Source organism: Nansenia antarctica (assembly GCF_963989245.1).
Source record: "Nansenia antarctica genome assembly, chromosome: 6".
Taxonomy (NCBI): domain Eukaryota; kingdom Metazoa; phylum Chordata; class Actinopteri; order Argentiniformes; family Microstomatidae; genus Nansenia; species Nansenia antarctica.
This window is the reverse complement of record NC_137676.1, coordinates 36,827,811-36,971,989: the sequence shown is the minus strand read 5'-3', so window position 1 is coordinate 36,971,989 and position 144,179 is coordinate 36,827,811. Positions and strand designations below refer to the sequence as shown.

Sequence of the window (144,179 nt, the reverse complement as noted above, 5' to 3'; positions counted from 1 at the left end):
AATATGTGTTGACCAAAATAAAGCGCTACCCAACATTACCGGTATATATTGTTTTAAAGGGATCAGGTAATTAATGACATGGTACAGTAGTTGAGTGGTCTGTGTTGTTATTACACAAGTGGGAAGGTGATATCGTTTTCTTGGTTTCTTCTCTCTGGTTCATCTGGTGTCAGTGTGAGCAGCTTCTCACCTGCATGAGTACATGTGGTTTTTGCGGACACTGCGGCGGAAGAAGCCCTTGCAGCCGTCACAGCTGGAGGCTCCGTAGTGCTTGCCCGTGGCCCTGTCACCGCAGATGGCACACAGGGTGCCCGCCCCAAGGTGGTTGGCAGCGTTCATGTTCGCACTCTCAGCCGGCGAGGAGTCTGGAAAAAAATAAAATAAAAATAAAACCTTCTGTTTAGTGCATGCTTATAAAGGGGTCTAGAGGCAATGTTTGAAAAAAGTGCCACTTTACAACCGAAGCTGGGTTTTCAAGTCCAAACTAAGTCTGCCAGGGGTGAAGTGAATTGACAGTGATATACTCTATCCCCTTTCAGGTCTTTAGGTCATCAATGTTGGTCGTGGGACAGAGAAAACCTCCATACATTCAAAATGTATTGCCCAACATGATCAAAAGTTATCAACTTCGTCTAGGATGACAATAATGAATGTTTTTAGTTCGCCTATATAGGGAAGTATACTGTATTACAGTGAAGTATACTGTATTTAAAAGGAGAACCCTAACACTAAAGAAATCCTGTGAAATTATAATGTCATCATAATTGTTGTTAACCGTTAACTTCCCCATTGACGACAAATATTATGATTGGTTTCAAAGAAGGTGAGAAGGGGACAACTGATTACATTAAAGTCAATTGCATTGCTGACTGATCAAAAGGGTGACATCATACCATGATCTATGACAGTATTTACTGCCTATCTGAGTATCTGAAAGCCCAGGCAAAGTCAATAGGACGCAATGAATGTACAGTAGACTTGATTGCCTCTGAAAAGGTAATCAATGGAGACAGTATTCCTGTCTCACCCTTCTCTGATAGTCATCAATGAGAGAGAGATTGGTTCAATCAATCAATCACACAGTATCAAATGTTTCTTTATGAAACAAACCATTCTAGTAATAATGGAAAACATACTGAAGGCTTCTGTTGTTTTATAAAATGCTAGCTTCAGAACAAACTAGTACAACTAGTAGGGAACCAGTGGCTATGCAATGAAATAGTGTTTTGAGGGACTTGCTTTTTCCTCAGATGAAATTGTTTCATTTCAGAATCAAGTTCACAGCCAAATGTCATGGGAGACTGAATAGGAAACTATCTCAGTGTCATCTTAACTTCTCCAAAACCATTTATCATCTTGTCACACAACTCTGAGAAAAGCATCGCTCATCTCATGGACCCCAGAATCCGTGGGAACCTGCAGGTGGTAACAAGAGAGGGATGGCCGTTCCACTTAGACCTCTGCCACATAGGATGAATGTCTCTTCATCGTAATCCTACCGTAGGTGAACTATGACCAATGCCAACAGTAGGATACAAGTTAGAACACGAAAAGGTCATGCTATGACAAAAGCTTACCGAATGTTGTTGCTTTCAGTCGTTGACTGCTTTACTATTGCAACAACAAGTGATAACAGGAGACACATGAGAGGAAATAAACGCATAGAAAAGCACATTCTCATGTTTTGGATGGATGGATAGCTGACCCTCTTTATCACAACAACTTACAACTGTCCACACCTGAGCAGACTTTTAGTAGCCAAAAGTCTTAAAGTTCAACCACAGATTTGCAAAAAAAGAGGACTCACCTGTGCCCATGGCGAGCACTTGCATGTTCTCAAACTCCAGGGTGGTGTAGGCTGGGTCCAGGGCCTCGCTATAGTCTGCCATGTCCATGTCTATACCAGTGCTTTGGACAAACAAATGCTACAGCAACCTGACAGTGAGGCAAAAGACTTGTCCAAGAGTCTAAGTGTGCCCCCCCCAACCCCTCTTTGTCCAAGCTCCGCCCCAAAAGGTAGACAACCCCCCCCCCCTCCTCCACCTCTGTATGATGGGGACGGTCTTGTCCGGGGCTCAGAGGAGAGACCATGAGGTGGTGGTGACTGACAGGAGGAGCCTCCTCCTCCCAGGCCTCTAACCAGTGGTGGAGGTGGGGTGGGGTGGTTCTCTGGTCTGGTTGATGTTTAACTAACCTCCTCAATGGTGAATCACGGCTGTTTTTCTGAAAGATCACATAACTTCAAGGATCTCTCTCTTTCTCACTTTCAATCTACCCCCCCCCCCCCCCCCACACGTCTTCTCTCTCTCTCTAGTTATCTGTCTCTCTGTGCTGTGTGTGTGTGTGTGTGTGTGTGTGTGTGTGTGTGTGTGTGTCTCTCTCTCTCTCTCGCTTTCTCTCTCTCTCTCTCTCTCTCTCTCTCTCTCTCTCTCTCTCTCTCTCTCTGTCTGTTTCTGTCTCTCTCTGTCTCAGTCCCTCTGTGTGTGTCTCTCTCTCTCTCTCTCTTCTTCCACAGTCCTGTCAGCAATGGGTCAACAATTCCATTATAAGAGCCATAAAACATCCAATATCTGCCAAATCACTGGGTAACTTCCATCACCATGAAGCTTTTGCCAGTTTCAACCAGTTGTCTCCATCAGATACTGTGATACATTCTGTGACATGACCCATACTTTATTAGGATGGCAAATTAAAATGACCTAAATATAGTAAGTATGCCCCAAAGATTAAGTGCTGAGAGAGGTGCAGCTCAACTCTATTTACATGTGTAATATGTCTCCCTCTGGTAAATCTCAGTTAATTCTTGCATAATAAACAGGAGAAATAACTCTAGCTGAGGGAAAATTGTTGCCTTTATGTAAAGCCTTCATTGTTCCACAAAATGCTGGTTGCACATGATTCAGGGGTTTGACCCAAATGTTCGGCAAACAGTTTGTCTGAAAAGTTGCACGTCATTGACGTCAAAGAGCAAAATTGAATCTTGGACACAGACCCTACTTTTGGAAAATAGTGTAAGCCTAATGGCTTTTTGTGATGGTAGTGCCTATCTTTTTAAGGCTGCATAGGAATAGGAGTCTCAAGCCATAGCTTCTTGTAGGTATTTTGTGAAGGCAAGTATTAGAAAGCTTTCAGCCTCATAAGATTGACCAAATATAAGGTGGCTTAAAAAGAATCAGAGAACAGAATGCTCTACGAGAAAGGTATTACGCTACTCTAAAGCAACACTATTGAGTTCATAAGATGATGTCATCATTCAAAGTTGAACACATCCATGTTTTCTTGAACGGAACCCTACGGTGGGTATGACTATCAAGTATCTAAGTCAAGGAATTGAATGTCTCAAAACTGACTAGGTGAGTCAACCACAGTCAACAAAGGTGGAAAATCACTTTTTTAGCAAACTATCCTACAAAACAGATGTTGCGGTCAGGCAAATAAGTGCCCCACTGCGTAGGTGGATGTGACATGGCTTGGCAAACAGTAGTCCTGTATTTGGAGAAGAGAAAGTGCCAGTACAAAGCAATAGGTCAATGATCTTGGGTTCACTGGGACCTCAGAGCAGTAAACGCTATGCGGACGAACTTGATTACCACCCTCCCAGAGTGTATATATGATTCATAAAAGAATCTCTTCCAGTCAAACACCATAACATTCCTTTGTGGTCTTTGGGAGTAGTATGGTCATGAGATAATTGGTTTAATCAAATATTCACTAAACCCCCAGCACTATGAAAATGGAAGCACATGAACATTAATAAATCATTTGGTCGACTTTTCAAATCCATTTTAGCCATGCAGATTACTCTCATCCCTGGCCTACAGTAGGTGATGATAGATTCAGCATCACTAACCTGAAAGGTCAGTGAGGAATGGTCACTAATTTATGATATGTTGTGCTGAGGCAAATGAGAGATACTCGACAGGGGAAAGGTTAAGAAAGTTAATTCCAGAACCTTATCAGTAAATGACTCGAGGTGATCAAATGGAACAATAAAACTAATCAACTAGGTCCTTATTGGAGCTTGTGGTGTTAATGTGTCAAATGTCTTGACAGAGAGGCCCATTACCTACAGTATATAACTTCTCCACATCTTAGGTGTACACAGACTCTTGTGGAGTGCCGCTGAATTGTCCATATCTGTTCATGAGGGTTTCTCATTATCCCGAAGCAACTACAAGGCAGGCAGGGAAATCTGTGTAAAGGAATGAGTCACTTTAGAACAAATCTTATCTCTGCAGCCATTAAAACTCTTTATCGCACCTCCCATCTTCATTTTCTGTGAACTCCTCCAAGAACAACCATATACTGCTCTATAAAGTATAATCTACAAGGTTAAAGTTTTCTTAATCACACACAGTGACAGCCTGATAGCAAATACTGATAGTAACTTTTAGATCATTGCCATAACATAACATAACTCATTTAGCTAACTTTGAGGATTTTGCTTAGTGTGTGTTATTCAGCAGTCATTTCACCAGGACTGGGTGTTACTGATAGCCAGCTTACTTCATGTTGAAAGTGTTACCATATCTTTAGGAAATCGATTTAACACATACTGTAATGTATCCCCATTAACCTGTAAGAGCTAGGTACTTGTACATGTCCAATGCACACAGCACACCATAATATGTCTCCCTGAGGAGTGTAGGCTATGTGGTACAGGTTTGACAGAGCAGGGGGTCTCCTGCTGGAGCAGGGGTTGACAGAGCAGGGGGTCTCCTCAGCGAGAGTATCTTGGTTGATATGTTTGCACTGGGCACAAACTCAACAACAAAGCCTTCAACTCCTAGACACTTGGACACAGACCCCTAATAAACTGTATTCTCAACAAGCCCAGGCAATATGCACATCCCTCAAAAGTCTTGACCAGACATTCCATTTTTATTTCGCAACGACAAATCATTCACTACTCTGAAATGCAAAGAAAAGGGTAAACAAATATGAAAGCAAGATTATGAATGTGTTCTCATCATGACAGGTTAGTAACACGCCTGCTCACATGACTCTGACGCTGTCCTCCTCATAGGAGTCCTGTCTGTCTTATAATCAGTCACCCAAACCTCCAGGGGCTAAAAGTCAAAGGACTTCTGAGAACTGATGTAACACTTGTGTGATTCTCCCCGTTGAAACTTCAAACTCCAGTTTGTGAACAAAGTCCTGTCTATCTTCTGAATAGGAATCTCCGACCACTGGCCAAACTCCATTTGTAACCACTGCCTATTTGTACATTCTCCTGAATGACTCTTTTCCATTCCACTAGTCCGATCCCAATGGCAAGGGGTAGTAGTAGTAGGGAAGCTAAAAGCTAAATATTGGAAAACAACAATTGGGGGAGAAAAAACAGACAAGAGTCCATATAGGATTTGGAATACACACTATATGGGAACGTATTTCTTTCTAAAAAAAAAAAGAGCTCCAACGACAGGGAAAAAAGTGAGTGTTTATGATGTGCATAGTGTTAATATTGTGAAAGTAAAAGAGTGAGATAGAGACGATGTGCTTGCTGCAGCATATTTGAGGCCAGTACAAACCCTGCTGTGCTTGTCCATGGTAGATTGAGGAGATGCATGAGTATAGTGTTGTGACGAAGAGACCTTGTCAACAGATCACTATGTACAAATCACACAGCTTGTGCAAGCCCCTTTGGCTGGTCTGGGGAACATTACATTTTCTGTGCCGTTGGAAGGTTGCAGACTGTATTCATGCTGACGTTGGTTGAATTGACTGTTATTTGATGTTGTTGTTGTTGTTGTTGTTGTTGTTGTTGTTGTTGTGGTGGTGGTCGGTTCGGTTAGATGAAGCTTGGATTTACTCTGCTGTTTCTGCTCTGTTAGCTTAATAAGTTAGGGGAATAATTCTGACTTGCTACTCATCCCCTCTGTCTAAGTTAGGGTTAGGGTTAGTTAACACTGTTCCACACTTTTAGTTCAGGTAGCTTGTTTGGTAAAGGTCTTCAGCAGTGTATGCTGTTCTTCTAGATAAGATGAGGTCAAATCAATCCTTTTACTCAAATCCATTTTGTACAAATGTCTGAAACAGTACTGAAACTGAATCACACTGGGGTTGTAGAGACATCCCTTCGAGGCCAAGCTGTTAGATAATCTTGATCGATCTCTGGTCAGAGAAATGACACAATCTGGGTCAGACTTGAGTTACTTTTGAGAGGCTAGGCCTGGTCTTCTCTACGGGCTCCTGGAATGTGCTCAACGTGAAGTTATTGTCATTGTAAGGCCAGTAATCAACTTCAGAGATTCTATAATTATTTGGTCCAGAGCTTTACAATTGATTCAAGAATGCATATATTATACCAATGTAATGTTACAATCTGCTATCTATTAGACCGCTATTTATTCTATCCAGAAAATAAACCTTTCACTTCAAAGCAATTCAGTCGCAGGCTGCCATAGGCATCACAATCTGTTTTACCAAACAATTCACAAATCAACAAATCTGAGGGAAACAGACAGCAAAGCTCCCTGTGGATTTATGACAAAACAACAAAATGCATCTCTGACAAACAATTCAGACTGCCAAAATAATGATCTGAACAACTGAACAGTTCTTGTAGTCCTCATCCTGGACTATTTAGTCTCAGGGCAATCCTAAACCACTAGGCCCTAATTTTGCACAGCCCCCATAACCCTGAAATTATTGGGTAATAAAGACGCTAGTAAATAAATACATGAGTAAAGAGCCTAAGTAGTCTTAAAAAAAATGGCAGAAGTTAGCTCTGATTTCCTGTTCACACTCCAAATGACCACAGAGTAATCTTATGTTTGTGTGTCACTGGAACCGTTTTAAACTGCAACAACAACTTTATTAGGTAAAATCCACTGTATTCCTCTGCTGCAGTGGTTTGACCTTTTTAATTGGTCAGCTTATCATGAATAGTTTCTTTGTATGTAACATTCTGTATGTAAGGATCTCAATCAAGACATCACATTTTCCATGTAACACTAAATAGGTGTAGTTGCAATGGCCCAGTTCCACTCAAAAGTCGAGAGAGAATATTTTACACACAATTTGTAGATCGTATTCAACAATTTGTTCAATATCACATACATAACAGACTGTAGACTAACTAATTTGATTATTATCCAGCCATAGTTTTTTTTTACCATAAGAAACCAAAAACTCAAGTAGCCCCTGTACACCAAATAAGTAAACAATTGCATCAATAAACATGTAGACCAATGCTCTGTGTAAATCAATCACAGTGTCAGATAAACCTTGCTAATCATTAACTGCTGTTTTGCTGAGGATTCATTTTGACTTCTGGCCCAATCACCCCTGTCAGCAGCACTGCTCTGTCCACTTATCTTCCTGGTTTTCCGTAGGTCCTCCCCAGTCATCAACCAATCAATAGCCATTTAACCCCACGATCAGTTATCACAAGATTGTACGTCAAGATATTCAACCTGAATCTTAAAGATACATGTGTTGCAAACTAAACAGCAAGTGACATCATCGTTCTATAAGCTGAATGTCGATACTGTTGTCATCAATGTATACTTCTTGAAATATATTGTTACTGCAATAATTGCCCGAGCGCCCAGACCACAGACTATTCAATTTAAGTCGAATGTTTGCATTTCTGTCATTCATTTATCGACCCAGTTATTTCCCTGCGTTATCCTTATGTAGGACAGTTTCAACATGCAAACTCAATGCCCTCAAAATAGGGGTTCATCACCCCTCCTCCCCCCTGAAGTCTAGAGGCTAATAACTATCAACCTCTCTGTCCAGCTTCCGAGACTGTTTGAACAGTGCCACCTCTATGAGGACCTGAGGGATTACATGCTTGGATAGACAGTGTAATGACCACAGGCTAACCATGTGTAGGTAGCAGCATCATCACTGGGCAGCAGCACCATCATGTGGACACAGAATGGACTATGTCATGACCACATTGCATTGCTCTGTCATGCGAAGCAAAATCTGTAGTTTTCCCCATTAGTTTCTCCGAATCGCCAATATCGACAGAGGCAAACCATGGCCTCAATTGAATGAATATAAATCATAACATTAGATCAAAACAAAGTGTCAACATGTTCTACTACGACATCTGCTTTATCATTTGAAATCATTCAGACTCGAGGCTCATTCAAATTTGAGTGACTGTTGGATTTGAAGATCAAGTCTACCTAGTACAGTTCCCTTACTAGCATCGTCCCTCAAAATGAACCGTAGAACAACATGACGTTTGTTGTCTCAGCAGCCGGTGCAGCTTTACTTCTCAGAACACTATGGTGTTACAAAATAAACAAACAGTAGCTTGTGTAGTGAAATAATCTTCTGGACACACAACTCCTCAACACTCCTTATTTGTCATGTAAAACTCTATGTGATGGTGTTCAAAACAAAGTTAAACAAACACTTGGCTTGGCTTGGTGTGCGGTGTAATAATCGAGTATACACGCACGCCACCGACTCCTCTTTGTCCCCCGTGCTCTGTGCTGTACTGTCTAGTGCCGTGTGGTCCTGTACCTGGTGTGGTGGTGAAGTGCAGAGACCCATCCTCTCCGTACATCCTCCTAGCGTCCCTGAGTAGCCCCTGACAGAGACAGAGACGCTGACCAGAGCTGAGCTGCTGCTGCCTGAGTGCTGCGGGCCCATCAGCCTCTGCCTGGCTAGCCGGGGAACACGCTGTGGTGCTGCCGCTCTCTCTCAGGCCTGGGCAGACCGAGGAGAGAGATCCGGGGAGAGAGAGAGAGAGAGAGAGAAGGAGGGAAAGAGAGACGGCGATGGTGCCGTTGGGCAAGGATTGACTGAGAGGGAGAAGTCGAGAGGCAGAGAGGGCTGCGGTGTAGGGCCGTAGAGCCGCCGCTGCAGGCCTGGAGGGAGAGTGGCAGCGAGGATAATCCCTTAATGCCTGTCACAATGAGATTTGATTGGAGACTTGAACACCCGGCTTAATAGTGTCAAGCCTACAGAGTGTGTAATACCCTCACCAGTGTGCGCTGGCTGGGTTTAACACTCAAACACCACTACTGGGTTAGTTAAGTCATTATACATGAGAGATGGAACTGTCTCACTGCTCTTTAATGCAGCCTGAGGGTAAGGTTCCTAGTCTCCTATAACAACCAACAGGTAGCTGAAGTTATGACTTTGTATGACAGTAGACCTGTGTAGATGTTGAATTTCAGCTGGAAGAGCACCATGCATGTCTATGGGGAGAACACATTGCTGCAGAATACCAAAGAGCATTAGATGAAGAGAGTGTTGTACTGAAGAGACAACATGAGACAGGATGTGTCTGTGGCCTGGGGTAGCACTGTGCTGCCTGCATCCACTGGAACTCTCTCTGCTGGGGTTGGTAGAGTGTGTCAGAGCTTTAGAGCCTTTGTTCTGTACATATCATACTGTACCTTTACTGTACATATCATATTGTACCTTTACTGTACATATCATATTGTACCTTTACTGTACATATCATATTGATGTTCATGCTCATATATTGACTTTTTATATTCATATTCATTTACTTATACTCACTGTAATACCGTATGCTATACCAGCATGCACTGCCCATTCATTCATGGCTTTTGCACTATGCTCTATTGCATCTAACTCATCTGGTTAGATGCCGAATTGCGTTTTGTTGTCTTTGTTAAAGTTACATCTAATCTAAAATCTAATCTAGAGGAGATTAAGATGGCTCTATATAAACTCATTACTTGGATATTGAAGCTGAATAATCAGGACTGTACTCAGTATAGTGAAACTCTGAACGTAGTGTCAGTCTCGAGAGAGAGAATTTAGATTGGATGATCTGTATAGCTGCTTTAATGACATACTGTAATACAGATGAAGATGAAGCAGATCTCAATTCAAGATCTGTCAAAATGATCTAGTTGATTAAAGCATGTCTGTATGATTGGCACTATACTCACCCATTCTCCTACAGGGCATTATAATGTGGTAACCTTTGATTAATGGTGTTTATCAAGTGAAGTATTCATCACATGATTTCATCATTGTTTCTGGTCAGTGCTTCCCCCATGACCAGAGCTAACCCTTAGCTGTTAGCCAGTGTGGCTGCCCAAACATACAGAGAGAGATAATAGATTGCAGCCTATTCACCCTTCTGCTGTTTCTAATGTAAGAAAAGTATGAACAGTGGTGAAGCCTCTTAAACAACACCCCAGTCACTATATTTCTATGTTAGCAAAGGAGAGGTCCTGTTGTTGACTGTAGTTGCTGCTCGTTTTGGCCCTGTCAGTGACAGAGCTCTGAGTTGACCAGACCAGCCTATAGTCCCTCAGCCCCCACCATCGCACAGTCACCAGTTTTTTGGACAAACAGATATGTTCGCTGAAGGGCTGTTCAATTGCTTTTGTTATGTTTACATTATCCAACTGATTCTGCCCACATCAGAGCTCTGGGGTTGGTCCAGGTTGTGACGGTTAAGCAATTAATCAATAGTATGACGTGAAGGTATTTGTGTGAGATATTATGTTTGAATATAGGCCTACCACTCAGAAGACATTGTAAGGCAGGCTGTTCCCTCTGTAGTAGAAGTGTTTGAGAGGAGGCATCACAGAGGAAAACGTACCCCAGTTGAGGTGTTTACAAAGTTGATGTAAATTCAGTTTAATTGTCATTGTACAAGTACAGAGACAACGAAATGCATTCGGCATCTAGCCAGCCTGGTTGAAGTGTTTACAATGTTCATGTAGCTGTTGATGGGCGTTAGTGGTCTAAGCAATTCCATAGAAGCACAGGAATATCAGCTCAACAGGGAAAAGAATCAATCAGGATGATTTGATCATTGCAGTGCTTTTATCAGTGTGGTATGTGTATGAGGATTGATAATAAACTCTTAATGCTATCAATGATTTGTTTTCCAAGCCTTTTATTTGAAATAGTAAATCACCCACCTCTATAAAATCGAGGGGAATATTGAATGAGTCAGACACTCTAGATCACACCCACGAGTCAAGCTTGACAAAGACATTTTACTGTAACTCAGGAGGAGATGTGTAGAGTGGTTTGCTCCATTCCCGGATTATCAGTAAAGAAGGATTTATGTCAATATTGTATTAAAAGTTCCTCAGACTGGAACATACATCACTCATGAAAGTAAGAAATACAAATATGTAATTGTTAATTGTTAAATATTGTTATATTCGCTCTCAAGGATGGATAGCTAGATGTCCCCTTAGTAGAATCTTAGGTTAGGAAAGACCGCTTTTAGTCATTATGCATAACAATATTGGAACAAAATCCAAGATTCTCTAAAAACAGATTCCCTAGTGCCTTTGAGGCAATTTAAGATGTTTCAGCAAGAACATTGTATATCTTAAAGAAATTGTAATTTCTTTATTCATTTAGTTTGAAATGTCTTTCTGGTTTAGTTTCTTGTTTTGCTTCTCTTGTGCCTTTGTAAGCAGGGCTCTCTTGAAATAGACCATGGTCTCCCCTGCAGTACTACCACTTGATTTCCCTATCTCAATTCCTGATGCGTAAGGGGCAACGTGTCAGTACTATTTGTCATTAGATATGACCTCACCAGGGGTCGACAGCACGTTGTCTTCACACAGAAGCATCGTAACCTCAGATCTAGGCCAGAGAGCAGCTTAAACCACTCACTTGCCAAAGAAATGTATTTGCAACATAGTCTAAATGTCCAGGTTCAGAAGATATGATATGGTATATAGAGCATATAAACACATTCTTTTTGAAAATGGTGTTACTCACTCTATTGTTCCCACTTTCTTGAATGTGTACACACATACTGACACTTAGCGATCAATATTTTTGCCCTGTTGTGTTTTCTTGTTGGTAAAGCTCAACTTTATCAACATTAAACATATACCGTTTCTAATAAACAATGATGCTACTCTTGCATTGAACCTAATGTATCCTTCTTTTTTGTGAACAACAGAGTGAGGAAGGGAAGTAACCCCAGTTGTCAGAATAGTTTTGCATCTCCCAGTGCAACATGTGAAGCAAATCAATGATGAATGACTTGAAAACAAATCCCAAGCCCTTTACAAGTCCTGTCAACTTTCTCATGTAACTGGATTATGCACAAATGGCTCTTGTTTCTGAGAAATATACTGTAGGGACTCGTACACGCTGCCTCTGCTTGCAAATGAAACATTTATGGGTGCAGCGTTTCAGTCACATATACTTTGACCAGTTACAGCATCTCAGAAAGACCAGTGTTTTTCCACACTGAAACAATGTATAGAACATGAGGTTGATCACACCACTCTACAGCATTACCCTGGTGATGATACATGAGGCTGCTCACACCACTCTACAGTATTACACTGGTGATGATTCCATCCTAACCCTCTGTAGCCCATAACTCAACCATCTCACTTTCATTGAGATTTAATCTCACTGGTCTCCCCAGGTTTGACTTCCCAGGCTCAGTCTGGAGTCTTGCATCATCATCATCAGACCCAGCTTATGGGTCTTTTTAACAACCTTCATATCTCTGCCACACCTCCCAGATTGCAGTCGTGTGAAAACCCCAGATAAAAATGGCAAATGATTACAGTATACTTTTTTCTACACGGATTGAGGTTGCCATAGAGAAATGCTCCGCAGTGACATATTGCAACCCATACCACCATTTGGAAAAGTAAACAGCTGGCGCGCTCAACCATATTCACGGAGTAAAATTATAAAACAAGAAAGTGTGTACTCACCGAATGGCAGGTCCATACTTGTATTGACTTGTGAATTTACTTTGACCATATCGCCTCCTTAATGCTTCTATAAACCATGTATTTGCCTCCTTTTTCTGTTATTGGCAATCTTGAGGTGTAAAATAATATGGAAGTTTGGCACTGCCTGCTTTTCCTCTGGGGAAGGTGTTGTTGGCGCAAGGTAAGGCCGGTACTCCTGTTATCTTATTGATTTTCCTAATCTGGGCAAATGTGGGTGGAGAGGTTAAACAGTAACCAGGCTCGTATGGACACCAATCTATATGGCAGGCAGCTGTTGCTATAGTAACAAGATGATAGAAACTCAAATACTGTAGGCCTACACAAGGTGATGTATTTTCTCTTTCTCTTTCCATTTCAAAACACCGTTTTTTTTTCAGAATCAAAAATATTTATAAGAGTGGAAAAGGGAGGGGAGCCTGAATGGGAGATTTTGAGGGTGTTTAGCCAGAGAGAGAAAGGGAGAGAGGAAAGGAGGGGAGAACATGAAAGAGAAAGAGGAGTGGAGCATGTACAAAAGGTGTTCCAACTAATTATTGGTGGATAAAAATAATTCCTACTGAATTACATAATACTGTAGACCACAATATCTGAACACATGATGCAATATCTCTGCTGATACCATGACTACCTTGAGTTAGTACATAAGAATAAGCTGCATGTTCGATGCAATTCCTACAGCAGCACACACATTGCACATTACACTGCACTCATCCATTCAAATAATCAATGTGGTTAACACTTTGCAGAGACATTAGATCAGTTAAGAGGGACTTCCATCTTTTTCACACTTAGCTAAAGACACTGACAATACTGCTCTCACATACTCCAAATAATTGTGATTGGCTATCCCATGTTCTACTGCATGATGATTGGCTATTCCACATCCTACATCACACTTGTACCATAAGTTATAATTCATGTTTTTTCACTCACACTAATATTGTTACAAAGGAGAGTTACTGTTACTTGTGGGAAACTTTCACTTTTGGTTCTAGCCTATGGAGGACGGATCATGCCACATTCAAATGCAATACACACATCTCAAAATACAATACACACATCTCGAAATACAATACACACATCTCAAAATTCAATATGTCTGCTTCATTTTAGCACAAATATTCCATATTTTTGCATTGTTTTTAGTATTTTTGCATTGTATTTAGTGTTACATGTGTATTGCATTTCGATGTGTGTATTGTATTTGAATGTGGCACAATCCGTCCTCCATACTAGCCTACAGTGTCATGGGTAAATGACTCTTCCATCCTTGGGGGAATCAGATATCCTCAAAAAATTACTTTGAAATGTCATCATATTGTTTATTTCCTCAATGTATATTATGAACATTAATGTGTAAAGAGGAATTAATCATATATTACTTATAACGCAAACTAGCATGTGAAACAGATAATATACTGTATGTATGTGATGAAGGTTTTGGCATGGATACTGTGTGGACCAATTGCATCATATAACTGAGTTGGGATACCCAGTGGCGCCGATATCCTCATAATTATGACTATAAAAGCTGCATTAGACTCAATTTTATAGCAGATGATGGGCTCTCTGGATAGTGAGAATCAATGAGGTGGAAAACAATAACAAGACACTGTGTGCCCACCAGCTGTAGCTGAATAAGCACATATATAAACTGGGGGCAAATCTGAGAGGATAAGAGCAGTTACCTGGATCTCTTACACTCAGCCAATCACTCACAGCTCAGTAAAAAGCATGTCTGTTTTATTGGAGGGATGAATTGACAGTGTGGTCATGATTTTTCCAGGCCAAACAAAATAAAGTACAATATTATAAAGGATTATTGATCTACAACAGAACACATAACACATGTCTACATCTACAGTACTGGTACTTTATCATCTGTACAATAAAAACAAAAACGATGAACTAGGAAAGTGCTTAATTTTTCTCAAGAGCCGAAGAATGAACCAAAAACAGTGCAAACATGTCATGGACTTGTCACTTAGAAGTTATTCAATAAACAAAACAAAAAAACATTGAAAAAACAACATTGGCACAGATTTTGCATTTATCATCTCAACATTTCCATTTAAAGGGAACAAAACAGATACATTGAGCCCCCAATGGAGCTTTGCAATGCAAAAGCTTAACTTACATAGACTTTGAGAGTCTTAACTTACATAGACTTTAGAGAGTTGTGGAGATGTTTTTGTCTATGCAGTGGGGAGAATCGAATTGGCAACACAAAATATCATGCAATTAAGAACAAAACATTCATGTCATTACATACAGTGGATGCTGCATCAGACATTCATTAATGATAAAGACAACGATAGTGGTAATGGAAAATCTGAATCTTTTCATAATTTACAACCATGTAAAACCAGGTCTTGTGCTTTTAAAGCCTTTGTTTTAGCATTTGAAATCCTGTATTCATATACAGTATGTATCTCCTCATGAAGTTGTTGTTTGTTGATGAGATGAAATAATTAATGTCAGTCTCTTCTTCCATTAAAACAGGAAAAGTGCGATGATGATGTCTGATCTATTACCTAATACCTTTTTCTTTTCTTGGGTTTTGATTTGGAACCTGACGAGCATTGGTTTCTGTTGCAAGAACCTCCATAGTTTGATGGGCAGGCAGAACAGGGCTTGCCAGTCTTGTATGGCGCTTCTCCGACCCAGTTCCCCCTGAAACATCAATAAAAAAAAGTCTGTTACCTCCTTTGTGTCTTCTTCTTTTCATTATGAAATGTATGTTGTTGTTTTTGTTGTTTTTTTCTCTGACAGTGAACAAATAAATGCACAAATCAACATTGAGTAGCATTATGCTCTAGTAGTATGTACAGTAAAGTGAATACATTGTCTGGACTTACTTGATAGAGTAATTGCAGACCAGGAATACTGCTGTCCTCCATGTGCTCCCGAACACATTCATGTTTGAACACTTGTTGATGGAGCATCCCATTCTGTTGGTACTGGCCCACACCATCTGAAAGAGATAAAGTCATAACAATAAGATACTTCTCTGTTGGGTTTGAATTCATATAATTATGTAAACAGTGTAAACGGTATACAATATGCATGTCATCATACACATACATGTATCACAATTTCACAACATAAAGTTATTATAGTCACATGTTGATGCCATACCTGTGTATAGTGGGTGCACACTGATCCACTGCATCTGTTGGGGTAGGAGAAGGAGTTTTTCTCGTCATGCCAGGACCTCACCAGCTCGATGACTGACTTGTACCTGGAACAGGCAGCGTTACATCATGTTACTTTCTTGTCTCTCAAAAACACCATCCCAGTTCATATGTTACCCGATACAGCATAAAAGCAGTCTTTTTCTGTGACAATCATTGTTGAACCAAAACACAACTCTAACACAACTACAGTATCATTCATATTTAAAGAAACAACTAAGACCAGCTCTGAAAGACCAGTGAAAGAATACAGAAGTGTAGGGTTCTGCCATACCTCCCAGAGTTGATTGACAGGTTTTGGCCCATATATCTCATGGTTTGTGATGGTCCATGATCCCAAATGCAGCGTGAGGCCCAGGAATCTGCTGATTTTGCCAGTCTCTCATCCCATACCTACAGACAGGAGAGAAAGAGCCGCAGCTGTTCAACATCTCTCTCAAGATATGAAAACATAAACATAAACCCTTCCCCTGCCACAGGAAAGGCTTCGTTGTCTAGTTTGTCTTATGAAATGGTCAGGGAATTCATAGACATATAGTCAAACATTTCAGAATGTTTTCCTATACAGCAAGATCCCCACAGAAATGTCTCCTAACAATTTTGGGATTAAGCCGAGCTACAGTAAGCATGTGTGATAAGAGTAGCACTGTAGCCTTCTCAGGGCTGTGTAGATATGGTGGCCTCATAACAGTCTTATTATACCAGTGTTCATATTCTCTCTGTGTGGCTCAGGGCCTCACCATGTACTCCATGTTGGCAGCTGTTGGGAGGACCTGGGAGCGGACGCGGTTATGGTAATCCAACAGGGCGTTCATTTCCCTGGACGAGATGCTTCTCCTCCGTCGGCTCCTGGGCACACCGATGCAGGTGAGGTTCCTGAAGTCCGAGTCTGCTTCAAAGCTGGCTCTGGTTAGGTGGAGAAGGTCTGTAGGGCTGGACGTCACAGTAGCAGCAGTGGCTCCTATATGAGGCATTGTCCACCAGATGGCAGCAAAGAGAAGCTGGGCACACGCCGCACCCATCTCTACTCTCTGGATAGGGCTGGGGCTGCACAGGGTCCTGACAGGCTTCTGTTGAGGGGAGAGGTGGAGGGCAGGCAGATTCAATGAAAACGTTTTTACAGTGCAAAGAAACTAGCCCCAAGGCATTTTTATTGAGTCAAATGGGGTGATACGGTTGGGGGACGTCCTCACACTAGACCAACCTCTTTGTATTTGTATTTCTTTACTTGTGCAAACATAGTAACATACAGTACAGGACTAATCAATTAAGGAATAATTAACAAATGATTCATTCAATTCAGGTACGATGAGGATTCCTCTAGAAGCACATAGACTTGAATTGTTTGAATTTGTTGATGCATGTCTTCTGGTTGCAAACAAGATACGTAGGTACTATTGTACATGGAAATCATGTTTGCAAGGACAATTAAAGTAAAGCTTTAATATAGATTACTCATTACAGTAGTTACACAAATGTTTCTTTTTCTTCTTTAACACATTTCAATCATGTATCATATTATACCTACATACAGTATGCTACCATTAAGTATCTTTGATGAAGAAACAAAAACACACAATATACAGTTTTTTCAATTTGTTTGATTTGTAATTGACAAAAACTAACAATGATTAATAGAGAAATAATAGCAAAAAAAATGCATGTGCATTTGAACATTAACAGTTACAAATGAGCCATTCAACCATCCTCGGTCATCTAGGCTTATCTAAAGTCCAATCGAGTCCAAAAATACAATTAACATTCTTGATTCTTGATTAATCCCATCACACCGTTTCTTTACACAGTAAACCAGGAATCTATGCTGACAGTTCAGGCTGCCTCGGTAGAGCCCAGACAGACACACAGAACAGCCACATACCTTCATCAGTGATTCCAGTCCAGCAGAGCAGAGCAGAGAAGCCAGGAGCCGAGAGGGAGAAGCTGAGCAGATCCACACTTAAACACTAGCCTTTGCAAACAAGCCCCTTTGACATATGTGGCAGGGAGATTTAACTGGGCCAACTCTCTCTGAGGATATCTGACGCACGAGCTCTCCTGTCTTCTCCTTCTTCTTCTTTCTCCCACAGGGATGTTCCCTAGGGCCCAGAAAGCAATTTGATGGTGATTTAGCTTTCTCAATACACAGTTACACACATCATGTCAACTCACTACCTCCCCAGCAGTGTAGAAACAACAAACGTTTGGAAGGGCCTAACACACGTCACTGAATGAAATAGTTTTGAATGCTTAATGAACATGTACACTGATATCTCGTCTTGTATTTTCTTGTTTTTATTTACTGTAGCCTGCTACATGTGCTGTAGTTCAAATAGTTTGATGTACAGTAGCCTGCTACGTAAAATGACATGCTAACACTCATTGATTAAGTAGGTCTATGAGATTTATTTTTCTACCAAAAGAATGTATGATTACAATTTGTTTTCCTTCTGTTCCATTTGCTGTTCACTTGGTATTTCATATGTTTATTTTAATGTATTTTATTTGAGAGTATTAGTCTGCCTTGTTTGGAATAGAAGAACACATGTTTTGGCTGCCCCCTGCCCCCTCATGTTGTTTCAATAAAACACAATATGTTTAAATAAGCATGCCTTGGGCAAGAGAGGAGGAAAGAATGCCTATTAAGCAGAGGTCCCGTTTTTAAAGTGACTCTGCAGAGTCAGCGTTCATCTCCAGCTGTCCATGATTCCAGGAAGAGCACCAGAACCTGTGCCATGTGTAATATACTATCTCCAGACTCTAGGCACTGCCAAGGTACACGCCACCACACCAACTGGCAAAGCTCTACCACCATGGGGTCACAGAGATCGTCAAGACAAGACCCTGGCTACACAGTGGTGCTATTATACACTATGACGGTAGAAGAGGATAGTGTTGTGTTCAGTTGAAGTGCTCTGAGCGAATCATTGGTATTTCCTAAATGAGCTCTTTTGATGTCAAGATTATTAGACACATTAAATAGAGTCAAGATGAGTGCAGCACATAGATAAGAGTCAGATTAAGGTATATCTGAAGTTAACTGCAGAACGCATTCAGTTCTCCAAGACACAAAAAATGTGTTGCACTCTGGAATCTCTTACGGTTCTTTAGTTTCCGTAACATGTACCAACTGGAAAACGGTCCCAGTGCCTTCCCCTAAGCCTTGCCCTAAATTATATGTTGATAATCAACCATTGACCACCCAAAGTTCTGAACATGTGACGGAATGGGAAATACCATGGGTGTGTGCCCCTGACACAATCCTATGGGAGCGTCTTTACTTTGTGTAGGCTCCATCCATCCACCCACTCCCATAGCCTTGAAAAAGATGGTCTGTTTACAGAATGACATGAACTCTTTAACTAAGGCATTCCTTTGAGTCTTTCTCTCACTTCTAATGGATGTGGAAAGGGATCTCAGTCCATATGGGCTTAGCCCTGTTATAAAGGAGAGTTCAATGAATTGAAGTCAGGTTGGCCAAAGTGCAGAATTGTAATCTCTTCTCTCTCATTCACTCCATTCTCAGGGTTATATACTAAGTGCAGAATTGTAATCTCTTCTCTCTCATTCACTCCATTCTCAGGGTTATATACTAACCCTATATATATATGTTACGGTACATGTGGGAATACAGTACATGTGGGAAAACTAGGGTTAGGGTTAGGTGCTAGGGTGACTTGGTACCCATGTCTAACCCTAACCCTAACCTTAACCCTAACCCTACCCCTAACCTTAACCCTAACCTTAACCCTAGCACCCTAGCACCTAACCCTAACCCTAGTTTTCCCACATGTACCGTATTCCCACATGTACCGTAACATATACAGTATAATATATGTGGCCATGGCCCTCCCGGAAAAACTCAGCAGAAGGGTATGTTCAGGTGATTCTGCATGGTACTAATTGACTGTACTGTTTGATGACATTCTAGACTCCCCCTCTGCTTTCATTTCACCTCAACATGGTGTTGGTATGGGAGGAATTTCACAGACTCATGAAACAAAAGGCATCCAGGCCATAAGGATCTCAGGAACCAAAATAAACCCAACATATCTTTATATAGGGTGATCCTGGAGGAGAGCCACACTTTACATCTGAAAAACGTGTGAGAGAATGGTGTGTAGACACTTTTTTCTGGCTGTACAGTGTGAGAGAATGGTGTGTGTGTGTGTGTGTGTGTGTGTGTGTGTGTATGTGTGTGTGTGTGTGTGTGTCTCTGTGTGTGTGTGTGTGTGTGTGTGTGTGTGTGTGTGTGTGTGTGTGTGTGCGTGCGTGCGCCAAATTCAATAAAACAAGCTTGAGAAACATTACCTGTGGTTCTTGGTAGCATAAAGAAAAAGGCAGGTGCTAAGTCTGTCATGCGAAGCTTCAGTCTGCATGTTATTCCGTTGTTGAAACCCAAATACAGTTAAAGATGTTATGGAACACCTGTCCTCTCTACCTCAGGTGTGCACAAGATGTTTGGACCTGTAAGACAGATCTTTCTGGTGAAGTTTCAGATAGTTGAGGTTATTACAGTATTTAAACACGAAAACACAGTATAGCTGCCAATCTTCTAATCCGTATATCATTCAGTGACAGTTTAATTGTCACTGTGTTAACATTGGCATTTATCCATGTGAAATGATGAGAACATAGATTTCAAAGAGTGTTCTTGAACCTAAAGCCACATACCACATTTAGTTCTTGATTTTTACATTGTATTTCCATCATTTAGCCATGATGAAATTGTATGTATTTGTATGCAACTTTAGAAGCTAATACAAGGTTCAAGAAGGTACATCAATTTCTCTGCCTGCTGTAGACTTTACGGCATCAATAAACATTTGCTACTCTTTTAGAAGTCAAGATTTACACCTCAAACACACAACACACACAATGTCCATTTTCTAGGTGCTTAGAACCTGATCTCTCAGCTATATGCCCCAACTTCAAGCGCTTCCAGAATACCTCAACACGGTCTAGCAGAGTGTTGTCAAACTTTGTGATTGAGTGTGTAAAATGCACTGTGGTCTCCTTCAAAGGCACTGTCTAAGCTTGTGGCAGAAGGTCAACAGCAAGCTACTGGTCCTTGTCTGTGTCAAGGTTCGCCTTAACCCCTGGTCACATCTTGTTGGTGGTCTTCAGGCATCACTGTTTATCAGTGGTCTGTGATGATGATGATGAATAGTTTAATGACCACACGACCTAGGTCGGTGGAATTTGTTGTCGGTACAGCTCAAACAGCAGTGTCAAAAAACATACACACATTGAACATGACTATTACATGGACATGAACACACATAACCACAAGACAAGACACTACCTTTGTGATCACAATCCCTCCTTTACCATAAAGGCTTGGTTTACTGGCTTGAAATTCGAAATATAGCAATGAAACAACTTGGTATATTGTTTGATTATGCATCATCATGGACATGGAGACTGGCCACTCTAGTTAGTCATATAGACACTATTGTGTACAAGGTTTTTTCCGTTATGGGCTTTAAATAGTAACATCGACCTGATATAATCAAACTGTTATCTTTAGAGTTCAATGGAATTTTTTGGTGTTGGTATGATGGATGAGCTTGGCAGCGGAACAAGCCTCATCCGTACGACTGACAACGAAGCCTTGTGAGGCCCTGTATACACGTTTACCAATGCACACATCCATGTCAGTTCTTTCACATAGTTAATAGTTCTGTCATCATACATCAAAGGAGGGGAAAAATGGTGAGCAGCAATATAAAGTGGGTCCATCAAACCACCTGAGGATGAACGGATCCTGCGGGGTTCAGATGAATGATATAAGTGAGGCTGACTGGGGTCGAGCCTGTCTTAGCTCACTGAGCTAAAGCCTGAGCATTGGTTTGGGGAGACAAGTATTAGGGGCTCCGGCAAGGTCACGTCAAGGTCACGCCAACATGGACAACTGAACCACCGCCGTTACATGCAACATTTCTCCTAAGCGAGAGTCAGTTGTAACAGCAGTTGGTGAAAGCTGGAACAAGTCGGCAACCGACCAAATGTTCAGACTTTCAAACTGAACATTTTTTATACATTTCAACACTGAAAATCTATGACACACTTGCTAGTCAAGCCAAAATATTGCAATGATTTACTGGTGATAACTAGGTAGTAGTGGGGATTACACACTGAATCCATTACATTGCAATGTTTTGGCATAAGTGTGTCATTGATTTTCAACCACGTTGCTTTCAGAATAAAAGTCTGAACATTTTGATTGGTTGCCGACTTGTTCCCGCTTTCACCAGTTGCAGTCACGTATTATATACAATGAGGGCAATGTCCCTGATTCTCTCCCACTTGCAATAACGATGCAATAACAACTGATTGTATGGAAATGAGAGAAAGAAGAAGACAGGTCAAGAGGTGCACAGCTGTGAGGTTTGTACTCTCTGTCAGTGGAGTAACGCCTCTCTCTGTGTGAAGCACGTCATTTAGACCAGCTCCTGCTGCTGCTGCTGCTATGTAACGAGCCGTTTCTCATGTCAGCAAAGTCCAAACTTTGTTTTGGCAGCCAGAAAACAAATGTACCTAGTGATGTAGCTCCTTCCCGGTGATACATAAAGGGAGGGAGACAGTGACAATTGGACGAACGTTCCTTACGGAATTTACAGGAATTGGAGGAATTGAAATGTGTTTTCTAGCATAACATTTCAGTCATGTGCCAAACCACTACTAATGATACACTTTTAGAACAAGGGTTCGCTGTGGAAAGGGTTCAACATGGAACTCCAAAAGGATTATCAAAGGGTTGGATTTTTGGAATGAATGATATTTTATTGCTCCCCAGAAATTAAAAATGTGGATTTTCTTTCAAACTTGCAGAACAGATTTCAGAAGATTGTTCTATGATATAACTGAACACCAAACTGAATCATTGTGCTATTGTATACAGGTTCCCTAAAAGCTACCACGACCACTGTTCCATCAGATTATTTTCTTTCGTCAAGCAACCGATCACCTAAACCACAATGAATAATGCCAGTCTGTGGGGCTGGTGATTTACTGCTTGGACCTCAGCTGAAGCACAGCTTAACCATCCAATAAATCTGACCAGACTTTCTCCAGGAGAGCCTGAAGTGGGTCAAGCCTGGGAGGATCAACCTCAGACCAGACCAGACAATACTACAAGGGACAATCCCACCCCCTGCAACATGACATCACCGGCCTGTCTGTCTGGGTCTAGACGCTGCCTGAGCCCTCGCACACAAAAGCACACTGTGACCTGGGAGTGTCTAAGGAGTGCCAAGCGCACAGAAAGCTCCGCACACTGAATGGCCCCTGTATTTACCTTTCAGGAACATAAAATAAACCTTGCAAAAACTGTATTTGAAGTCCTCTTAACCACACTGTTCAGTTGTCAGCCAGCTCTTCACCCTAGCTACACACTGCAGCTGGTGCCTTTGAGAGATGATCAAGACTGGCTGTTAGAATAGAAGAAAGGATCAAGCTCCACCCCTGTGTCACATCAGCAGACATATTTCAACTGTCCTCTATTCAAAAGTCAACCATTCTCTCTGTGGTCAGTATACAAGACACCACTAATCTTCATTACAAACTTGATGAAACAACGATTTATCTCACAGTGATTCACATTGCATCACACTCTAATAGATGACCAGAGGACTGATACATCCATTTGTTGTATTGTTACCCAAATAGTTAAGAATGGACAATATTGATGATTTTCACATGTTCTGTAAATCTTTTTTTAGATTGTCTAATCTTTTGATAATTGAACACATGTAAGAAACTTTACATTAACAGTTCAAAGAGTACAACTGATGCAGCTGAAGAATATCACCCAGGTGGACTCAGATAAGACTGCTGGGTAGGGTTTTCTTCTCCATGAATTCAGTCAACATATGGACAGTAAAAGTCAAGCAGTAGCATCTTGCAAGGGAAGGACTGTAGTGCTGGAATCCCAAGAGAGCAAGGCATGGGAATTTGTTTTAATAATTTATTGTCTACTTTTTGTGGTCCAGGAAAGTAGACTTACAGACCTCTTGATCATGCAGCCAAGACGTCTGCAGGACAGCTGCCAGTGTTTTATCTCCTGCACAATATTTGCTCAACATTTTCAAACTCTGGATAATCTTGGAGAGGGTCTCCACCAACTGATTTGTTTGTCTAAAACTAGTTCACAATCTGGGCATTCAGTCTGAATGGCTGAGTGATTTGTAGGGGCATAGCATCGTTTTTGGGAGTGGGGTTCATTATGCTGTATATGCAACAGATCAATATTGATCAATATGCTTGGTACCCCTCTCTCCTATATGTATCTGACCATCTTAATATCTATTTTTCTTTCTGGCTGCGAACCCAGACAACGTTACATTGACAAACTATCAGAATTATTGAGTCCCAGCCAGGTATCAATACTATTATCACCCCTCATAAGACACTGGGTTTGTTTTGGAAAATTCTACCATAATGCCCTTTGCCCAATAGTAAAGAGCAGACAATATTGATGTGCAGTGTCAGCTCTCTGCTACAGAGCTTTCCATCTGAAGCCTCAGCACACCATATATTTAAAAAATGTGTCTTGTAAAAACAAAGTCAGGTCAAAAATCGGACTCAAGATTGCAGTTAGAAGTTCAAATGTAACCATCAAGGCTACTCATTCCAAGCTGTATGCCCTCAGCCAGCTAGACTCAATGAAAATCTGTAACCATTTCATTTTAAACACCAGTATTTCACCTCAGCTAGGCCCCTGACTGTATAGTCTGGACTGCTCTGAATTGAGACACAGTGATTTCAGGAACAACAGCCAAACACCAGACGTGCTTGGAAAATTCGAAATTCTAAGAGAGGCCTCTTCTCCAAGTTAAAGTGCAGCGAGGATGGGGCTACAATAGAAAATATGCATTGTTTGAGTGCATTGTCAGTGCCTTGAATTCAGTTGAAGGAGAGAGCTTTTTTCCCGGGTGGAAGTTACTCTAGCAATAGAGAAAAGGATACCTGTTGTTCTAATGGAACAACAGTCACCCCAGGAGCTTGCAGTGTTTGGAGGTCAATAGTATAGGGACCAAGGGTTTTACTGAGTAAACATTACCCACAGCAGGGCAGGAATGAGAATACCTTAAGTCACAAAATGGGGGTCAGGGTGAGGGATGAGAAGGGGGTGCAAATCTCTCTCTCTCTCTAACCTATTATACTGTAGTTGCTCATGTGCAAGACATCTACAGGGTGAGCTTTCCGCCATTTACCAGGTGTGTCACATCATATCCCATAAGGGACTTGGGATCATAAAAAAAGAAGTCTAAACAAATCCAGATGTAAATGTTTTCAGCTGTTGCCTACAACAAGACTAAATGTAAACCTATTGCAATGCATTGTATGTCTTTATCTGAGAACGCAGTATCTCATCAAATCTGATTTAGTGAGTTATTTGTCAATGAAAAATGATGATGACTTTTTAGGGAATGTATTTACATAATGCCTAATTGCTATTTCTTGTAAATGTATTTCCTGTATATTTACATAGAGGTGGCCAAGACTGCCACCTTGGGGTCATACGATGCTTTACACATGGTGATGTACATAAAACTGTTCTTCTTGGGATATTAAAAATGTGTGATAAAATCAAAGAGGACACCTATAAAAAGCTGTATCACAATGCCCCCTCCAGAAATACCAATCTTCTCTCAAGTGCACAATGAAATGCAGAGAGAGGATAATGCAAAGTGGCGTGTCAAAGATGCAAATCACCCAAACGTCTCATTGGCTAAAGACCACTGATGTCACCGCCTTCCAGGGTTGCCAGATGGGGCGGGTTACGGCCGAATGGGCTACTTTTGATCACACTGGGCCGGGAAAAAAGCATTTGGGCGGGTTGGACTGGATAAATAGCATTTAGTTGGTATCAAAATGTCAGTGCCTGAAAGTTACAAAATGCGTTAAGTTAAAACACACACCCTAGTAGCTACATACAATGTGCAGGTTATATTTATTTTACAAACATCATTGGCAACAGATACAGTTTAGGGGCAGGAGATGGGCATCTGCTCAATAGTAATTAGCGGTTTTCTGACAATATAGGTTTTGGGCTGGTGGTTTTTGGTGGATTTAGCAGTGATGGGAGAAACAAAGCTTTCCGACGCATTGACACAGGAAAAAGTGTCGATCTATCGATGCAGTCTGTGATATCCTGGTTAGACTACCTGTACTACCACTCCACGCCAGTAGGGGAACCCCAGAGGTGTTGGGCTTGAACTTCCGGTTGTATAGCTGGGGCCCCAGAGTAAGCTAGCAATGGCCGAGAGTACCACGTTGTTACTATCCGTTCCACAATAAATGGTTAACTTGAATCCTGGATGGCATTCCCATTATTCCTAAGTTAGGTTACTACACAGTCGATACAGCAGCTCCATAATGCCATCTGCGGGTCAGATCATGGTATTCATAGTTGTCACGTGACGTCACGGTATATGGGAACGCCCACCTGGCGGGCAAAAAGTCTTCTTCCACTGCCCGTGAACTGTGTAACTTTGACCAGTTACATAACTTTGACCAGTCACATACAAAATGCCAGATAGTTGCTGTTCCGTTGGATGCACTAACCGAAGAGGAGACAAGCCTGGGTTGCGTTTATACAGAATCCCGTCCGAGAAGGAAAACCCAGAGAAGAGGAGGTTATGGATTTGTGCAATTAACCGTGCCGCCGACCCTCGCGAGAATGACATCGCCAAGGAATGGCTACCGTCCAAGTACACTCGTCTTTGCAGCGAACATTTCATTACGGGTAAGTTATGGTCAAATATCCACAAATGATTGTAATTATTGTATTTTACAATCATTATATCTGCATGTAATCATTGTAATGAATGACATGGTCCTTTTTCGTCGGCACGTGACCGACCCCAAATCCAGTGACCTAGCTATCGTTAGTTAAGCTAATTAAACCTTTCTAGTTGATCATATAGCGTTAGCTAGCTAAATTAATAACAAAGTTAATACTTTGGGGGGGGGGGGGGAATGTATTTGATGTTAAGGGTTCAGGTTTACCCAATAATGGAAAAAAAGGTGAATCGAAAGTGAATCATAAAACACATCCACAACTAATTCATCATAACGATACATTCACCTGTTAACAGTTAGGCTAATTCATTCGTTGTATAACCTAGTATTATAATGTATTAATGTATATATAATGTATTATAGAATACATTCATGTAGAAATGTGTCCAATTCAAGTTGAGAGTGCAGTATAGGACTACACCATTGCATGGAACTCTTGTGTCATTTACATTTAGCCTGTTGAATTTGTATAGGTGCCAAATCCGATGACCCGCTGTCCCCTGACTGGATCCCATCGATCTTCTCCCACACACCTGCCACCAAAAAGAGGAAAAAGGAGCATGACATGGATAGATATGAGCAGCGCAGCAGAATGCAGAGAAGAAGGGTGGTGGAGAAAAATGAGCAAGATGCAGTGGATGTCCTCCTAGAACCATCAGTGGATGTCCTCCTAGAACCATCAGTGGATGTCCTCCTAGAACTGTCGTCATCATCAGTGCCGGACAGTGAGCCAGCACCACCTGCTGAGGCTGAGCAGTGTGACAACAAACCATGCAAGGAGAACATTGCAAGATTACAGAGGGAATGCAATTACCTCAGGGAAGAAAACCATAGGCTGAAGGACATTATTAATTTAGGAACATTTGGTGAACTGGCTTTTGAAAACGATGATGGAAAAGTGAAGGCAATGACAGGACTGCCCACATATTCCAAATTGCAAGTAGTTTTAACATTTGTCGTATCATTTCTGCAGACTGGCGCAAACCTCTCTCCCTTCCAACAACTGCTGTTAACTCTTATGAGGCTGAAAATGAACCTTCCCCTTTCATTGCTTGGTTGTATCTTTAAGGTCTCAATTGCAACTGCCAGCAGAACATTTAGAAGCACCATTGAAGTGTTGAATGCAAGGCTTGTTCCAGCACTTGTGCTTTGGCCAAATCGAGATGAGCTTCAGATCTCAATGCCTAAGATATTTAGACAGGTATTTCGTAAATGTGCCTGTATTATTGACTGCTTTGAGATTTTCATTGAAAAGCCTGGAGACCTAAGAGCAAGAGCACAGACATACTCAAAATACAAACATCACCATACCATGAAATATCTAATTGGAATAACACCACAGGGAACAGTTTCTTTTATATCAAAAGGATGGGGTGGCGGAACATCAGACAAACACTTGACTGAAAGAAGTGGATTTTTGGATCGCCTCAACCCAGGTGATGTGATACTAGCTGGTAGAGGGTTTGATGTGGCAGATTCAGTTGGTCTGTACAATGCTGAGCTTAAAATCCCAGCTTTTACAAAAGGGAAGATGCAGCTGGATCCAGTGGAATTGGAATCCACACGAGGTCTTGCATCTGTTAGGATCCATGTAGAGAGAGTTATAGGTGAGGCAAGGAATCGTTATACCATACTACAAAGTGCAATTGGGATTCAAATGTGTGAAGCTGAGCATCCTAAAGGTCTTACACCTCTAGATAAAGTAGTCCATGTGTGCTGTGCACTGACCAATCTGGCTCCTTCAATTGTTCCTTTGGGTTAAAATGTATATGTTACTGCACTAGCACTACAGTGGAGGCTGGTGACTTCCAGAATTGAGGAGGCCAATTTTTTTCCGCTTGCTCGCTTCACTTGCGATGGAATGTTCCCTGTTCTTCTTATCTGTCTTTGTGCTGGCCAAAGGCATACTATTTGGAGTGTAAGCTACAATCAGAGCAACAAAGAATGTTAAAAAATGCAGTAATTTGATATGGAAGAATATTAAATTGACTTGTAATAAAACGAAATCGACTACATTAAAAATAAAACTGTTCAATAAATCCTAAATGTTGTCTACCTATTCGATGTATAAATCGCCCCAGAATCTCGCCGACTTCCGAGGTCACTTTAAGCCAAAGTATTTGGCCAAATGAGCTATTATTTTCAGGGATAATAGCCATGGGTGTTCTAGACGTTGATGGGACACTCGTAGCCACTATGGCGAGTGTTTCTTTGACTGAAGTGACTGGCGAATTCTCAAAATGGCTTCATGTGATTGGACGAACAAAATGTCAATCTTTCAGCCCTGGACTCATTGCATGGTGAGGCCAGGCCTCCCTTGCCCACCCATTTTCAGTGATTTGGCCATCACATATTGCCATGAAAAAAAATGCATTACATTGACTTCTATGAGAAACCACTTTCCTGGGGGAGGCCTGGCCTCCCTCAATACAAACGGATAGGGATTCTGGCCTGTAGGTGCTTTACAATTGCAATATTGGGTTTTAGCCATGGAACATTTTTGATTTATGAACAAAACGGAAATAATATTAATATAAAAATATATATATATGTTAAATAAATAAATTAATAAAATAAATATAATTATTGCTTTTTTAAATCTCTCTCTCTTCTCTCAAATTATTGGGGAGGCCAGGCCTCCTCCACCTCTATGGAGGAGCCTCCACTGCTGCACTATGATTAATCATTTCCATCAAAATCATCAATGAAATACTAACAATGACTGATGAATTCATACTTTTAATCACAAATGTACTGTACTTAAGGTTACTACTTAGGGTTCGAAAACTTCTATGAATGTCTATTGTCTCTTCCAGATACCTGATCTAGTCTGTCTTCATTATGCAGGACCGGCACCCCACAGTAACAACCCTTGTCTTCAGATGGTTTGGTCGCATCATGTGCTAGAATAGGAGCTGTAAACACTTGTGCTACTAGCTCTGGAATGACACACATCTGGACAAATCTGTGAACCTTTTCACACATGGTTTCAAAAAAGTCTATCAATATGTGTATTTCCCCTTTGCCTTCTCTCCCTGGTCCCCAGACAGCAAAGTCGCAGTAGCTTGCTTGTGTCAGATGAATCTGTGTCTGCACCTGATAGAAGTATTGATGGTCCCTCTTCAAATAAAGTCTACCCTCCATCTCTTGGAGACAAAACATGCTATCCTGTTTGCTTTTCTCTGTCAAAGTGCTATTCTGAAGACTGCTGGGTGCTTTTACCTCCAACACACCCATGTCATGGCAGTCACACATGTCAATATGCCATCTGGGGATGCCCCTAACCATGGTTATTGAGGGTTGATGACCAGCCCTCCCTTCCTGACAGTGAAGTTGGTGTGGTGGCTCTCCATCATCTTGGTGTACCCTCAACTACCTTTCCCTCAAGTTCGGTGCCCCATCTAAAAACAGAAAAAATGTTGTACACCTTAAGTATCAAATGACAGTAATATGTGATGACCACAACAATGTACACTGCTCATAGGGGCACAGTAACATTACTACTGTGAGGCATCATTCAAAATTAAGTCCTCAGCAGATATGTATTTTACCAGCAAGGTGATGAGGTAAGTGGATGTAAATAAATCACTTAAGTGATGGGGAGGGAAAGCACAGTAATGTGCAGACAGGTTTAGGTTTATACAAAAACACCATCACTTGCATTTGGCCTATTTGGGAATGTTTAAATGTCTACTTATTTGTGTGCTTCTTTTATCCAGTGTAAAGTGGATGGAAATACCTGAGAGAGTGTGGCATGTTGTTGTTGTGTGGGTCCTTGTAGGCCACGGGATAGCACCGTTTCTTCAGCAGGGAGACAGCTGGTTTGTCTGGGGCAGTGTTTTTTTTTTTTTGAGTAAACACGTTTGTGATATGTGACAAATCTAAACTGATGAATTAACTTTTATTGGGGGGAAAATATTTAGAAAGATGACTTTATTGAATTCTGCACTTCAACTATCCTATAGTTATTTGTGCCTGGGTCCTAGGACATTCCTGACATGCATTCAATCACATTAACTGCTCACCCCTGTAAAGCCCTCTTCACTCTTTGCCTGCAGTTCTTGGCGTGACAATGACCTGTACTGGGGCTTGGACATCTTGCTTAAGGATGCAGGAATGTTCAGTTGCACTGCCCGAGGTATGAACCTCTTTGCATGGCCAGGGACAACAGACAAGATGGAGCTGTTGACAGGTTCCTTTTCAGTGTCTTTTGATATATGTAGCATATTGTAGAATGCTGTGCATTCATCTGGGGTTGGAGGTGGAATCTTGGCAGGGGGGAGGCCACCACACCCATCAGCAGATCTCTTTCTTTGGGCCTTTGTGAAAGCTATCTGGCTCCCTTCTGCATACCCTACTGTCCTTATGGCTGCCATACTAGGCTCATTCCAGTTACAGGCCTTGTCAGTGCATGCAGTGCCACTCAGTTTGTTCACTGCTGCTAGCAAAGCATAGTCTGGCACCAACATGCGAGAACACTTCTCCTAATCCTGTACAGTGGCCAAATCTCACCAATCCCTCCTTCTCCACAGCAACCCAAGTTGTCAATTGTGGGTCATTTAAACTGTAGGAATGGTTTACCTGACATTGGAAAAAGTTTTTATTAGATTTCATAGTCATTGTCTGCATTGTCGCTAGTTTCACATGCGAGGCTAACTAGCTAACGTGGCACGTGGTTTCAAGCCAAGGCCCAAGGAAGGTTGCTTATAGGAAGTGTTTGAAACTGCAATCAATGTTCTAATGTTTAAAGAGTGACATGAAAGTATTTATGCAATACATTAACAAAACCTCATACTGTTTTTTCAATTGTCCTTAGAGTGGACCACCACTCAAATCAACGCACATGGGAGGACTGCAGTTGGGAGTAACCTAATCCATCCAAGGTAATTGGTGTTTTCTTGTGTGCCTTTTACCAGTTAGTGATTGTTAAGACGGTACATTATCATGATATAGTGATTTGATAATAGTTCCTGTACCCCAGCGGTAGTCAGCAGTACAGGCCAGTCCCATGCCTTGTCTGTGTTACACTGCTGGAAGAAGAAGGCTCTGCTCATTTGGCCTGGCTCAGTTGACACTGTTTTGGTGGCTATTGATGCTGGCCTACTGCAGAGCTGTGCCTGCTCGAGAGTTGGCTGTACCCGCACGTTGGGGCGGCCCTAGTCTGTGGGCTAACACAAGCCAACTATTCTACATTTGATTTAGTCAACAAATCTAGAGTGCACGTTTGCTCTGTGTGTAGACAAGCAAACATAGCTAACTAATGTGTCTCCACTACATTTTCAGACAATCATTTTGATCTTCTACGACTCCACTGAAGGTGAGGATGGGAGCAACGTTTGTTGAGTGTTTGGTAGCCCCGTGAGCGTAAGTTGTGCAGTGATGATACTATCAACACATCATTCTTAATTTATGGTGATGACATCTCAAACCCTGAGCACTATTCTTCAGACTGCTCGTGGGTGGATGTGTTTTGCTCTTAGATGCTGAATATTGTATTTGGTCTCGTTCACAGGAATGATGCAGACGAGCATGGAGCTGCTTGTACTGGGTCGATTCTGAAATGCCTGCAATATTTCAGTCGGCCTTGATGCCTGGTAATGTTCTTTTGGTGTTGGGAGTGAACAATGAATGTTGTGCATTGCTGATATCAACCTCATTCTGAATTTATGGTGATATCTCAGGACCCTGAGCACAATATTTGAAGATTGTGGTTGGATCTGTTTTGGCTTGAGGTCCTGACATTTATTCTTTGTCTTGACTTTATGGGATATGATGGTGAGAAGTAGTACTGCTCTGTATGCAGATTCAGAACTTTTTACAGCAAATACCTTATATCTTCCTCAAAAGTGAGGGGTCAATATCATAAATATAATGGGTATATATATATTTGCGCACTACTGACATTTGAAGTGACGTACAACCCAAGATGTACTATCATAGCAGAGCCTACTTCCTCGTTATGATCTCTTTAAACTTGGGAGAATAGTTGCAGGACTTTGGCACAGTTTAAAGTAGACTCAATCTACAATAATCTGACTAGAAGACCTGAGACAACATTTTCAATTCTGTTTAACCCTGTCAATGGTGAAGAGATTTGTAATTTGTCATGTACTTCTACAGGTGAATCTGGTCAAACTGGGAGAGGAACAGGAATCCTGCAGATGACTGGCAGTCCAGCTGCCTCTGGTACTACTGCTGGGTCACTTGGCCTTTGAGCTGATCTGGTCCTTCAAGGGGAAAGGAAGTCTGCTGCAGTCCTTATGCTGTTACGCCTGCTCACCTGACAGACCCGCACTCCCACTCATGTTTTTTGATGGATGGAGGTCGTGTAGATAGGCAGGAAAATAAGGAGAAGATGCCATGACAACAGGGGCATATGTGTGCACTGTGGACCACGGTGCTAGACAACTCTCCAGAGCACTGTGTTTCTTCTTGAGCTTGTTCAGGGCTGCTGTGGTGTTCTTCAGGTTTGCAGTCTGGTCAAGAATCTTCTGGTCCCTGTCGTGCCACTGGCTGAAGATGTTCTCTGTCTCAGCCAGCTGTTTGATGATAGCCTCTTCCTGTACCCTATAGGTGTCCCTTGCCTCCTTTAGCTCCTCAGCTAGCCGGCTGCGCTCCTCTACCACCCTCTGTTGTCCAGAGAGGGCAGCAATGGGGTCGCTCTGAAGTTTTTTGTTCTCTCTCTGCTTCTCTTTGAATTTGGAGGCCATCTGATTTGCTCTCAGCTTCAGTTTGTAGCTGGAGCACTGCTCCTGTTTAAGAGAGGCCTGGAGTTGAGAGATGAGGCTCTCATACTTGCTCCTCATTTCCTCATGTTCAGACTGGAGGGTCTGATGCTCAGAAAATTGTTCCTGACGCGAGTTCATCAGACCCTGGTTCTTGACCATGAGGAAGTTGTGTTTGGAGAGGAGGTTTTTACTCTCCCTCACCAGGGCCTGGTGCTCCAACGACAACTCCTGGAGCTCCAACCTCAGGACCTGAATGAATGAGAGAATCAATCAATCAATGAGAGAGTGAATGAATGGGTGAATGAATGAGAGAGTGAATGAATGAACTCAATTCGCAATGTTAAAATGGTCTTGCCAGATATCAGTATCATACCAGATAGATAACAGAACACACACATGGGTGTTTATCTTAGATCTTAATTCCCTTTGTAAATAACTGTAAACACTCAGTAAATCTGGCCTAATGCATCACAGTCATTGAAATATCTTACTTGTTCAGCAGTGGTCTCAGCCTGGAGTCTCTCAGTCAGCTGTGCGTTCCGCTCCTGCAGCTCTCTGATCCTGGTCTGGTTATCCACGAGGTCCAACTTCAGTCCCTGAATGAATGAGACAGTGAATGAATGAGAGAAGGGATGAACACGCATACACACACGCACACGTAGATGAAAGCACTGACAAGGGAGCTTAAACATGGAGCATTAAACTTGCAAATTAATGTAATATTTCTTCTCAAAATTGTTATCTTAGATGCTTAAACTGTACTGTAAACACAGATACAGATAGATAACAAACTGTGTAAATAAATGTTGAAACTGGCGTAATGCATCACAGTCATTGAAATAGCTTACTTGTTTAGCAGCGGTCTCGGCCTGGAGGCTCTCAGTCAGCTGTGCGATCCTGGTCTGGTTATCCATAGTCAGTTTCTCAAAGTGTTTCCGCTCTACCTCCAGAGATGAACTAATGACACGCTGAGCGATGACACTCTTCTCCAGGGCTACAGTCTTCTCATAGAGCTGTTGGTCCCAGTCCTTGAGCTGCTCAGAGATTTTCTCTGATTCGGCCATCTCTATGGCCACAGCCTCTTCCAGCTCAGTGCAAACCTGTCTGACATCCTTTAGCTCCACAGTCAGTCGGTTTTGTTCATCTAGAGCCATCTTCTGCCCAGAGAGAGCAGTTTGGACTTTGCTTTGGAGCTTTCTGCTCCTACTCTGTTCTTCCCCTAGATCAGAGGCCATCTGAGTAGCTCTCACAATGTTCTCAGAGAGACTAGCATTGCAAGATGCATTTTGCACTCGCAAGGCCTGCACTTCGCAGCTAAGGGCCTGCTTCTCGGCAGTCTCTTTCTGGAGCCCCTCATGCAGTTGAACACCCTTCGCCCTCTCCACCTCCATGGCTGTGGTCAAATCTTGGAGCTCTCTGAGCTTGGCCTCGCTCTCCACAACCAACCGGTTGTGATCCTCCAGTACCATTTGGTGCTCAGAAAGAGCAGTCTCAAGGTCTCCCCGGAGCTTTTGATTTTCTGAGCTCAGCTCATTTAACTTTAGAAGCCTGGGATGGCTTTCTAGAGCCAGCTGGTCACGTTCGTCTAGCCCCCTCATACACTGTGAGAGGGCAGCCATGAGGTCGTTCTGGAGTTGCTGGCTTCTGTTTTTCTCCACCTCCAGGTCTGAGGCCATCTGATCGAGGACAGCATTTTCTGTGATTTTGTCATGCAATGCCTGCACCTTGGACCCGTTTACAGCACTGTTCTTCTGAAGCCTGTCCTCCAACACAGCCCTATGAGCTCTCTCTGCCTCCAGGGATGACATTATCTCCTGCATCTCTTGAACCCTGGCCTCATTCTCTGCAGCCAGGCTGTCGCGCTCCTCCACAGCTCTCCGCTGCTGGGACAAAGCCGTCTCCAGGTCATATTGGAGCTTCTGGCTCATGCTCTGCTGCAATAACAGGAGGTCATTCTTGGCTGTGTTGTCCTCCTGCAGGGCCTGAAGTTCAGAGCTGAGGGCCTGTAGCTTCTGGACCTGGGCCTGCCTGTCCTCTGCAAGCTGGTTGCTCTCTTCCAGTGCCCTGGTCTGCAGGGAGAGGGCTGTTTTGAGCTTCCCCTGGAGCTTTATGTTCATGCTCTGACCCTCTTTCAGCTCTGAGGCCATCTTGTTGGCTCTCATCTGAATCTTGAGGTAGCTGCACTTTCCCCCGTCCAGCGAAGTCTGGAGAACGGCTTTGGCTGCCCTCTCCTCCTCCAGAGCCTTTCTTAGTGCAGCAATCTCAGAGTCCTTGCCACAATTCTGAGGTTGGTTATTTGGGGGGAGACAAATGATCACTCTAATGATGTGCCAATACCTTATAGTAGCTATCAATTCAACATGAATTTAAACTCAAGCTCTTAACTCTTGACATTATACTGTACATAACACTGGGTAATTACAGGTAACTCACCAGGTTTTGGAAGGATGTCTTTCCACTTTCAGAGGCAGCCTGGTCATGAGGGTTGTGACTGGAGGAGGCAGAGGGCTCGTCTTGTAGTTTACTTGATTGCTCCTTGATATCATCTGATAACTGAGACTCCTCTCTACGCTCTTCATCACAATCCTAGGGAAGAAACATCACATGACAGAGCCATAGTAAACTAGTGGCTACTCTCTGATTCACATCTCTACTCGTCACCACTACATACAACAAGGGACTTGAGACACTATAGATGAACTAATCAATTATTATTATCCTCAATCCAGAGTAACTCTCACCAGTTGTTTCAGGGATGCCTGTCCACTGGTACAGGACTTGTCCTCGCCCATAGCTGGTGTCTCCAAGACTCTCTTGCTCTGGGCGGAGGAGGCAGCCTGATCACCTGCACTGTGGTTGGAGGAGGCATAGGGCTGGTCCTCAATTTCCTCAGCAATAGAGGTCTCAGAATCCTCTTTCTGATTCTTATCCAAGTCCTGAGATAGAGGTATATGTTATCAAAGGGTCTGACTTAGAGCATCTTCACCCACCACTAAAACAAATGACAGTTTTGAATGAGTCACTATACTATGAATAAAACATCACCAGTTTATGAGGAGATGACTCTTCACTCTTTGAGGGCTTGGCATTTTTCTCAGAAGACTGGCTCTTGATGTCCTCAGAGATTGAGGACTGGTCAGAAAAAAAGGAGTCTGAAAAATAAGACTCATCCTTCTGCTTCTCATCATAGTCCTAGGGAAGAGGTATCTAACATTAGTATTGACTGGGCACATATTGTAGGTGCATGACACTGAAATAAATTTAAAAAATCAATCAACCATCAAAACATCTGTATGGGGCATCCTTAAGAGCACATTGATTGTGATTATTTTACACAATGAGAGACAATAGAGACCATACCAGTTTAAGGACGGATGACAGCCTGTGAACCAGAGGCTTGAGAACCAGAGGCTTGAGAACCAGAGGCTTGAGAACCAGCTTGCCTCTTCCCATGGTAGGCTCCTTGTTACAGGAAGGTGACACAGCCTGGTCATCATTACCACGGCTGGAGGGGGCAGCGCGGAGAGCTTGGACCTCCTTTTTCTTCTTTTGCTCCTTGATATCATCAGCAACGGATAACTGAGACTCCTCTCTACGCTCTTCATCACAATCCTAGGGAAGAAACATCACATGACAGAGCCATAGTAAACATAGTGGCTACTCTCTGATTCACATCTCTACTTGTCACCAATACATACAATATAACAAGGGACTTGAGACACTATAGATGAACTAATCAATTATTATTATCCATATTATCCTCAATCCAGAGTAACTCTCACCAGTTGTTTCAGGGATGCCTGTCCACTGGTACAGGACTTGTCCTCCCCCATAGCTGGTGTCTCCAAGACTCTCTTGCTCTGGGCGGAGGAGGCAGCCTGATCACCTGCACTGTGGTTGGAGGAGGCATAGGGCTGGTCCTCAATTTCCTCAGCAATAGAGGTCTCAGAATCCTCTTTCTGATTCTTATCCAAGTCCTGAGATAGAGGTATATGTTATCAAAGGGTCTGACTTAGAGCATCTTCACCCACCACTAAAACAAATGACAGTTTTGAATGAGTCACTATACTATGAATAAAACATCACCAGTTTATGAGGAGATGACTCTTCACTCTTTGAGGGCTTGGCATTTTTCTCAGAAGACTGGCTCTTGATGTCCTCAGAGATTGAGGACTGGTCAGAAAAAAAGGAGTCTGAAAAATAAGACTCATCCTTCTGCTTCTCATCATAGTCCTAGGGAAGAGGTATCTAACATTAGTATTGACTGGGCACATATTGTAGGTGCATGACACTGAAATAAATTTAAAAAATCAATCAACCATCAAAACATCTGTATGGGGCATCCTTAAGAGCACATTGATTGTGATTATTTTACACAATGAGAGACAATAGAGACCATACCAGTTTAAGGACGGATGACAGCCTGTGAACCAGAGGCTTGAGAACCAGAGGCTTGAGAACCAGAGGCTTGAGAACCAGCTTGCCTCTTCCCATGGTAGGCTCCTTGTTACAGGAAGGTGACACAGCCTGGTCATCATTACCACGGCTGGAGGGGGCAGCGCGGAGAGCTTGGACCTCCTTTTTCTTCTTTTGCTCCTTGATATCATCAGCAACGGATAACTGAGACTCCTCTCTACGCTCTTCATCACAATCCTAGGGAAGAAACATCACATGACAGAGCCATAGTAAACATAGTGGCTACTCTCTGATTCACATCTCTACTTGTCACCAATACATACAATATAACAAGGGACTTGAGACACTATAGATGAACTAATCAATTATTATTATCCATATTATCCTCAATCCAGAGTAACTCTCACCAGTTGTTTCAGGGATGCCTGTCCACTGGTACAGGACTTGTCCTCCCCCATAGCTGGTGTCTCCAAGACTCTCTTGCTCTGGGCGGAGGAGGCAGCCTGATCACCTGCACTGTGGTTGGAGGAGGCATAGGGCTGGTCCTCAATTTCCTCAGCAATAGAGGTCTCAGAATCCTCTTTCTGATTCTTATCCAAGTCCTGAGATAGAGGTATATGTTATCAAAAGGTCTGACATCTGTATGGGGCATCCTTAAGAGCACATTGATTGTGATTATTTTACACAATGAGAGACAATAGAGACCATACCAGTTTAAGGACGGATGACAGCCTGTGAACCAGAGGCTTGAGAACCAGAGGCTTGAGAACCAGCTTGCCTCTTCCCATGGTAGGCTCCTTGTTACAGGAAGGTGACACAGCCTGGTCATCATTACCACGGCTGGAGGGGGCAGCGCGGAGAGCTTGGACCTCCTTTTTCTTCTTTTGCTCCTTGATATCATCAGCAACGGATAACTGAGACTCCTCTCTACGCTCTTCATCACAATCCTAGGGAAGAAACATCACATGACAGAGCTATAGTAAACATAGTGGCTACTCTCTGATTCACATCTCTACTTGTCACCAATACATACAATATAACAAGGGACTTGAGACACTATAGATGAACTAATCAATTATTATTATCCATATTATCCTCAATCCAGAGTAACTCTCACCAGTTGTTTCAGGGATGCCTGTTCACTGGTACAGGACTTGTCCTCCCCCATAGCTGGTGTCTCCAAGACTCTCTTGCTCTGGGCGGAGGAGGCAGCCTGATCACCTGCACTGTGGTTGGAGGAGGCATAGGGCTGGTCCTCAATTTCCTCAGCAATAGAGGTCTCAGAATCCTCTTTCTGATTCTTATCCAAGTCCTGAGATAGAGGTATATGTTATCAAAAGGTCTGACATCTGTATGGGGCATCCTTAAGAGCACATTGATTGTGATTATTTTACACAATGAGAGACAATAGAGACCATACCAGTTTAAGGACGGATGACAGCCTGTGAACCAGAGGCTTGAGAACCAGAGGCTTGAGAACCAGAGGCTTGAGAACCAGCTTGCCTCTTCCCATGGTAGGCTCCTTGTTACAGGAAGGTGACACAGCCTGGTCATCATTACCACGGCTGGAGGGGGCAGCACAGACAGCTTGGACCTCCTTTTTCTTCTCTTTAGTGTTTTTCTTTTTCTTGTTTGGCTCTGGAATGAAGAAGTAGTGTTTTAAAAAGACATATGCTGTATTTGTGCAATTGTAGTTTTTTTGTTATGACATTAGCCCTTAGTTGTTGACATTATTGAATGTTTTCTGTCTGCCCTAACTAAGCTGTTTGACAACAAAATTTCCCCATTGGGGACAATAAAGGTTTTCAATCAATCAAAAAATTCAATCAATACCTCATCGACAAATGTGCCAAAACAAAATTCATACTGCATTGTATAAAACAGTCTTATAGATATAAAACAGCTAAGTTGTGTATTTGAATGCACACCAACATCTTAGAGAAGCTTTACCTTCATCAAGTGGCAGATCCTCCACCGTCTCAAAATCTGAAAGCACTTCAAAAAGACATTGTGCTACATTAGAGCATTTGTTTCTTAAAAGGTGTACATCAATTACCACAGTTAAAATGAAGGGGAACACATGTTGTTCTAGCTACCTTCATGACTGGGCAAACTCAGGACATCGCTAAGTGTGTTGTCGCATCTGGTCTCAGACTAAAAGGATAGAAAGGAATAGATCACGTGTATCAGGAACAGACAAAGAGCACAATAACTTTTCTGTTAAACTGTATTCAGTCAAAGAAGGCTCTTCACAGTCCTATTCACCCTGTCAATCATCACACAGTAGACTCTCTTTGTCCAACAATACACACCCTGCACAGCTGTTATTGGACTGAGTTCTTACACTATCAACCTGTGATAGATACTGATGACAGAAGCTAGATACATATTCCTGAATTACCTCCTCAGTAGGAGGAGTTTAAAAAGAGTGCATGGCACAATAGTAAGGGTCTGAATATAGCTGACTTTGAGCCACACAATATTAATTATTTAGCTAAATAAAGGTTGAAGATAGAATATGACACAGGAGAGTTAGCACTCACATTGTTAACTTTTTTGGTTGATTTCTTCTTTCTCTTAGTTTTCTTTGCTTTATTTGGCTTATCCTGTGAAGATAGAGACAACTTTGATCAAACTTCAAATTTGACTGTATTTGAGTATGAGTGACTATATTTTTTGATTTAGTGGATGAATTAAATCCTAAAAGATATTTGGGACTTTATAATACCAAGCTTCTTCAATGTGACCTCTGCCTAAAATAGATCAATCTTTATCTTCAAATTCAGGTCAAATGTTAAAGAAAATACTAATCATCTTACCATATTGCTGATTTCTACTACTAAACCAATAGCACTGTCTACATGGTGGTCCAAGTACTGACGCGATTTTACATCACAATGCAACTCTGTGTAGGCTAATTATGACATCACTAAGTCATAAGGGTTCCTTTTGAATTCAACATTTGGTCTTTAATTTGGGTTACATTTACATTTACATTGTATTTTTTATACATTGTTGTTTTTTATTTTATTTTATTTGTATAGCACTTTTCTCTTACCCCGCCCCCATAGACACTATATATATATATATAATATATGTATATGGATATAAATAATAATGAATAATAACAAATAATAATGGATGCTTCTCCTCCAGGCCTCTGCGTCAGTCACGTGACAATAAGGCCACCGTCATTTTGTGATGTCTTGTTCATTAAAGGTTCTGTGACAAACTGTCGATGTGTATGTTGCCATATATGCGGTCTTAAATGTTGGTGTGTCTCTCGTAGACTATAATAAATACATATATTAATAAATAAATAATGCAAATGTTGTGTCCATTTCTGATATGTAAAGATACAAATCTGAACGACATTTAGGCATGTGTGGGACATGGCTGTGTGACAATTGGGGTAGATAGGCCTATAGATGGTCAACATGTTCATAACAGGGGCCACAGTGTTGGGATGTGCTCGTGGAACAGGGAAAGAGTGCAAAACAAGGCTATATTGTGGGAACTGGACAGAGATGTGCTTATGTGAACAATAAAATATTGATTGCTTGTGTACATGAACAGGCAACGTTTTTTTTTTTTTTTTTTTTTTATGTATGTGTATCTATCTGGCCAGCCTAGTGAATAACATCACTAGGATTTAGAGGTTTTTAAACTGTGGTTAGGCTGGAATTGTCAATCCCATCTGGCAACCCTGCCGACTTCCTGTCACTGTTCTTGCAGGCGGCCGCATGTCAACATGGCAGGGCTAGATGTCCTTCATGTCATTGTGAACAAGTTTGTAGCACTTTGGAATGTAGCGTTTTTTCGTCAGAACTTGCATTGGCTTTTCCTATGTATCTCAGTAGTGGGGTCTATTCTGAAAGAGACAGAGTTCGTCCCGGAGACATATTTCAGCCACAGCAGAAATGTTCTGAACGTGTAAGTACTGACGGTAACCGGCTAGCCTGCTTGCTAGCTAGATCAGCCCAGCTATTAGATCAATTTATGCCCAAAACCTATCTATATTGTCAGAAAACCGCTAATTACTATTGGGCAGGTGCCCATCTCCTGCCCCTAAACTGTATGTCTGTTGTTGGTATTTGTAAAAAAAAAAAAAAAAAAAAAAAAAATGCACATTGTATGTAGCTACTAGGGTGTGTGTGTTTTAAATTCACGCAATTTGTAACGTTCAGGCGCTGACAGTTTGATACCGCCTAAATGCTATTTATCCAGCCCAACCGCCCAAATGCTTTTTTCCCGGCCCAGTGTGATCAAACACAGGGGGGGGGTGGAGTGCTATAGTAAACAATTGAAAGTCGAAATTGTGAACAAGCATACCCTGTCCCGTTAGTTAGGGCTATAGTCAGGAAAATTGGTACTTTTCAGCACCTCCTCTATAAGCTCCGGCCATTAGATGTTCTACTAAATAGATTTCCTTTGTCCCACCGAACTTTGACTTGCTATGTGAGCAGTCTAGATGTCACTTCAATGCAGAGTAACTAGCAAATTACTGTAGCAATGACAATAAAGTCCATTCATTCATTATAGTGGTGGCCAGTTAAGCAATAGCCTAGTAATAAAGAAACTTTGAACCTTGAAGTATTGCAATAAGGTTGTGTCCAGCAAGGTGACGTGTCAGAATTCATTCTGTCAGCCAGCTTTGCCTCTAAAGATCAAAATGCCTCAAGTCAACCTGGGGGGTATTCCATCAACGTTGCTGAAGGAAAAATCCAGGCTTATTTCGTGAGATTTAACAAAAATAAGCCTGGATTTCCTTTAGCAACGTTCATGGAATACCCCCCTGCTGTTGTGCAACTAGCTAAGCTAATGCCTCTAAACATCCATTCATAGTAACAAGTTAAACTGTATTCACCAGAAATAGGCTTAAGTATAGTCACACTGCTTGTGACAATAACCTGTAACATGAGTACAGTATCTTCATGACCTCTCCCTGTGTTCTCCTTCAGGTACTTTGTGAAGATCTCCTGGGGATGGACCTTGCTGCTGTTGACTCCCTTCATCATCCTCTCCAACTCACAAATAAACAAGAGTGTGACCTTCTTGTGCCGTAGACTGAGTTCACTGGCCGTGGCCACGGCCATTTGGTACACCTGCACTGAGACCTTCTTCTACATTGAAGATGCCACAGGATCGTGCTTCGAGACTGCGTCCATGGATGTCATTCTCCAAGACTTCACTTCCAAGGCAACGTGCAGGAAGGCCGGTCTCCTTTGGCATGGCTACGACATCTCAGGACACTCCTTCATCCTGTCGTACTCGGCCCTCATCATTGCAGAGGAGATGACACCTTACCTGAAGAGAGCTGGTGCCCCCGCGAACACAATCCTTGATGTACTCTATCTGGCGCTTAACTGTATAGTGATCATTTGGATATGGATGTTTGCCTGTACCTCTGTGTACTTTCATGACATATCTCATAAGTTGCTCGGGACCTGTTGTGGAATACTGGGGTGGTATCTTACGTATGGGGTGTGGTACCTAAAGCCCCTCTCGCCTGGGCTCCCACCACAGCCCAAAGAGCAGAAACAGCGTGCATAAATGTGTAAACATACTGACCCACGACACAAGCCACAACATTGTAACTCTATAACCAGCCATGCTCAGTCAATACTCTAAAGTTAGAAAACATTGACATGTTTCTCCTCTGGGTCCAAGTTCACCGGTCCATGCTATTTAAAGTTTTCTTTCCTACAGAAAGGTCATTTTGTAGGGTGGGGATTGATTTGCAGTCCCTATGTGGCGGTTGGCAGCTGGTGTTCCTAAAATGACACCATGTAATCCGAGATAAATGCAGTGCACGGCGCTGACGTCCAGTTCTATCAGGGCTTTACACCCCACAGGCCCGACCCGAACTGTACTGTGCTGGCTCTGATATTATCATTTCACATTCTACTTTCCAGCAATGTTAAGTTAACTATGATGACTGTGTAACTAGGTCAGCACAATACAGCTCAGCTGGGTTCTGGGTTCTGCTCAGTGTGTCCAATGTCCATACTGATTCGTCCTATAGTGTTTTTCTTTCATTGTTACCTTAGAATATTGGTTTTGCTGCGTGTGCCAATACAGTCCATTTTTAATCTGTTTTTAGGTCTTGAATCAAATTTAGCAGCGAACACTTTAGAATGTTTATGTTGGGTAACATAGTGCTTTGCCAACCATTGTTATTGTAACAACTTACCAAAATAAAAATCTAGACTAGCTGCTACCGTATATATTAGGACAGTTAATGTAATTCTGTACTTTTTTCAGCATCTGTCAATCATGTTATAGGTGAAATTGCAATAGACCTACCTGTTGTACATTTGAGAGTGGATACATTTCTCCAACACCATCCCTTAGCCATTTACCAAAAAAGTGGCAAGGAGAATGCTTTATTATTGAATCCCAGATTGTTTGAGTCCCCTTTTAAAGCTGTTTGTTCACAACACTACCTAGATGCGATCATTTGCATGTGTACGATCATTTTATACACACACACATGTACACGCACACGATTATCCTAACTATATGGCCTTACTATACAGTACCAGTCAAAAGTTTGGACACTCCCATTCAATTGAATGTATTGATTTCTGTACTTTTCAGGAGATTTGCATTCTATTAACTTGATATGAAAGGGTCAAAGTAACTATCTGCAATTTTTCATTTATTTTTCATTGATGGCAACTGAATAAATTAAGGCTTATGAACAGACATCATACAAAGCACCATAAATAAATGCATATTTCTAAATATAAATATAAAAATAAAAAGTAAAAAATAAAAAAATACTATTGTGAAATTGAATGGCCACAAATAACAACTAGGATTCTCCACTTTTGAATTCATTACCTTGATATTGTGCGAGCCATGGTATACAGACCTAATCAGCCGGGATAATGTTTTCCGTTAAAGGTAGCAGTGAAGTAATGGTAACAACGGCGCTTGTTATAATCCAAAATATACAAGCACTGACAATGGTAGGCTGGTCATGAAGTGTGATTTCTCCCTTGTCTCTGACATTACACTCAGTGTTACATGTATCAGTGAAAGTCCCAGGATCCAATTCTACATAAAGAAAACAAAAGTATTGAGTGGAATGTGGACACACACACACACACACACACACACACTTGGTTAATTCTATATGGCTAACAATCACAAGTAATAATGTATATCAATTAACTCTCTGATGTGCCCCTATGCTTACTTTCAACTTTCAAAAATGTCTCAATTCGAAAACACAAATATTTTGTCAAACCTATGGCATTTCAAGATTATTGTGTTTGCATACTTCTGGAATCAAAAGAGCACAGCTCAACATCTTGTGAGGCATAGATTTAAAAGGTGTATGTGTATATTGGGCCGCTATGAAACCCACACAACATGATCAGCAGTAACTTCTCAACTTCCAATTCTTAAGGGCTCTGCACACAGCGTGCGATTTCTGTTGCGCATCAACGTTCCATTTTGAAGTTTGAATGGAAGTCTATGAGAACATCGCATTTACCCACACACGGCCCCGATTTTAATCGCACGGCGAACATTCGATTCCATTCATTTTGAATGGGACAAAGCACACGGCGTGCGAGTTTTGTCGCACTGTCAAATGAATGGAATCGAATGTTCGCCGTGCGATTAAAATCGGGGCCGTGTGTGGGTAAATGCGATGTTCTCATAGACTTCCATTCAAACTTCAAAATGGAACGTTGACGCGCAACAGAAATCGCACGCTGTGTGCAGAGCCCTTTAGTAGCACATCCAATCATTTCAACAGTTTCTTGATGAGGAGCAGTAATGGAACAGAACCTTCTATGATATCCTACAGTTGACAGACACAAAACATTGATCATCGTCTTTGGTTAAACATCCTTCACCCACCCAGCATTGATCAACCATGCAGTCAATTAAAGAAACACATCACTGTTTTTCTTTTTACCTTAACAACCATTTTCAGAGATGCTCAGTTCACTCTGTTTCTGTGGTAACAGTTGATAGCTCTCTGCCTTGAATCTTATCCCCTAGTGATGAAATAAGAGGAATGTTACAGTATGTTGTTTGTGGTCTGAGACCCAATTTGAATTAGAATAAATAAATCCTTGTAAGTTTCCTTGCTAATAAGTGATTGTTATGCGTTATACTCCTGGACAGAGGGGTACATTATAGTGTAAGTACTGTATAGTATAGTAGTGTTACAATGTGTACATTACTGGTTATGCTGAGTTTTTGCCTATAATAACTGAAGGAAAAATAGAATTCTGTTTTTTTGGAGATCCTGCCAAGCAAGGTATTTGACTAGTATCATGGTGTGTTTCCACCCCTGTGTAACTACTTTCAGCAAAGGATTTCCCCAGGCTTTCTGAACTAGTCAGCCTGGACTCACCAAGTCTGGTCATGGAAACAAAGACAAAAAGCGTTGCACTCTCACTTGCAGGGCTGGTATCAGTTCCTGGAAACAAACCAACTATGCCAACCATTCATGTGATACAGTATTTGTGGTGAATAACTAAGCATTGTATAATTGTATAATTCCATAGTCCCTATAGAGCCAGTGACTGGTTCTTTGTTGGATATTTACCCTAGTACTGTAGTTCTTCATTCTATCTGTCCTTTTTCTTTTTCAACTTCTGCTACCTCTCCACAGTCAACTCAAGAGCCCTGTAATGTCCAGTCAGCTAAAAATAGTGTTAAGTCATCATAGGATTGTTGTGAGAATCACATTCTATCAGTGAGTCTATGGAGTGGAGTGTATGTGTACCATGTATCTAAGGTGCTCTCAAAGAAGTGTGTTGATTTGAATGTTTATACATTATCTCCTTCACCTCATCTGGCAGTTTCTGGCAGCACAGTAATTGTCTTAAAGTGTTCATCAAAAGAGGAGTGAAGGGCAGTAGGTGAACGCCAAAACTATGAAAAAGTACTGCAACAGTATTGTGACAGTATTGTGACATGCTTGGTGAATTAATGAGCCCCACTCTGGGTGCAGTGATGCAATCGCAAAACATTCTGTCTGGTTCTCTCTTGTGTAGGTCACCATGGTAATAAGAAAAAAAAATAGAATTTTCTTCCCACTCAATTATAACTGGACCTAACGCATGCCTCCAAAATAAGACAATGGGAAAGTAAGGAGTTGACAGAGAATTGAAGGGAGCCAGAAATGAAAGAGATGAAGGCATTTGATCGACCAGAAAAATGTGCTGTCAAGAATTCCATTGTTATGGAATGTTCTTATATTCTTTGTTTACCCAGATAAGTAATAGTGTGTTCTCTATATAGATTCATATTTTCCTGCTGTCGTAAAACATTACAGAAAAGTTGAAACGTCACACAAATACACAGACATTTAACACAACAACAGGGCATTCACTACATATATTTCTTTTTTAAAAACCAGTAGGCAAAGTACCCCATCCCACCGAGGGAGCCCATGAGGAAAGAAGCCCCGAAGAAGGATGGCGGTTTCTTTTTGACCATTCGGAATGCGTTGGGTAGAACTGCCGACAGGAGTGTCGTGTGGATGTCGCCCAAGACCTTGCGGAAAGCGTAGCGTTTTTGCACTCGCTCGAAAAAGGACTGGAGGTTGGGTCGACTGCCATCCTCCCAGTATTTCTTTGAGAGTCCCAAGAACTTGAGCCTGTGCAACGTTGCTCCCAGGCAGACGTCAGCTAGTGTAAATTCAGGTCCACAAAGCCATAACTCACACTTCTGACCTGCCGAAGGAAAAATAAAACACTCTTTGCCCAGCAGTATAAAACATAGATCGATAATGATAACGTCATACAATGACAATCTAAGGAATTAACCTTGATACACACTGTAACAGGAAAAGGATTAAACATAATAAGATAATAATATAATAACCTGTCCTTACCTTGATACTCCAGTTTCCTCTTCTCCAGTTCGGCCTCCACCTGGTCTAGAACCATGGCTAACTCCCCTAGGATCTTCTTCAGGTAGTTCACATTGTCGTGGTCCAAGATTTTTGCCTGTGAATGCAATACAATCATATAACACTAATGCAAAACCAATATCTATTGTATCTATGTCTTCTCAAAGCAAGGGTTGTACCAAAAGAGACATAGATCTCCTATAGATTTCAGCAAAACGCCAAGTCAAGCCCTCGAAGAGGTTGTTTTAGCAAGGTCTTACAAGGAACTTATTCCTTTAGCAAGGTTAGCCCAGGGCAGTTGCAGCTATTTCTGCTGATACATTGTGGGTCGATACAGGCCTATCTGCATGGACACTGACATGAGCACTGGAGGTAATTTTGCAATATCAACCCTACATCAGACTGAAAAAATCAAATTGTTGGAACGTGGTATTTTTTTTGCTCTAGGCCCAGGGTCAGCCATAGTTAGCACTCCAGGAGAAATTAGGGTTTAAGTGCCTTGTTCAAGGACACATGCAGCTCCCTCCTGGTTACAGTTTCTGTGTGTGACATGTTTATGTAAGTACATAGGCCCAGTATTGTATCTTAAAGTTCTGGTGAGACCAGGCTCATTTAATGAAATCATAAGATACCGTACATACCTGCACATACAGTAGGTTAATTTCCTCTCTTTCTCTCTCTCACACGCACACACACACACACACACACACACACACACACAGACGCATGCACACACATGCACACACACACACACAAAATCAATGTTAAGTATGACTGATAAGAGAACAATGGCAATTGTTTGTATTGTTTGTATTGTTTGTCTCTTTTCCCAGCTGGTGTAGTGGTGTGGGGGTTATGTGCTGGTGTAGTGGTGTGGGGGTTATGTGCTGGTGTAGTGGTGTGGGGGTTATGTGCTGGTGTAGTGGTGTGGGGGTTATGTGAAGCTGGTGTAGTGGTGTGGGGGTTATGTGCTGGTGTAGTGGTGTGGGGGTTATGTGCTGGTGTAGTGGTGTGGGGGTTATGTGCTGGCTTGACAGAAAAGGTGCACAGAACACAGACCTGGGATCAGATTGCTCCAATCCTAACAGTAAACAGGGTATGAAATAATATCTGACCCAGTATCAGTATCAAGGGGCAATTTCTAGCTCCAGTCTCTCACCATCAGCTTCTTCTGCTTGGAGAGGTACGGCTCTGTCAACTGAGGCTCCTCGTGATCCAGCTTCATCAGCTCAGTCGCAGCGTTGGTCAAGTGTCCTGAGGACAGAAACAGTGTTGGTCAAATGTCCTGAACACAGAAACAGTGTTGGTCAAATGTCCTGAGGACAGAAACAGTGTTGGTCAAATGTCCTGAACACAGAAACAGTGTTGGTCAAATGTCCAGAGGACAGAAACAGTGTTGGTCAAATGTCCCGGGGACAGAAAGAGTGTTGGTCAAGTGTCCCGGGGACAGAAACACAAGTAGTCCAGACTATACATGGACTACACACGTTTTTCAGGGGGAGGTATAGTCAATGTGTTGGTTGTAGCTCAGAAACTTCCATTTGAGCAATTCCCCATTTAAAATAAAACATTTGGCTCTTTTAAAAAATCAGCTGAAGACTTTTCTTTAGCCTTGCTTTTAATAAGCCAGCCCTTATATTATGTTATTCTCTCATTTCTTTTATTGAAATGTCTATATTGTAGACCTACACAATAGGTCTCCACAATCCTATTATTTCTATGTTACGTTCAACTTTATTGTCATTAGAGTACCAGACAACATACATAAGTAACAGACAACGAAATGCAGTTTATCATCTAACCAGAAGTGCAAATAGTGATATTAAAACATGATATATGATAGCTACAGTATGGCAAGTACGGTAGTTTGGAGGTATATACAGTTATGAGCTATGTACAGTTAAGGTAGCTTATGTACAGTATGTAATACAGATGAATAAAAGAGGCTATATCAAAGAGGTATGTGCAATGTGCAATGATACAGTATGTGCAAAGGTAGTATTGTAAACAGCACTAGTGCAAAGGGTAAAGAGTGTTCACATTTACCAGGGGTGTGCAAACCAGCAGTAGTGCAAAGGCTAAATTGGATTGTTCACAGTGTCCTCTGAAAGAGTGGGTGCCAACAGTATTTTTCCTGTTTGTAAATAATATTATACAGAGAGGTGGGAGGTAAATAAATGATTGTATATTAAAAACATGAATGATGCTGATTAAACATAAACATCATCCACTTCCAGTTAATAAGACATCAGTTTGATTTAACAGATATCACAGAGGGCCTAGGGGTTGCCGGGCTCATTTATTGTACTGCAGGGTTTTGGCTGGACTAGGCCTTTCCCCTTGATTTAAATGACAAGTCCATTGTGCAATCGAGGAGCAATTCAGTTCAGACTCGAATACGTCTTGCTGGAGAGGGTCAACTTAGACAGTAGTCTAATTAGGGGGAGTGTTAAGTGACACTGAGACAACATCATTTGGTTAAGTGAAGTATTATCATGAAAATGGTGTGAGATAGATGTAAAGTTAAGCATTATAATGTCTGTTTTCAGTTCAGTTAAGCTTTGAGAAATTGCAGCTGTTACCATCAATTCACGTTGTTTTAAAGAACTTTGTGGACAATATTATATTACTGTGTTATATACTGTTCTGCTGCAGATATATTTCCTGTCAAATTGTGAAACGGTATCCTCTCAGAAAGGACACTGAAATCTGACTTCACTTACTACGTATTTCAGCGGTGGCGTACTTTGGGATCATGGAGTCGGTGGTGAGCTCAGGGTGGAGGATACATCCATGGGTGTACGCGTCCATGGGCAGGCCGTCCAGCAGCTCACGGTACTGCTGCACGCGCTCATGGAGAGACGAGCCAGCATCAGGGATCAGCTGGGCCACCGTTTCTAAAGCCAGAGACCCACATTTAACACAGACATACAGTACAGTGGATGTTAACAGACTATAGGCCCGACCTCTGCTTTCAGATACTGTTCCCAACCTTTTCGGGACTCAAAGCCCTCTTGAAAGTCTCACAAGTGTTTCGCGGCCCACATCCGACCAGAATACGGGAGTCAAACAATTTCTCATTCCATTCCATGCATTACAATGAGCCCTACCTCTGATTTCCACATCCACCAGCCTTCCCTTGATACATGTGCCGTTCACACAGCTTCCCCCCTCCCCCCAAATAGCACAAGCGTTTTGCTTTTAGATGAGAACCCAGAGAGCCAGTGTCAGAAGTATGGAGAGGGCTGGGGAGGGGCTAGATCAGAGGTAGAGAGAGAGAGAGCAGGCTGATGAGGACACAGGAGGGACAGGGATGTTCTGCACTCTGTCGTTCAGGCTCACTGAGGCCCAGGGCGGAGCTGCGTCTGGCAGCGGTCCAGACTGCTGACTAATCATCCCCCAGGCCAACCTGGGCAGGGGCACGGCCGTGGCAGTGGCCCTGGAGCAGGTCTACCGCAGCACGGGCGTGTGAATATCAGAGCAGGCTCCTCGTTAAGTCCGCCCTCAGCGCGAAGCGCTAAGCACGTACACTGAACTCACACCCATTTAGTATGCACACACACGCACACACTCGCGTGCACCCATCGAGTACACACATGCACTCACGCGCACACACACACACACACACACACACACACATACACACACACACACACACACACACACAAACACACATACACACACACTACAGAGGACAAACTGGGCTGGGCATGGCCTGACTCAGACACAAAGCACTGCATCTCCAAGTTGAAGGTTGACGAATGCGGGGATAGAATACTGCCAGCAATACACTGTACCAAAGCTATCCAATATATCCTTGGAGAACTCCTAGGGCTTTTCTCTAAACAGCCATATAAAAGATTCATAATGATATGGCAAGGTCTTTCATATGACCCTGCTACACTACATCTCTGCTAGAGTATAGATGAAGCTAGCACGACTAACAACAGGTTTTAGTATAGAAGAAGCTAGCACGACTAACAACAGGTTTTAGTATAGAAGAAGCTAGCGCGACTAACAACAGGTTTTAGTATAGATGAAGCTAGCGCCACTAACAACAGGTTTTAGTATAGATGAAGCTAGCACGACTAACAACAGGTTTTAGTATAGATGAAGCTAGCGCCACTAACAACAGGTTTTAGAGTATAGATGGAGCTAGCACTAACAACAGGTTTTAGAGTATAGATGAAGCTAGCACTAACAACAGGTTTTAGTATAGATGAAGCTAGCACTAACAACACGTTTTAGTATAGATGAAGCTAGCACTAACAACACATTAGTATAGATGAAGCTAGCACTAACAACAGGTTTTAGAGTATAGATGGAGCTAGCACTAACAACAGGTTTTAGAGTATAGATGGAGCTAGCACTAACAACATGTTTTAGAGTATAGATGGAGCTAGCACTAACAACACGTTTTAGAGTATAGATGGAGCTAGCACTAACAACAGGTTTTGCCGTTCTGCTGCTCTGGTCTAAAATGCCTTTTGCGGCTCCATCTCAGCATCTCAGCCCTGGCCCACATTGTCATGATTCATTCTAAATGAAACACAGAGACAACCCCTATCTGTAAATCAAGCTGCGGAACGACTCCACATCTGCTTAGCAGGAGCGAGGTTCCATTCTTAAAACAAGCATATGGAGCCTCCATGGATGAGGGGATATTAGATAGCCTGACACGTACAGTTTGTATACTGTTGAATCAGTAAGTCAATATCAACTCCCTAGCCTGCTCTGAGCATAGGCTTCTCCCAAATTGTATTCACAACTACGACCATATGGAACGTTATAAGCCATAAAAAAAAAAGAACCCAATAAAATGTTTGTATCATCATTCAAAATGAGTATGTGGGTGTGTAATAAATGGGTTTGAGTAGGAAGTAGGCATCAACGCCATGTTGATTCTCTCCCACATTAGAAGGATTTGTGTATTGAGCAGCCATTGGAGCATATCGATAGCCACGGAAATCAGTAGATGGCTGCTGCATCCCGCTTTTATGTCACGGAAGAGTGAGCCTAAAGTGTCTCTAACCCTAGAGGAAGTCCTTCCTTCATCTATTGGTGATGCTCAATATCCCTGCGGGGTCTTCCTGGATCCATCCTTGCGGGACATTGCATAACGGCCCATACCGCTGCAAATGATCCCATTGGACAACAATACATGCGTACACAGAGAAACATGATACACAGAACACAGTTGACAGAACTGGGATTGAATTATAGTTCACTGCCCTGAAAACAGCTACAGTATCTTAACCTATTTGCATGATGATTGTTATCATAGAACCATTATTCGTTCATGCATTGCTATGCAGTCATGAATATCAAAGAAGTCTGAAAAGCAGCACGGTAGCGTGAAAGCAGTCTCGTAGCCTATTTGCATGCGGATTGTTATTCAGTCAGTGATGAAGAAGAAGAGAATATGTTAGTCTGAAAAGCGATCGAGTACCTCCCGTAAAGTTTGTCTCTAGGTATTCTATGATCTGGTTGTAGTCGCTGACGATGGTGTCTCCGTGGATGAAGACGGGCACCTCCTCGCCCAGGTTGAGCCTCATGAACCAGGGCTCCTTGTGTTCCTGCAGAGGCATGCTCACGTCCCTCTCGTCACACAGCAGACCCTTCTCGTTGATGACCAGACGTACCTGGGGAAACAGGAGACACTCACCGACATCAGCCTACTGTACCGTACAACAGGAAACCTAGGGGCATTAAAAACGTCAAGGTCGACATAACCATACTGTGCTGTCCTGGATATTTAGTTGTAGCAACATAGTTCCAGCAACTGTGGTGGTAGTGTAACCAGGTCAGCCCAGTACAGCTCACCTCGGCTCAGCTCGATTCGGCTCTGTAGTGTCAGGTTCTACAGTACACTCTAGAGTTACTACTGACAGAATGATCTGGATCAACAGAAAACACCTCAAAGAGTTCAGACCACAGCTTACAATACATGACAGTTACCACTGTACTGACAGGCAGGAACAAGGGTAGGTAAAAGGCATCACAAATATTGTGTAAATAGGCACAACTCCCTTGTGTTCACAGTCCATTGACAACATTATGATTTATTGTGCTAAAGTTTGAACAAAAACTGCTTATGTGAGGCAGCCAGGAATTGTTTACAGCGGGTATAAAAAGGCAAACCAAGGCCTATCGAGAGCTATTAGTAGAAATGAGATTAACAAAGGAAGATGACACTGAGGCAAGTGAGGTAGCCATGAGGAGACCAGGAGGAAAGAGGACGTTTGTTTTACACAGCCAAACAAATGTAATGAAATAGAGATTAAATGTGAGTGTACAGAATTAATAAGTACTCCAAGGAAGTCATTATTGCATCTGCTCTGCAGTAGATAGGGAGCTTATAGCTACTGTATAGCTTAACTTAAATGATATCGTTTTGCAAAACAAACAGACACAATTTGAGGCACTGAAAAAGAGTGTGATTCATTAAAGAGCACTAAGTATCTATAACAAACTGAAACCTAAACGTTACCACAGGATACATTGCCAATGATACTGTACCAAAGTAGTCCACTTGTCAATGGGACTGAAGGTGGACAACATTGAATGATGAATATGCTGTACGTTCCAATGACACTCTGTTTCATTATTTTGCTTATAAAGTTATCTTTCACATTTCAATGATGACTCTATCAGTCTAGCACTGATGACCATAACTGGCACCTTGACATAGTAGGGCAGGCTTACAGTACAGCTGGACGTGGAGTAGCCATAGAATTAAAATGAATGAATAATCATTCTAACTCTCTCTATCACAGCCGTCTGATTGCTGGCAGAGTGTCTCTCTCTCTCTCGGGCACGGTGGTAACCAGGATGGTGAAGGTGTAAATCTCTAATGAGCTGCAGGCCGGCAGTGACAGCAGAGTATCGATCTTCAAGCGGATTGCAATCGTGTTGTCATTTTTAGGTATCACACTATTTCTACGCCATTCCTTTTGAGAGCACAATTCATCAGTTATATCAGTCGTGCCAGAGTTCGAAGGAGCTGCCTTAAGACACGATGCTGGAGGGGAAATTTATGTCATAATGCTTTGTAAAGATAGCAAGAAAAAACTGCTTTGTAAAGGTTAACGCAATGACACAACCATTTCCTGTATTTTGAAAGCTGCTTAAAATTCACTGCCCAGTGCATCAGACATTATGGATTCAGGTTGTGGGTTGGAGAATTAAGATTTCCCAGCAATTAAAGATCTGCCTGTCTGATGAAATTGAGAGCATCTCTTCAGGATAGGATACATCATCTTAGCCATCATCCTTAGTAACCGCCTAAGTCGTTTCAAAAGGTTCATATGAATTAAAATCATGGACAGGGAAATGCATAGACAGATACAAAACACACACAAATGTCCCTGTCTATAGGCCTTGTAAGTACATTATATAGATACTGTACGGGTGATGAAAGGACAAGGTTAAACATGATCCATTCAACTTATGCTAAAAACAATAGTACTATAAATACTGCAGTACAGATATTTGATATCTTCAATGTTTGATGATACGTCTTATCAAAATCAAAGCCAGAGAAGACATAGAGGTCAAGAAAGAGCCCTCCTATGGCTGACTTACTGACTGTATCACAGGGTGATTGTATAGTACAGTATCTTCTCAATTCTTATCCCGACTTAATCAATGTTGTCTCATCGTATGCCCTAACTACCAGTAATACTTACATAAAGTGAGGAGAAAAAATAAAAACAATCCTATAATTTAACCAATGATAATTACATACTGTATGTATATATACTGTATAAAGATAGCACAGCATAAAGATGTCGCCCAGTTCTAGGTGAAGTAATTGGACTGCTGTGAATCCTGTATTGGCATGAACACATGACAATGAGCCTGGTATTTACTCTTCTACTGAGTGACAACAGCACAGATCAGCAGCTCAGCCTCAAACTGGAGAGTGGCTGCTAGCCAATAGCTAATGGTTGACAGGCTAGGTCTAAACCCCTGATATTTGCCACATGGGGAGTGGAGTAAGGCTAGCTGAGCACAATGTAAGCAGCTGCTAAGGCACATAGCACTAACCCACAATGTCGTCTGCATGATATTTCATTATGTGCAGTATATTACTATATTCATATATAATGTAACATGGAGAGTGGAATAAGGAGTGGAAAAGATTGTCTTGGGGAAGGCCAACCAATGTCCCATGATGTTAGCATGATATTTCATTAGATTTAGTCATTCACTATATTTCCTATGAACTGTAAAGTGATGATCGAGTCTGGTCTCCCCATGCCACAAATCTGTTTTTAATATTACAACAAAATAGTATCGATTCAGTCCTTTAGTCTCTTTAGCCTTTTCAGTATCCCTCAAGGCTTGCTGTAAATATATAAGAATAAAACAAATTGGAACACATACAAAGCTATTGAACTGATAAAACATAATAGGTTGCATTTATAAGCATACCTATAGAGATAAGGCAGACTGAGATCAAAAAGAGATTTGTCTAAAGCTTAATAAATAAAGCATTATAATAGGGAATGACTGAAGCAACCTCAAACTTTGACATGTGGTTAAACTGTTAACACAAAAACTGTTGTTAACCACAGGTGTTTGATTGCCTGTAATCTTTTGATGTATATCTCTCTTATCATGCAGGTATCTCTCAAGTCCGAGCTTCAGGGTGAGTCTGCCCAAAAGATCGTCAAGGTTTGGATATCTCCAACCTGCAGGCACTATCTATAGGTTCATTTCCTAATTTGAGTGTAATATCTCTTTTGTATCAAAAAGCCAAATGTTAGCCTTTCATACGAACCTACTACAACAGAAATGACAAAATGTGTCATTTTTTGAGAATATCAGCCCAATTGAAATAAAGGCACGGAGAGGGAAAATGCTTTCCTGTCGTTTGTTGTGCACAGAGATACCTCATTTTCAATCAATAATTTAGTCAAGTATCGGACCACAAAGAAGAAGAGTAATTCCTCCGCGGATGAAGCCTGTCGAAAAGAGCAACGTCGTGAGACATCTTCTTCCAGCTGATTCATCCATCGAAATACATGAGACAATATATTGATCACCAAACCACCAATATCTCGTAACCAATGTCGAGGCAATTTCCCCCACATGCTGCAGCGGTTTCGATATGTCTTAAATGAAAAACATTACCTGGGTTCAATTATTTTTGTCATGAACATAATACAATATAATAACATGAAATTATTATTATCATAAGCTCCTTGATAGAATAATGACATGGAAAAGGCAGGTACTACCTCCATTTTTCACGCTGTGTTTTACCTTTTGAGAGCTGAAGGACTGCGTCCAATGGTACAAGACTAGCCTGTCTTTAGAGAAGGGTTTCAGTTCTACAACTGGTTGTTCACTTTCCTCTCCGTCTGGTATTTTGCCGTCCTCATCCATGGCTGAAATGGGCCACCAGCTACAGTTGGTGGGGGTAACATTGTTGGAAGACGCCATGACAGCGGGTTTTGTGCCTGTGCGAGCGGACCAGGGAGGGAGAGAGATGGAGGGAGGGACAGAAAGGGAGAGATAGAGAGAAGAGAGCGTAAAGGATTTCAGCACCACGAACAGAGCATCATCGATTCAACGCGTCGGGCGCAGCATAGTGGACAGCTCCAGTGCTGAAATCTATTTCGATTGAAATTACGGTCGTTTACATTGGCAAAAATGGTTCCGCGTATTAGTCCGTGCAACTCCAATCCTTTACTCAAGCATGTTCAGTCAAATTCACTTACTGTTACATCAATATGTATTACATCACACCTTACGCACAAACATGCGCGGTGGAAACCCCTCCAGGAGCGATGGGAGGATGCATTTCACAAGAAGGTCAAAGTTCTCTCCATGAGGACAGCTGACTGTAAAGGAGAAATCACAGACACATGTCAAATACATTTTAACTAATTGAACATTGATCATATTTGAAAGGTAGCCAACCTAAAGCAAACAGGGTTTTTTCATCCATCATGATAGTGGTAATTAATAGGCTACTCAAATGACGGAATAAAATGCCCTCTAATTTGCTAGGCCTACTGTACATAGTACAATGTCATTGTGATACCATTTGTTGATTTCACATAAATAGCATTAAGAGACAGGTTGTGATTGTGGACTGTACTGTCAGTCAGAGAAAAAACGTTGCAATAATTGATCCGTGCCAGTAGAGGGCGCGACTTCAACAGAATATACTGCAAACAGAATCAGCTATTGTGCCAACATGCATGCCAAATCATAAAGGGAGCAGCCTATGTCTTCAGTGTAAATACACAAATATTGTAATGAGACAGTATAATATTTCATAATAGGTATATTTCATACCAGTAGCCTATAATATTTAATATGCGCAATTTCAATATTGGATCATATGAGGGGAATGAGGCTACCTTGCCCCCATGTCATTGTGACATTTGATTGCACCGCAGTGTGATTGCACAAACTGATTCATTATAGTCTAGAATTAGCCTACTAAATGTAGTCGGCTAATTGTGCGTGTACATGTACGTCCAACCCCGAAGTGGCAAGTGATCTGGCATAGCTCCTTGCAGGCAGCGGAGTAAGGATTGGGTTGTATTTTTGGAACAGTGTGTGTGGATCTGGTCGCCTTGTTAGGTCTGTTAAGACATTTCCAACAGCACCAACTGTGTGGAGATAGCGACAGTGAGGGGAGGCAGGGACAGGGGAAAGGGGCTTTTCGATGGCCACCTTGAAAGCCATGTAACACCCTTGGCTTGTCCACAATAACAAATAATACATCCAAAGCTGTTAAAACTAAACAAATAATTTAATCTCCGAAAGAAAACGCAAGTTACTCAGCACGGAGCCAGTACAAAGTTTATGACTCCGACTTTGAACACAAGCGGACCGCAGAGGGGACCCAGGAGTAATCCATGGAAATAAGAAAGAATAAGTAAATGACGCGCACCTGAATCAAAGTGTCACGAGCGACCACATTGACGGCTACAAGGAAATGACGAGTAGTTAAGAAAATAAAACATAAGAAATTGTAATCAGTATAGTGCCATGGATATCTCAAATCACTTTTGATGTCAGGTGAAGGTGAATTCATTCTGACAGGGATTTTATCTTGACAAAGATAATAATAATAAAAAAAGTTATTTTACATTTTTGGCTGAAATTAGGGAAGGTATGAGTGGAGGTCGCTTTGAATTTGATGATGGTGGAGCTTATTGTGGAGGCTGGGAGGGTGGGAAAGCCCATGGGCATGGGATCTGCACCGGACCGAAAGGACAGGGGGAGTTCTCCGGCTCCTGGAATTACGGATTCGAAGTGGTTGGAGTCTACACCTGGCCCAGTGGAAACACCTATGAGGGGTTCTGGTCGCAGGGGAAGCGCCATGGTCTAGGCATTGAAAGTAAAGGACACTGGGTTTACAAGGGAGAATGGACTCATGGCTTCAAAGGGAGATATGGGTCACGTCTTAGTCAAGGTAGTGGTGCGAAGTATGAAGGAACATGGAATAACGGATTGCAAGATGGATACGGTACAGAGACCTATGCTGATGGAGGTATGATGTTGATTTATATTAATGTTTACGAATGTGTGGAAGAGGGCATTCCCAATTAATTACAAGTAATTAGGATTAATTAGGATATGAATATTAACTATATTATGTAATTTCCAGTCACGCCTTCTTCATCACTCATGTCATTAACCTAAATCACTGCAGTCAGTTATTTGCAAGGGAATTCGTTGAATTTGAAGGCCCCCAAGATTTTAAGAAAGAATATGTAGAGAAAATTGTAATTGTTCTAGTGTATTCTATAATTGTGGTGTCTAAGCCTTCTAAACATTATAGTATATGACACTATTTGGGCGCTTTAAGAGAGAACGAGAGATTCAAGCGTGTAGCATTGAACCATGGAGTCCAAATGTTGCCCAGATGGCCCATTGGTATCTTGCCCATTGCTAAGGATCTCTTGCCAAAGGATAGTGGCAGAGGAATGGTAACTGGTAGTGTTCACACCAAAATGTGAGATGCTAATTACATTTTAAATGGCATTGTACTTTCAAAAGCTGCCTATACGACAACTCTGTCCCACTCACATACAAGGAATTGAGATGGTGAGAGTGAGGTGGAAAGGAAGGAATGCTGAATGCTCATGGATGCTTTTCTTTCAGCATAACAAAGGAAAACAAAAGGCTTATTACAAGAACTTTCCACTTGAATTAAAAGCAACTTTGCAACAGAAAATTCTCAAAGGTCTACTGTCATAATTGGATCCAAAATTCAAATTAGATCCAGCTATGAACATAAGTAATCCACTACTAGACACTGTCTCTGCCAATATTTCCTCATACTGCACCCTTAAAGGGATAGTTCATCCCCTATGAAATTGTACCTTATTTGTGACTGTACTGTAGGTCACACCGAAGTCACAGATAAAACATCATATATAATGAACTACCCCCTATAATGCCACTGAGGGGACAGCAGTAACATAGATGATGCCCATCTAGTGCCCATGGTGCCCTCAGCAGCTGACTCATCAGCTTTGGGCCCATGCAGCTGATGATGGGAGGGTGGGTGATGATACGACCATGTGTCAGGAAGTAATAATAGCCCCGGCTGTGTCCTCTTGGCCTCACGGTCCCTCTAGGCCCGAGGAATCCAGACACATGTCTACTTTTACATGAGACACTAGACCCATGAAGAGTTGGAGTGACATACATAACTTAATTTGGACTCTAGTCGTTCACACAGTAATGAAACGTATATGGAGCTATATACTGTACTACCTGTACAGCACTGTGCTGATGCATTTCATTGTACATGATCATGTAGTAACAATGTTCACACGTTTTTCAGTCAAATAAATCAAAGAATGAGGAGCTTAGATAATGTGAATGATACTATTGATGCTAGTTAAGTCAATCAGCTATGCAAAATGTTGTTTCTATAGAACAATTCCCATAGAGAGAGTGGCCTTGATTTACACGGTTTACACACATCAATGCAATGCAAGTAAAGTGGGAGGGGAGGGTTGGGGAGTGCTGCAGGGGGGGGGCGGGAGGACAGGAGTGAAATTCAATGCCAATGCAAATGAGCAGACCTGGATTTGACCTCTGCCCCATTCACACAGACCCATTACTGTCAATTGACTGGTAACAAGATTAGTAGAACAAATGTAGAGCGGTATGCCATGTCCCAGTTCAGTTTAAACAAGGCTACACCTTAACTGTCCCTCCTGAAACCTCTCCGTCCCCTCTACCTAAATATATATATTTTAAAAGAATCTTCCTTCCTCTAGCATTTTTTTACTGCCAACGACCCCTGGACCGAGCATAGATTACTTTTTCTTGCGATGACTGATGGATAGATGATTCATTTACTTAGACAAATGTATTTGTTGTAAGTCCCTTTGGATAAAGGCATCTGCTAAATGCCAAAAATGTCAATGTAACAAACAACAGTACCAGTAAATTACTGATAAATACCTCTGTGTCAAGTGTGTTTATATCCTAACATAGTGATGTACTACATCTCTCCATACCCTCTCTGTCCCTCTCCAGGCACGTTTCAAGGCCAGTTTACCGGTGGCATGCGACATGGCTACGGGGTTCGTCAGAGCGTGCCCTACGGCATGGCGGCAGTGGTCCGGTCCCCGCTCCGCACCTCCCTGACCTCCCTGCGGAGCGAGCACAGCAGCAGCAACCTGCTGCAGCAGGATGTCCCCGTCATCACCACCACCAACGCCTCCGGCCAGGAGACCCCGCTCCCCATCACCTCCTTCACCCAGCTGGGGCCCTCCCGAGGTGGCTTTGCCCTTACCCTCCAGGTGGACCCGGACGCCGTCAAGCCCAAAAAGAAGGGCCTGTTCCGCCGGGGGTCCCTGCTGGGCAAACTGAAGAAGTCAGACTCCCGCTCCTCCCTGTCTAGCCAGAAGAGCAAGCTCAGCTTCCTGAGGAGCGAGTCGGCCATGAGCTCTGCGGCCAGCGATGCCAACTCCACCATCAGCATGGGGGACGACAGTCTGGCCGGGGTCGACGACTACCCCCCCGTGGAGGCCGACATAGACGCCACCACCACTGAGGTCTACATGGGGGAGTGGAAGAACGATAAACGCTCGGGCTATGGAATAAGCGAACGGTCCAGCGGGCTCAAGTACGAGGGCGAGTGGCTGGACAACCAGCGCCACGGTTATGGCTGCACCACCTTCGTGGAGGGCGGGAAGGAAGAGGGGAAGTACATGAACAACATGCTGGTGAAGGCCATGAAGAAGAGGATGATCCAGCTGAAAGGCACCAAGATCAGGCAGAAGGTGGAGCGCAGCGTGGAGGGAGCTCAGAGGGCCGCGGCCATCGCCAAACAGAAAGGAGAGATTGCCGCTTCCAGGTAGGACGAGACTGGTTTGGTTGACTGTTGTTGTTGTTGTTGTTGTTGTATTTAGGGATGTCAGTCAATTAAAACAAATTGTTGATCTTTTTTTTTCCTGTCAGTTGATAATGTGGAAATGTAATATTAATGAATTCTATTTTTCACCCGGCAATTAAGGTAGTCAGAGATAGAGAGAAAGTATTTCTAGACAACAAACCAAGAAGTGGTCCTTTAACAATGAGTGGGGGAGTGACAGGGCACTAGTTAATGATGGCCTCCAAATCAATGGTGCGAATCCTATTTCCATTCCCATAGATGAAGACAATGGGTGCTAATTAAGGGGTGCTAATTACTTGAACCAAGTTTCCTTGTACAACACTTTTTTTTCTTTTTCTTGCTTGGCTACATGTCACTTATTTTAGCTTTAACTTATTGTGCTGGGTCTGATATATAGAAATCTGATTTAAAAACAGCACTATTGATAACACATAAATAAATTGACTGATTTACATTGGAATTACATTGCAATTACGTTACAATAACGCCTTATTCCAAAGCGCTTTATAATGGCCTCTCATTCACCCATTCACACACACATTCACCACCGATCTGCCGACCTTGCGATTGTTACCTCCTGTGCCACAGCCACCCCGGCTAAGTTGCTATTATTACTATGTAGTAATGCTGTAATTAATTTCTAATAAAATTGTAATAATGTTATTACTAGACCCTTTTGAAACATAATTGTAATTGGGTAGGAATTGGATCACGTATTTCCCTTTTTTGTATAACCCCCTCCGCCTCAACTCCCCTCTCACCCAGTTTTCATGTTAACTGCATCCAGTATGAACAACAAGGACACAGTTTCAATGGTTTACCCATTGGTGTGTACACTGCAGTACTTCTGCATAGGAGTGTGTGGACAAACAGGGCTGCTGTATGAAACTGAATGATCTGAGGGTGATGATGGTGTGTCATCCTCAGTGTCTCAGTAACAGCCACAACTGTGTTTCTGTGCCTGTATAGGGACTCAGAGATGAAGGGCACAGTCAGACTTTCTATGTCACATAGAAACTTCTGTCAAGTTCAATGGGTAAAGAAATGCCATGGTATCAGTTTACTGTGTACCTCCCTTGGCCCAGTGATGTTGGGCCTTCTGAAAAAGGGAGTCTGTTGGCTTCCCTGCCATCGCCCCCCCTCCTCTGACCACCCACCATTAGCCTACCTACAACAGACCTGAGATGCTATCATTAAAATGTCCAAAAGCTGTGTTTGATTGAGTTTGCCTGGCATAACAGAACAAATGGAATAGCTTACAACATGTATGTCCAATTATTTTTGACTGCATGCTAATTATTTTTTATTTTATTTTTTTGCATGCTAATTATTTTTGGCTGTGTGTGTATTGCAGCATAAGGGAACGTACTGGAACATTTTGGAATTGATCAGCGCCTGAGAGAGGGTGTCGGTGCAGGCGTCTGTTTACTCAACACCTCTGTTAATCAGTTAGTTAATGATCTACTGGTGTTCATGTTGGGACTTCCTGCTCCACAAGGAAATCAAATGAGGCATTGTGGGTACGATCCATATGACACTCATTCTACTTCAGCTTGTATTTACATATAAAGACATTAGGTGGTTACAACACATTATATACTTTGTAATAGTATACATTGTGGTACAGTACCTAATTAAAGGAACTATGCGATTACCAATTTGCAGTGGGAACTTTAAGCAATTACAAAGTGAATTCAAGGGTGCAAAATTAAACATAGCCTAATTATTTTACAGCCTACCGTGGCAGAAGAGTAATGAACAACACGGTCTGTTTTCTACTGGCGTCCAGATACTGGCCCAGGTACATCTGCACTTTCATAATCTGGAAAAAAACTGATTTGAACTGAACTTGCCTACTTGAGGACTTTTTACCAGACCCTGTCACAAATAACCTAAAGCGTGGCATCCGGGAGGCCAAGGCAGACCACAGAGAGAAGATTGAGGAATGCTTCCTGAGCAACGACTCCAGGCGGGTGTGGCAGGGGGTTCAGCACATGACAAACTTCAGAGCCAACAGGCTCACAGCCGCGGAGGACGACCCCCTGCTGGCGGAAAAGCTGAACTCCTTCTACGCCCTGTTCGACGAGGGGCGAATGGAGGTAACCACAACACAAACACCACTCTCTCCAGCTCTCAGCAGCCTCACCCTCACAGAGCATGAAGTGAGACGCGTGCTGAAGGCGGTGGACCCCAGGAAAGCCTCGGGGCCGGATGGCGTCCTGGGACGGGTGCTGAGGGACTGCGCCGACCAGCTGGCCGGGGTTTTCACCAACATCTTCAACCAGTCCCTGTCCCAGGCCACCATCCCACCCTGCCTAAACGACTACCGCCCGGTGGCACTCACACCAATCATCATGAAGTGCTTCGAGAAACTAGTCCGGGCCCACATAGTCACACGCCTCCCGCCCAACCTGGATCCATACCAGTTCGCCTACAGAGCCCACAGGTCCACAGAGGACGCCATCGCGACGACTCTCCACTCCACTCTATCCCACCTGGAGAGGGGAAACAGCTACGCGAGACTGCTCTTTGTGGACTTCAGTTCTGCCTTCAACACCATCCTTCCAGACAGGCTAGTGACCAAACTACTAGACCTGGGACTATCACACTCTATATGTGCATGGATCAAGGACTTCCTGTCTGACCGCCCCCAGAGGGTGCGGGTGGGCTCCCACACCTCCACAGCCCTCAGTCTCAGCACTGGGTCCCCCCAGGGCTGCGTGCTAAGCCCCATCCTCTACAACCTCTACACCTACGACTTCACCCCCGTCCACCCCAGCAACTCCATCGTAAAGTTTGCAGACGACACCACTGTGGTGGGCTGCATCTCGGGGGGGGACGAGGCGGCGTACAGGGATGAGGTAGAGCAGCTGAGCAAGCTGTGCAAGGTTAACAACCTGCTGCTGAACCAGTCAAAGACCCAGGAAATCATCGTGGACTTCAGGAGGAAAAAATCTGAGGTCCAGCCCCTGCTCGTCGATGGAGGGAGCGTGGAGAGAGTCTCAACCCTCCGATTCCTGGGGGTGCACATACAGGATGACCTGTCCTGGAAGATCAACACAGCAGCCATCATCAAGAAGGCACAACAGCGGCTCTACTTCCTGAGAGTCCTCAGGAAAGACCACATCGGACAGGAGATGCTGGTGACCTTCTACCGCTGCGCAGTGGAGAGCATCCTCACCTACTGCATCTGCATCTGGTTCTCCAGCTGCACAGCCGCAGAGAGGAATGCGCTACAGAGAGTGGTGAGATCGGCCCAGAAGATCACCGGCGCCCCCCTCCCCTCTCTGGAAGAGCTGTACAACACACGCTGCCTCAGGAAGGCCTCCAAGATCTCCAGAGACCCATCCCACCCTGGGTACGAACACTTTGCTCGGCTGCCCTCGAACAGGCGGTTCAGGACCATGTTCGCAAGGACAAACAGACTGAAGCTCAGCTTCTATCCCAGGGCCATTCAGGCCCTGAACACAGCAAAGACCTAGGTTCTAGGCCCTGGACAATCTAGACAAATTGATGGCAGCTACTAGATTGAAATCAAGTGTAATACTGAAACACAACTGTGTACATTTCAAACCTGCAAACTGCGACACTTTAAATGAATGTGCAATAACACTATGTGCAATATGACAACCCTAGGGTACATAAGGTTCAGAGAATAGGAAATGTTAGAATAGGTACAGTAGAGTACAGCACAGTGTTTTATTTGTATAGTATAGTATAGTGGATAGTGTACATAGCCTTTATTTATGTAAACCAGCTCTTTTCCCTTCTTTTTTTTTCTTTTTTTCTTTTTTCTAGCACCAGGGGAGCCCCCCCTCCCAAATGTCGTTGTTTGGTACCTGTACTATATCAATGACAATAAAGACCATTCATTCATTCATTCATTCATTCATTCAAATGTGAAATCTCACCTAGGGCTGGCCCCCCACATTCGGACCAGGTCTGGCCCATGGTCATTTCCGGCACTGAGCCATACTGTATGTGCCACTACAAAACCAGATCTGGCCCACAGTTATCTAGCTGACTGGGTAATGAGTATTACAACACCTAGCATCGTTTATAATGATGAATCACTCTTCACACCAATATGATAAGGACAGTAAGGAGGTAACAGGTTGATTCATGAGGTAATGGATATGCAGATGCCTATTAAACAGCACTAAATCAGACCAAGCATATCAGAACATGCTTTTGTTCTCTGTATATACACTGTCCGCCCTTCTATTTCTATTACCGATTACCGAAACAGGCAAATACACTGAAGATTGTGATGCACTCTTCAAATGACACAGGTCTCCTTTAGTTTGTACATCACCATACAAGGACAGTGTTTTTTTATCTAGTGTAAGCCACACAGCACCTGAAATAAGTCCTGTGTTTACAACAGTAAGGCTCTCACTGATGAACTGCAGATCCTGTCCTGGGCAGATGGAAATCTAAATATTTGACCATGGGGACAAGCAGTATTACAAGAGTTATGGGCCAGGAGTATTTTTTCTCATTGTGTTAAGCTTGTGTTCATAACCTCAACTGACAGGCCAGAGCCCTAGAAGACTCCATGAATAGGCATGACTAACATCCAGGAGCCTGTTTAGGTCTGGAAACAGACACTTACACTAATGTACGCTATTAACAAAACCTAGGTGGTCTTAACCTGGTCTCTTGCCTTGTTCATGTTAACCCTATAACCATTAACAGGCCAAACCCGAGAGTCTTGGTATACTGTACGATTTTATGAAGATTTATGAGATTTGATGGTCCTTTTCTACTCAAAGGACCCTGAACTAATTGGTTTACACCTACTCATAGAGAAGTTTGGTTTCCCACTGAAGCCCTCTCTGTTGTTGTGGGGGAGGAGGGCAGCCAGCCAGGGCGGTACTCTTTTGCCCGACATGAACCAGGGACTCCCCTCCCCCCCCCCCCTCCCGCCAACTGTGGTGCCAGGCAGGAGTCATTGGGATGAAGTCAGGGAGGTATATATAAATACAGTCCAACCTGTCCATTGAGAGCCCCAGCCCAGGCCTCCGATTAGCTAACTCTCTGCCCTGCCCTGACATTCAGCATTTGGACTTGTCCGTCTCTGGCGTGGGCTGGGACTGCGAGCGGAGTGTCTGCAGAGAGAGAGAGAGAGGCCACAGCAACGCTGGGTGTAAATGACGCACACAGATCTGGCCTACTGAGTGTCAGGAAGGGAGGCCTGCCTAAATAAGGGCAGGCGCACTGTTGCTACATCACAATGACTGGGGAATGCAACAGCTGATTGCTCCCTCTCTTCCCCCAACTTTCATGCCAAGTCACATGCTTGTTTCCACACCAGGCCTGGGTTTTCACTGCTAAGTAGTAGGCTACTCACAGTCTAGCACGCTGGTCTAGTAAAGTCATATGTGACAGGTCAACACACCTTGAGTTACACATTAGATCACCCATTTCTGTAGCGTAGTGCAAACAAATCATCACTAAATCCTCCCAGAGATAGAAGAAAGGCTACACCCCACGTTTCAGCTGGAATACTGTACATCCTGATGTTAGTCATCTAAGCAGGGAGGCCACACCGTGCTCCCTCCTGTGGTTGAGAACTGTTGGCTAGTTGCGTTTATGGAGAGGCTCTCTAACAGGTTTCCTAGCACCGTTAACGGAATAGCGGCACCTCCAGTCAGGCCTTGCGTCAGCAGAGGTGTCAGATGGTTGCATGGATATAAATATGACAGAGTTCATAAGTGACTGAGTGCGTATAAGAGAGGTTAGCATATACATGTACCACACCTAGCCTTAGTTGTGTGGCTAGACTTACTAGGCTGGGCTACATTACTGCTGATACAACCATTTTGTATCAGGGTAGCCAGTCACTGGTAAACATTAGTGTGCGTGTTAACTCTTCTGTCTATTCTTACCTTAATACTGTATGTGCTATATTGTTCACATTCAGAACCCATTTAGTGACATAAACTGTACAGTACATGTTGTATTTATTGTAACTGTTACATAGTAATGTGGTAATCACTTTGGAATTACACAACAATTGAGTTTATTGCTAATGCAAGTCTATCATGGTGAAAAATAATATTAATCAAATGTTAGAGATGTTATATTTATGGTTCTGGTATTCATCATTTTGACAGAAGAACAAGCTAACTGAATGTAGTCCACAGTGCTGCTGCGTATAGCAAACTCTCCTCTAAATACTTGCCTCGTCAGTTGAATCTGTATTCTAGTGAGACAAATAGCTGACCGACTTAAAGTAGGCCGTTTTAGGTGTGCATTTCTTACTTATCTCTTATCGCTAGGTGTTGAAGACAGATTCTTGTTGAGTGAGTCCATACTTACGCTGGCTTCTCATCTTCCCCAAGATAAAGGGGGAAGGGGTATCCTTTTGGGAGGGGGGAGAACTTAAAGCATAAGGTATTTAGGTCACAACTTCAAATATCTGACTTTGTTGAACAAGTCTGTTTGAAGACAGCCGATGAAAGGTCCACAGAGAGCAGTAGTACAACCGTGCACTGTCGGTGGTCTGTGAGCTCTGAGGGTGTAGTATTGGGATAAGCCATCTGAGAGGGCTCAGAGGAGTGCTGCAGGACCAGGTAGCCTCCAGGAAACACCATCTGCTATCCTAAGCCTCTCCACCCACTGCCTGGCAACCCAGCGGAACTGCCTGCCATTTTAGGAACCACTAAAGACTAGCTAGCTACACACCACATCATGTTTTGGGTCGATTACCATCTACGAAATGTTTGGTAATGCCATCTGTTTTTTGTAATGGTCCTTTTCCGAGTCACTGTTCTGAAACGATGTTGAATTTCCATGCTATTGAACCGAGACTGAAAGTAGGAAGTAATGGATGCAGAATAATGTCTTATTATAAGCCTATTACACATTCTGAGGGTTATATTTCAGTAACTGTGAGATAAACTGTTTCTGGATATGTCATTGCATTTTTCTAATTGGGTAGATGAAATGTCTGATATTTACCATGGGCTTGAATGGGCACGTTGGCCCTGCAGTACAGTCACTACTACCACTATGATGTAGAACTGTCATTATTTGATTTTCAAGCCTAGTCTTGCAAGACTGATTTTACAATACAGACGTCACTCTCTTCCTGAAGGCAACTAAATTAACCGACAAAGAGATGTGTCAGTTTAAGAACTCATCCTGAATTAAAGCTTCACAATTTGTCCTACCAGTGCCTAGGCTTATACATGGCAGATGGGGATGACAGCTGTTTAATGAATGAATGAATGAATGGTCTTTATTTGTTGTCATTGATATAGTACAGGTACCAAACAACGAAATTTGGGAGGGGGGGCTCCCCTGGTGCTAGGAAAAAAACTAAAAACAAGAAGGGAAAAGAGCTGGTTTACATAAGTACTGTTGAATACAGTACCACAGACAGACTACTCTCTCTCTTCTCTCTCTCTCTCTTCTCTCTCTCTCTTCTCTCTCATCACATCAGCCTGAGACTGGGTCAGAACCTGGGCAGAAGCCCTCCTTAAAGAGGGAGTGTTGATTCAGTGTAGACAGGTGTTGATCTACTATATCAAGCAGGCAGCCTCCAGTGCCTCTAATTGTTCCACAGGGAAGTGCCTATACCCCTCCGAGTCTTCAAGTAGACCGGAGCTATTTTGAGCCCAGGGTAATGTTACAGTATGTCAAGTATTCACAGAGTAATCACAATCAGTAATACTCCTAGGCCAACCCGGTGCAGATATCAATAGCTGGCAGCGATGAACCCTTCAAACTCATCTAGTCCCTGGGGGTTTATAACTACCCAGGAAAGCAACTAGGGTAAAATACACAAGCAAAAACTTCTAAGACAGGGAGTTTTTCTAATGCGTGTTCAGATGAGTTTACAGTCGTAAATACATGTCAATATAGTGTATTACTATTGCCTCCTTGGTGTAGATACAGTATACTGTAAATAGATCTGCGAATCCACTGCACACTACATGACAAGAGAGCCCCTGGCTGTTTGCAGGGATGCATTGTCTGGATAGAGGTGTTAAAAGACTTATTTATTTCTGTTCCAGCTCAACAGCACAAAAGGACACCCTCTCTCCAGCTAATAATAATGACCACGCACGTGACCAACTCAACCACATAGACAGTACATCTGTCCTTGCTTTTGAAATGATCGAATATTGTAAATAGCTCTCTGTATTATTTTTGTAACAATATTGTCTGTCTGGGTCTGGTTTTGGATTGATAATGTTGCATTTAGCTTCTGGTTGATAAGGTGTTCCTCCTACCAGGGTTGAGTAGGCCTGGGGGACTCTTGTGTTTGATGTTCTCATTGCTTTTTATAGGCCAGACAAGTGCCAAAATGTCTTTCCAAATAAAGTGGAGAGGAATGTCTATGGGGGGGGCGGGGGGGTCAGGTTGTCTATGGTAACAGTAGCAGTAGCTGTGTATCTCAGTTTAACCGATCGGTGTGTTTCAATATTTGATCATGTATGCCATCATAGGCCCACTACGATGTTGTACAGTAGTAGCCGGGGCGGCTGTGGTGCAGGAGGTAGAGCCGGCGATCGGCTCTATGATCGCAAAGTTGGCAGATCGGCGGTTCGAGCCCCGGCTGGCCACATGTCAAAGTGTGGGCAAGACACTTAACCCCAAATTGCTCCCAATGAGCGGGCCATCGCCTTGCATGGTAGCTTGTCGCCATGGGTGTGTGAATGTGTGTGTGAAATGTGAATGGGTGAATGAGAAGTCCATTGTAAAGTGCTTTGGAATAAGGCGCTATATAAGTCAGTCCATTGACCATTTACAATTAGGTTTGATCTCAAGCTTGTGGATATTGAGTAGCATGCTGATCTTCTCCACAGGACGACCCACGCTAAGGGCAAGTCAGACGCTGCAGATCAGGCCACCCTGGCCTCAAACAACGAGTCCAGCATCGCCAGGGTGGTGGCTAGGGAGCTCTCCCCTTCCTTCTACCAGCCAGGTAAGAGCACTTAAAGGTATGTGACACGGTCTGGTCAATTGGTCCGCAAGTTGGCAGCCGTTTTAATGTTCCGACTTTTCTTTCAAAAAAATTAAATAGGAGCGTTTCAGCGTTGTTGAAAATCAATGACACACTCGCTAGTCGACTAACACAGCAGTGGGGATTACTCACCGAAACCATTGCATTGCAGTATTTTGGCTTGACTAGCGAGTTTGTGTTGTGATTTTCAATAACGTTGAAATGTATTTCCGTGTTTCAAAATAAAAGTCGGGACATTTTGATTGGTTGCCGACTTGCGGCCCAAATGACCAGACCGTGTCACATATGTGGAATTTATGGCATGATGCAGACAGTGAAACAATATTCATATAGTGGTAGTATTGCAAAGTGAACTGAACTGCATTATGATATATACAGTGCCGTACGTAAGTAATGGGACAGTGAAACATTTTTTCTTCTTTTGGCTCCACACTCCAAAGGTTTGAAATAATAATAATAAACAATAACAGAAATAATAACAGGGTAATAACAAAAAATAAAAAAATACAAATTACTATTAGGTTAAAGTAGAGATTCTCAGCTTTTATTTGATGGTATTTGGGTACATATTGTTTTCACCATTCAGAAATGATAATAGTTTTTATGCTTATCCTATTTCAGGGTACCCAAAAGTGATGGGACATTTGGCTTTACAGGTGCTTCATTAGATGTCTTCTATCATGTGTGCGGTCGTAAGAGAACTCTCAATGTCTAGTATTGATTCTAGGATTTGCTTTTGTCTTTGGATGGAACACACCTGATACCAGAAACACCTGTCTAGGCAATTGTCTCATTACTTATTTTTGGGTACCCTAAAATAGGGAAACTATGCCTAAAAAGTGTTGTAATTTATGGATGGTGAAACCAATATGTACACAAATACCTGTACTAGTAATTGTTTGATTTAAAATCCAAACTATTGAAGTATAGACAAACGCAAAAATGCAAATGCAAAAAACTGTCTTACACAGGGCACTGTGTGTATATATAAGCAAAACAAATCACCCAAGACTGGATGCGCTGGGATACTGTTGTTAATGGCCTGTGCCCCAGGAGTAGTAACATGCTTAAGAGGGCAAGTAAGAAGATATAAGTAAGTACAATTCTGTACGTTTTCAAGCTCCATGCTGTAGACTAGTATCTCTTGCTGCTGTTGCAGCTGATCCACGGCTGAGGCTCGCCACAAGGGTAGTCACCTTTGAATATCTAAAATAGGAACGTCTTACTGGGCAGAGGGGATCATATCAGTTTCCTCGCAGGTCCATCCGACACAGACCCCCAAAGGCCTCAAGTGTGCCCCCCGCTGCATTTCTCTCTCTAATTCCCCTAGCGATGCACTGAGTGGATCCAAATAGACATGAGATAAAAGGTTGTCACTGCTGAGAGCCTCCCTGAGATGTCTACTGCTAATGCTACAAATGGACCTGGCTATAGTCTTACTCAACCTCACTGTACATTCCTCTGTGAAATGTCACTTACTCAAAGCTGACAGGGGTTAAGGTTAGGGTTAGTGTTAGTGTATAGCAGTAGCATAGGCAGACATTTACTTTAGGGCGGGCCTGTATAAAATAGGGTGGGCCAGTTTTTTATTTATTTTTATTTTTTATGTTTCAGTTCATATTGATGGTCCTACTTTTGTTTGCATCCATCAAACACGTTTCCAATGCGATGTATATCAGAGGACACCCCGCACGCATTGATTTACAGTTGATCAAGTACAGTAGCCTACATCAAGTCGGCTTTCGAGCGGTAAAAGTCCACACCGGATTCCTGGGCCCACCCTGGTCCTAACGTGGCTACGCTACTACTGGTGTATAGGATATAGGATATAGGATACACTGTCAGAGTGTTTTCCTGGATTTCAATTTGAATGAATGATTTTGGGCCAAAGCTGAATAACAGAAAAGCATCTACAGTCGTGACGTTAGAAAGGTTCTATCTCCATTTTTGGTAAAAAAAAATTGTGCTGTTGTTTTTTACATAATAATAATTTATCTGATCCATTAGGCGTTTATTAATGCCTGTGTGGTGTTATTTTTTAAAATGTTGACATTTTTTAGTTAGTAATTAATAAAATACAACGGTTCCATCTCACAAAACATAATGGTTGTTTGTAATGTACTATGTAATAACATGTTAATTACATAACTATTACAAAATTATTACACAGGTAGCCTACAGAGCGACTTAATGTAAAGTGTTACCAACAAGGTGATATCCTTTCCATTATAAGTACACCTCTAAAAAAAATTCTCTTGGATTTTCAGATGGCACATGTTTGATTTGAACGTAAACAAAGTGATACTCTACGAGTAAGCTAATTAAACTTTAAATGAGCTCAGCAGTTGTTTTATCAGTCCCTTCATGTAGTCCCTCCTCATGAGGGCTTCTACATTTGCATTACGTTCCTGGGGTGACATGCACAGATCAGACTGACTGTCCCCCAACACAAATATAGACCCTGATGAGACCCCCAAATACACCACTGTCTGCACATCTCTAATAGCCTCCAAAATGTCACCCGATAATAGTTTTTTAATTAGTAAATAACAGCAGGAGCATATGGTGATGTTTGTTCTTATTGGAATAGACTATTACTCTCTGTAGCCATTAGTTTGCAAATGTAACAATGTAGAGACGTTAGAGTAACTATTTCAAAAAAAAATCTCCAAGATATACTGTATATCAGAAAGCAGCTCTGGTTGGCTGATGGGGTGCTGCTGTTATATACTGTAATTATATACTGTAGGAAATCTGAATCTACATCCTGTGTGTGCTGTTGCTCTGTCCCCTGTGCTGTCCTGTTATTAGAATGAGGGAGAAGAAAGTATGTAGAAATATGAAGATAAGATATGTGGAGTCAGTCAATGTTTCTAGCCTGTAGAGGGGGAAAAGATGATCTATTTTTCCATCTGTTCCACAGGCCCGGAGTACCTGAAGAAGAGAGCCCTGCAGGAGATCGTGGAAGGCAACGAGAACACAGACACTGTCATGCATGAGCCCCTGGGAGGCGAGGACCCCCCGCCGACGCCCCCTGACAGCCCCATGATGCATGAACTGGACGACCTCATGACCGAGTCCCTCCGGGCCCGCACCCCCTCCCCCAGCCCGGCCGCCCCCCCCCCAGAGTCTGGGCACTCCAAGCAGGGCAGCATCAGTAAAGACGGCCCCCGCCTCCTCAGTCCCGGCAACTGGAATGGAGACAAGCCTGGTAGTAAGGCCAGTGGCAGCAGGGGGAGCAGCCGGGCCAACAGCAGACCCAGTAGTCGACCGACGACCCCGTCACCCTCTGCTGCCGCCCCTGCCGCCCCAGCCGCCCCTGCCTCTGCTGCCCCAGAAGAGAGCACCGCCCCTGCCCCCAGCAGCCGGGGCCCCTCCCGCTCCTCCAGCCGGCAGAGCAACAAGGTAGAGCAGGGCTCCGACCTGGAGATCAAGGCCCTGCAGAAGACGGACTCTGAGACTAAGGTGTCGGATGCTCCTCCCGCATCTGCCTCCGTAAGGACCAGCCTCATCTCCGCTACAGATGAAGAAGAACCACTCCCCGCCTCCAAGGTGTCCGCCAAAGCTGCCACGCCAGAGCCTAAAGCAGCAGAGGTCAGACAGAGAACAGACACCCGTGAGTCGGCCCACGAACGACCTCCCTCCGTCTCTGAGAGCAAGCCAGAGCCCAGGGAGGAGAGAAGATCGGCCTCCAGAGCCGAACCCAAACCGTCAACGAAACGAGATCCCAGTCCAGCTCCAAAACCTGAACCTAAGCCAGTGCCTAAACCAGCAGAGCCTAAAGTTGTTGCAAAACCACCGCCGAAGGTGGAGCCCAAAGCTGAGGCAAAGCTGATGAAGAATATGGTGAAGACCTCCAGTGAAGTTACAGAGGCGGTAGAACTGGATCAGGTAAGGCAGTTACAACTTTCAACATCTTAGATAATGAATATCTATTTCTTAATATGTGGTCAAAAGCGAGAATATTTTTGTCAAAATCTGTCATTTCTTATGCTCTATTACATGTTAACATGGACTGAGGTGTTGTGGGTTTAGCAGGTGCTCAAGCCAACCCAAGTCAATCTCCAAATCTCAGTTAGCTCACTTCCTCTGTTGTGCAATAATTACCCATCTAGTTATGTTTGCTTATATCATTTCATAATTGCATTTCCTTTTATGACAGTTGAGGCAATTTTCTGATTTCTTGTTTTTAGCTTACCATTCTGTTATCCTTATGACCACCTCTTATCTATGCAGTCTTTGTTCTGATTCATTATTGAGGCTATGATGTTTTTATTATCTGTTATATGGCGGAAATAGTAATAATAGGAACTCAATATTATCTTCAAGCGTATTGCTATTGTTTTCTAGTTCTTAATTCTAAACTTACCTTGTGTTCACTGTCCTCAAAACAAAATGAAAAGAACGTATTTCTCTCCTCTCAAGGGTCCGAACACCATCATGATCTGCATGGTCATCCTGTTGAACATTGGCCTGGCCATTCTCTTCGTACACATCTTGTCATGAGACACTGTCGACCCAGGTAACTCTTCTAAATATGATCAATATGCATCATCAATGGAAAGTGTTTTTTCACTTTTCTTTGGGTTGAACTTTTTTGTATGCTGTATTTGTGTGTCTCTGTGATGAATTCACAGACAAATGAACTTCTTTCAAAACTTTGTTTTGCCTGCTTGACATTTCAGGTATCTTGCAGTGGTGTTGGATAAAGATGGCCCACATTTCCAGCGAGGATCCGCGAGAACAAAGAGACTACCAAGCAACTCAAGGACCTCAGCAGCCTCTGTTGATGTGACTGTGTGAGTCTCTATGAAACACAAAAACAGGCTGGGGGTATCTGGAGCCAAAGGATAGGACAACCATATGACTGCAGTTATTCAGCGAATCTGAATGTCAGGAAGAGGGTCTGTGGGCACTGTGCTTGCAAGAGGGGAGACAACATTGTTATGTTTCAGTATGGACACTGGAGAACTACAGTGTAGCATGCTATGCACTCTTGATGTCTATAGGGCTAACACAGATCGTTTATCTGAGTCAAAGTGTGTCTGTCATCCTTTTGCAAAGGGCTAACTGAAGCCCTCTTGCTGGCATACGTTGGTGTGGCTTCAGAACACAGCATCGGGTAAATTAGATAACTAGCTATGTAATTAGATATGTATTTACTGTAACTGATAGCTTGTCAATGGGAATGTTATATCAGGGATGAAATGTGTGAATTGGTTGGGAGTTGATTAGTGTTTATATTTATTAACACATCAATATGGTACTAAATTTCACGAAACTGAATTCTCTTTTTTGCAATAATCACAATAATTATCTTTTTTAATCACAAAAGAGTGAATGAGCAAGATGTCTGGAAGACTACCTGAGGTCATAGTTCACTTGGAGACAGTGGAGGAGCAGAATCGTGGTTCAAATATGCCTGAGTGTTGGTGATTGGTTTAACCACAGTGGCAAGGCAGTCCACAGAAATGTACAGTATTTTTATTCACACATTATTCACTTTTCAAGGCAAGACTCCAATCCATCATCAGTGCTAGAGTTGTGATTTGTTATAGAATTTAAATTGGAGTAGCATTAGCTACTTACACTAGGCATACTTTAGCAAATCTTTTATTTGATAGGGAAGGCAAAGTGAGTATCAAATCGTTTGTTCATGGAACAATATAGAAAATACACTCAAAATGTGGCTGAGTTTTTAAAATGGTAAACAAAATAGTGTTGGAAACGTAGGACGATGCCGTTAAGTGTGCTTGCTATTGAATTACTGCATTAATGTATATGTCTATTGTTTCCTGTTTGTTGTCTGGTCATAGTTTAAAGCACCCCTCTGTTTCATTTCAATGTGTTTGATGATGTTTCGCATCACATGCCGCAGCCAGAAATGGGCACACCATCATTGTGTTAAGGACTGGGAATAATACAATATGTATGTGTAGATTTGAGGATTTGAATATATGGGCTTGTATTGCGACTATCCAAAGTGGGTTAGGGTGATGGCTTTGTTTCAGGGTTCTGCTGGTCTGTATGTTTCAGAATAGAAAGCACTCAATTGGATCAAATTGAATTCAGAACAGGTTGTGCTACGAAACCAATTAATTTGGTTTTCCTCCCAACTTTTGTATGCATGTGGGCACTTTGTGTGTGTGTTTTTGTACCTTTTTGAAGTACACATCTTTTCATCTATCAAAGTGTTCTGTTGTTGAATATCTGTGAAAGTAATATCCAATCTCCACATACTGTACTTTTCCCTATAGTCAATGAGAGTATTACCTCAAGCTTGTGAGATTTGTGGAGGGAATGTAATATGCTTTAGTGGAACTCCAGGTCTTACATTTGTAAAGAGCACTCTGAGAATGTGCACTGTGGAGTTTATTCTTTATTTTTCCTAAGTCCAAAATGTTGTCTTCCCTCATACAGACTAGACAAATAATGAATAGTCTACAAAAAACGTTTTGGATAAGATACTACTGCCAGCAATTGAAAAGGCCTCAGATCCTACAATTGTTCCTATCCATTGTTTCCCCCCCAATATATCTTCTTGAGACATGTAATAGTTCACACCATTAGGACATACTGTATATCATATTATACTTCAAAACATTAAGTGGGCAAACACACACTCTGAAGAAAACGACCCATCGTGTTTTCTTGAGAAGAGTATTGTTACTGTACAGTATGATAAGGCTTCTCAGAAATACAGATAAACCCTTGTTTATCAGTATGTCTCATCATAGTAGTATTTGTTTGAGCCACGTACAGTCATTTCTACAGTCATTTTTAATGCATTTCAACAACGTAACCTTTGAATTGATTCAAGGGACAGAGTACCTTTGCTGGTGAATTTCCAGGATATTATGTGCAATATGACAGTATTCATAACCAGTACTGCAACTCTCTATTAGAGGTCAATTTGTTTGTTGTTTTTCCCAGGAGCCCATGTATTTATTTAACTCACAACCCTGGATTTCAGGATATTGATAGATATTGCCAATCCCATCCAAATTACAAAATGAAAATAAATAATGTTACAACTCGTGTGCAGTGTGTGATCTGTAATTTTATTCAAGGAGCAAGTTCTAAAACACATACAGACAAATCACTGGCCTTTGCACCTTTACTAATAACTGAACCATAAACCTCTTTGATTTCATACACACTCTGATTACAAGTTTATTTGAAAGCATTATGGTTCATACTGTACATCTACAGAATTTGACATAATATCAACAGGTTCCATCAACCAAGTAAAGTTAGCTTTGGGGAGCTTTGCCGCCAAAATAAATGTGGATATATTTAATCTGCCATCCAGGTGCCATCTGCCATTAGGGGCAATATAGTAGCAGAGGGAACAAAGACTGTATTTTGACACCCCACCTGTCAGCTAGCCTTACAGATCCGCCCATGACAGCCTATGAATACCAGGCCCAATTTTAGATCAGGGCTGTGAACTGGGCTCTTCCCAGTCTATGTAAAACCCATTTCACATCCAAAATTAATGTAGATAGCATTGTTAAATAATTGGATCTCATTTGTATGGTACTGTACCTGGGGGTAAACAAAGTCCCTCTTATGTGGTCTACATATGGAATTCTGGCTGTGGGTTGTTTCATAAATCATGCTTTTAGTAGGTATTTTCCAAGTTAACCCTTTCCTGTGCCATTATTACTGGTACAGCTGAGTCTGTTGGGTGTTACCTACAACTTAACCAATTGTTGGAGCTTTTCTGGCTGTATTGACTGACTACGACACAGGCATGTGTTGTACAACACTGCCCCCTAGTGTGTATAGTTGTCACTGCACGTCTTAGCACTCAGCACAGCAGACACACAATCGCATTAACCTAGTTACTGTATAAGGAAAGCTATTCAAGAAAAACGTAACATGATTTGAGCAGGGGTTGGACCTCCATTATTGCTGCTTGTATCGTTTCCCTCTGACACTGCAATGGAGATAACACATTGCAACTTCAGTGTTCCTTGTAGGTATTGTAGTCTTTCAAAATAGTAGTAGTTTGTAGTCTTACGGGCAGCTGAGCGGATCATCGGTTGCCCCCTGCATCCCATCACAGACCTCCATAGCTTCAGATCACTGAAGAGAGCACGCAGGATTGTGGCTGACCCCTCACATCCAGCTCACAGCTTGTTTGAATTACTCCCTTCTGGACAACGGTACAGGGCCATCAGGTCAAAAACATCACGCCACTTGAACAGCTTCTTCCCCAAAGCCATAGCCCTCCTCAATAACTCCTGATCATTGCACCTGGCACTTTACATGTTTTTGCACTAAGTTGTACAGTATTTATTCACTCATATTGGTACTGTAGGCCTATATATTGTCTTGAGTATTGTTGTGTTGTCGTCTTGTTGTTGTATGTACTGTAGCTTGTTCAGCATGGAGAATACCAAGTCATGTTCCTAGTGCACTGCACATGGCGAATAAAGTTGAATTGAATTGAATTGAAACTAGACACGGTAATTGTGCAACATGGGAGGTAGTGTGAAAATTGAAGGTCCCTTCTAGGCATTATAGTGAATTCTGAATAAAGTACCCTAACTACCCTTACTAATGAAGTAGCATAGCTACAACTGTAGGTTCTATGTATGATGACCATTATCATCACAAGCTAATTATACTATAACTATAATAGTGGAAATGAAAACAAGTAGACATTTTGTTTGCTTTACAATTTCCATTTATTTGGACATGAAAGTGCTTTTTACTTTTGAGATTAAGCGTTTTTAAAGAGCAGACGAGAAGGTTAGAAACAGAAGACAAAAAACTAATTTTCGGTAAGGGTAAACAGGAGTCATACAGGAGTCTACTAGTACTCCTCTCCCTCTCCCTCATCCTCTCCTTCATTGCTGTCAGCTCCCACCTCTTCATAATCCTTCTCCAGGGCTGCCATGTCCTCTCTGGCCTCAGAGAACTCTCCCTCCTCCATACCCTCACCCACATACCAGTGCACAAAGGCACGCTTGGCATACATGAGGTCAAACTTGTGGTCAAGCCGAGCCCAGGCCTCTGCAACAGCAGTGGTGTTGCTCAGCATGCACACAGCCCTCTTGACTTTGGCCAGGTCTCCACCAGGGACTACAGTGGGGGGCTGGTAGTTGATGCCAACCTTGAAACCAGTTGGGCACCAGTCTACAAACTGGATAGAACGTTTGGTCTTGATGTTGGCAATGGCAGCATTGACATCTTTGGGCACCACATCACCACGGTATAGCAGACAGCACGCCATGTATTTGCCGTGGCGTGGGTCACATTTGACTAACTGATTGGAAGGCTCAAAGCAGGCATTGGTGATTTCAGAGATGGTTAATTGTTCATGATAAGCTTTCTCGGCAGAGATAACTGGGGCATAGGTAGCAAGAGGGAAATGGATACGGGGATAGGGCACCAAGTTGGTCTGGAACTCTGTCAGATCAACATTGAGGGCGCCATCGAATCGAAGGGAGGCAGTGATTGAGGAAACAATCTGGCTAATTAACCTATTGAGGTTGGTGTAGGAAGGACGCTCAATGTCGAGGTTCCTACGGCAGATGTCATAGATAGCCTCATTATCCACCATGAAGGCACAGTCAGAGTGCTCTAGGGTGGTGTGGGTGGTCAGGATGGCGTTGTAAGGCTCCACCACAGCTGTGGAAACCTGGGGAGCTGGGTAGATGGAGAACTCCAGCTTGGACTTCTTGCCGTAGTCAACAGACAGGCGCTCCATCAGCAGGGAGGTGAAACCAGAACCGGTACCACCTCCAAAGCTGTGGAAGACCAGGAAGCCTTGAAGACCAGTGCACTGGTCAGCCTGGGGAGATACACACATACAGTAGGTCAATAAAATGAGGAAGTATCCAAATTCTGATCATTTATTGGAATAATTAATTAATTAATTAATATTGGGTACTCACCAGTTTGCGGATCCTGTCCAGCACCAGGTCAATGATCTCTTTGCCAATGGTGTAGTGCCCACGGGCGTAGTTGTTGGCAGCATCCTCTTTGCCAGTGATCAGCTGCTCTGGGTGGAAGAGCTGGCGGTAGATCCCAGTGCGCACCTCATCTGAGGAGAGAACATAAGCATCTCAATAAGGGGCTCAATACCAATCAGCACAGACCATGCCATGATGGCGGATGAGAAACATAGAGCTCACCAATGACTGTGGGCTCCAGGTCCACAAACACAGCTCTGGGGACATGCTTTCCAGACCCAGTCTCACTGAAGAAGGTGTTGAAGGAGTCGTCTCCTCCTCCAATGGTCTTGTCACTGGGCATCTGTCCATCAGGCTGGATCCCATGCTCCAGGCAGTAGAGCTCCCAGCAGGCATTGCCAATCTGGACACCAGCCTGACCCACGTGGATGGAGAGGCACTCACGCTAGACAGAGGGATGGATGTTTTATTAATTTGTCAAAACCCAAAATATCTTTGAACTTAGATTTACATTTAATTAATTTGGCAGACACTTTTATCCAAAGCAACTTACAATAAGTACATTTGTCTAAATCAAATCAAAGTGTATTCATCATATACATAGAATACAAGACAATGCAATGAAACGCTTAGGGCAACAACTCCTCAACAATGTAGCAAACAACAATCAACAATGCAGTACAATATAATAATATTAAAACAATGACATAAGGTGGCAAAGTGTATAGCAGCAATATTGGACAGTAGCCCCAATGCTTTCTAGATTCTAAGTAGGCCTAAGTGAATCAACTATACAACAGTCATCGTAAGTAAAAACCTTCGATAAGAACAAGTGCCATCAGCAGTCACAGCACTAGAGAAAGGAAGAAAACCAAAAATGTTCTGGTAATGTACAGTGTTAGGGGGTGGAGGGGTCTGAGGAGGAAGAGCCCAGGTGTCCCCTAAAGAGATGGGTCTTTATTCTACGGCGAAACATGAGTAGTGACTCCTGACAGTAGTGTGAAGCTCATTCCACCACTGGGGGGCCAAGACAGAGAAGAACCATGACTGAACAGAGCAACCACTACGTCCTCGTAGAGATGGCAGTGCCAAGCGGCCAGCAGAGGGGGAAGAACCGAGTGATCGGGCCGGGGTTTGGGGACTGACCATGGTTTGTAGATAGGGAGGGGCTGTTCCCTTTACCGCTCTGTAGGCGAGCAACAGGGTCTGGAATCTGATGCATCTGGTAATTGACAATAAACTATAAATACAGTCATGTGGTCGAAAATGATGTGTATAGACGTGTATTAGACCTCTGAAATAAAACTTGAGAAAAACTAACAATTATTGATCAAAGCATCTGTTTCAGGCAGAGATGCTGCCAGTGCCAACAGCATTTCATTTGTTCGAAGCAGCTACAGAATTAGTCATTTACTGCTAAGTGTCAGCATCCCTTTAGGGCAGGATGGGAAGGAGGGGGCAGGAGAAAAAGGCTTTCATTGTAGCTGAGAGATTGAGCAGATACCAGTTTAACTAGAACATCATGACTACATCACCTGACTGGCGAAGCATCTTGAACAAACAAAAAGACAGTGTCTTCGAAGGCAGAAATATCACACGGCTTCTTCTTTTTTTATCATGAATTCCAACAAATATAATGCGTTTTCCTTCGAAGATTACATCAAAGGTTCAGCTTACAGTTTTTTTTGTCAAAATATGTAATGATAGGACACTTGGTGTTGTGAATCTAATAGGCGAATATTTTCACTAAAAATGTATTAGGCCTATAGTTCTTATCTGTTCTAAAATTACATTTCATTAATGAATACAAACTTTGCTGTAGATTAAACAGGCCTATGTTTTTTTACGGTTTCATGTGTTTATGTGCAATGACCGTCCACGTAGCCTACTATACCATATCCGCGAGTCATTTCCTGAGTCACTTAAGACAGGAAAAGCTGGACAGAGCATAATGTCACTGCAGAGGCAGTTCACATCGAGTTCGACTGGTATTAGATTCCGACTAAACCCGAACGCAAAAGTAAAACAAGTTGAGATCTGCTTTGTATTTAGATTTAAAGCCGAGAAAACAAAACACAAGTTGATGACTTTAGGTCAACCATGGTATGTTTCCATGTTGATCCCGATTGACAAAAAATGGTTGAGATAAAAGTGGAAATCGTGTTGATTCAACCGGTGCCCTATGCCTATGAGATGTGTGTCTCCGCTATCTAGTGATACCCCTGATGACACAACATGAGCAAAAACAACCTTATTCGTTTCATACTCACCATGTTGAAGTTGGAAAGTTTCGAGATGTGATGTAGAGATGAGAAAATTAAACTCTCACATGCAGACCGTTATGTGTCTTTTGTAAGAAGTTTACTGAACAGAGAATTATGGGTGGGGCAATTTATACTTCCAAACCCTTGTGGGAAAGGGTTGGCATATCCGATTGGCAGATTTTATTTTCTGTCCTATTCCAATTGGCTAGCAAAGTAGTGCATCAAAATGTACATCCCGTTCTTCACGCCACGATTGTTTTGCAGTGAAAAATGACAAGTGGGAAGTGTCAGTTTCATGTCGTAGGCCTACTGACTACCGGTATTCGTGTTTTGCTCTACTTCTCAAATAAATTAAGTGCATAGTCATAGATTGAATTGGCACGCCACCTTTTGGTACCCTAGCACATGACGATATAACTATCAAGAAAGGGTTTCAATCTTTTAACTAGAGTCCAACCAATGCTAGATGTGTGGGTCCAATTTCCAATATAACCAAACAGATAACAGATAATCTGCTGCTATTTTTTAGTAAAAACATGCAAAAAGATGCTCTTAATGCTGATAAGGCAAAAATCCATATCTCAATAATTATCTGAAATGATCTCCATTGATAAATAGAGCAAAAAAAAAAAGTATGTAGCCTATCCTTTATTTATTCAGGGAAATCCCTTTGAGATCAAGGTCTTTTTCAAAGGTGCCCTAATTACTAAACATATAGTTACTGCGCCCAGTTAGACTATGCCAAATGAGAATTTCAAAGTGTTCACTGCACTGCAATTAGGCTAATATATGTGATTTGCTGTTCAATCTAACTTCTTGTGACAGTTTGATCATCCACTAAGTAATGTTTGTACTCAAGTTATATTTCATTTTAAAACATACAGGAATGCACTGTGAAAGTACTGTTACAATACCTCCTTCACTTTCGCCAAACACTGTAATTTCCAGTAATGGTTTATTCCAGTTCTCTCCCTCCCAAAGAGGAACTTTATCAAAGTGGTACATTCCAGTGGCGGCTGGTGATAAAAATGTTGGGTGGGGCACAGGTTATGGGGGCATGCTCCACGGGGAAGAATATCAACTTTAAAATCTGGATTTACAGTCGATTTTAGCATGAGAATATATATATAACTTGTATTAAAGGGCAAACTGCAAACACAACAAAAATATAATGCACAACAACTGACAAATCAACTGGAATAGTCTTTGTTAGCAGAGTAGACCTAATGTTAACAGAAGAGTGGCGGGGTGGGGGCCCCTGGGCTTGAGTCATTGTTCAGGCTCCTACCTACACCAAAAATGATAAGCTACAACTACACCAACCAGAACCTATGACCAGAAACACACATATCCCAATGGAGTATGTTATTGGCATAAAGCACATGAAGAAAAAGCAAGGCCGTTCTGTGAGGACAACAGAAAAAACAGAAAAAACTTAGTAGGCTATACTTGAATAGCAAGTGGTCCCTCAGCAGAGAGAGAGAGAAAGAAAGAGAGAGAGAGAGAGAGAGAGAGAATGCCATGTCAAACCTTAATAATGGGTTCTTTTATTAGGGAAAGAAAGAAAGACTATTCATTTATTCATTTTTTAATATTCATAATATTTTTTCCTTTAACATGAATCAATTAATTAAATTAAAGTAAAAAATGCCTTGAGCTGCTGGTCATCTTTTCTTTAACATGAACGAAAATTAAATTAAAGTGTACCTTTCTATTATCATACAATATTTCCTTGAACATGTAAACTCTATAATCATACAGTTGTCTTTCTATTAGTTGTCTCTGTCATACTGAACTGTTTGTTATCATCCTGAACTATCTCTGTTGCTCACCTCACCTCAGTTCTGTCTCTATTGCTCTCCTCTCCTGTTGTCTGTCTCTCTGTTGCTGTCCTGTTGTCTGTCTCTCTGTTGCTGTCCTGTTGTCTGTCTCTCTGTTGCTGTCCTGTTGTCTGTCTCTCTGTTGCTGTCCTGTTGTCTGTCTCTCTGTTGCTGTCCTCTCCTGTTGTCTGTCTCTCTGTTGCTCTCCTCTCCTGTTGTCTGTCTCTCTGTTGCTCTCCTCTCCTGTTGCTGTCCCCCATGTTCGCCTCGGTGCTGCTAGCGACACCCGACCCAGTGCTAACTGCTTCGTGGCTCTCACTCTCAACAACATTGGTCGTCGCAGCTGCATTATTTTCATTACTCCCTTTTTTTACTTAGCTATATCAGGGCTCTCAAGTCTCACGCATTGGGCGTGAGACACACGCATTTCAACCCGTTCACACGCCGCATTTCAACCCGTGTGTCTCACGCCCAATGCGCAAGCCCGGATTATCCATACATTGCATCGGGTGAATGCCCTGGGGCACCAGCCAATGGGGGGGCACCAAATTATTCGGACAATGAAGAGACCTTTAAAATATTTTGCGCACATTTTTAAAATATAGGCTATATTTACTGGAAGTCATCCACACAGGTACAAAACTAACGGTTATATTTAGGCTATCGTGTATAAAAAGATAAATAATTGCGAGTTCGGTGTAAGTGCCCCCCCCCCCCCCGTCACAGACAAGTGCGCGATGACGATGAATGTGGAGTAAGAATGCAAGAATGCATGCAGAAAACAGATGTCGGAAACTGCAAGTCCATCTTGGGGGGTTATATATATACTGTAGGGTGGAAGTTGTTTGGAACTTCTAACTGAATTTTGCCGCGATGGCCCCGAGATGGCAGATTTCCAACAAACGTATGCCCTGCCTGCTCCTCACAATTGTACTCTCTGACACACGGCTCTGCGCTCAAAGCAAACACTGGGAAATCCACATGGCTAATCACCTCGAAAACAAACGACTTATTTGCATGGGCTAACGAGTCCTGTGTGACCCTCTCGTAAAAACGTTGACGCTCAATATCTCTGAACTACCCTAAACGGAGATAGAACCTTATCATTCTAAACGGAGATAGAACCTTATCATTCTAAACGGAGATAGAACCTTATCATTCTAAACGGAGATAGAACCGTATCATTCTAAACGGAGATAGAACCTTATAATTCTAAACGGAGATAGAACCGTATCATTCTAAACGGAGATAGAACCTTATCATTCTAAACGGAGATAGAACCTTCCCATTCTAAACGGAGATAGAACCTTATCATTCTAAACGAACGGAGATAGAACCTTATCATTCTAAACGGAGATAGAACCTTATCATTCTAAACGGAGATAGAACCGTATCATTCTAAACGGAGATAGAACCTTATCGTTCTAAACGGAGATAGAACCTTATCGTTCTAAACGGAGATAGAACCTTATCATTCTAAACGGAGATAGAACCTTATCATTCTAAACGGAGATAGAACCTTATCATTCTAAACGGAGATAGAACCTTATCATTCTAAGATCACGATTGGGTTATGGTCACCCACCGATGAAATGAGGGACTATATGATTCGGTCTCTGTCCATTTGTATTTTATCGGACACAACTGGGACAATTTTTTATGAAACTTGGGTGAACGATGGGTCTTGCAATACATAGGGCTAAATTGGGTTTTACTGTGGAGAGTTTATTAGGAAGTGCAATCAAAATGGACAAACAGGTAATTCAGTATTTGAAAGATACTGGGTTGATAGATGAACTTTTTGGACTCAAGGCCCACTGCCTTGATATATGCTCTTGTAAATCTATGGGTTTTGTAACCATAGTAAAGATCACACTTTCACTTGCAAAGTAGGAGGGTGTGTGTGTTGGGGGGGGGGGGGGGGCACGCATCAAGTCTGGTCACCCTAGGGCACCCTAGGGGGTTAATCCGGGCCTGCCAATGCGTGAGACTTGAGAGCCCACTAATGTGCGTCCGCTTCATTTTTGCAGCTTTCTCTTACGAATTTAGCCAAGGCTATGCGTAGCCTACGTCCTGCGTGACTCAGTAACGTAAACTGGTGAGATGAAAACCTGGATTCCGCGGGCATAAAGTTGCCTCAGGAATTAATTAAAACTGCCTCGCTGTTTTGTGGGGGGGGCTCAGGATTTTTTATATTTTTTTTATTTGTTTATTTTTATTTTTTGGTATCCAATGTTAGGTGGCCGCCGTGGCCCCCTAGTGGTAGTGGCCCTAGGCTGCAGCCTAGGTAAGCCTATGCGTTAATCCGCGCATGCTCAGGGCGCACTTTGGTGCGCCCCGACCGGGAAATAGGAGACAGCCAATTGGAGCGCTGCTACAAATCACGTGTTAGCCAAAAGTATTAGCACTGCCATAGGATCCCATTCGGCCGGCGTCCCGACTCCCTACCCTTGTATATATATATATATATATATATATTTATTTTCACAGTGAATTTCACACAGATACACTTTTTATTGTATTGGAGGATTTTTAATGAATGCTGATAGGCGCCGACAGAATATCAGCCGCATTTTATGAGTAAACAATGTTTATTTTAAAAAACTTTTACAAGTAGGAACTAGGAAGTGGGGGCGCATTGGAAGGTGGGGGGCGGCGCCCTAGCGCCCTCTATTGGCCAGCCGCCACTGCTACATTCTGCTCTCTTCACGAGCGTTAACAAACTTTAACTATGCAACCAAGCTGCCTGTGACTTAAGTTAGCTAGAACGTCTGACTCTGTAATTCATGGATACAAGCTAGCCATGTTAACTGGTTAAATCAATTATTGGTAATTTCTTACTGTGTGATTCCTTAATCAGTTAAGATCATTTTAGTTAGCAACTGTGCTAAGTGACTGCAGTCTAAAGAGCTAACATTACTTTGCTAAATGCACCCACTTCGGTAGGCACTCAGTTAACAGCAAAAGGCAATAAAAAGTGTATTAATTCATAACAAATACAAATACGTCTACATTGCTACTATTATTTACATATTTGCAGGTTTATCCAGGTTTATATGGACCATATTTGCACACCAGAAATTACTTGGCAGGAATGAGACGGCCTGTGATTGGATGAATAGGCTATACGGAACAATGGGACAAACATTTAGGCTAGCCCAGTAAAGGGGACATCCCGGCTAATACGGGACAGTTGGCATTTTGGTGAGGTATCGATGCATTATCGGAGGAATATTATGTCATATTTCTGTACAAGGCCATTATCGGCTGATAATACCGGTATATGTCAGCCTCTAGTATTAACTTATCAAAAATACTATTCATTATCTAATTGTCAAACGACAAACTCCCCAAAGATACCAGAAGTGTTTTCTTTCTTCTCATATAAGTAACCAAAAAAAACTGAAAACATGAGAATCTGTTTTAAACCATGATTTGACATTTTAATAGTGGATCTACAAAAGTACACACTTCCTTTCAGTGAGTATTAATGCACACCAACAGACAAATATTACCCAAGCACATATTTATACAACAAGAGAATATTAAGTTATAAAATTTGCATTGTGCATTGTGATTGTGACTCTTGTGCTATAATGAGATATATCAGGTGTAGGAGGCAGTGACGTCCTAGAATACACACTCAGTACTCTTCTCCCTCCTCTCCCTCACCCTCAACAGAGTCAACCCCCACCTCTTCATAATCCTTCTCCAGGGCTGCCATGTCCTCTCTGGCCTCAGAGAACTCTCCCTCCTCCATACCCTCACCCACATACCAGTGCACAAAGGCACGCTTGGCATACATGAGGTCAAACTTATGGTCAAGCCGAGCCCAGGCTTCTGCAATAGCAGTGGTGTTGCTCAGCATGCACACAGCCCTCTGGACTTTGGCCAGGTCTCCACCAGGGACTACAGTGGGGGGCTGGTAGTTGATGCCAACCTTGAAACCAGTTGGGCACCAGTCAACAAACTGGATAGAACGTTTGGTCTTAATGGTGGCAATGGCAGCATTGACATCTTTTGGCACCACATCACCACGATATAGCAGACAGCAAGCCATGTATTTGCCGTGGCGTGGGTCACATTTCACCATCTGATTAGCCGGCTCGAAGCAGGAATTGGTGATTTCAGACACTGAGAGCTGCTCATGGTAAGCCTTCTCAGCAGAGATCACTGGGGCATAGGTAGCAAGAGGGAAATGGATACGGGGATAGGGCACCAAGTTGGTCTGGAACTCTGTCAGATCAACATTGAGAGCGCCATCGAATCGAAGGGAGGCAGTAATTGAGGAAACAATCTGGCTAATTAACCTGTTGAGGTTGGTGTAGGAAGGACGATCAATGTCGAGGTTCCTACGGCAGATGTCATAGATAGCCTCATTATCCACCATGAAGGCACAGTCAGAGTGCTCTAGGGTGGTGTGGGTGGTCAGGATGGCGTTGTAAGGCTCCACCACAGCTGTGGAAACCTGGGGAGCTGGGTAGATAGAGAACTCCAGCTTGGACTTCTTGCCGTAGTCAACAGACAGGCGCTCCATCAGCAAGGAGGTGAAACCAGAACCGGTACCACCTCCAAAGCTGTGGAAGACCAGGAAGCCTTGAAGACCAGTGCACTGGTCAGACTGAGGAGAGAGAGGGGCACATGTCAATAAAAGTAGAATACAAAATATCCACTTTCTGATTTGATTGAATACTTTTTTCATCCATTCATACATTCAGGGATACCCACCAGTTTGCGGACCCTGTCCAGCACCAGGTCAATAATCTCTTTGCCAATGGTGTAGTGCCCGCGGGCGTAGTTGTTGGCAGCATCCTCTTTGCCAGTGATCAGCTGCTCTGGGTGGAAGAGCTGGCGGTAGATCCCAGTGCGCACCTCATCTGAGAAGAGAAATTAGCAACTCAAAATAGTTCTCCCACAAGGACAGCCAAAGAACCATTTTTCGAACCTTTTTTTCTAAGTGTGTTGAAAATAACAATAATGACTTGACTCAGTCATATGGAAAATGCACCACTTTACTTCAATGCAATGAGAAACATAGAACTCACCAATGACTGTGGACTCCAGGTCCACAAACACAGCCCTGGGGACATGCTTTCCAGCCCCAGTCTCACTGAAGAAGGTGTTGAAGGAGTCGTCTCCTCCTCCAATGGCCTTGTCACTGGGCATCTGCCCATCGGGCTGGATCCCATGCTCCAGGCAGTAGAGCTCCCAGCAGGCATTGCCAATCTGGACACCAGCCTGACCTACATGGATGGAGATGCACTCACGCTGGGGTGAAGAGGGAAACAATATTTTGTTTACCTCATGTTAAAGTGTAGTGTAGTAGTAGTAGTAGTAGTAGTAGTAGTAGTAGTAGTAGTAGTAGTAGTAGTAGTAGTAGTAGTAGTAGTAGTAGTAGTAGTAGTAGTAGTAGTAGTAGTAGTAGTAGAAAACGTTAATATCACCAATGGGGATGGGGAAATTGGGTTTATACAGTATGTCATGCATCAACACTATTACTCAGCCCTGATCGTTTTGACGTTCATGTTCATTAGCTGTTCTTTTGACTGAGCACATGGATGGGATTGTCTGGGTCACACGTTTTAGGCTACTACCTTTTTAAAATGTAATAAAGCAACAATACACCACATGCTGATTTTCTCAACGAAATTAGTTTACCATGTGTTTGAATTATTCAGATGTTGCAACGAAATAATGTTTAATGTATAGCCTAATCCAGAATTTATAATCTGTCCCGACTATCTGCCATAACACGTTTTCTATCTCCTACAGCAATTGTGAAAACAGATGTAGGCTACACAAAATGATTTATGACAAAAAATACTGCTGTCCCTAACGGCCTATCAGAGAAACGAAATACACTGCATACATTGTAAGCGAAATGGCAGCTCTGAGCAGCTTGGCCGAGCCGACTAAGCGTCTAATCTGATTTAAACTGCGTTGGGCAATGGATGTTGGAGCAGTGGACAACTACGTACTACAATACATTCAATTGCAAGATGAAATTATTTTACACGCATCAACGCCAGAATATTTCGCTTTGAATTCCGATTATGAATTAGAACACTGCATTTTAGATATGTGGGTCAATGGGTGGATTTTTCGGTCGTATTCCTTGATTAGGTGAAATATTATACCGAGGACGATTAGACACTATCACTCAAAAAACACAACATATCTTTGACTGAAATTGTTCACATCACAAACATATAGCACTTACCATGATAGCTCCTTGGTAACAGCAGAGATGCAATAAAACGATGTCAGAGGAGTCAGAAGAAATTCAACACGAAGCGTCTACAACTGAGGTGTGCGAAGACTGAAGAGAATTCGATGACGCCACAAATCTTGTTTAGGGGGTATACGACAAGGTACCGCGACAGTATTCATATTTTATGTGTGCGTAATAACGACTTTGCGTAAAAGCCGAAATAGACTTCAACTAAGATTTGATTAATTATTGTCCTTTTTCTTACAATTGAATAGGTTCATTCCACTTGATTGTTGGGCCACTTTGAAGCTGTGAATCTCTATCATAAACGTTAAAGTAAAACAGGTCATATGAATGATGGAATTCAAGTAAGTGATTTTGAAAATAGCGCATCAATTATGTTGTGTCGTGATTGAGAAAAATGCTGGAGCAGGGTGTGATTTTTTTTTTTTTTTTACTTTGTAATCCTGCGATTAGGGGGTGAACTACTACATTTTTGGCATAGGCTGTGCACTCACATTCAGAGAATCAAAACCATTTATCCATTCTTTGGAAGCCTGAATCACATACACAAACCCCAATATGAACAGGGGAACACCCAGGGCCGGCCCTAGACATAAACGGGCTAAGCGGTCGCTTAGGGTCACAACCACTAGAGGGGGCCACACTTTATTTTTATTTTTTTGGGGGGGAGGACTGATGTTGGATGGTGCATTGAGTCCATCTTAATGCCAGGATAATAGTTAATGTCATTTTGGAATCAATGTCTTTTTTTTATATGGTCTCAGAATGTGACCCTGAGGCCTGGGGAGACAAAAATGTACAAAGTTGAATGGTGGAGAGGAAAAAGCACAGTCGATGGGACAATATCATCTCAGTCACTCTACAAAATTGGTCTATAACCAAGTGGCCCCCAAAAAATCTTTGATGCTCCCAGTTTCTGCAACATCTCTTGTGTGAAGAATAGTGGTAGCTGTATCAATTTATGGGTATATTTGTCATTGGCAGGGACTGAGGAGTTTGTCAGGATCAAGAGAAAATTATACAATTTGAGAGTTGGTAGTGACATCCTAATCTACACAGTGTGTAATTGATTCCTATGCAAATCAGAGGTCCTATAAAAACAAAGATATTGATTCCAAAATTACATTAACTATTATCCTTGCATTAAGATGAACTCAATTCAACTTACTGAGTGATTAGTTGATGACATTTTTGTCACTCTTTTTAGCAAATGTTATGCACATGAAGTATTTCTGTGTTTCAATTTGAATACATTTTCAGACATTTCAAAAAACGTTGTCATTATGGGGCATTGTTTGTGGATTGACGCCAATGCCCCCCCATGTCGATTAAACACCCGCCTATCGAAAACACCCGTCAATCGAAAACTCCAACCCCCCCCGACAAAACGTGTGTGTGTGTGGGGTGGGGGCACATTAAAAATCTCGCTTAGAGCCACAAAAGTCCAAGGGCCGGCCCTGGGAACACCTACAACAAAGGATGTTAAAACGCAGCGTTTATTTCACCACTGCCCATCCAACCACTCTCCTGGTGGCAGTGTGGGGTTAGTCTCTGCAGTCCATGATCCCCTGTTGATGTTGAGGTTCATGTGCAGTATGAAGTGTTGATGTTGAGGTGTATGTTCAGTATGAAGTGGCCTCCCTATATGAGGGCATTCTATGACTTGTGCCAACATCTAATGAGGCAATGCCTCTGGCCTATGATTTTGGTTGGCCTGTGTGAAGGTGTTGTTGTTTCCTTTGTTCACTTCATGTTTGGTGTTCTATACTCTCCTGAAAGGGACCCTGTACAAGGACAATCTTGCTGTATTTCTAGCCTTTGTGTTACCCCAACCCAATTAAAACCCTCACTACTATGTTATGCTTAATCTACCATTCTACACAATTCATAAAGACTACATGCGGTCAGAATTCCTTCTTACAAAAAATATTACACAAATGAATGCACATTTGTTGGATAGGAACTTTATTTTTGCAAGACACACTTGCATTTCGCCTGTTGGAATGTTTTTGGAATCATATTTCAAATCCATTTATTTTTCTTGTCAATGTAATACCTAGTTTTCCCCTTTAATACTCTTCTCCCTCCTCCTCTCCCTCACCCTCAACAGAGTCAACCCCCACCTCTTCATAATCCTTCTCCAGGGCTGCCATGTCCTCTCTGGCCTCAGAGAACTCTCCCTCCTCCATACCCTCACCCACATACCAGTGCACAAAAGCACGCTTGGCATACATGAGGTCAAACTTGTGGTCAAGCCGAGCCCAGGCCTCTGCAATAGCAGTGGTGTTGCTCAGCATGCACACAGCCCTCTGGACCTTGGCCAGGTCTCCACCAGGGACTACAGTGGGGGGCTGGTAGTTGATGCCAACCTTGAAACCAGTTGGGCACCAGTCTACAAACTGGATGGTGCGCTTGGTCTTGATGGTGGCAATGGCAGAGTTGACATCTTTGGGCACTACATCACCACGATATAGCAGACAGCAAGCCATGTATTTGCCGTGGCGTGGGTCACATTTCACCATCTGATTAGCCGGCTCGAAGCAGGCATTGGTGATTTCAGACACTGAGAGCTGCTCATGGTAAGCCTTCTCAGCAGAGATCACTGGGGCATAGGTAGCAAGAGGGAAATGGATACGGGGATAGGGCACCAAGTTGGTCTGGAACTCTGTCAGATCAACATTGAGGGCGCCATCGAATCGAAGGGAGGCAGTAATTGAGGAAACAATCTGGCTAATTAACCTGTTGAGGTTGGTGTAGGAAGGACGATCAATGTCGAGGTTCCTACGGCAGATGTCATAGATAGCCTCATTATCCACCATGAAGGCACAGTCAGAGTGCTCTAGGGTGGTGTGGGTGGTCAGGATGGCGTTGTAAGGCTCCACCACAGCTGTGGAAACCTGGGGAGCTGGGTAGATGGAGAACTCCAGCTTGGACTTCTTGCCGTAGTCAACAGACAGGCGCTCCATCAGCAGGGAGGTGAAACCAGAACCGGTACCACCTCCAAAGCTGTGGAAGACCAGGAAGCCTTGAAGACCAGTGCACTGGTCAGCCTAGGGGGAGAGAGAGGGGCACATGTCAATAAAAGTAGAATACAAAATGTCCACTTTCTGATTTGATAGAATACCTTTTATCTGATTTGTTAGAATACTGATTTATTTCATAAAATGTATTTATTTATTTATTCATCCGTTCACCCACCAGTTTGCGGACCCTGTCCAGCACCATGTCAATGATCTCTTTGCCAATGGTGTAGTGCCCGCGGGCGTAGTTGTTGGCAGCATCCTCTTTGCCAGTGATCAGCTGCTCTGGGTGGAAGAGCTGGCGGTAGATCCCAGTGCGCACCTCATCTGGGGAGAGAAAATAAGCATCTCGGTAAGGGGCTCAATTAGTGGAGACCATATCTTAATCATGCCCCGATTTATGAGAAATAATGACATGAAAAACATAGAGCTCACCAATGACTGTGGGCTCCAGGTCCACAAACACAGCCCTGGGGACATGCTTTCCAGCCCCAGTCTCACTGAAGAAGGTGTTGTAGGAGTCGTCTCCTCCTCCAATGGTCTTGTCACTGGGCATCTGTCCGTCCGGCTGGATCCCATGCTCCAGGCAGTAGAGCTCCCAGCAGGCATTGCCAATCTGGACACCAGCCTGACCTACATGAATGGAGATGCACTCACGCTGGGAAATATGAAAAAATATAGAATTAGTGTTGGGACTTAAAATCTAATGTGCCTATTTGTTTTCAAATCCAACAAATAATGACAAAATATAATTTGCCCTATAGACCTAGATAGAATTTACTATTTCATGTATTCATCATTATTGTGTTCTCAGGGGGGAAAGAGAGCTAACGTATGTTATTGTTGGTTTGCTAGAAAAAGAAAATAATGTATCTGCAGCCGTTTGAATACCATGGTTACAATTACAATGTATTGTGTCAGTATAAGTAACTATCAACAAAATATAGCTTTTGGGGTTTTAAGGTCAAATAAAGGCCTATCCATTAACGAAATATATCTTTAATCAAGTCATGTTGACGAATTGATACGAGGCATATAGGCTATAGCTTCTATTTGGGCGTGGGCCACGTAATGAAATGAGAATCGGCTGCTGCGCATCCTCCAGATCCATTAACTGTGTTAGTGCAGTCACTGGGAGGGGAGCGGCAGGGACGGACATACTGAAGACATACAGGACATACAGGGACGGACATAATTCATTCAGAATATAAAAGGCTGCGATACAATGCGTGGAACACGTTGGAATGGTTACTTATCATTGTATTCACCTTGCATTTCTCCCCCCCAAAAATGTTGTCTATTGTATAGTTGTACACACTAACACGCGTGGGTGCGCTTTAAGCTTGCTTTCTGCTTATTGGTGCCATCACAGACACAAACGTTTGATCTATCTTCAGGATGTCTGTGTTGAATGTCAAATTGTCTATTGTCTATATGTTCGACTTTCTTTGTTTGGTTAATCATTTTAAATCCATAAAAAAAATAACTTTTATATTAAAGGCACATAGACCTATTTGTTATTCCTTACATTATTTTATAAACATTCTAATTTTAACTATAGCCTAGAGTCTATAAACTCCACCCTGTGAAATATACATCATACATAAATGGAAAATTGTATATTGCTGTTTTAAATGTTATAATAATCTTATATATAGATAAGATATATATATAATCTTACCATTTTCGATTTTTTTTTCCGCCGCACTTGACAGGTAGACTACTTGGAAGGACGTCTCACAGTTCGACAGCAAGGAGGTCGATGTAAGAATAACGGTTCCATACGAGCAGAAACTGTTTTATATACGACTGCTGCCCTGGCGACGGGGTCTCCCTCGCTGCCATTGGCCAAGCATTGGTCAATCAGCCCAGTTCAGAAATGTCTACCGTTTTCTATTGGACACACACGAGCGTCGCCAGAAGACATGCATCGCCCTCAAAACCCCACCCGGCTTTCTTGTCACCGGTTATTATGTTACAAGCATTGTCTGCCCATTGTCCATACTTTTGTGCGTCTGGAGATGTCAAGATGTTACAAGAATAAACATCAATATTTTGTAGGCCTATGTCTTTTTCATCGTTCATTTTATCGTTCACAGACATGATGGCAATAATGGAATAGAGACGGAACGCAATTACTTAATTATTTATAAAGAATATCCGCACTGCACTAGTTCAGACAGAGAACAGCCATTTTCGGAGTTGAATCCTATCAGCATAATGCTGACTCATATTCTATAGACCTGCATATGACACAATACCTTTGGCTTCGATTCTTTTAACCATCCTTTGATCTGTTCGGCGGGATGATCTGTGACATTCCACTGTCCCTGTCACTGTAACCTGAATACACCTGAGCAGACAATACAGTGTGTCAGAAGTGTATGATTTCAAGACCAAGATACAATGCATAAGATAAAAAGATTTCTTGTTGTATTTATGTCATTTATGTTTCATTCTGTGTTTATGATGATAATTTTCAATGTGATACCTTTTGGTTTTTGCAGGACCTCAGGATTAAAAGCCATGCCACTCTCTTTCCACAATGCCTAATTTTATTTCCAATGAATATTGTACATTATATCTACCATATATACCATACAATAATTGATATTAAACAGATTAATTCACAGACATCATTTTTTTTTTTTTACTATAATAGAATTGTACTGAGCAAATGGCTCAGCCAGAGATGAAGGAGATGCAGTATGTAGGACAGGGAGCAACAGACACCCACCCCTCCTCCTCACAGGCCCTGACCGTTGCTAGGTGATGAATAACTGAGTTGCCTGGATACAGCCTAGTATCCACATAAACCGCCTTTATCTGTTAGTCACATGACCAAGCATGAATGGCAGTCAATAATGGGTAGGAGCAGACAGCTGCCCCCAGTGGGGGTAGCGAGGTTCCCCTGCTGCCCAATTCCTTGTTTAGCTATGTCTTATCTTGTCTTGATGAATTTCAAAGTTAACAAACCTGGTTTTGTCTACTTGTGGTAGTGAGTGAATAATACCCTGTTGTAGCTAAAGGTTGAATCTTGGCCTTTGACTCATGTCAAACAATGAAGAATGGTCAGTCAGTTGGCCCTCCAAACATGCCTCTCGGTCAGTTAACCCTCTAAACCCTCTCATAACTTGTCGTTATCTTTTCTCATAAAACGCTCTTGTTTGAATAACAATAGTTGGTGGCTTTGTTGACAAAAGTGTACTGGAATGTGAAAATCTACTTGTGCTCTTCAATGTTTGCCTTTCATGTTGTCCTGAGATCTAAAATGATGGAATCTGGAATCTGTTGCAGACTATTGACCAGTGACCATGACATGATTTGTCATATAAACTTCAATTTTCTTTTTTTGTGATACATTTTTTATTGTTTTTTTTCAGGGAATGGTACAAGGGTGTGGTAACATGTAAATGAACAAAAGAGAAATAGAATAACAAAAATCCAGTAGAAACCTCCCCCCCCCCCCCCCCCCAATCTCCCTTTACCCCAGCAGTCCCCTACCTCCCCCCCCCCCCTCCTGCCACAAACCTCCAACCCACCTGCCCAATCACAGCCCCCCGCCCCCCACCCCCCACCCACAGGACCCTATGGAAGGAGCAAATCGATTAGCCTATAATAGTGTCTTGAGGATGGTTATAGTTCGGTCCCAGCATGAAACATTGTCCGATATTGCATGATGCCTGTTGGCTATCCAGTGTTCCATGCTGGCTATGTCTATGTAGTCTAGTATCCACCTCTGCATGGTCAAGAAATGGGGTGACTTCCACCTGCAAGCTATAAGCCTTTTGGCTGCTGTAAGGCCGGCCAGCCAGATGCGTCTTTGTTTGATGTTTAAATCTAGGTTTGAACTGTCATTTAACAATAGGACTACTGGTGAGTGTGGAATGTGTTTGGACAGGATGAGGGACAATGCATCACAAACTGTCCACCAGAAATCAGCCACTCGCATTCCCATACCATATGAAAAAAGGTGCCAACTGTATTTCGGGTGCAAAGAGTACAGTTAGGTGAAGGTATGGTCTTTATTTTATGTAGCAGATATGGAGTGAAGTATGTCCTATGAGTAAAATTGAAATGGATAACCTGGTGGTTGGGATTTCTGGAGGAAAGGAAAGGATATATTTTGCCAAATTAATTGCCAATTTAAGTTATTGTGTGATAAAGTGTCTTTCCATACTCTGTCAATGTGTAATGGTTTTAAAGAAGCCTTAACCAGGATGGAGTAAAGAGCTGAGACCTGACCCCTGGGTCTGGTGAATGCTATGTGAAATGGATGCATGTCTAATGAGCTATTCCAGGGTACCCCGTATGTGCGCATAGCTGTACGTAATTGAAGGTAGAAAAAAAAGGACGTACCCGGTAAATTAAAGTTTCTCTGAATGTCTTGGAATGAGCGGAGACCCTCAGCCCCAAATAAATCTGAATATTGATCCAAGTCATGCTCATCTGGGGCTGCAGCTGTTGAAACCCATCCTCCCAGTCTTCTATTGACGTATGCATTTATGCACTCTCCCATGTGGATTTCAATGGGTATGGATTGCTGTAAGAGCCCATGCTTAGACCAATCTTTATGCTTTTAAAGCAAGGGCATACTTCAGGGGAAATGGGATGCAAGCCTTGTCCCACAGCTGCTGCTGTGGACGTCTCTCTGGAATGCAAGGCATGGACCCACTGCTGCTGCCCACTGCTGGCATGGACCCACTGCTGCTGCCCCTTGTAAACAACATCACAGTCACATTAGTTTGTTCTCACAACTGATATAGCCTCCTGTATATATGTGTATTCTTCTGATCTTCTGATTTTAAGATTATGCTTAATGAAGTACATGCATTGGCATCAAGGCAACAATTCAATGTGACTGTACTGCAAACCCAAATGCTTTTGTCTTCATGATGCTGCCTAACTAAACGCAGGCATTGAAAATGTTTGAATCCTCAAGAGCATGCATGAGTATGAGGATGTGCCGATGTAGGCCATAGTTTTATCTGGAGGCTGTTTAACAAAATGCAGATTCTACTAACTGGGATTTTGAAGGCTATGTTAGAAAGGCAGGGGAATTATTTGATCCCATGGATGTGAGAGAAACCGGTTCCTTAAAATGCACTCTCACACGTAGGCAAGGACTTTCAGCAACAGCAAGGACCAGTGGTAAGTCACGTGACCTGCCCAGAAGGATTACATCATTGCAGAGAATCTAGGACAAAGAGGGTGGCGAGCTGGCATGGAGGATAGCGGGGTGTAGCAACATGGGTGACATGGATGACAGCAGACAGCAATCAGACAGCATCTTGCACTCTATAATTCTACATTGTTAATGAGAGACTGTTTCACATAGTGACTGTGTGAACAGTCTTTCATTTATATAGAATATAGAATGTCTCCCATCTTTGAGCAGGGTGATATGGGCATGGGATTTGGAGCATGCTAATGAGGGTTCCTGCCACTCCTATTGTTTTGCACACAATAATGGTCCCACTATTCAACTGCTGTCCCTTTATCCTAATCTTGGGTTGATCATTCTCGAGGTATGCATATGGGAAATGTATATATATATATATATTTTTTTTTTAATCCCTTTAATCTTAGGGAGTGGAGGGAAGATGGGACATGGAACATGTGGAGACATTTGATTCGATTTGGCTTGAGATTATTATTTTTTTTATCAATAACCCATTCCTAATATTTTTATAATAATAATCATTGTAATAACTAACTGAAAACATTATTGCATTCTCTTTTAGAAATGCTCATTTACAAGCCAACCATCCTCTGCATGTAGCCTATAGATTTGGAAGCGCCGCCCACCTCTCGACAGTTGGTACATTCATTGGTTGCATTGACACCGTCGGTAGTACACCCATTTATACAGACATAAATAAAAGGATCTCTCTCTCCCTATTTCTTTGTTGACCCTTATTGTTCGATCCTCATCAGAAAACATGGTAAGTCATGTAGTTTTTTCAGCGGCCTGAAACAATTACGGTTATGTTTTCTGTTGAGGCGGATTTCCATGTTTTATTTCACCTTCTGATAACTGATTCAATATCACTACACACCGTGATGGCTGATTGTGACTCAAAAGATTACTATTTCTTACGAATTAATTCGATAAAGGATGGAGTCTAAACCGTCGAAATTACCGTAATTTCGCATTTCTTAGGAAATTCGAAATGGCAAATGAATATTGAATCCGTTACATTCATTGTTAATGTTATGTTATGTCTATCTATATCTTCAATGCCGTTGTATTGTATGAAGATAAAACAATGCGTTAATATTGCATGTCTTAATGGTGATACTGACACTCATCAATTTGTTGACTATTTTCATAGGGAAAGACTAATTATTGTATTAGTTATCTATCTAATGGGTTCCTAGATTGATAAGATTAAGCCTATTATTCACCCTTGCCTTGCCTTGCCTTCTGTTACAGCAGTAGGAAGGGGCAGACTGGGTGGGGACAGAGGGAAAACAACAGCTCTCTCTGTTCCTTATGTCTTATTCAACCCAGCAAAGAAACCAATTCCTCTCAACATGACAGCTGCCTTCAATTCCCCCAGGATGTAATATGACATCCGAGTGAGCTTTGTTGGGGTCATACATGTATAAGTCATTAAATGCCGTTTCCCGTCAGTTAATTGCTATGTTCTCTATTGTTCCTGTCTCATCGTGTCAGCATGTTCTTGTGTTACCTGTCTCGTCCTTGATAGTCATTTTTGGGTGACTACTGTTAGACTCAGAAGTGTCGTTTTATTTTCATTTTCTCCCTTTGTTTTTAGTTTTTCTTTCTGTAAACTGCAATGTATAGCGTCTGTGTATGAAATGTATAAATAACGTTTGATTTCATTTGATTTGATGCAGCATCAGACTGCGGCACTTGACTGAAGGCTGGTGCTTCCTCTCTGTGCAGTACCATCCCTGTCAGACAGAGGGCGCGATGGTTATAGTCTAGTCAGGAATTTATTTCAGCTGCTATTACCTAATCTTATTTCATTCTAAACACAGGCAATTGGTATTACCTGAAGATCCTCTTTCCAATTCCTACTGTTTATGCTTCTATATAAGTGAATACTGAGAGAACTATTTATTGTATGAGTTTTATCTCCTGCTGTGAATGAATGTAAGATGATGTATGGGTTATGATTCATATTGATTCATTCTTAGACTGTTGGTTTCTGTTTTACAGTCCCAAGAAATTGTGAAATATGTTGTCTTTATTTTGCAGCGTGAGTGCATCTCCGTCCACGTGGGCCAAGCTGGTGTCCAGATTGGCAATGCCTGCTGGGAGCTCTACTGCCTGGAACATGCGATCCAGCCCGATGGGCAGATGCCCAGTGACAAGACCATTGGAGGAGGAGACGACTCCTTCAACACCTTCTTCAGTGAGACTGGGGCTGGAAAGCATGTCCCCAGGGCTGTGTTTGTGGACCTGGAACCCACAGTCATTGGTGAGCTCGAAGTTTCTGGTTGATTATTATTTGTGGGCTGTTTAAGATCTCCACTGGTTGTTAATGAGCCCCTTCATGGACTATGTTTTCTCTCCTCAGATGAGGTGCGCACTGGGATCTACCGCCAGCTCTTCCACCCAGAGCAGCTGATCACTGGCAAAGAGGATGCTGCCAACAACTACGCCCGTGGGCACTACACCATTGGCAAAGAGATCATTGACCTGGTGCTGGACAGGATCCGCAAACTGGTGGGTACCCCTGTCATTCAGGCATGACTGATTAAAATAAAATAAATCCAATCTAATATATATCCGATAAATGATCAGAATTTGGATACCTCCTGATTTTATTGACCTACTGTATGTGTGTCTCCCCCCAGGCTGACCAGTGCACTGGTCTTCAAGGCTTCCTGGTCTTCCACAGCTTTGGAGGTGGTACCGGTTCTGGTTTCACCTCCCTGCTGATGGAGCGCCTGTCTGTTGACTACGGCAAGAAGTCCAAGCTGGAGTTCTCTATCTACCCAGCTCCCCAGGTTTCCACAGCTGTGGTGGAGCCTTACAACGCCATCCTGACCACCCACACCACCCTAGAGCACTCTGACTGTGCCTTCATGGTGGATAATGAGGCTATCTATGACATCTGCCGTAGGAACCTCGACATTGAGCGTCCTTCCTACACCAACCTTAACAGGTTAATTAGCCAGATTGTTTCCTCAATTACTGCCTCCCTTCGATTCGATGGCGCCCTCAATGTTGATCTGACAGAGTTCCAGACCAACTTGGTGCCCTATCCCCGTATCCATTTCCCTCTTGCTACCTATGCCCCAGTGATCTCTGCTGAGAAGGCTTACCATGAGCAGCTCTCAGTGTCTGAAATCACCAATGCCTGCTTCGAGCCGGCCAATCAGATGGTGAAATGTGACCCACGCCACGGCAAATACATGGCTTGCTGTCTGCTATATCGTGGTGATGTAGTGCCAAAAGATGTCAATGCTGCCATTGCCACCATCAAGACCAAACGTTCTATTCAGTTTGTAGACTGGTGCCCAACTGGTTTCAAGGTTGGCATCAACTACCAGCCCCCCACTGTAGTCCCTGGTGGAGACCTGGCCAAAGTCCAGAGGGCTGTGTGCATGCTGAGCAACACCACTGCTGTTGCAGAGGCCTGGGCTCGGCTTGACCATAAGTTTGACCTCATGTATGCCAAGCGTGCCTTTGTGCACTGGTATGTGGGTGAGGGTATGGAGGAGGGAGAGTTCTCTGAGGCCAGAGAGGACATGGCAGCCCTGGAGAAGGATTATGAAGAAGTGGGGGTTGACTCCGTCGAGGGGGAGGGAGAGGAGGAGGGAGAGGAGTATTAAAATGAAATGTGGCATACAAGCCTTTGTCAAATAGTGTTGCATGATCTAATAATGATTGATACCTAATAAATGTTGATCAAAATTGAACTTGACGTTTTCCATGTGTCAATGATGTCCCTCCCTAACTGTTTTATTTATCCTTTCCTGTTGATGTCTTGAGGTTCCTCTACCATGGAAAGTGAAATATTCCTGCTGTCACTGCCAGTTTTATATGTTTCCATTGTATTCTTGATAGCAGAGACTGTATCATAAATTAATATAGGCCTCTGGTTGACTTTCTGATTCAGGAAATATCACTTTATATTTTCATATGGTATGTGTGATGTCTCTTGAGACTGGATTTGGTTTGGCTTTTAATGGGAAAAGACTGACATTTGCAACTTCACAAAATAAATGTGTACTTTATTATGGGTCATGCGTTCAGTATAAACATTGGAGGATACACTGTAGGATGTTATAACGGGTATAAAGCAAACATTATTTGAAGGAACAGTGTCTTGAAAGAAGCCAAATTACACACATGACATTGAAACTGAAAAATAAAAGTATAAAAATGTATAAAAAAACATTTCAGGTGACTAAATAATACAAATACATTGTTTCTTGTGTGTATGTATTTGGCAGTGGAATGCGTTGTTGTCTACCTATTCACACCAGCCTGTCCTGGAGCAGTGGGCAGTTGTCCACAGTGGTCTGCCCATTCAGAAGGTTCCAGAACTGTCTAGGAGCAGAGAACCAACCCTGGCTGTCCTGTGGTGGGCCGGCAACCACAGAGTCTTCTTTCAGGGGACGGTACTTTTTGAAACGTCTGTTGGATGGAAAAAACAAACATTTCTGTTCAACTAATCATTCTCAGGTTAATATCGCTTGGCTCTTTCACAAACATGTCTTAAGTGTTATCAATGGTACAATGTTTCATAGGTATACTGTAGAGGTCCTTAGAGTGGTGTAACTCACCGGTAAGTGTAAGCCACAGTTCCTACTGCCAAAGCAGCAATCAGAACCCCCATTACCATGGCAACAGTGCCCCCTGAGGATACACTGGAACCTGCCATAAAAGGACACACACATACACACTCTTTGTAATTACTGATCACCCAAAAATATTGAAAACAAAACCATTAATGTCAAACAACTTGATATAAGATATAAGATTTGTAAAATCATATTCCCAAACAATACTGTCATGAAGTAATTAATAAACTGAAAGGTTGAAAGAGAGAACAAGCATACATGGATGACTAAAGACAGGTGTTACTGTACATACCCACTGTTACACTGAGCCTGGTGCTGGTGACAGCCAGACTGACATCGTTGGTCATGGACACGTTGATGCAGAAGACGCCAGAGCTGTTGAAGACGTGACGCAGCACCAGTTGGCACTCTGAAGAGGGCTCTATGGCGTTACACACCTTATGGACGGGCACCATGCACTCTGCATCCAACACCACACTGCACACCTTGGTAGGAAGGCTGGGGAGGAGATAAACAGATATATATATATATATATATATATATATATATATATATATATAATGGCTATTTGTTATGATATTGTGTGGATGATTATGTTTGATGAAGCCATGAGAGGAGATGGAATACTCACCTTCCTTGGCAGGTCACAGTGAGATCCACCACATTTTGATCATCAACCTCAGATGTCCTCGTCACAGCATTGTCCACATGTACTATCTCCATCTTTTCGATGCCCTCTGAAGACACAGATGTGAGAAGCAGTCATTTACCCTCAGTGCAAATGAGATATCTAGAGACCAGAAGATGGAGAGGTGCATTTAGGAGCTGGACTCACCAACAATGTCAACGCCAGTACAGAAAGACCCATAGCGATAGATCACACAGTCGTCATCTGATGCTTTGTCACCCGCCTCGCGCTTGGCGACCACTACTACCATTGGAGCTTGGGGACCCTGTGTAGCTGTCTCTGCTGCATAAAATCAAATCCAACTTGATGGAGCACATTTTGTACAAACAAGCAATACAATACAATTTACTTTATGAACAAAGTCCACAATTCAACGGAATCTAGAAGAGCCATTAGCCTAACAAATGTTCCAACGGTTGTTTTTTCGACATACCTACAGGGGCAGAGGCTATTGTAACCTTGGGGGTGTCAGAGTTGATTGGAGACGGTGTGTCTCGGACAGTTTGAGTGGCTGAGACAGAGGAGGCTTCCTGCTCAGTTAGGTCTTCCTCTGTGTCCGTCGGCTGCTCGGGGGTGTAGACAGCAGCCTGGGCTGAGGGACCCACGTTGATGGCAGTGCCCTGGGGGGACACGATCAACGGAGCCCCAGACGCAGCAGGACCACGTACTGAAGAGAGAAAAAGTCATGGAGATTGAATAAGTTGTCCTTTTTCTTAGTTCTGAGATGCATACACATTGTACTTACACACACACACACAAGCGCATGTGCACACACACACACACAAGTACACCCACACACACGCGCACGCGCACGCACGCGCACGCACACACACACACACACACACACACACACACACATTATGCGCAACATGGAATGCTATTTCCACCGAGATTGAGGAGGTTTACCTGTGCTGAGGCCAGGGGGCTGGTGGGTGACAGAGTTGGGGGTGGGGCCGTTAGTTGGGGTTGCACATCCTCCGTCAGGGATAAGTGCCTGCACCACCACCCGGGGCTTGAAGACGCCTGCCGTGACGTAGGTGTGAGTGACGGTCCGCTCTCTGGATATGAGGGCTCCGCTGCTGTCACCAAAGTCCCAGTTGAAGGTGATGTCAGCATCACTCAGGTACCGGCTGGGGTCATGGAGGCTGACGCTGAAGGCGATGGCTCGGTTCTGGACGAAGCGCAGGTCCGCCTCGTCAACGTCGTTCACTTGTGTCAGTGAGACGGCGAATGGGATTTGATCTAAAGGCAAACCACAAAAATACCCGAAACAAAATACCCTGTTTATGATTGATCTGTTCACCGTGTCAATTTCTCATTGCATTTCAACGACTTCCCCTTGTAGCATGTGTGTGTGTGTGTGTGTGTGTGTGTGTGTTGTTAATTACATTAATTACAGTGGAGCACCTTTTATGTATTTAAAAAATGTCAAACATGGGTCTAATTCATTCATATTTTTTTTTCATTTGACTTTAAAATGATGCAGACCAGTGATGGAGAACTCTGTGGAGGCGTAGCCCAAAGGGATGAACTTGTCCTTGCTGCGGGTGTGATAGATGACCACGTCCGCGGTGTAGGAGCCCAGGGGGATGTTGTCTGTCCCGATAGTGAGGGAGGAGGAAGGGCCATCAGACACCACCTGCCAGTACTGACCTGAGAGGCAAGGTGAGGTCAATTAGTTACGAAGAGGGCCTTATCATGGGTTATATGGGTTTACATGCATGGGTTATAGATTGGTGTCCTTCACGGCAGCCGCTTTGAGTGTAGCAGGCATGCAAGATACTTAGTCAAAGATAAAACTCCAGGTAGAGTTTTACCTGGTCAGGTGACATGTCCAGGAAGAAAACAAGTCCCTAGTCAGTAGCTAACATACAGGTATTATTAACCTGGAACAGTGAAAAGGCAGCTGTGCTCACCCCAAGTCTTCCATACGAACACATAGCTAGGCTTCTTGTCACCCTTCTCGAAGGGTGTGCCGTCAGGGAAGACACCGTTGGAGTCTGAGTTCTGTGCAGGGTACACAGGCTCAGAGCCCTTATAACTGGTTCCTAGAGGAAAGCAGAGAATGTTTTTGTTACTGCTTCATTTTCAGTCAGACTATAGAATATGGTGGATTTAACCCCATAATGTCTCTTGCCAACAGAACATTGTAAGATGGCACCGTACTTTATCCATCTCACATGGCAGTCAAACACCCTCCTTGGAGAATGGCTCACCATTAACAGTACAGTCCTGGTCCCATACAACCTCTCCACTGGGCAGTAGCTTCTGGTTGTGGGGGAACTCCAGGTCGATGGTGAAGGTTACCATGGCTTTAGTCAGGGTTGGTGCATCATTGCCCACAATGAATTTCAGCTTTCCACCTGTTTGGCAGGTTAGAATTATACTGGATATGAGAAATGTATTTAGCTATTGTTTTCTTTTGTTATACTGTATTCGATAGCATTGCTTGCATCATTTCGAGTATTTTTTTTCCCCTGCCCCAAGAGATTTGATTTATTTTTTAATTCCATCCCTCAGCTGCTCCCAGCCCATCCCATCGCTCACGATATACCACCCTCTCTTATTTTCCTTGTGCCATATATTTTTCAATTGTGCTGTGATGTCTCACATAGTTCCTGACACTTGCTAACCTGTGAAGATTTTAAGCTAAAAAGGAATATTTTTGCTATGAGAATGATTATGTCGATTACATACCAAATAGTGCTTTTTGTAAAATAATACATTCATACATACATACATTTTTTTTTTTTTTTTTAGATTAATATGTTTTTTTTGCCTTTGCAATAATTGTATACAGTATTTTAAATTGAAATATGTGTAATGAGGAGTCATTGTTGTTTTATATATTGATTCATAAACCTGATGCCATGGGATAGGAACATCAATGTGTCCCAGTAGTCTTGTATCCTATATGAACCAGCAGTCAGTGTTTTTTAAGATATTGGATTAACAGCCTTTATCCAGGTTATAGCAGAAGAGGCAGCTAAATAATAAATAAATATCTCAACCAAACAACAAAAACAGAAGTCTGAAAGGATATGATTCAACTACTGCTGCCTTTACGTAATGGTTAAATAGAGCAAAACAGTGATGCATACCTTTCCAAGCATCTCTATAACGAGGGTCTCCATCTTTCCACACTGGATACATTCTAGTATTCCATGATGGATGCCGTGTGAAGCGATTCTTGGGCTCTAAAATATCAGAATAGAATATGGCAATAAACACATCCATAAAGGTAACTCATCCCATCTATATATGTATCATCAATGATCCCATCCCCAGTAGATTATTGTCCAGAAATCATGTATCATTGTATCTATGGGGTTCTATTATCACACCACACATTTAGAATATCCATTTGACCTGGGCAGGGGTTAGTGTCAATTTCAGCTGCAACCATAAGGTGGTGTTCTAGTATAGGTGCCTGTGGGTGCCTTTTCATAAAGCTTTTCAATCCCATCCAATCCTCTCCATGTGACTGTCAGCTGAGTGTGCATGTGTAACTTTACTAAGAGGGGAGCCTCTCTGGATTATGGACAAAGGGGAGGATTATTAAATGTTTCCCCTGCAAAAACTCTATCACATCACAGGGTAATAATCTTAATCAAGCATTTGATCATCATAACAAGGACTGATCACACCCATAAGTGTCATTAAACCCAACCTGATATGAAGAATTGATAGGCGCTGACTGTGTTACTTAACTCTAGATTAATGTAAACTATGCTGACTGTTGAAATGCCCTCCAGTCTTTTGCTCCTTCACAATGTTAAAGACAGTGTGGATTACTGTGTAAACATTTCTTACAGGCCATATGAATGCATGTATTATATTCACATCAAGGATGCTAACAAGCTTCAGGCATGTTATTTTTTAAATATTCAATGGCAAATCACTCAAAACTCATGTTTCAACTGAACATCTTCCAAATGTTTTCATGTTGGACGTATGTATCCATTCCACTCAGAAGTAATGTAAATCCATACAGATCTTCATTCAAAGGGCAGATGATGCTCCTTCATGGCCTATGTAGCTTCAGGTGTTACAGTAACATCCATGCTCTGTGGGGCACCTGTTACATATAGACACTGACACTGGTAGACCCAAGCCCAAGACCAGTGTGACTCAATTCAAATCCTTATTGGAAATGCAAGAACCAAGTTCTTCAACATGTTACTGAAGGTTTTTAAAACAATCTAAAATGACGATCTGTTAAAAACTAAAAAATATGCTGAGGCCATTGGAAACATGAACATTGTGCACTATAGGACTTGAGTTTAGGAACAAAAGACCTGTGTAATTCCCTTTTGTTAAAAAATTTAACTATAATTCCTGTTCTAACATATTTGTGAATTGTCTATATTATTTACTGAAAAATAATGTCAGCTATGAGGTTGTAGAAACTGTACTTACTTGCCACAGCAGATGAAATCACAACCAGCAGTACCACCGCTGCCAGAGTTATAGTTGCCCTCATGTTGAGTGTGCTTCCTTTTCGTAAAATACCCCTTTTATCAACTGCAACTACAGACGGACAAATTCTCAACTACACTATTGTGATTCCTGGCTTTATAAGTTCTCAGCAGTAATAGTACAGACCCCGCCTACCTCTATGGACCCTCCTAGCCCTAGGAAACCTATGCCCCCCCCCCTCCCACAGTTCAGAGATACAGTACCTGTGGTGGTTTACTGTATACAATGGGGGGAATAAGTATTGAACACATCAATATTTTGTCCAGTAAATGAATTTCCAATGAGCCCCAAGTGAATTCAAGTGAAATTTGCACCAGACTTTGGTATTAACTCAAACAATCCAGACAAAAAATCTAAACGTCCATATGTAAATAAAGTTATGTGTAATAAAGTGGAATGAAACAGGAAAAAAGTATTGAACACACTAAGAAATAGCAGTACACCACAGCAAGGAAAGGCAAGGAACCAGCTAAAAACCATCACCAATTAGGAGGCCTCTACCTCCAATCTGTGCTAATTAATGTCAGCTGGGTTAGAATATATTGATGGGCTATAAACGTTTTTTTTGCAGCAGGTACAACTGTGACAGAAAGGACAGTAGGCAATGCAGTCCACTGCCATGGCCTCTGTGCACGCTCAGCCCGCAAGACTCCACCACTGAAAAAAATACATGTTGAAGCTTGTTTAAGGTTTGCCAAACAACATTTGGACAAGCCAGTGAACTATTGGGAGCATGTACTCTGTTCAGATGAGACCAAAATGTTACTTTTTGGCTGTCACACAACACACCATGTGTGGAGGAGAAATGGCACTGCACATCACCCAAATAACACTATACCAACAGTGAAGTTGGAAGTATTGTGGTGTGGGGCTGTTTCTCCTCTGGTACTGGCAGACTTCATATCATTGAAGGAACAATGAATGGAGCCATGTACAGAGAGATTCTTGAGATGAACCTGCTGCCATCCACCAGGATGCTGAGGATGAAACGTGGATGGACCAGCAGGACAAGGAAACTCGCAATTGGTTTCAGAGAAAGAAAATCAACTTGTTGGAATGGCCCAGTCAATCACCTGACTTAAACCCAATTGAACATTTGTGAAAGCATCTGAAGATCCAGATTCACAAGAGAGCCCCGCAATCTTCAAGATTTAAAGACAATCTGTGTAGAGGAATGGGCCAACATCACACCTGAATACTGCGGGTGATTAGTTACTTCATACAGAAAGCGCCTTGAAGCTGTCATTACAAACAAAGGCGTCTCCACTAAGTATATAATTAATTTCAGTTAGTGTGTTCAATACTTTTTTCCCGTTTCATTCCGCTTAATTATACATAATTTTATTTACATATGGACTTTAATGTTAAGATTTTTTGTCTGGATTGTTTCAGTTAATACCAAAGTCTGGTGCAAGTTTTACTTGAATAGGCTCATTGGAAATACATTTACTGGACAAAATGTTGATGTGTTCAATACTTATTTCCCCCACTGTATGTGTTGATTATACTTTATCAGGGTTTAAATAGGTCACAACATGTTATGAGATTCAAATATTTAGCATGTATATTTTTCACAGAACCATGTAAGGCATTGTGGAGGATTACTGAAAAGTTGATAAGTTTAATAATTGAGGGGGACAGGTGTTGGTCTAATGTGGAAGCGAGCAATGTCTACGTATCTACCTGCTGGGGTCTCTTCTATTTGAGGCTGTGCAGTCTTGGGGCTCATGGAATAATCAATGTCCTCTTCGTCCCCCTCATCTCACATACAGTAAACTAAACTCATCAACTTACCATTTATTACTGTTTAATGGTTAGTATAATGGTATACTGTTCATATACCATTCTCCATATACCGTAAATACATTTACATTCCATATAAATACATTCAAATTCATAGAGAACGTGTTACTCTGCAGGTTGAGGTACCTGCAGTAACGCAGTATGAAAGTGTTCCAAACAGGATTAGCAATATTACTCATGCTCCTAAACTATGAATAGCCACCTAAATCTCTTCCAAAAGCACCTGACCCATTTAGGATTGACTTCTCCAATCAGCCCTAATTATTTGGGGATTTACAAGAAAACGCTTTCAGCTCCATTTTCAAATGAGGATATCCATTATCAAAATGACATGAGAAATATACAATGGATTTAGAAAAAATAACCATAGATATTATATATATGCAATAACACCTGGGATATACAAATAGGCAGGTATATGACAGAGCATTTCTGTGTCAATAGAACAATAGGTCACACAATACAGCTAATACAGAGACTGTGCTTACAGCAAAAAAAGGTAGGAATGTCAACCTAATAAGGATTACGGAGGCACTTGTGACTCCTAAATTCATCCGGATTTGTCCTACCACTCTTTAGAACTATAAAGTAACTGTTTTAAACTTTGTGTCTTATTCTTTTTGGTCAACTTGTGTTTAAATCTTTAAACAATGTCTGCATTCAGAGGAAATCCATTTCCAATCCATGTCATCTTTAACATTAGCACAAACTTGTAATTCCAAATGCTACCCTCACTCAATTTTCTAATGACACTTTTTCAGGGATATCTCTTACATTTGCTTTATTATATTTCTAAGAATATAATGAATTACTTATACTATACAGCTCCGGAAAAAGGTATGAGACCACTCAAATTGGTGTTTGAATGTGTGTGTGAATGGGTGAATGAGAGGCCATTGTAAAGCTCTTTGGAATAAGACGCTATATAAGTGTAATCCATTTACTGTTTCACTGTTATGTGACCCAGATAATGTAATAACACAGCAACCTATGAAGTAAACCATGCCTCTTTATTATCATAAAACCTATTTTGTCACCCTTCACTTTCTCGTACAAATTTGGAATGGCAGTTTTGTATGGAGGACCAAGTCTGTCAAAATTAACAATAAATATATAGACACATAAATGAATGTATGAACAAATAAATGAATGAATACACACAGTATAACGAAATACATTTCTATATTTATTTATTCTTTTCCACATTCATTCTTTCTTTTCCACATTGTTTTCCACATTCATTCTTTCTTTTCCACATTGTTTTCCACATTGTTTTCCACATTCATTCTTTCTTTTCCACATTCATTCTTTCATTCTTTCCCCGATTATCAGATCTGTATGCAAATATGGGGGCGTGTTTCGCATTTTCATTGGTTGATGCCCCACGCATTTTCATTGGTTGATGCCCCACGCATTTTCATTGGTTGATACCGCGCGTGACGTGGTAAAAGTGACGAAGTCGAGATCGTCCTTGGGCCAAACCATTTTTCATTACCATCTGGGTGGGCAAATTCTAGATGTGATTTTTTTTATTCCTTTACATCCCTAGATTATGTTTTGATATGATATACCTTCTGGTTTGGCAGCTTATTAGTGGTTATCACCTCTTAAAGCAGTGCTAGATAACAATGGTGGTCACACAAAATATTGACACTTTGGGCATGTTGTGTCCATACAATAGGCCTACACTGCATTGCCTATATGTTATAATAGGATGACCCTAGGGAGGGCGCTGTTGCGTTACGTGATACGTACTATGTATGAACAGAAGAAGAAGGTAGTTCCGTGTTGAGTGAAGAAGAGAAATAAAGTACCCTGTTTGTTCCTATACTACTGTGTGATATATGTCCGATACACCCACACAACAAAGTGGCGACGAGAGTAGTAGTGAAGAAGAGGAGATGGCTTTACTTTCCTTGCAACCTCCTGCCGCTTTCCTGGAGTGCCCAGGTGAACCGAAGATAGCATTTGATGCGTGGATACGGTTGTTTGACAACTACTTGCTAGCTATCGGGGACAAGACTTTGCCGTCGAGAGGAAGAGAGCCCTGATCATTCACTGCTTAGGAACAGAAGGACAACGAATCTACAGCACCTTGCCACTCGCTACTGATGACTACACTGGAACTGTGAGTGCTTTGAGGAAATACTTCTCTCCGAAAGTGAATGTTGTCGCGGAAAGGTACCGTTTTCGGCAACGAGCACAAGCTGTCGGTGAGTCCACGGATCACTATGTTGCAGCCCTGCGCGAGCTCGTTAAACAATGTGCGTTTGGCGCCATGCAGGATGAACTGCTGCGCGATCAGATTGTAGAGAAGACAAACAATCCGCGCATACGTGAAAGACTGTTAATGAGAGACTCTGACATTGGACAGAACTCTGGATGTAGCGAGGCGCACTGAAGCTGCCATAGCTGACGCCAAAGCCATTGCTGACACTAGGGATGTGGCTGCCGTTCACGTGAAAATGAAGGCAGGCAATTTCAAGTCAAACCGCGGCAAGCCTAAAATGGACGGGACTCACACCACCTGCTACCGCTGTGGGTCAGTAAGCCATCTTGCCAATGATAAATCCTGCCCTGCAAAAGAATGCAAATGTAAGACATGTGGAAAAATGGGACATTTTTCTAGAGTATGCAAATCCTCTGCTAAGTCTGTAAATGAAGTGACAGATGATAATGATGAAGTTGTTGTGCCTGAAATTCGTGTTTTATCTGTGAGAAATGGTTATGACATGAATAAGTTGATGTGTGCTACTACTATTACTGCACCTACTGCACAGACTGTTATGATTGAGCTACTTGTTGATACAGGGTCTGGTGTTTCTATACTGCCTGAAAATGTATACAGGGATAATTTTAGTTTGAGTAGGCTAAGTGAACCTAAGGTGCAACTTGTTACCTATTCTAAAGAGAAGTTGGATGTGCTAGGATGTCTTACTGCTGACATTACTTTCCGGGACAAGTGTGCAACTACAGACTTTTACATAGTAAAAACGGGAACTCCTATACTAGGTATGGACCTTGTGACTGCTCTTGAGTTACAGATAAAAGGTGGACAGTTGATAACCGAGACAGCTACTGTCTGCGCAACCCTCCACCAAACCAAAGCCTCCGCTACGGCTTGCAAACAGCAAGATGGAACTCCAGCTGCGTTTGGATGTGCAAAAAACTTTGTACATAAGGTCAAGGTAAAGCCAGACGTGAAGCCAGTACAGCAAAAGCTCAGACGCTTACCGCTTTCAGTCCGTGACGCTGTGACAAGTGAACTGAAGAACCTGGAGGAAAATGGAATCATTGAGAGAGTCGATGCATCTGAATGGGTATCCCCAATTGTAGTCACCCAGAAAAAGACTGGTGGCATCCGCATGTGCGTTGATCTAAGGGAACCTAACAAAGCTGTGGTTGTTGATGGCTATCCCTTGCCGTTGATCGAGGACATACTGTCTGAGCTACGTGGATCCATAATTTTCTCTACACTGGATCTTAAATCTGCCTATCACCAACTGAAGCTGCATGAAGAAAGCAGAGGGCTCACCGCTTTCATTACGCACGAAGGCCTGTACAGGTACCGCCGAGTACCTTACGGACTTAGCTCCGCCCCTGCCGCGTTTCAGAAGATGATGTCGACGATTCTCAGTGGCCTCAAGGGTGTGCAATGCTACCTCGATGACGTAATCATCTATGGATCTTCAGAAGCTGTGCACGACGACAATCTCAAGGCTGTGCTGCACAAGATCGACACCGCAGGACTGAAACTCAATGTTGATAAATGCAAGTTCCGTCAAACTACTTTGACCTTTCTTGGCTCTAAGATTGGCCCGGACGGTCTCCTGCCAGATGACTCTCATGTAACTGCAATCCTGAAGGCCCCGCCTCCTACTGATCCTTCTACACTCCGCTCGTTCCTGGGTCTGACAGCCTGGTACAGTAAGTTTGTGCCGAATTACGCTGCTATTGTGGAGCCCCTGAGAGCCCTACTGCGAAAGAACAGTACATTCCAATGGAACGATGTGGCACAAGGACGATTTGACCAAGTCAAACAGCTGATTGTGAACAGCCCTGCATTAGCTCTTTTCGACCCCACCAAACCTACCATTGTGTCCACAGACGCTTCAGACTATGGGCTTGGAGCCGTTTTGACTCAACTAGACAACAAGGGTGAAGAACAGACTGTCGCCTTCGCTTCTCGCAGTCTGTCGGATGCTGAGAGGAAGTACTCGATCGTTGAGAAGGAAGCGCTCGCCTGCGTCTGGTCCGCTGAGAAATGGCGTACATGGCTCTGGGGAAGGAAATTCCGTTTGCGCACTGACCATCAAGCACTAACAACACTACTGACAACAAAAGGGAACAACCGTGCTGGCCTACGGATCGCCAGGTGGTCTGCTCGCCTGATGGAGTTTCACTATGATGTGGAATACAGAAAAGGATCTCTGAATAATGTTGCTGATTGTCTATCTAGACTCCCACTTCCTGAAACAGATGCTGCATTTGCAGAAAATGTAGAGTCTGTTGCATCCATTATTTCTGCTCTGAGTGCTATTTCCGAGGATGACTTCCAGTCTGCCAGCTGCACCTGTCCAGTGCTCACAAAGCTCCGTGCACAGATTAGGGAGGGCTGGCCCTCAAAGAAAAACACCCTTGATCCTGACTTACAACCATACTTCCTGATTCGACATGAGCTTGCAGTCATGGAGGACTGCATCGTCAGAGGTACTCATCGGTTGCTTGTGCCTGAGTCATTGCAGAAGAGACTCATTGACATTGCTCATGAAACCCACCAAGGCATTGTGAGGACGAAACAGCGCCTCAGAGAACTGTATTGGTGGCACAGAATGGGCTCTCAAATAGAGACACTCGTGAAGAACTGTACGACCTGCCGACAGAATGATAAAACGACCATTACCCATGATGCTCCACTTCATCCTGTACCTCTACCAGCTGCTGCCTGGGAGAAGGTGTCAGTGGACATCGTAGGTCCATTCGAGATAGCACCTGCTGACTGTAGGTTTGCCATAACATTGGTGGACTACTATAGCAAATGGCCTGAAGTAGCCTTCGCTCCCCGCACCGACACCGCTACGGTCATCCAGTTCCTCACCACTATCTTCTCTCGAGAGGGGAATCCAAAGGAGCTGGTCAGTGATAATGGACCTCAGTTTGTCTCCGCTGAGTTGGCCGACTTTCTAAAGAAGAGGGAGATTACACACCTGAAATAAGCAGTCTACTATCCAAGAGCTAACGGAGAAGTTGAAAGATTTAACCGTGTTATAAAAGACTGCCTACAGACCGCATCGATCCAAGGAGAACCGTGGAAACCATTTCTGAGAACATTCCTGATGGACTACAGAGCAACGCCTCATTCTACCACTGGAGTATCCCCTTCAGAACTGCTTCACGGACGACGAATGAGAACAAAGCTTGTGATAAAAGACATGCCTGTACCCTCCATGGATGAACATGCTGTGCGTGAAAGAGTGAAACAAAAACAAGTAAAATCCAAACAATACACAGATGCTCACCGCCATGCCAAAGCAACAGACTTCCAGCCTGGTGACCAAGTACGGGTTAGGAAGCCATGGAAAGTAAAGAAAGGAGAACTGAAGTTCACCAGACCAAAGACCATTGTGACCAGGAGAAGCTCAAACAGTTACCTGCTGGATGATGGAAGAGTCTGGAACGCCTCACGCTTATCTGCACTGCCAGAGTTGACCCCAGGTACTGACTCTGACAATGCACTGGACTGTACTGAGCAAGGGACTGACAAACCGCCGGACTCTGACACAGGTACCCAACTCAGACCTACCAGAAGTAGAAATCCACCTAGTTGGACTAGGGACTTTGTCATGTCTAAGTGAGTGAAAAGATATGCTTAATCTGTGGAAGTTTAATTGTTATTTTGGGTTTCATACATTATGCAGAGTGTAGTATGTGAATGTTCTAGGTTATGTTGAATACTCATGTTAGAGTACCAGAAGTATCCTTTGTTGCAAAGGGGAAGATGTTGTGTCCATACAATAGGCCTACACTGCATTGCCTATATGTTATAATAGGATGACCCTAGGGAGGGCGCTGTTGCGTTACGTGATACGTACTATGTATGAACAGAAGAAGAAGGTAGTTCCGTGTTGAGTGAAGAAGAGAAATAAAGTACCCTGTTTGTTCCTATACTACTGTGTGATATATGTCCGATACACCCACACAACAGGGCACAATTTAGACATGTTCACTATGGGGTGTACTCACTTTTGTTGCCAGCTGTTTAGACATTAACAGCTGTGTACTGAGTAATTTTCAATGGACAATAAATCTATACTGTTATTCAAGCAGCACACTGACTACTTTAAGTTATATCAAAGTTTCATTAAGATAGTGTTGTCCCCTGAAAGGATATGACAGAATATTTGCAAGGGTGTACTCACTTTTGAGATATACTGTAAGCAACGCAGGGTGCGCTCGTAAATTCGCTCTGAGAGTGCCGGAGCGCACACTGGGTTCAACATCATAAAGGGACCAGGTAATTTGATTGGACAAGAGGCATTCCATGAGTGCTGATCAGATTTCCAGGGCGAATTTACGAACGCAGCTAGCGAACAGAAGACGAAAAAACCGTCAGATCAGATCAGGTTATTTTGATAAACTGGACATATTTTGGGAATATATATGGTTACTTTCTCGCCTGAAAAAATATTAAAACTTCATAAAATGACATGTTAACACTTGTATTGCCAAAATTACAGCTTTTAGCCAATGGAGGTTTAAAATGGACGATTTAAATTGCCCGCTGCTAGCCGGTGCGAAATGCATTCTGGGAAAAAGGCGGTGAAGGCTGCGCTTTTTTCCCATGGGTTGTATGTAAAAAGGTGGTGAAAAGGCGCTGAATCCTGCGCTTTTTTCTAAAAAAAAAAAGAAGTCAAGTGTGAACACCCCCTAAGAATGCGTTTCACCATGTAAATTCCAAATATAGTGAAAATACCACCGCTCATCCGTGATCAGACTTAGCTGGGGTGCTGCAGCTGAAGAGTATCAAATAGAGTGCAAAAAAGCAGCATCTGCACACTCAAATCTGTGCAAAAAACTATGTTTATTGCGAGCTTTCGGTCTCCAGGCTCTCGGACCATTGTAAACAACAGCTGTATGACGAGTTTGTATGACGCAGTTTGACAAACCTGAACAGACGCGCAATGCATTTTGGGGATGTTGAGTAGGAATAGCATGCATCGATCGCATACTCAAAGATTTGGCTAAATCTAGTATACATACTAGATTTCTCTCATAACCAAATTTTGCATACTGTACAGTGTGAACGCTCTGCATGCTCAAATCTACGTCATATCTAGTATGAGTAGTATGCTAGTATGCCATTCTGCCATAAACCTACACACACTTTCTCCGGCCTGTTATGATTGAAATAAAAACTGTGAATAAATACTTTCAGTTGGAAACGGGAGACTCACTGGGTGTGTTTGGATTTGGATTGACTGTTACATGCCAACTCTGCGGCAAATTGTTAAGCCAAGCGTCTTGTGCATGAACAGTGACAGTCAACTCAGGGCACTTGACCTCAAATCCCGCAGTCCTTTCCTCTCACATCTGGATGCGGATCTGGGTACCATGTTCATGATGCAATTGGAGAAAAGTACGTTGGAGCCTGAAATGAAGGAGAGAATCCTAATACGATGCATGGAGTTTTTTAAAAGAAGTGCTGGCGCAGTATCAAGTACGCTTACCTGCGTCTATGGAAATGTTACGCAAACTGGAGCTTCTTCAAGTACTGTAACTTTCCCACAGTCTACTTCCAAGCAGTACATTTCCACAACCTGCAAATTCTATCTTGCCCAGCAACAATACAGCAATACTCAGTAAATGTCCATACGGTCAGTCCTATTGCATTGGCAATACAGCAGTGGCAATACAGCAGTATTCTGTCTAAAACATTTCTATTCAATAACATTTCTATCCCAGAACCCATCACTTTGCAGTGAGCTCTTACCTCATACTTTTATTTAGAAGTCCGGAAGTCTTAATTCCGGACTCTGCTGCTTATTGTTGTTCAGAGAAAACAAGATATTGCTTCACCCACCCTGATTTCAGACAAGACTGTCCCTTGTATATGGTACCTTTTGATCGGCCTACTGATCGGCCCTAAAGCAAAAAGGGAAATGCTGTTTAATAATCTGGGGAAACTGACATCGTGGATTAAACCTGAGGTTACAAGTTTAGGTGTTATTTTCGACTCAGATCTAAGCTTCAAGTCCCATATTAACAAGGTGACGAAAACATAATTCTTCCACCTTAGAAACATTGCTAAAGTAAGACCACTTATAAACCAAAAAGATGCTGAAAAACTGAATCATGCCTTTGTTTCAAGCCGGCTTGATTACTGTAACTCACTTTTTACTGGCTTTCCTAAAAAAAACTACTGCGAAACTTCAGCTCATTCAAAACTCTGCAGCTCGACTTTTAACCAGAACCAAGAGGAGAGAGCACATTACTCCGGTCTTAGCTACTCTGCACTGGCTGCCAGTAACATGTAGGGTTAATTTCAAGGTCCTCCTCCTTATATATAAAGCCCTTAATGGGCGAGGACCAAAGTACATTGTTAATTCCCTTGTCAACTATGTGCCCTCAAGAACACTAAGATCATCTATTGCAGGTTTATTAGAGGTTCCCAGCAACAGTCAGAAGAAGATCGGGAGCGCAGCCTTTGCCAACTATGCCCCAAAGCTTTGGAACACATGACCTTTAGAGATCAGGGAAGCCAGCTCACTAAATATTTTAAAAAGAAAGCTAAAAACGTACTTCTTCAATGTAGCCTTTAAATAGCTCATCTGCACCTGCCTACTGCTCATTTTCCAGCTGCTGCACTTTAAATGTTTTATCTATTTATTTATTATATCTTTTACACAGTAATGCACATGGTCTTTAACTTCACAGACTGTGGTGGGATAACATTGGTACCACAAAGCCAAGTTGGGCTACAAATCCAGTGACTGGGACTTGGCGCTGCTGTGTCTAGAGCAGACCTGGGCATTTTACGTCCCCCGGGCCGCATGCGGCCCTATGGCTGTCCCTAGCCGGCCCTGTGTGAGGTCCAAAAAGGTGTAGGTGTAAGAGGATTTATTTATTTAAGAACTGCAGGTTCCAGAATGTCTTGTACAAAGACGTCATATAAGTTGACAGTTTGTTGTTTTTGAGAAATGTGAATTGTACATTGAATTGAAAGTGAATATCTAATAGCTCGTTTTATTGAAAAAGAAAGTGATCACAAGTGTATGTCAGCAGATTTGTATATAAAGAACCTTTCGCTTGATATCACCAGTCCTAGCCATCATTTCAGAAGGTAGAAATACTACACTGTGAGTCGTAATGTTGTATGTATGTAATGTTAATAAATAATAGGCACAAACTGATGTTGCAAAAGGTCAAAACTATAGCTGCATTTACTTCCCTGTGTTTAAATGAGTCCTCTTGCTCTTCTATATTTGACCTACTCCACATTTTCATAGCCTTATCGTAACATGTATTCTTACCAGTAGCAGCTAGTCAAAACCATATAATTTACTGCTTTTTATAAAGCGATAAAAGTAATATTGAGCAGAATTAAGTTCAGCCTACTGGTCCGGCCCTCCACAATAGTCCCGGTTTCTCATGTGGCCCATTGTGAAAATTAATTGCCCACCCCTGGTCTAGAGACACAACAGTTAGGCTACAAATCCAGTTGGTTAAAATACTGTGATCTGACGGTACCGGATCGATGAGAAAGAGGTGATTGTACGTTGTCAGAAGGTTTGAGTAAGTGCAAAAGAAAGAAACTGCAATGGTGATACTGGATTTTTGGTGCAAGGTCAGCCATGTTTGAACTTGAAAGCCAGTGAGAAGTACAGAAAGACTGTAAGGTAGGGAGATGAAATGGATAGGGAAAGGTATTCTGCTGATGAGAAGATGGATAGCGGTTACTAAGTGTTAAGGCAGAGGTTGTACTTTGTTTCCCTTTTTTAAATTGGTTTCATATTCCTTCTATGCTTGTATATGTTTTATTATATTCTCTTTATGTTTTTATTCCTGTTGTAAAGCACTTTGAGCTGCATTTCTTGTATGAAAGGTGCTATATAAATAAACCTTTACTTACTTACTTACTTTTCACTTTTACTATGGAGTCTCAATTGTTCCATGATCATGAGTATGCTTTCAAGAGAATGTTTTCTAAAAACGACATTTTTAACTATGAAGCGTGTAGGTGCAACACAAACACACACAGCTTTCAAGTTACATGCAACTGTTTTTAATGTGATCCAATATAAACATTCAATCAATCATAGAATGGTGAGCAAGGGTATCAAATCAAATCAAGTTTTATTTGTATAGCGCATTTCTCACAAGATGCGACTCAATGCGCTTTACATAATGACAGAGCCGCTGTCTTTAATTTATAATTTTTTTTTATTTTTGTCTTGAAACCATTGTTGTCCATATTCTTACTGTTGAATGTGTGGGTGGTGATGAGGCAGTACTGGTGGCTTAATGTGGTGGTGGTGGTGGTGGCGCCTCAACATTTTTGGGGGAGGCATCAAATCATACTCTTGGCTAGGGCACCTAAATGCCTAGGACCGGCCCATCTCTTCAGTACCAAATATAGCCCCTCTCAGTTCTCACTCTCTCTCTGAGGTGAGGTTCTGGAGACAGTTCTTCTTCTAGTAGATGGACCACGGCTTGATGGAGGGCGTGAGGTGGGTGGGGTGGGTGCAATGGGCTGAAATGCACTGATGGTGTCCTGAACAGAGATCATGGCCTGGCAGGCCAGCAAGTTCTCATCCACTCCTTCCTCAACTGAGCCAGCCTGACTCAGGGCCTTCTCAGGAGTGGAGTCTCCATCAGACGAGGAGGGACTGGTTGATGGCATGGTCTCAGCCGGGAAGAAAAGTGGATTTCTAAAAATAATGTACCTAATTTTCACCTTCTTCGGGGGGACCTTTGGAATTTTTCTCAGGCAAGGCAATGGACACCATGGCAACATCAGCTTCTTGACCTGTCCGTCTGTGGTAACGAGGCTGTTGACATTCAGGATCGATTTGGAGGACGTCTGGAGGAGCGGAAAAGTGGATTTCCCCTCCTCTTCATCTGTGACAGATATCCTCTGATTCTCTGCATCAGTCACACTTGATGAATAGTTCAGTGAGCGTTCCCGGTCACTCATAGTTATTCGTGAGGATGTTCGGGAAATGCCCTGTTGCTGCTCTTCCATGGACACAGACCCCTTACAATGTGAACTCTTGGCAATAACTTCCATCTTTGAGGCAACAGTGGAGAGTGGGGACGGTGTGTGGCTTCCAGCACTTTCAGAGAGCTCACTCTGAATTGGTCCAAGAACAGCACTTGCTTCAGTGGCACCCTCAGTATCCAGTAACGGCAATTGCCCAGTCTGTGCCATCTCACAATGTATATCAATTACATTTTCCACTAAATCATCGGCAATTGCATCAATTTTTGAGGACTCCATCCATTTCCCTGGGTACCCTTTGGTAACCTCAGCTAGCATCTCATCCTTTTCTGTGGGCGATGAAGAGGGAGACTGGATCATCACATCAGTTTCCATGTCACTAAAAATACTGCACACAGCTTTGCTAGCTGTTTTGCTGCCCTTGGCAGATAGGCCTCTCTTGGAAGCGCCCAGCTCACCGCCAATCAATGCTTTTGAGGAAGCCTCCTCTATTTCAGCATGTGCCATCTCTAATGCCAACATCAAAGGTGATTGGATGTTGCCCTGCATTACATTTTCCTTTACGCCCTCCAGCAGATTAGTAATCACATCCAGGGCAATTTTGCTTGCCTTTGCAGAGGCCACTCGAAATGCTTTGGCGCGGAACTGTTCAATGTTCATGATGATACGCCCCTTGGCCTCTTCCAAAATATCAGTGATCAACATTGTCACACAGCTGTTGAGTTCTTCTTCACTCACGGCCAGCTCCTCTAATGGGCCCTCAGTATCCAGTAATGGCAATTGCCCAGTCTGTGCCATCTCACAATGTATATCAATGACATTTTCTGCTAAATCATCAGCAATTGCCTCAATTTTTGAGGACTCCATCCATTTCACTGGATACCCTTTGGTAACCTCAGCTAGCATCTCATCCTTTTCTGTGGGCGATGAAGAGGGAGACTGGATCATCACATCAGTTTCCATGTCACTAAAAATACTGCACACAGCTTTGCTAGCTGTTTTGCTGCCCTTGGCAGATAGGCCTCTCTTGGAGGCGCCCAGCTCACCGCCAATCAATGCTTTTGAGGAAGCCTCCTCTATTTCAGCATGTGCCATCTCTAATGCCGACATCGTAGGTGATTGGATGTTGCCCTGCATTATATTTTCCTTAACGCCCTCCAGCAGATCAGTAATCAAATCCAGGGCAATTTTGCTTGCCTTTGCAGAGGCCACTCGAAATGCTTTGGCGCGGGACTGTTCAGTGTTCATGATGATACGCTCCTTGGCTTCCTCCAAAACACCAGTGATCAACATTGTCACATGGCTGTTGAGTTCTTCTTCACTCACGGCCAGCTCCTCTAATGGGTCATCAGATTGATCACTGAGCTGTAGGCAGTCTTTATTCCCCCCGAGAAGCCTGCAGATAGTCCCATCACTGGATTTAAAAGGACTGACCACCCGAGAAACACACTTCAACATGTCAGACAACATGTTCAACATTCTGACACTAGAAGCCTGTTGTGCTGCTGGATTTGACCCTTGTGCTGAAGTGTTGATTAACTCAGCTAGCGGCTTCTTGACACCCGTTGTGCCTAGATGATCTAGGGTAGCATGCCTTACTGATTTCAGCTGTGCCTGAGACATTTTCTTCCCCTGAGTCACTTTAGACTGAACAACGTGATGCCTGATGGAGGCCTTGGGAACCGCAGGGTCCTTGGTTTTAGGTTTCTGTGAACCATCAGATGCAGTGTTCTTAGTAGAGACTACAGAGCCTTGTCTTTCTGTGTGAGAATCAGCTGTAGGGACCACAGCTCCATCCTGACTAGGTACCTCACTTCCTACTGATGAGGAGCTCTATCATAAAACAATGGGGAACATATATACCATGAGCACCTATGTACTGTAGTTCACTGTATTTACACTAGTAACAAAAATATAGTATTATATACCATGAGCACCTATGTACTGTAGTTCACTGTATTTACACTAGTAACAAAAATATAGTATTATATAACATGAGCACCTATGTACTGTAGTTACACTGTAATTACTCTAGTAACAACAATTTATTATTCAATTATGGAGTGAAACTTACACATTTAGTACAATTAGAATAAAGAACAACATTTGTTATTCCACTTGTTTGTTATTACACCAGAGGAATAGTTAGTCTTTAAACCATTTGCATAATAATAATACAAACCACTCTGCTCCATTACAACACATTACAGCAATTACTAAGGTACTAGGTAATAACTTATTAATAAGTCAGTATTAATAAGGTCATAACAAATTAATACAATGTTGTCACTAGTGTAATTACAAGTTATGACACATTTTAAGGGACAATGTGTGATCTTGAAGGTGTATAATGAATAACAGCAATTTACATACATCCAGAATATCACAATCTTATTTCATCTGTACCTGTTCTGCCTTGTATGATTTCTCCAGCTTCAGTCTGGCTTTGTTGGGCAGAGGTGCAAGGCGTTCCAGGGCTCGTCTCTTTTGGAGCAGGGAATGCCCGTCCATAGGTGTCATCACTATAAATACAGATAATATTAAATGACAATGAAACAATCTTTTTCAGTTTTAGAAGGAGGTGGAGGAGTGAGCCGATGACCAGGAGCTTTTACAGAAATCAAAGATTATAGATACTTGATGTTGATTTGACATGGTCTTTTAAACTTTCAAAGAAATCCCATGACTTCATGTGAAATCTTACCAGCTTGTGGTGTGTCAAATATTTCATCCAGAAGCCTTTTTCCATTACTGGCTTCTGTCATGCTTTCATCCTCACGCATATTATTCACCATCTCCTGCATTTGTCTCTGCTGAATGGCTTGTGTTCGTTTTAGATTCATACTGATTTTCTGTGAGGAAAAACATTATTTGAATATGTCCACGGTAAAAACAAGGTTATTGAATTGGATTGTCACAGAAGCTATCACCCTTCTTGTGAAATTCAAGTGCAAAAATGCTAAAGCTTTATTGTCATGTTCTAGGGACATTTTTATATAGCTTCCATGGCTTAAAACAGACACATCATACATGTTGACATTACTAGTGTAATTACAAGTTATGACACATTTTAAGGAACAATGTGTGATCTTGAAGGTGTATAATGAATAACAGCAATTTACATACATCCAGAATATCACAATCTTATTTCATCTGTACCTGTTCTGCCTTGTATGATTTCTCCAGCTTCAGTCTGGCTTTGTTGGGCAGAGGTGCAAGGCGTTCCAGGGCTCGTCTCTTTTGGAGCAGGGAATGCCCGTCCATAGGTGTCATCACTATAAATACAGATAATATTAAATGACAATGAAACAATCTTTTTCAGTTTTAGAAAGAGGAGGTGGAGGAGGGAGCCGATGACCAGGAGCTTTTACAGAAATCAAAGATTATAGATACTTGATGTTGATTTGACATGGTCTTTTAAACTTTCAAAGAAATCCCATGACTTCATGTGAAATCTTACCAGCTTGTGGTGTGTCAAATATTTCATCCAGAAGCCTTTTTCCATTACTGGCTTCTGTCATGCTTTCATCCTCATGCATATTATTCACCATCTCCTGCATTTGTCTCTGCTGAATGGCTTGTGTTCGTTTTAGATTCATACTGATTTTCTGTGAGGAAAAACATTATTTGAATATGTCCAAGGTAAAAACAAGGTTATTGAATTGGATTGTCACAGAAGCTATCACCCTTCTTGTGAAATTCAAGTGCAAAAATGCTAAAGCTTTATTGTCATGTTCTAGGGACATTTTTATATAGCTTCCATGGCTTAAAACAGACACATCATACATGTTGACATCACACACATTGGTTACTGCATTTCTGAAACTGAATGTGTTGTTAGTTTTTTATGTTTTGGGGAGCTTTGTAAAGTATAAAAGTGCAACATTTGACCTTGCTGTCCCGCTTGTCTTTGACCTCCTTCAGGTACCTCGCCTTGTTGACCTCGTGCTTTACGTCCCTTTCAACCAGTTTGAGCCGGTCAGTTTTAAGAGTCTCCAGGTACTGGTTGAAGGTGTTGTACTCATTCAATGAGCATACAACCTTGGGAAGAGACCACATTGTGTGAGAAATGAACATGGTCTGGATTAAAGTGTATCCTGTCACATCAATAAGTTCTGACATCATTAGGTTCAGTTTTATGGGCCTCATGAAGTGACAGTTGGGGTCACTGAGCTTAAATTCGGTTGTTGGTTGAAACAACTGGAGGAATAACATTACTAGTTTACTTTTACTGCACCACAGTCTGTCCCTATTTGTTAGAAACAAAGAGGAAAAGAGTAATGTCCAATGATGAGGGTGACCTCATGATGCCCAGGTCACTTTAAAATGAAACATTTCTTCATTATCTGCTCCAACAGGCCTAGATGGAGGGAAAGCAGGTATAACATGATGGTGTTTGGCCCTTGTGTTTTGCTCTAACCATCATGCCCTTTTAAAGAAGGATTGTAAAACTAATCTGAATCTGATAAGGCATGGACTGTAATTTACACTTTTGCAGGTGTCCCATCAAAGAAATTGCTTGTCATCAAACACTACACTGATGACACACTAGACTGACGCTCAATCCACAGAGACTTGCTGAATGGACTAGATAGCTGTAAGTGTCAAACCTTGATTCAAATGAGATGTTAGTCACTAAAACATGCCCTAAAACAGAATAGGTGAAATCTACTAGTACCTCTCTTCTTGCCATCTTGCTGACAACTCTCCAGTCATTTCAGATATACTGATGTCTTGAGAGTAATGGACTAGGTCTTGACAAGCCTCTCCAAAGTCATTTCAAATACAAGTGTCTTGGGAGTAGGGGCCTATGTTTCTGGACAGGGCCTTGCTTATCTGGCCTTGCTTGCTTATTATACCTCTTGTCCTTTCAGGTCTACTCATGTCCTGGGAGTAGAAGCTATTGGTTCTTTCTGTACAGGGCCTACATGTCTACTCTCTTTTCATTTATGGTATTCTGATATGAAATGAGGTGTAGTGTGTCACAGGGCCTACCTTTTTACCCAGGCTCAACCTGGTCAATGTGAGGCCAACTCCCGGTAAGACAGGAAGTTTGGTCATTGCAGGCAATCTGCTCAAAGCATTCTTAAAATCTGAGGGAGCTTCCCCTCCGGTGGATGAGGATGCTTGACTAATTAAGGGAGCATCCCCATTGGCTGAGGAGCCGCAGAGGCTTTCTTCTGAAATAGAAAAAACAACTCAGCTATGCAACTCTGCTACACATGGCCATTCGGTCAATTCCTAGGTGAATTCAACAATTGTATTTTCTGTGTGAACTAAGCCTGATTACACACACACATATTTGAGAGTTACAGTAAAGTTGACAGTTACAATCAGCAGAAACATTGAGTACACCATAACCATTCAACCACATTGTAAATAAATGGCAAAACGCAAGGTTGATAGTAAAAGTAGCCTGCCTGTTTTCCGTTAGAAGCTTGTTCCATACGGTATCTTTGCAGAAATGAGCACCACGTCTGTCCTGCCGATTATCACTTGTGGCGTCACCCGCGAAACCATTGGTACTATGACGTCATCGCGATTGACATCTAGTTTGTCATCTAGTTTGACATCTAGTTGACATTGACATCTAGTTTGTCCAGTCAACCACGTTTTATGTCATGCTAGCTCTGAGTTATTTTCATGACAACATTTGAATTTCTAAGCTGTACCCAGTACAAGAACAAGAATGAATACACAGTTTACAAATAATAACCCGATTTATTATAACGACGGCTCTGAATGCAGATGATCTACGAAAGAGCAGTGCATTCATTTACACAGCAGGTGGCGATGTGCACACACGTTTTCATAGAGTTTGATTTCTACGCCAAAAGTAGAACAGGTCTGATCTGATTGGAGGATCTCCTCTGAGTCAAATCAACAATCTAGCTCCATTAAGACTTCCGGTTTCTCCACTTCAAAATAAAAGCGACAAATGGAACGTGATGGGATCACAATATCTCCTCCTCTTTGCTGAAGTCACATTAGGGTTTGACCCTAATGTTACCCTAACCCTAAGGACTTACATTCTCAAACAGAAAGCATATAGAATTTCGGAGAATTAATTTTGATCTTTCCAATATAAATATTTGTTCAATAACATGCAATTTTACACATGTTTCTTTTATTTGTATGAACTGGACTGGACAGATTAAAAAAATCAGAACTGCAAAGGACATAATGGACTGTACAGATAGACAGACAGATAAATAGTTTTGTTTTACTTTTATCTTCTTATATTTAATTTTATTTATAATCTTCTTTTACATCTCTGCTCAATTATTATAATAATTATACTACATATAAATAGGTACTGATGCTGAAATAGGTACTGATGCTGATTAGCACTAAAGCATGATGGTGCAATAAACTAAAAGTTTCTTTGTATAACCAAGGCTTAAGGCATTGCAAAGATGGGGTCGATTTGAAAACACACTGTATTTTATTTATTCATTAGATACATTCAACAACAATTAGGAACAAAAATCTATCATGCACCTGCTGAACTACAAAACCACATAAAGTATTACACTATAAAACAGTTTTTAGAGATAACACTGCCGTGGGAAAGTTATTTGTCACATGATAACAATCAATGAAGTAAAAAATAAATCCTTAAGACCTAGTTAATCACAAACATACTCAACATTTCAACCCAACTCATATGCCGCTTTTCCATTGACCAGACCGGCACGGCACGCATTTGTATCTTCCCGTACCGTACTTTCAGAAACGCTTCTCCATTATACACAACAGACCTGGAGCGAGCCTGGACAGTAGGAGGAGTTAAGGGTCATAAGATCACTTCACTTTAATAAGTGCCGCTATACAGCTCAATGGGGGGAAATGCGACATGAATTATGACAAAATGCAGCACTATCATGCACAGATCAGCCTTAAAACATGTAACGTTAGATATATAACGTTAGACAGGGAGCGATGTATTTCTATGGAAAGGCTGTGCTTGACGCTTCCATTGGACTGACGCCGGGGCGCTCATACAATCTCCGCAGTAATACCACGTTCATTGATAAAATGACATAAGGGATGCAAAGGGGGGATGGCAGTTTTAGAAGGGGGATGATTTTGACCGTTTTTATTTCAGGGTCAACTCGAGTGCTGCCTCTACTGCTGAGCACCAAAACCCGAAGCGAATTTGCTGAGAGTGGAATCTGTTGTGGTATTTAAAAATGGCGGTTAGCGGTGAACTGAAATATCAACCTGGGATGACGTTATTGTGACGATTTCCATTGAGCAATCAACGGTCTGCAGCGTCACATCGTAGCACGGATAATACCTTTCGCTCCGAGTCGGGAAGGGTAGCTTAAAATCAGTATGGGTACTACGGCCCGGTACGGCCCAGTTGGCAGTGGGGAAAGCAAAACAAATCGGGCTCACGGGTTCTGGTACGGTACGCTAGTGGAAAAGCGTCGGTACTGTACATTGTTTTATCAGTACAAAACCAATTGACAGCACCACAATTTAGACACAAAATAACCAGTGAATATCCAGTGAAGAGGGTGTGTGGTTTTCTGTCTGTGTATTCCTGCCTTCCCGTGGCACGTTGAGACAGACGTTCTGTGTAGCAGGTGTTGTCAGTCACTTCTTCTTCTTGGAGAGAGCGTTGAGCCAGGAGAAGTAGAAGCTGAGACGAGGGGACTCGTTGGTGTCGGTGTTGACTGGTGGGGAGGAGAGGCCAGCCTGAGGGTGGTTCCCAGCAGATCCAGTCTGAGAAAGAGAGAGGGAGAAATTGGCAGATGGCTTCCAATGCACGGTGACACAGATAAAGAGGTAGGATTAAGGCCTATAACCAACTGAACATGTTTACATTTGCATATTCAAGACAGTACACCATTTAGCAACCACACAGAATGTCTTGAATGTCTTGGTGACGGCAAGCTTTTTTCATGCAAGAAGCATTGTATGACACGGCATGGAAAAGCGAAAGTAATGTTAACCTCAGAGAAGAGCACAACACCCTAAACCTTCCCTCACTATTCACAAGTCAAAGTAGGCCTACTGTCCTTCTGACCACAAACTTTCAGTTGATTAAGTGGGACGAGATAGTAGGGGGGTTAAACATAAAGAAAACACAGATATGAGCTGGCAGCACCAACTCAACTGTTGAAAAAACAACTGTCCCTTTGCCCCATGATTCTTGGTGACATCTCATTTAGTCATTACTAGGTAAAAATCTTTGTTAACCTCGGTATACCTTTTATTTACATACACGTGAAACAACATACTGCCTTACGTTGCTGTCACCCACCTGACTCCCTGTCTGACTTATGACTCTACATCTCCAGCCACCAGGGAACAGTAGAGCTGGGGGGAAAGCTAGTGTCAATGCTCTGCTCCATCCCTCTCCCGTCTTGAGGTCCCACTGTAGGGGAATGACCCTAGAGGAGGAGGGAGGGAACAGAGATTGATAACCAAGCTTGTTCCAACTCGAGTCTCCCACATGGAATACCTAAACGCCTACCATAAGGCCAAGAGGACATCCTCAAGGTCTGAGGGCAACACTTGAGTAGACTTGTCTCAGGCAGGGCTACCTCATCATATGAACGTGATTCCAAACCACCTCCACTACAGTAGCTTCTAACCATATTGATCCTCATGGCTCATTCTCTTTAGGAAGGAATTCTGCTTGTTGCTGAAGTCAGGCCCCAAGCTGATGAAATATTGGATAACCCTCTCTGTTTTCTCTACTACCCCTCCACTCCTCCACTTTCTCACTGTTCCCCCTCTGACCGTGGACACACAGTTCTCCAGGCCAATCGTCATGAACTCAACAGGACAAGCCGTCTATGTTTGACTCAAACAGGCACCAACATGCCAGTTTCCCAACTAGTCACTCATTCTCATTTTCACACTTCAAGGTTATGCCATGGATTGCATGTCAATTTCCCAGTAGGTCTATATGATAAAGCAGCCAGTCATGATCATTAAGACTACTGGAGAAATTCAGACCTAGAAATGCCCCACTGACAACATACCACTGGCTCATGCCAACAAATACGGTAAACAGAATTGTAAATAGGAGTTAGTAGTAAACAGTAATGACATGACATTCAAAGGAAACCTAATGCAGTGTTACTGTATATGCAGCCCCCCCCCCCAAACCCTCCATTGCTTCACAAGACCAGTACCTTCGTTTTCAAACACACTTCCATCCCTCCTGCTGCTCTATGTACATATGATGCACCCGATGTATGACCACACCCTCTGGAGGATGACCACCAGGGCCAGGAGGTAAAAGAAGAGGGTGACAGCCTGGAGAGAGATGGCAGTGATGGGAAAAGAACATGTAATGGAGAACAGGCTGATAATGACAAAGATCACCATGAGATATGGAAGGACCACTCATTTAGCATCCAGACAAGATACCTCAACGTCAGAGTGATATATATATATATATATATGAGGTGACCGAGTGGTCAACAAACTCAACTGATAGCACTTTGGGGATGCTATGAGATCCTTACCAGTATACAATTATAACTTACTTGACCAAGATCAGAATTGATTAAAAAAAAAGCATGATTGTTTTTGGGAATACTTTTTCACTCGCTTATGATGCTTTTCTCCCTTTACTAACCATGACTATAGGTGAATAAGATACGATCTACACTATGAGGCACTTGTAAAGACTCTGTTAAGAAGGTCCATCCTTTTGACAAAAACACAGAGCGAGGGAAGATGACAGAGGTGAGGCAGTGACGGCCATGATGCAGGTGAGACTGGGTGAGGAAGACGAGGAGGAGGAAGAGTAGCAGCAGCTGCAGCAGGGGTGGAGGTGGTGCTGGTGGAGCTGGTGGTTGGTGATGATGGTGGTGTCTATGGTGATGGCCAGACTGGACCAAACTGACCTGCAGTGGTGTGGAGGTCATAGGGGTCACACTGCCCCCACTGCCAGCAGCTCTCTCCCCCAGCCCAGGGATGCCCTCCCCAGCCAGGGGCACAAACCCACGGGGTCCCACCACCATGGACCCAGTCGACTCCCATGCTAACTCTCTGGCTTGGTCATCGGAGGGTGCGAGGGTATAGCTGTTACCCATCCAGACAGGCATGGGTATGTGTGGGGGTAAGGGCTGGGGCAGAGACAGAGCCTGGGGTTGGGCTTCCCTGGCTGGTTGGGGGGTGCTCTCTGGCAGCTCCAGAGGCTCAATGCTGGATGTAGTCAGGCTGCTGGGGGCGCGATCCACCTGCCAGCTGCTGGGTTTGTACCAGCTGGGGTAGAGGAGCCTGGTGTCTTCACTGACGTCTGCCAGCAGGCCCTCCAGGACCTCACAGTCACCTGCTGCATCATGCCCCTCCTGCCACAGCCCTGCCTCAGGCTCATTCTTTTGTGATGGAGGGAGAGATGGGGCATTCACAAAAGGACTGCAAGAGAGCTACAGTACAGTACAGAGGTGATACTTTGGAAGCTGTCAACCTGCCTCTTCACCTCTCATTGTCTCCCAATGTGGAGAAGAGAGAAATTATTAAAGCAACAACAACAACATCATCATCATCTTTCAACATCTTTGATGTATGTTGCTATATTTTGGTGAATAAATCGATCACTTCCTGTATTGTCAAGGAATCTAGGGATTCCCAGGAGGAGAAATATGAGTGGGGAATAATGTGATTCATATCTGTGTTTACCTGCTGTGTGTCGAACCACTCTTGGTCACATAAGACCTCTTTCATGGGGTCAGCGCAGCCCTCTGCCTGGCTCCGGACGTCCTCCGTCAGCTCTGCTTCCTGGTCCTTCAATGCCCAGCCTTCAGGCTTCAGCTCCACCAAAGGCTCTGGGTCCGATACCAGAATGGGTATTGGTGCCACCACTGGAGCTGCTACTGGTACCGGCATCGCCAGATGTTGTAGAACAGACTCTGGTTCCAGAATCAGACTGGGCACTGGAGCTGCTACTGGTACAGGCGTCGCCAGATGTTGTAGAACAGAGTCCGGTTCCAGAATCAGACTGGACACTGGTGCCGCCACTGGTGCTAGTGCCGCCGGATGTTCTAAAATAGACTCTGGTTCCAGTTCCAGATCTGGTTCACACTCTGGTTCTGGTTCTGGTTCTGGCTCTGGATCAGGGTCCAGCTCAGGTTCTGGATCCTCTGGAACCTCCTCCACCTCCTCCTCCTCCACTGCAGAGAACGGCAATAATAAACCATATGTTGTGTCTTGTTCTTTCACTGATAAGGCTATAGTTAGCTCTCTATAGATGATAATAGGAGCCAGAACTTTATAGAAGCCTTTCATATGTGATATTGTTGTCTAAAGTGCTAGACAAGCCGATACTTTAGGACAGGGGTCCCCAAACTTTTTTCTGTGAGGGCCACATCATTTTTCCTTTCTGTGATGGGGGGCCTGGGTTGGTCTCTAACATAAAATAATATGGAACGGAGTGGAATGGAGGCGGTTGCGCAAAGCAATTGCGCGCAGGAGAGCACTGGTGGATGCAAGCAAAGTCTAAACAGTTGAATTTGGATGGAATTTATACCTATAGTGATATGTCAATGAAATATAATTAGTTTTACAGTCTGATACTTGAGGGAGGACCCTCATCATACACGGGGGGACCCATGAAGCAGGGCTGTCTGGGGGTCCTTAAACGAGCATCAAACACTTAATTTCTTGCATTCTGGTGAATTTAGATGCAATTTGTGCCCTTTCTGCATCAATTTACGGTGGAAATGTATTTCCAATTATCTGCGACACAGCGCCCCCACCACCACGTCGGTGCAATGCCGCAATTGCAGTTAGAAATTACACGTTGTTCAAAGGGCCGGTCCAAGTGTGGGGATGGGCCGTGTTCGGCCCGTGGGCCGTAGTTTGGGGACCCCTGCTTTAGGAGATAGAGTAAAAGAGAACAACGACACAACACAACCAGTGAACATACACAGTACCTTTGATAAAGTCTAGCTGGTGGAGGGCCCTCTCCTCTGCTTTGAAGTTGACCTTGTAGTGGTCCATATTCTCATAGCCAGGTTCCAGGGTCTCCACCGTGGTGGAGCCAGTGGCCTCGGTGACCCTGACAAGGAGGGAGGGAGAGGGAGTTATGAGGGGATGGGGGGAGAGGATGGAGAAGTTGGGACAATCACACAGTCATTGAGATAGACACAAATAAGAAAGCCAAGATGAGAAACAGCGGCCCTAGTTGCTGTGGAATAAAGAGTACATGGCCTGAATTAACATGTTTTAGCTTAGTCCACTGAATAGTAGACCTTCAGTCATTCCAATTTAAAGCGTGAGGGAGGGTACTCACTTCTCAATCAGTCCTCTTGCGCTCTGCAAAAAGTGGAGAAAGGGAGAAACTTTGTCATCCGTTCACATTTTCCAATAACGACACAACATGGTCCACTATACAACATGTTTATCTGTCCATTGATGTTTATTACATTTTTACAATACGTTTATTATGATATTATTAATATCATGTTTATTATATGTTTTGGATGTTTGTTTACCTGTAGGAAGGCAGCCTCTTCTGGCTCCGCCATGATGTGCAGTGCTGCCTCCACCAGTTTGGTGCTGACCTCTACGCTCTCCCCATACGACCGCACTAGCGATTGGGCGGTGCCTGTTTTCTCCTCCTGCTCGTAGGTGATTTGCTGACTCATGATCTTGCGTCGATCCTCCAAGATGGCGTACATGCGGTCAAACTTCTCAACCAGAGTCTGTTTCTGACTCTTGCTGTTATGCTGCGGGGCGGAGGTAAATCACAGTAAAACCCGAGCACGCTAAACTCTCAACGTTCTAGAAGTTTGCGTTGTGAATGTAGATGAAAACGCACTAGAATAGAGAGAGGACAGACACTGACCTCAACATTTCTGCAGGTCTCCTCGAGTTCATTGATGAATGCTTGGACACGGTCATTGGCTGTCACCAGCAAGCCAATCCCGTCGCTGAGTTCAGCCTGTTGGGAGGAGGACAAGTTAAGGGTTACGGAAGTCCTGTGTCGCTAGTGAGTCAGTCAACAGATGTTTAATATCCTCATAGTATCCTCCTGCATCCACAGGCCCATCATCACTTGACTACATCCATCCCCGTTCACCACATACTAGTAGGTCGTGGGGACTTTCAGAATGTGATGTCATCAGTGTGCGCCACCCCGCCCAAGCCCCTGCCTCTCACCCACCTTCTGCTGCTGGTAGATCTCTGGCAGCGGGGCCACCTGGCAGGACTTGTGGGCCCCGAACACCTTACACAGAGAGCAGGTGGGCACCTGGCAGCTGAGGCAGTAGATGTTCACCTTCTCGTCTTCATGATCCTCACAGTTCATCTTGCCCGTGGGCTTGGGAGGAGGAGCTTCAGCCACACGCGAGCTGCAGCCACACACAACAGTGAGACGGAGATGAATAGCGATATGTGATAGAAAAGCATCTGAGCTGAGTGCTTAAAATGTACCAGGTGTTATCTATTGATTTTTTCTTAATGTATTCTTTCAAACCACCACCACAGACAGCATTGTTTAAGTTCACTTTTTGTAACATCTCGTTCATAGAGATTGGGTTTAGACACGTACACTGTTAAAAGAAACAACCCTGTCAGACTACTCTCTTTCATGTGCTCCTAACTCCTTACTGTAGGCCTTCTCTCACCTTGTGGACTCCTGCTTGTACACGTCAATAATATTCTCCACCAGCAGGTTGCGTTGTAGACCATAGACCCCATGACGATCGAGCGTCACTTCCTGACGACAGGAGGGACAGCGGAATCGGCCCACCAAGTTACTCCGCGCCTGAAACAGAGAAGGCTGAACACCGAATGCAGTTCATTAACACACAGCACTGGAAAACAACAACTGATCTTCCCTCTGAGAAACCAGTACTGAGGGAATAGCCCAGATTATAAGATTATACAGACAGCTGCTCTTCTGCTTTTTGAGTATTATAAGTCATTTGATGCCACAGGTCTAGACTAATCCAATTGACACTCCCATAATGGGGTGATATAGTCCACTGATTTAGTCAGTTGCTAGGGGTAGAGTTGCTAACTCAGGCAGAAACTCCCTAACCGCATACCTCTAACCCCCCCCACAGCCCCTATTAACCCATCTCCTAGGAGCAGTTTAAAAATACTGTAAAAACCAGTGGTCTTTTGTAAACAGGCTTGGGCATCAGTGTACCTCAACTGAACGCTCGCAGTTGCTCTTCCTTCCTTCCCATAGGAGAGGAGGAGGGATAGAAGATCAGAGAGAGTGAAAGAGAAATGGAGGAGAGCGTCCTGAAATAGTTCTCCCTAATAGGCCTCAGCTGCTTCTGGGCCTGACGGAGGATCAGGGTCCTAGCAGGGCTGACTGACATGGCTGGCGAGGGGAGCTGAACACAATCAGACACACACACACACATACATACATACACACACACACACACACACACATACACACATACACACATACACACACACACACACACACGTGTGCACACGCGAACGAGCGTGAATGAACACACCCGAACACACAAACACACGAACACACACACACACACACACGCATGCACGAACACACACACACACACACACACACACACACACACACATACAGGAGGGATGGACACACAAACACAGGCACACACACTTGTTTGGCTAGACTACATATCTTGTGTGTTGCTACTGTCACTAAGGCATAGCGATGGGGTCAGAGGTCATGAGCATGGCCAGCCTATAGGATGTCTGTCACGTGCCGTCTTTCTCCATGGAATGTATAGCATCATCAGGAGAACACCCAGTTTAGATTCACTGATGTTTGGGACTTCTCTGTTTGTCTGTCTGTTTGTATTGGATATCAGTGGAAGAACATGGCAGACAGGAGCAGGAGAGTACTGGGTTCTCTCCAGAGTAGCTGATCACATTGAAACCTTGATCTTTTGAACCCTTTTTTTAAAGAGATGTGGTAAATGAATTGAGTGTATCTGTGAGGTTGTGTTGCGTGTGTTTATGGGTCTTGGTCTGGGTGAGAGGGATTGGCAGTAATATATTGGATATACTGTACATGAAACTTGTTGCCTTCAGATCACAAGCAGAAAGACAGAAATGGGCCAAATCACACAGCTGACAGTGATGATCTGAGTGGCTTCACCTTGACTAGGCCTGGGGTCTTTGTCTATCTATTGTGTGTGTGTGTGTGTGTGTGTGTGTGTGTGTGTGTGTGTGTGTGTGTGTATGTGTGTGTGTGTGTGTGTGGGGACCTAACCAACCATGTAGGCCATGTCCTCCTTATACATAGAGCTCTCTGGATGTCTACACCATGGCCCAGTTTAGCTATTGATAATCCACACACACCTGTTTGGGATCTGAGCGCTGCAGTGTGTGGTCTTGTGTCGACCTGAATATGAACGTATGCATATATGAAGACAGTAATTGTGCAGAGACAGCATTGTGAGACATTATATTTACATTTGGCCTACATGTGTATCAGTGGAGGTAGAAATTCACACATTACAATGAGCCTGTCCTCCAATGTGTACCTCCACCAGCCTCCACAAATGTATACAGTATATGGGCTTCTAGAATGTTTGAGAGATAAAAAGGATGTTCAGGGGTTAAATTGGAGACATTGTTTTGATAATTGGAAACCAAATTATCTAGTGAGACAATTCCACCCCCACAGAGATAATCCTCAATTTTACAGGATTATTTTGAGGTAATCAAAATATAATGAATAATTGTACAGTAATTGTGTAATTAGAGGGTTGGAGGCAGGCTGAGAGAGGGGCCTCTTGGGGCCCTCCTGATCCGAAGGCTTGTGCCAGCTACAGTACCGCACAGTCATAGTAACCTCTAGTACACCCACCGAAAAAACATTCTCATACCTCTTTTCCACCAACGCTAACCTTCTAGTTCTGGGCTGGTGCTAGTGCCGGTTCACAGTTGGTTCAACTTGCAAACCTTCTAAGAACCGTTGTGCCGTTTTCCGACTCCCCCACAGAATACGACTCCCCTTCGTATTAGGCTACTAAACTATGAGGTATTTAAGTGCACTCGTAGTTCATTATCGTGGATAATATCGTGTACATGATGGGTCGCCTATCACTAGTGCCATTCTGAGGTTTGCATTGCTATGTGTTCATCCTAAAATATAGATCACATCGAACTAAATGAAAATAAGGAGCATTGAGAAGAAGCAAATGGGTTCACGCGAATGGCACTAGTGATAGCCGACCTATAATGTACGCTATATAACATCAATGATAATGAACTAGCAGAGCACATAAATACGTAATCGTTTACAAGTAATACGAAGGGGAGTCGGATACTACAGTGATATAGCTAGCTACCTAGGTTTGACTTTGATACTTTGATACTAGGTTGATATAGCTAGCTACCTAGGTTTGACTACGTTGGTATCGATTGGTCGTTGGTCACGACAATCCTGTCCCCAGCCCCTGACGTAAGGGGTTCTTGGTTCTAGACCAACCAAGTGTTGGTTCCACTGTGGAACAAGTTTTCCTGGCCAAGACGTCAGTTCTTTTGCTGCCGAAACGCGAAGAACTGGTTGGATATTAGGCACCGGCTCCGAACCGGCCCTCGAATTGCCTTGGTGGAAAAGGGGCCACAGACTCATAACCTACTACCCCGAAAACACAGAATGAGATACTCTATATCTATCTATCATTTGATATCAACCAAGGATAGCACACCTTTAAAGAAAATAAGTTTGTTCGCTCATAACAGGATATCATGTATGTTAACACATACAGACGTCTCTCCTCTCAATTACATGTTCTATTTACAGATCTTCAGAGCGGAGAGGCAGCGGGGTTAAGGTTCAAGTCTGGTTCGGCATCATGAGAGACATTTATAAAAGTCTGTTCCAAAATGTGTATAGGGAAACCCGTCATCAAAAAGCATAGGAGTGCTCAGTTCTGTGTACGGTAGTACACACAGATAGAATTCCATGTTGGCACTCACCTGGTAGAGGTCATTGGCACACTTCCGACAGAGGTTGTGTTGGCAGGGCAGGATGACCACGGGCTTGGTGAACACCTCCAGGCAGATGGGGCAGATGAGCTGCTTCTCCAGGGTGTCCAGAGCCTGCTGGTCCTTGTGCAAGGAGCCCAGCTCCAGGGGAAGAGACATGGCTGTCTGCTGTGTCTACCTGCTTTACACACCTGTGTGTCTGTTTCTCTCACTACCTGTCTGTCTTCTTGCCTGCTTGCCCGCCTGTCTACCAACCTACTTCCCTGTCTGTCTTTCGGTCTATCTGCCTATTTTCCTGCCTGTCCGTCTGTCTATCTCTGTTCAACTGCCTTTCTATCCGTTGGTCTACCTGTCTGTCTACCTGCCTGTCTGTCTACCTGCCTGTCTACCTGCCTGTCTGTCTGTGTCCAACAAACACAGGAAATGGATGATCCAACAGCAGGGAACACGCCACCACACACTGAGGGTTTGTAATTCTGCGCCTCCCAGGAACTCCCGTCAGAGACAAAAGGGTTGAGTCTCTACAGTATCTTTCTTTCTCTCTCTCTCTCTTCTATCCTTCCTCTTTAGCCTCCCTCCCACCCTCACTCCTCACTCAACACCATTCTTCTTTTAACCCCCTCTCCAGGTACAGTACAGACCTGTTGAGTTGGTCTGCCCACAGCTCCCCATGCACTGCTGTGCCTGTGTGTGTGTCTGTGTGTGTTCAGAGGTGGGGGTGTCATGTTACAAACATGCTGGCTCTCATGGGCAGGCCCCTTCATAGGTCAGACCATATCGGGCAGTGGTTGGTATGCAGGCAGGGCCGTGTCCTGCCAGGGCTCCTTCTATAGTTACCTCCCTATCACTCATGTCTCCACAGACTGGCTGGGCAGGACTGAGCCAGCACCATCCAGTAGGGCCTCAGCTATCTCAGTGTGTGTGTGTGTGTGTAATTATCAAATATGAGGGTGAATGCTGTATACATGAGTGCTTATGAATAAGAGTTTACTTTGCAGACGTGTGGTGGCGATAAATCAATATACAATTGGTCCCAATAACCTACACAAGAATGTAGGATACCTGTTATGAAACATCAGTGGGCTACATGTAAAACAACACAACACATCCAACCAGTACTGATGAGATGACTGCTTTGTAAAAGAAGGCCCACGGGAGACATGCTAAGCATCAGAGACATTTATTTTACAACAGCACATCAGATAAATGACTCATGTCTGTTCATTGTCCAGACACACAGTAGATAATAACCATGCTAAAAACATAAACGCTAGTTTGGTACTTTTCTATTTACTTTCACATGTATGCACAGGAGATCTCAACCATTAGTTCCAATGGCCACACCTAATTACATACCATTTATACCAACTATATTCAGTTATTTATTAAAAAGATAACAAAAATAAAATAAATAAAATAATGCTTCATATTATCTTAGTTATCACTATGTTCGCACTTTTCTCGTTGGTTTTTTTACGTTTCTAAAATAATGTTTCTTGTTGATCTCCGGTATGATTTTTCACACACATGGCATTCACTCTGACGAGTGTCTCAACATCTCAAAGAGGACGCTGCTGTACAGATGGAAGCAGAGGTGGCATTTAATTTAACACAAATCAAAGTGTGTACAGGGCAGGAGCCAATAGCAATACTACAAATAAAACCAATTAAAATGCTTGACTTGATTGGATGATCTCATAACATAGGTGCAGTTGATTTGGAATACCTGGTGAGCCTGGTGGTTGGTTTGCATCTTAGGGCCAATGGAATGGTTCAAAAAGTGACAAACTCCACCTACCTCGGCTAACTGGGATAACTGAATCAAGCACACCAATTGATAGAAAGAAACAGGAAAGATGCTCTCAGAGTTATTGCACTTCCTTACAACAGAGCTGAACAATGAACATGGATTAAAATGGTCTCCTGAAATTGGGGGAAAAGTCTCACAACAAAGTTTAGCCTAAAAGCTAATGAGAGTCATTGCATGGCATCACACGAACAATCACCAAACTGCTCAAAGATGCTTCTTTTGTGTCTGAGTGTCTTGGTGCTGCTAACAGACGTCTAAAGTGTCAAGACTTGCAATGGTGCTGGAAAACTACAAAAACCAAGTTGATGTTTGACTGTTGTAAACTGGTCTCATTTTCAGTTGCAGAGTTGGACTACAAAGCTGCAGTCACAAGAATCATGACTTTGGATATCAAAATCCTCCCTTCTCCCACAACATAAATAAGACAATAAAATAAAAAATAACGATCTACTGAAAAATCAACACTTTTGACTGCAAAAAACTCAAGTATACACAACTTAGATTCTAAACATATACACGAACATGTACATCATTACTTTTCTCACAAAGAATCAAAAATCTAAAACAAAAACAGCTCAATGGATTTATGTCCTCTGGAAATAGGTACTGAATATAGAGAGGTCAACTTTATGAGCACATTGTTACACCACCAACACTGAACTCCCACACGCTCACTCACATACATACACACACACACACACACACACACACAGACACACACACACACACACACACACACACACACACATACATGCACACATACATGCACGCTCGCACACACACAACACCACTGAAGTGATGCATCCATACAGTACTAGGGAGCTGCTAAGAGACTGTTTGCTGTTACGTTAATAAATCTTTCATCACTCCAATAAATGCCTTGTTTTTTTTTATGACCAAACAAGACTTCAGAGGGCTGAATTGGAAGGATGGTGAAGAAGACAAAGATAGAGAGCAGAGGAGAGGAAGAAAGGAGAGGCGCATGTGAGGAGGAAGAGTGAGGAGAAGAAAGACAAGCGAGGATAAAGGGAGACAGACTATCTATCTGGAGATGACACATTCATTCATTTGCTGCGCACAGAGATAATCATGGAAATAATTCCGGCCAGATAGGACACCGTGATGTTGGTGTATCCGCAATGAAAGAGTATATGAGTCCTCCCTATCAATACCAGTGTCTCTAATGTGAGTCCTCCCTATCAATACCACAGAGTGTGTCTAATGTGAGTCCTCCCTATCAATACCACAGAGTGTGTCTAGAGTCAACCTCTTAAGCAGTCACATGCATGTCATATTCACAGAGACAAACAACGATCACAAACTACCAATAAACAACAACAAGATGGAATAGAAAAACTAAACCGACAGCAGTGGGGAAATGTTCAGTCCAACATCCAAAACATGTTTCCTAAGAGCAGCCTGGATCACCTCACTGGTCCAGCGTTCCTGCTATACGCAACCTGCTCATGAAACATGAGCCTGCTTCAGTGAGGGCTCTGGTGTGTGTGTGCTGACGGAGCCCCCCCCACCTCCTAATGTCATGGGGCACGAGGAGGGAAGGTTTGAACCTGCGGACCTCTCGCATGGACGCCACCGACGTAAACCCTTATACCGAGAGGACGTCCTCGTGTTAAAATGAGGGGGCTTACATCTGGGCTGAGTGGTCGGATTCCAAACCACCTCCTCTGTAGGAGAAATACCATGACACCACGGCCTCCCGATGACCCAGTTAACAGCCATAGTGGAGGAAACTCGACCTATAGACGCGCCACAGGGTGAAACCAGAAGCCCCCCCACCCGTCTCCAGGACAGACCATGAAGACAACATAGGGTACGGTATAGGCGGGTGTTGGATCAGATCACACTGTGTTCCCCCATAGATTGACTGAAGAGCCTCTATAGACGCTGGTGCATAAACACAGGATGTAGGGTAGAGATGGCATGGTAGACATGGTCCTCTGTGGCTCAGGTAGAGCGCGGCACCGCCAACAGCTTAGGTTGTGGGTTCGATTCCCTCTGGGACCGTATATACTTGGCGCCTTGGATAAAAGCCTCAGCTAAATGGCGTCAGCAAAAAAACATATATCGAAGGTAAAATTGGGGTGAATTCACACCTGACCAGAGACTGGCTGGAGTGCAGTACATCAACAGGGTTCCTTGTGACCTGCATTACATAAGTGAAAAAAAAAAAAAAATGAACAGAAGGATCCCTTTTTTTTTCTTTTGTTCCAAAGAGCGAGCACACTCTTCGCATCTGTGCTTTTTTTTACTCATGCACGGTACAGCAGCAAACCTATCCTACGATGATGGGGGAGGGGGGGGGTCCTGACGGGTGGGTTTTAATCGTCTTCCTTAACACACGGGAGACCAGCGGTACGCGGGGGAGATGGGACATTCTGCCACAGCTCTGGGGGGGGGGGGCGGATGACTTAAAGCGGCATGCTGTGATTGTCGAAACAGAAAGGAATGTACGACCCCTTAAATGTGACCCGTTTCCCTGGGATACAAATCTACAGTGGAACAGAGGGAGAGTCTGATTGACGCCCCTGCCGCTCAGATCACAGAGGATGAAGAAAGTGGACGACCTGGCGTTCTCCCCCCCGTATCGTCACCATGCAGAGGGCAGTGCGCCCTCTAGTGGAACTAGGACTGAACCCCGTCGTGTCCCTCAGCATCAGGAGAGAAGTGAGATGATCAGACAACTAGATACATATTATACCTCCAGACAGAGAACTAGACACAGAAACAACTAACCGGACACAGAGAGAGACACACACACACACACACACACACACACGTCAGAGACTAATCTGATCAGAGTTCAGCTGGAGAGATGGGAGGAGAGGCTTGTGTATAGGGGGGCAGGTGTGTGTAGGTGTGTGTGTGTGTGTGTGATATGATTGCTATGCAGTGGTAAAGCGTAATAGCCAGTGATGATGACAGTCATTGTCCAGGTGTTTAGAGGATGATGGTTTCTGTTAGGGCAGGTCAGCGGAATAAACCAACGAGCAGAAGAGAGAGAGATCTCATTCAGCGCTCATCCTGCAGCCCTTTGAACGCCAGGTGCCTCTGAAATACATAACGTTCATATGTGTGTATATAAAGGGGGACATTGAAAGAGGACACAAAATATTACCACT

General features: G+C 42.9%; 12 protein-coding genes across 13 annotated transcripts in view; 4 read left to right on the top strand and 8 right to left on the bottom strand.

Annotated features, from left to right (window-relative positions):
- The window catches only part of hnf4a (hepatocyte nuclear factor 4, alpha), a 7,403-nt gene extending 5,454 nt beyond the window's left edge, over positions 1-1,949 (bottom strand). For both annotated transcript variants that reach the window (XM_080533179.1, XM_080533180.1), the window contains exons 1-2: positions 1,808-1,949; positions 191-365 (exon numbers count right to left, since the gene is read on the bottom strand). In XM_080533179.1, the coding sequence (XP_080389305.1) occupies positions 191-365; positions 1,808-1,895 (263 nt within the window). In that variant the 5' untranslated portion in view covers positions 1,896-1,949. The remainder of the gene's footprint in view (positions 1-190; positions 366-1,807) is intronic.
- Positions 1,950-14,366: 12,417 nt separating this feature from the next.
- On the bottom strand, positions 14,367-30,780 carry r3hdml (R3H domain containing-like; the record flags this gene model as incomplete). The annotated part of the gene is made up of 6 exons (XM_080534392.1): positions 14,367-15,356; positions 15,542-15,657; positions 15,822-15,924; positions 16,152-16,270; positions 16,618-16,947; positions 30,709-30,780. 6 exons carry the CDS (start codon positions 30,778-30,780, stop codon positions 15,218-15,220), a joined length of 879 nt encoding a protein of 292 aa, XP_080390518.1. The 3' UTR covers positions 14,367-15,217.
- Positions 30,781-41,578: 10,798 nt separating this feature from the next.
- On the top strand, positions 41,579-44,545 carry fitm2 (fat storage inducing transmembrane protein 2; the record flags this gene model as incomplete). Its single annotated transcript, XM_080534391.1, has 2 exons — positions 41,579-41,760; positions 42,789-44,545. The coding sequence occupies 2 exons, from the start codon at positions 41,579-41,581 to the stop codon at positions 43,378-43,380; spliced, it is 774 nt and encodes a 257-aa protein (XP_080390517.1). The 3' UTR covers positions 43,381-44,545.
- Positions 44,546-47,187: 2,642 nt separating this feature from the next.
- Positions 47,188-57,160, bottom strand: gdap1l1 (ganglioside induced differentiation associated protein 1-like 1; the record flags this gene model as incomplete). Its single annotated transcript, XM_080533283.1, has 6 exons — positions 47,188-47,531; positions 47,693-47,807; positions 48,870-48,964; positions 50,434-50,607; positions 53,160-53,352; positions 56,981-57,160. The coding sequence occupies 6 exons, from the start codon at positions 57,158-57,160 to the stop codon at positions 47,188-47,190; spliced, it is 1,101 nt and encodes a 366-aa protein (XP_080389409.1).
- A 1,689-nt stretch (positions 57,161-58,849) lies between these two features.
- jph2 (junctophilin 2) lies at positions 58,850-75,579 on the top strand (the record flags this gene model as incomplete). The annotated part of the gene is made up of 5 exons (XM_080533193.1): positions 58,850-59,228; positions 61,235-62,057; positions 70,916-71,034; positions 73,997-74,964; positions 75,499-75,579. 5 exons carry the CDS (start codon positions 58,850-58,852, stop codon positions 75,577-75,579), a joined length of 2,370 nt encoding a protein of 789 aa, XP_080389319.1.
- A 4,318-nt stretch (positions 75,580-79,897) lies between these two features.
- Positions 79,898-81,357, bottom strand: LOC308159875 (tubulin alpha chain-like; the record flags this gene model as incomplete). Its single annotated transcript, XM_080533699.1, has 3 exons — positions 81,222-81,357; positions 80,982-81,130; positions 79,898-80,878 (listed from the first exon to the last, which is right to left on the bottom strand). Exons 1-3 carry the CDS (start codon positions 81,340-81,342, stop codon positions 79,898-79,900), a joined length of 1,251 nt encoding a protein of 416 aa, XP_080389825.1. The 5' UTR covers positions 81,343-81,357.
- A 7,369-nt stretch (positions 81,358-88,726) lies between these two features.
- On the bottom strand, positions 88,727-90,354 carry LOC308159874 (tubulin alpha chain-like; the record flags this gene model as incomplete). The annotated part of the gene is made up of 3 exons (XM_080533698.1): positions 90,129-90,354; positions 89,812-89,960; positions 88,727-89,704 (listed from the first exon to the last, which is right to left on the bottom strand). Exons 1-3 carry the CDS (start codon positions 90,247-90,249, stop codon positions 88,727-88,729), a joined length of 1,248 nt encoding a protein of 415 aa, XP_080389824.1. The 5' UTR covers positions 90,250-90,354.
- Positions 90,355-93,387: 3,033 nt separating this feature from the next.
- LOC308161072 (tubulin alpha chain-like) lies at positions 93,388-94,996 on the bottom strand (the record flags this gene model as incomplete). Its single annotated transcript, XM_080535017.1, has 3 exons — positions 94,774-94,996; positions 94,517-94,665; positions 93,388-94,368 (listed from the first exon to the last, which is right to left on the bottom strand). Exons 1-3 carry the CDS (start codon positions 94,892-94,894, stop codon positions 93,388-93,390), a joined length of 1,251 nt encoding a protein of 416 aa, XP_080391143.1. The 5' UTR covers positions 94,895-94,996.
- A 6,561-nt stretch (positions 94,997-101,557) lies between these two features.
- LOC308160086 (tubulin alpha chain) lies at positions 101,558-103,149 on the top strand (the record flags this gene model as incomplete). The annotated part of the gene is made up of 3 exons (XM_080533952.1): positions 101,558-101,789; positions 101,889-102,037; positions 102,169-103,149. The coding sequence occupies exons 1-3, from the start codon at positions 101,669-101,671 to the stop codon at positions 103,147-103,149; spliced, it is 1,251 nt and encodes a 416-aa protein (XP_080390078.1). The 5' UTR covers positions 101,558-101,668.
- A 648-nt stretch (positions 103,150-103,797) lies between these two features.
- Positions 103,798-109,295, bottom strand: pmelb (premelanosome protein b; the record flags this gene model as incomplete). The annotated part of the gene is made up of 12 exons (XM_080534390.1): positions 103,798-103,957; positions 104,107-104,197; positions 104,417-104,622; positions 104,756-104,861; positions 104,960-105,094; positions 105,246-105,479; positions 105,719-106,054; positions 106,301-106,465; positions 106,729-106,860; positions 107,029-107,175; positions 107,914-108,009; positions 109,232-109,295. 12 exons carry the CDS (start codon positions 109,293-109,295, stop codon positions 103,798-103,800), a joined length of 1,872 nt encoding a protein of 623 aa, XP_080390516.1.
- Positions 109,296-114,108: 4,813 nt separating this feature from the next.
- On the top strand, positions 114,109-116,310 carry LOC308160476 (retrovirus-related Pol polyprotein from transposon 17.6; the record flags this gene model as incomplete). Its single annotated transcript, XM_080534389.1, has 1 exon — positions 114,109-116,310. The coding sequence occupies one exon, from the start codon at positions 114,109-114,111 to the stop codon at positions 116,308-116,310; it is 2,202 nt and encodes a 733-aa protein (XP_080390515.1).
- Positions 116,311-129,914: 13,604 nt separating this feature from the next.
- Positions 129,915-139,388, bottom strand: LOC308160475 (uncharacterized protein; the record flags this gene model as incomplete). The annotated part of the gene is made up of 11 exons (XM_080534388.1): positions 129,915-130,043; positions 131,538-131,588; positions 132,185-132,658; positions 132,963-133,453; positions 134,216-134,340; positions 134,575-134,597; positions 134,777-135,010; positions 135,130-135,225; positions 135,448-135,634; positions 135,911-136,065; positions 139,221-139,388. 11 exons carry the CDS (start codon positions 139,386-139,388, stop codon positions 129,915-129,917), a joined length of 2,133 nt encoding a protein of 710 aa, XP_080390514.1.
- Positions 139,389-144,179: the final 4,791 nt, after the last annotated feature.